The 130,544-nt window shown below is 46.6% G+C and overlaps 2 protein-coding genes and 2 long non-coding RNA genes across 12 annotated transcripts; 3 read left to right on the forward strand and 1 right to left on the reverse strand.

Annotated features, from left to right (window-relative positions):
* Nucleotides 1-226: 226 nt before the first annotated feature.
* Nucleotides 227-29,643, forward strand: LOC106781373 (uncharacterized). Of its 3 annotated transcripts, XR_002805467.2 has the most exons (6): nucleotides 294-614; nucleotides 15,891-15,974; nucleotides 18,198-18,241; nucleotides 19,036-19,100; nucleotides 21,442-21,523; nucleotides 26,418-29,643. It is a non-coding gene; the product is annotated as an uncharacterized lncRNA (long non-coding RNA). The 3 variants fall into 3 exon arrangements; XR_001377983.3 differs by lacking the exons at nucleotides 15,891-15,974; nucleotides 18,198-18,241 and having other exon boundaries at nucleotides 227-614; nucleotides 26,418-28,098; XR_001377985.3 differs by lacking the exons at nucleotides 15,891-15,974; nucleotides 18,198-18,241; nucleotides 26,418-29,643 and adding an exon at nucleotides 22,282-23,903 and having other exon boundaries at nucleotides 227-614.
* Nucleotides 29,644-31,920: 2,277 nt separating this feature from the next.
* Nucleotides 31,921-92,448, reverse strand: TSC22D3 (TSC22 domain family member 3). 7 transcript variants are annotated; one of them, XM_070256845.1, is made up of 4 exons: nucleotides 91,906-92,448; nucleotides 90,012-90,437; nucleotides 34,560-34,611; nucleotides 31,921-33,453 (listed from the first exon to the last, which is right to left on the reverse strand). In XM_070256845.1, the coding sequence occupies exons 2-4, from the start codon at nucleotides 90,329-90,331 to the stop codon at nucleotides 33,223-33,225; spliced, it is 603 nt and encodes a 200-aa protein (XP_070112946.1). In that variant the 5' UTR covers nucleotides 90,332-90,437; nucleotides 91,906-92,448; the 3' UTR covers nucleotides 31,921-33,222. The 7 variants fall into 7 exon arrangements, with proteins under 7 accessions (XP_070112946.1, XP_014584558.1, XP_014584557.2 ...); XM_014729072.3 differs by lacking the exon at nucleotides 91,906-92,448 and adding an exon at nucleotides 91,050-91,564; XM_014729071.3 differs by lacking the exon at nucleotides 91,906-92,448 and adding an exon at nucleotides 90,693-91,013.
* Nucleotides 62,688-115,591, forward strand: LOC138921734 (uncharacterized). Its single transcript, XR_011434581.1, has 3 exons — nucleotides 62,688-62,788; nucleotides 82,716-82,848; nucleotides 115,373-115,591. It is a non-coding gene; the product is annotated as an uncharacterized lncRNA (long non-coding RNA).
* On the forward strand, nucleotides 107,989-108,590 carry LOC100630608 (nuclear cap-binding protein subunit 2). Its single transcript, XM_067053879.2, has one exon. It carries the CDS (start codon nucleotides 108,140-108,142, stop codon nucleotides 108,425-108,427), a length of 288 nt encoding a protein of 95 aa, XP_066909980.2. The 5' UTR covers nucleotides 107,989-108,139; the 3' UTR covers nucleotides 108,428-108,590.
* Nucleotides 115,592-130,544: the final 14,953 nt, after the last annotated feature.

The raw sequence follows: 130,544 nt of genomic DNA on the forward strand, positions 1-130,544 counted from the left end.
AATTATATCAATAAAGTCGTTACTATAACAAGGCAGACGCCGATTTGGTAGGGCTGAGGTGGGGCTGAGGATTCCGCCTTTCTGACGAGCTCCCCGGTGCGCTAATCCCCAGGCCAGCTCTACGTAGCTCTTTCATCGCTAGTTTTCAGCCTCTGCTGCTCACTGGAACCACCTGGGGAGTGTAAAAAGCTACTACTCACGCCCCGGCCCCACCCCCAGAGATTCTGATGACACTGGTGTGGGGTGACGCCCGGCCATCAGGATTTTTAAAGCTCCCCAGGTGATTTTACTTTGCAGCCAAATTTTGGAACCACTGTCTTACACCCTGGCCACTTTCCCCTTTCCCGTTGCCTCCCTTGGCGCGCCCTGAGCCATTTGACTCCTGCTCTTCTCCAGATCCCAAAGTTTGGCTTCCCAGGCTGTGCCAGGCCGGCTTGGCCCTGCCCACTGCCTTAATCCCACCCTAGTTCTGGGATTGTGAAGCCAAACATTTCCTCCTTCACTCCTCCCCAAGTCCCTTCTTAGTGTAGGTGGTTTTACTTTTTGGGGGCGTTTCGGGTGAGGACCTTTGTCCGAGACTTTTGAAAAAACGAAAGAACTCCGATCCTCCTCTGGTAAGTAACCCGGGACCCGCAGGGCCTGGCTCCGCCTCCGCCCGCCGCCCTCCCCGCCACGCCCCCGCCGGGCGGCCGCATGGCGGCCCACATGCCCTCCGCTTTCCCGGGCGGCGCTGCATGGCAAGACATGTGCTCACAGGGGAGGGTGAGCGAGACGCAAGTGATGCCGATCTTCCTGGGCTTGGAAGCCGCCTAAGAACCAACCACAGTGACCCTTCAAGTGGGACGAGGAGGCCGAGGGAGGGGAAGACAGTGGGCGGGGCTGGGGGCGGGGCCCTCCGCTAGGCGTACCCGGTAATTCCTCACTGCGTGAGAGCCGCGTAGAGAGGCAGCCTGAGCAAGGTCCAGACACGGGCAAGCCCTTCCAAGTGAAAAGAGGTTATAACCACAAAAAGACAGAACGTTTCGTTCTAACTGAGTGGGAGCAAGACAGCTGGGCAAGGCCAATGGAAAGGGCTCTCCCGCGGCCAGCCCTGCTTTTACAGGACTGATACCATTTTCCAGATGGTTTTAACATAACATCTCCATTTTTCCCCCCACTATTTATTTTCTCTGCAGTCGGCTTGAAGGCAGCTATTCGTGTCCTCTTCTTCTCAAGTCCTTGCGTGTCTCTTTTCCTAGAGATTGGAAAGGATTTAATGAGATTCTACCTAGAAGGTGCAGTAAAAGCTGGGAAAGAGCTGGTGTTAAAGTGAGGGCTTGATTGCTAAGGCGATCCTAATTGATTTAGCACCAGGGACATTTTGCACTTGATAACTCCTCTGAGGCGTGCGTGAGTGCCTTTGAGGGCCTGGTGTTCAGTTTGGAGGGCAGACAAATGCCTCCGGTGGCAAATCAAATCACTGCCTGGCCCTCCTGGATCCCCTTTCTTTTCAAAACTAGCCTTGCCCCTGGGGTTTTCCGTGTGGTGTGAATCGGGGCACTTGGCAAGAGAGCAATGGAGAATGACAGCGCCAGGCTGGGCTCAGGGGCCACTGGGAGAGATCTTTTGAGCTCTTTGATTTTCTTGTTCCTTCCTTCCACCCAAGAGATCAGAGAGCCTGCTGCAGATAGGACTGAGGTCCCGGGGCTGGCTGGCTTTGGACAGGAGCAGGGTTGGCTCTTCTCAGAAAGCCCAGTCTCTCAGTGGCGGCTGGCTCCCCACACTGAAAAAGCGCTGACAGGACAGACTCCCAGCATCTCCTCCGCCTCACTGTCCTAGCCAGCTTGATCCCTGCCATTGCCCTTTGCCCTCCATCTCTGGCTCCTTCTCCAACAATGGCACCAGCGATAAATGCAAAAAGGCTGAGTTGTAGAGGGCAAGTGGCTCTGAATTAGGATGAGAGGCCCCAGGAGAACCACCATCTGTGGAGCAAGGACTGAGCTCCTCAGAGAAGCATCCTCGGGGAAGGCTCTGTGGCCAGGCAATGGTAGCCTGAAGGGGACGGTTCTGAGCTGTGACCCTGGGAAAAAGAATTTCATGAGGCGTGAGGGAGAACAGAGAGGGAATGGGCATAAAATCAAAGAGGGATAATTATACTAGCTAACATTTATTGAATGCTTACTAAGTGCCAGACCCAGGGTTAAATGCTTTACATGGATAATCTCGTTTAATCCTCTCAACTACCCTAATTACCACCATTTTACACATTGGTAGTAGAAATCCAGGCTCAGAGAGGTTGAGTAACTTTGTGCAAGGTCCACAGTAAGGGGAGAGTGAGGCCTAGAACTCAGCTCCATCTGAGTTTAGAGCCACTGCTCTTAACTAGGCAGCCTCCCCACTGATGGTTTAACGGCCTCAGAGGTTACCGAGGAAGGTGCTGGCAATTCCATTCCAGGCCCTGTGGGACCACTGCCTCCCACAGATCCTGGGGAAAGACAGCAGGGATCGTGAGAAAATTCTCACCCCATTCTCGGTGCCCACATTTTCGGCCCATGAAGAGCCCTTCTCTGCTGTCATCCTTCAGTCCCTGCCCGAGCTATGTGCACATCCGTGTGCAGCCATGAGGATCATGGGATCCAGGGGGGGCTGGAGCAGAAAAAATCAACACACAGAAGCAGGCTCTGCCTTCTTGGCTGTTGCATCCCCTAGGAGTGCTAGGCTTGAGCTAGGAGAGTGTTCTAAATGTTTCTGGCCAACAGGGCTAAGATGGGACATCTCTTTCATCAGCTGTGCTAAAAATTGCCCCAGAAAAGGCCAGCATTGTTTAGACACCTGTTGTTTTCCCCTGTGTGAACCTTTCTGTAAGGGTTTGCACAGGGGGCCCTTTGGAATGTTTTGGGGGTTGCCTGGTCCTTGCCCCAGCAGGCAGGCCCTCCTGGCCAGGGACAGTGAATCACCCAGAGCAGAATGCGTGCATCTGCTTGGGAGAACACTGTGTGCTCTGGACTGGCACCGGAGCCCAAGGGGAAAGGGAAATGTGCAGGACTGACCAGCCAGGGGAAAGCTGGGAGGGGTTCTGCGATGGCAGCTGCTCAGGCTCCTCCACCTAAGCTTCCCCAGTGCGTGCCCACCTCCTTCCCCTTGGGGGCAGGAGATAATGGGAGAAAGCACCTGATGATCAGCCCAGCCCCCACTTGAACGCTGCTCCCCCGCGGGGCCCTGGTTGTCAAATTGGAACCTCCATGCCTTACTCCCCCGGCGTGTGGTTAGCATTAATGTAGCATCATCTGACTTGAGCTGGATTGCTCCTGGACTCCCCTCTCTTCTCTATGCCCACCACCTCTGCCATGACTCAGGCCTTGATCCTCTGTCCCCTGAATTACTGTCACAACCTCCTGTCACCACCACCAGCCTCAAATCATTTTCCTCGCCACTACCTGGGCCATTCTAAATGGCATATCTGATCATGTCAGTCCTATAGTTAACCCCTTTCAGTGGCTCCTCATTACCCTCAGGGCACAGGGTAAACATTTTGGCATGGCATTCAAGGCTTTCACAGTTTGACCCAATCTTGCTCTCCACCAGTGCAAGGATGCTCAGTTAAATGTGAATTTTGGACACACAACAAATAATTTTTTAGCTTAAGCATGTCCGTTGCATTGTGTCCTGTATTTTTATTTGCTAAATCTGGAAACCCTACTCCAGCCGCATAACCATTCCTACAGATCGAGCTGCACTTCAGGCCCTTGCTGTCATTCTCTTAGATGAAGTTGCCGGCATCCGAACTGATTGCTTTGTCCCTGGGCTCTCCCTCTTCCAAACCGTCTTCCCTTCTGCCCCAAGCTGTTGTTCAGGCCATTCTCTCACTGCTATCAAAGAATGCTCATGACATTTCCCACTCCTGTCCAAATCTTTCCACACCCTCCAGTTCCTCCACCATGACATTCTAAGAGTCCTGACAACAGTCACTCCCCTTTCTTATAGGCTCTTGACACACTGTCTCACCTAACATTTGGTTATGTCATATTTAGCATTGCAACCTGCGGTTCTGTGGAGAGTGTATCTTCTTGACTAGATTGTGAGCTCCACGAGGGCAGGCATCATGCCTCATCCTTTTATTCTCTCCATCCTCCCATCACCGCCTAGTGGGGCCTCAGAAAATGTAGGTTGGTTGATCAGTGGTTTATTTGTCCTCTTGCAAGACTGTGAGCTCCTCGAGGGCCTTTTCTGGACTACGTCTCATACAGTTCTGCTTGGTTTCACAAACATTGATTGAGCACCCATTGTGAGTCAGGATCTGTCTCGATGTGAGGATACAGAGATGACTAGCAGAGTGCCCCTGCCCTCAAGGAACTCACAGGCTAGCTAGGGAGTTCCGATGCGTGTGGCTACTTACAAGGCAAGTGAGCTGTGCAATGAATAAAGCATATACAAGGTGCAAAGTGCTTACAGAGGTGGAAGTGATGGACAGAATTTGGGAAATGTGATGTTGCAGACATTATAGCAGGGGTTATGCCTCCTTAGGGGGAGAGTAAGGGCAGTCCAGGCAAGGGAACTGCAGGCACAAAGGCATGGAGACAGGAACAGGCCTGGTGGGTGTTAGGGAGCCATAGGAATACAAGAGCAGGGTCAGGCATGAAGGACCTTGAACAGTAACGTGAGCTGTTTGGTGGATGATGGGGAGCTGTTCAAGGGTTTTTTTTTTTTCTAGCTTAATTGACATATAATTGACATATAACATTGTGTCGATTTAAGATGTACAAAGTGATGATTTGGTACACAATATATTGTGAAATGATTTCCGCAATAAGGTTAGTTAACGCATCCATCACCTAGTTACTATTTTGTTCAAGGATTTTAACTGAGAAGACTTCTGTATTAAGAGAGGCAATCAAAGCCAAACATAAAAGACCACATATGGTACGATTCCATTTATGTGAAATGCCCAGAAAAGGCAAATCCATAGAGACAGAAAGCAGATTAGTAGCTGTCTGAGGCTGGAGCTGGGAACGGAAAGTGACTGCTAATGGGTACAATGGGGCTTTTCGGGGTGATGGAAGAGTTCTAAAATTGGATTGTGGTGATGGTTACACAACTCTGAATATACAAAAATCATTGAAATGTACATGAAAAACAGGTGAATCTTATGGTATGTAAACTATACCTTGATAAAGCTGTTTAAAAATAAGAGACCATCAGTCTGGCCACAGTGTGGGAAATAGATTGGATGAGGCAAGCCTGGGTGTGGCAAGGGCAGTGAAGAAACTTCCGCAGAGGTCCAGGCAACAGTTATTGAGCTCTGGCGCTAAGACAGCGGCAGAGGAGCTGGGGAAGAGGGTTGGAGTCAACAGACATTTAGGAGGTCATCAATGAGGTTTGGTAAACAGATTGCCTTGAGGGGATAAGTAAGAAAGACAGAAGAGTCTAGGATGACACTCTGGCTTCTGGCTTTGACAGGTGGGCAGATGGTGGCACCACCAAACTTCACAGCACTTAGTACGGTGCTTGCTGCTCAGCACACGTTTGTAGAATGAATAAATGATTGATTGAATGAATGAAATGCATTCACGTCCTCTATCCCGCTCTATTGCTCCGTCTCACCCGTAGGCTACGCCTTTGGATCCCAGTGTACTTCTTTCTAGCACTGCCCATTTGGAGGCATGGAGTGACCTGGAGAATCTGCTGTTCCCGGGTTCACCTCTAGGAAACCCTCATCTTTCTTCCCTTCTGGCCCAGAAACTACCTGGGCACGCAAGAGATCCCTGGTGGGGGAGCATTTGGGAATGGATGGCCACGAAAGCCCTGAGGACTCTTGTCATGGACTCAGGAGTCCTCTCTTACACCATTAAACCTCACCCTTACCCGGACTCAGCCACTCACCCACAAACCCACTCCCTCTCCCCATCAATCAGTGATGCATCTCAAGTCCTCAGGACACACTGCAGTCCTATGCTTCCACTTAAGTTCCACCGTCCATGAGTCACCTGCCAGTCCACGGGACCAGTGTTCCTCTGAATTTTCTCTTTAGACCACCTGCCTCAGAACAATGTGGGCATGTTTATGAAACCTGCAGATGCCAGGAGCCCATGCCTGACCCCCTCAATCATAATCTCCAGGGATGAATAGCAGGAAGGAGTTGGTTCTCCAGGTTTTAGAAGTTCCCTGGGTGTTTCCGAGACCCAATAATGTGAGAGCTGCTGTGGCGGAGAGTGTGAGCATGGATTAGGGGTGCTTGTGGGCCTGCCACCCCAGCATGCCAACCCTGGGGGCCGCTAGATGGACGGAGAGCCCTCCCCAAAATGCTCCCCCAACATGGGCGTCCTTCCCTGATGCTCATCTTTCTGTCAGGAAACGCACTCCTGCCCTGCTGCTAATCGGATTACTCTCTTGCACAATCTCCTGCCCCCCTCCTTCCCTGCTAAATTTCCACAGGACAATCAGTGCTCAATTGCTCTTTCCTCTGCCCTCCCAGGCACTTAGCACAAGCTGACTGCATGAGAATTGGTTGTTTACATGTGAGCTTTTGAAGAGCCCAGACCAAATTTGGGAAGATGAATGCCTTTCAACCAGCAGCCTCTAGGACGGGGCCAGGCATCCAGCAGGTGCCCAATAGATACTTGGAGGATTGAGTCACCCATGAAAGGAGCAAGAGGCATGAATAACATAAACCAAAGTCTTTTGCGTTTGGCTTTAGGTGTGATCTCATTTGGAGTCTTCCAAGGACAGATTTGCCCCCCTGCCCCGCCCGACAGTGAGGTCAGTAGGACACCACTGCTGCGTTAGAGACCCAGAGAGGGTGGGAACGTAGTGTCCAGGCTGGCAGGGAGCTTCATTCATTTATTCATTAATTCAACCAATTTTTAGTGAGTTCCTCCTGTGTGCCAGGCGCTGTACAAGGTACCAAAGATACAATGGTGAACAGGACCTGACAAGGTTCCTGCCCTCACAGAGCTTACGGTTTAGTGGGGCAGACAGACCTTAAATAATTATAGAAAGAATGATAGTTTTAAGAGGTGCTATGAAGGAAAGAACAGTATGCGGTGAAAGTGTATATAACAGCAAGACCTGAATTAGCCTGGTGGGAGTGGGGGGGGACACTGTTCAAGGAGGGTTTACCCAAGGAATTGACCTTGAGCTGAGGCCATAAGCATGACCAGGAGTTAAACAGGCAAAGCAATGACGGAGAGCACCTCAGGCAGAGGGTACAGCCATATGAGGACCTGAGGCAGATACGATCTGGGCACGTTCGTGGAACATGCCAAAAGCCTGGTGTGGCTGGAACGGACGGATTGAAGGGGTGGCAGGCAGGTGATGAAACGAGGCAGCCAGGGAGGGGCCTTGTGGATCACAGTAAGGAGTTTGCATTTTATTTAAAGTAGGATGAGAGGGTTTTAAGCCGGGGAGTAGTACGATCTAATGTGTGTTTTAAAGAGTCCACTGGCTGCTACATTCTTAATGGATTGGAGAAGGACAGGAGTGGAAGCAGAGGGACAAATTGGGGGGTTATGATGGTGACACGGCCTAGGGTGGTGGCTGTGGAGACCTCAGTGAAGGAGTTCAGCCCACATATTTTACAGAGGAGGAAACTGAGGCTCGGAGAAGTGGCATGACTTACCCCAGGTCACCCTGCCTCCTAGTCCTATTATTTCACAAGAGGGAGGTTAACAGAGAACCAAGCAGAGAAGGCTAAGTGGATTCTGGTAGGATAAATTCCTTGATGCCTCGTGGCACATCTGGGCTTCTGGAAATCGATGCAGATGCTCAGAGTGGGAAGGAAATGAAACCACCCTGTTATCCATTATTTGGGGCACTCTGTAGTTCCACTGCCTGGGGGTGCAGTGAAGCCAGCATCGGCCCTCAGTTGCATATCCCAGCCTTGTTTAGTCTGGCCCTCGCTCAGCCAGGAGCTAAGTACTTATTGGCCAGTTCCTTCCTGCTTCCATAGTATAACGAAGTGCTGAGCTGGGCAGAACTCCCAGTGCTCCCTGGTCTCAGAGCAAGCAAGCAAGCAGCAACCTCATGTGGGGCCACGTGAGGTCAGCGGGGAGGGGCCGCATGCCTGAGCTTGCATGGAATTGGCTGCTCTTTGACACACCACTTCTGTGGCCAGCCAATCACAAGAGCCACAGCATCCTTGCTCCTTTTTTTCCCCCTCTGCACTTGTCCTTGTGAAAGCCACAGAACTTCCCACCACAAAATGAGCTGGGGAGAGAAATTCCTTCCCTTCCCTGCCCCACGCCCAGCCCAAAAGGCCTTGGGGAGAGGCGCCTTGCTCACAGCTCGAGGAAGATGAATGCTCTGCTTCCCAAAGAGAAACGCCTGCTCTTTGAGGAAAGCTTAGTTAAGGACCAATTAGGGAGAAATGACACCGAGTGGATGGTCAACCAAGGCTTGGCTGCAATAGCCTTGCATGTAGATAATCATGAAAATAATCCTAGATGGGAAAATTCTCACAAGGCCTCACTTGCTGGTCAGCACTGGTGCCCACTTCCATTGCACCAGCCAAAGTGGCATTTGCTGTCACTACCATCTGAGCTCCAGCGGGTCAGGCCACGCTTCACTGCCTGCCTGCCTGCTTTGGGAGTGACTTTCCTTAGGCAAGAGGCACCATGGTGGATTGAAAAGGGTCAGGAGAACTTTTCTAATCCTGGTTCTTTCATTAATGAGTTGGGTAACCTCCCTGTACGTCCATTTCCCCATCTAGAAAATGGAGGGGTCTGAGTAAATGCTCTCCAAGGTCACTTCTAGCTATGACATGCTTGGAGCCTCATAGCTGCCATACACCAGATATCAGGCTAAGCATTTTATAGTCCTCATCACGTTTAATCCTCACAACAACTCCTGAGAGAGATATACCATTATGCCCCTCCACCCGCACTTTACAGATGAGGAAAATGAGGCTCAGAGAGGTTAAGTGACTTACCCAAAAACACACAGCAAAGGGCAGAGCAAGGATCTGAATTTAGATCTTTCTGATCCCACACCCCACCCTTGTAATTGTTTCCCTAAGCAGCGACTTCACAGGCTTTACACCATCCAAACTGCCCTCGAAGCCCTGACAAGCTGGCAATGCCCGAGAGAGAGAAAATGAACGTGCCTCCCCATTTTACACTTTGAGTGCCGGCCTGACAAGTTGGTAGACGCAGGTGGACACTTTGCTGCTGTAAGCCAAGTGGTCAAGCGAAGGCCTCTTTCAATTAGCTCCTGGTAATGGTGCCCTCGGGGCGGGGGGGGGGGGGGTGCGCGAATCCTGGGCCTCTAGGGAGAAGCAGGAGGGCACTGCCAGCTGGGAAAGTTGGCAGGAGGAATGCCTGATGAAGGCATCGCCTGCTTTATAGCGTCGGATCCCTCCCTTGGGTTCTGGGATGTCTGACAAATGCTGGACAGGTTCTCAGGTCTGTACTCTAATGATATTAATGAGGGCAGGGGAGCCTAGTGAAAATTTAATAGACGAGTATAAAAAGTCTCACAGACTCCGTCTGCAGAAATTCTTTTGAAGGTCTGCACAAAGCCACAAGGGCTGCTTGGAACTCTCCATCCAAGGAAATTATTAACCTTCCTCATTTCTGCAGAATGATGCAATCTGTTTATTAAATGCCTAAATTAAAGGGAGAAGATACGGTGCAGTTGGGGGTTTTCCACCATAATTCATCTGAGGCTCTCAGTGAGGGAAATTCGAGCCTGGGGCTGACTCGGCTTCCTGACCACTTCCTGCTCCCAGGCTTCCTCCAACCTTGTGCCTCTAATAAGTTCAGGTTGTTCCCAGTTCAGCTCTCGTTAACCCTTTGAAGTCTGGGTGGATAAATCACAGCGAGAGTCCACGAACCACTTAATGTACATCAAAGATTGGCCCAGGAAGCAGCTGTTCCAGGTATGCTTCTAGGTAAGGACCAAGTGAGATAATGTGTGCGTGAAAGCACTTCGTGATCCTTGAAGCACAGTCAATTACATTTATTATTATTTTTCTCAATAGGATGGTTTATTTATTTACAAAATGGATGTCTGTCCTCATTAGCGGCCTCTGAACACACCAAATTGGTACTTGTTGAGCCTGGAAGAGTACTAAACTTTCCTTGTCTTTCCTCCCGTGTTCCTCAAGCTAACTGACACTAGATTACCAACCTCCTGATAGGCCTGTAGCCTTGTGCACTTGAGCCAGTATAACTTGCTTATTTCTCCTCAGCAAAGAATGTGAAAGGCAGAAGGTGCAGGAGCATTTCCAGCAATGTAGGCTTGGGTTTGTCCATTGCTCTCCCCAGGGTGGGAATTCTCAAGGGGCAAGGTTGTGTGCTGAGCGGCCAAGGGGCCTTCGTGTGCATCGGGATGGATCAGTCACCGACAAGGACAAGTCAGTCAGGAAATGGAGCTAGTTAATGTCCCGAGAAAACCGTCTTCCGAGAATGCCTGAGGTGACTCTCACACATTACTGCTGGAAAAGAAAGTTGATACAACACTTTGGAGAGGAATTTGACAATCTCTCACAAAATTATATACGCATTTACATTTTGACTCACCGATCCCATTTGTAGGGATTTACCTGATGATACACCTTATCTCCAACAATATGGAAATACACATGTACAAGGTTATTCATGACAGCATTGTTTGTAATTGCAAAATACTTGAAACTACCTAAATGTCCAGACATAGGAGAGTGACTGAACAGACTTTGGTACAGCCACAGAATGCAGTACTATGCTGCTATAAAAAAGAATGAAGATGCTCTCTATGAACTGATAGGGAGCGATTTCCAGGATATGTAGGTAAGTGAAAAAAAAAAACGAAGTGCAAAAAAAAGTATTTGTAGTATGCTTCTTTCTGTGTAAAAAGAAGGGGAAGTCAAAAAATATAGATCCATCTGCTCCTTTGGACAGAAAGAAACACAAGAAGAATAAACCAGAAACTAATAGAATTCATTACCTGCTTGACTGGGTGGGAATAGTGCATAATAGGTACTTAATCAGCATTTCCTGACAATGATTACAGGTGCTATAAAGCACACAGTAGAGGGAATGGTAGATTCAGCCTGGGCGTATCGGGAAAGTTTCTGTTGTTGTCTTGAAAGATGGCTTAGTGGTCGCCAAGTTGGCTGGCCACATGGGGAGATTATTTCAGGCAGAGGGAAGAGTTATGAGCAAAGATCCAGAAGGGGAAGATAGCCTGGTATAGAAAGTAGCTGGGGCATTAGGTGGGAGAGAAGGCTGGGTAGAGCAGGCAGGAACCAGAATGTGGACTTCCTTTTATGCAGTGGTTGGGTGCTTGACTTTTATTCTAAGTGAGATGAGAAGCTATTGGAATATTATGAGCAGAGGAGTGATATGGGCCAGTTTATGCTGCATCAGCCCCCCTGGCTGTAATGTGGGCTGTGGACCGAAGGGGGACAGAGTGGAGGCAGGGAGGCCAATTAGGAGGCTTGCAGCTATCAAAGGGAGAGGGGATGCTGGCTTAGGCAAGGAGGGTAATAGTAGAAGTGGAAAGGAGTGGTCATGTTCTGGATGTATTTTGAAGGTACAGCTGGTGGGACAAATTGATGGATTGGATATGGGGGAGGGTGAAGGAGAAAGAGGAGTCTGGGATAATTGCCAGATCTCTGGCTCAAATGATTGGCTGTCTGATGGAGCCGTTCAGCAAGATGGGGAACACAGTAGAAAGAACAAAATTTATGGGGAAAAGTGATGAGTCATCTTGGATGTGTCCAGTGTGAAGCGTCAGTGGGACACTCAGCAGTTGGATGTATGGGTCTGGGTCTCAGGGGAGAGGTCTGGGATGGGGCCATAGATGTGGGACCATATAGATGGAGGTTGAAAAGATGAGGACGAAATGGGAGAGTGTATTTTTACAGTGAGAAGAGAAGAGGTCCAGGAACAGAGTCCTGGGGAACGCTAACATGAAAGAGGGGCAGAAGATGAAGACCACGTAAAGGTGGCTAAAAGGGAGTGGTAATAGGTACAGGAGGAGGACTAGGAGAGAATAGGGCCGTGGAGGCCTAGGGGAAGAGAGTTGCAAGGGGAGTGTGCTCAGCAGTGCCCAGGGCTGCGGAGGGGGTGCCCTAAGATAGGAGCTGCAAAGTGTCCATTGGGTCTGGCGTTGGCTTGATCTTTGAGCAGATCCAAAGATGGGGATGAGGGAGAAGCCACACTCAAGGACTGAGGAGTGAGTAGGAAGCGAGGAAGTGCGCTCAGTGAGGGGGGCTCTTCTTCAAGGACCTTTGACTGTGAAGGGAAGGCATGAGGTGGGATGACAGCTGGGGGAGGGGAGGGTGAAGGATCAGGAGGACAGTCATTATCATAAGGATAAGAGACAATTTTAGCTCAATTTTGAACCCATTTTAGCTCCAGGGAGAGAGTCAGTAGACATGCAAGGCTGAAAACCCAGAAGAGAAAGGAATTAACCAGTGGAGTCAAGTCGGGGTGGGGGCCTAGATGGCGTGGAGAGCCTAGGGAGAGGGGTTAGGGTTGAGTAGGAGAGGGGAGACTTCTCTCTCTGAAGGGTTACTTCTCATGAAATGATTTTCAATGTGAAGGAGCCACAAAGATCAAATTATCCACGCATGAACTGGGGCTCTTTGCAGACTTGGAGAGTGCAGGCTTAATCATGTGTTAGTTCAAATAGAGCCCTGGGCCGTGGTCAGAGGCATCTGGAGAGGACCGTGCTGACAGAGGCAGTGGTTGCTGGCCACGAACTGCAAACAGTGAGCACTTCAGATGTGTTTGTACAGACTCAAACACGGTTGAATGTACACATGGGAGCTTGTGATATTAATCAAGGTAAAAAGTCTCCCTTAAAAGAAATGATGTGACTTTACAGTGAATAAATAGGACATAATTAATGGGTTTGCCAATTGTTCTTTCCTGCTCTGGACTCTGGCCAGAAGCTGGAGGGCTGAGAACAGGACAGGGAGAAAGGCCCCAGACTTCTTCATGGTTCTCACCTCTGAGGCTGCCCCTAGCCCTGAAGGTTCAGCAGAATTTGGGGCCTGGGTGTGGCAACAGCACTGATCTTTTACAAAGCAGAGAGGCCCACCTGTCATGGAGTTTGTGCACCAAGGGCGAAGGACTTAGTGCTAAGACATTCTGTCCCTTTGCAGACAATGGAGCCTATAAGCTGTTACAGAAAAGCTCGTGCAAGTCATTGTCTAACTGAAAAAACAATGTGCTGACCCATGCTACATGGCGTGATATAGATTGTACAGAGAAGCAAAGCATTTGGTTTGGGCCCAGGCTCTGTTACAAGCTTGCTGTGTGACTTTAGGCAAGTATTTTCCTCTTGCTGGTCCTTAGCTGCTCCATCTGCTAAATAAGTAGAGTGGACAAATGATCTCTAAGGGAACTGCCACCCCAACATTCTATGCATTTTTTGAATTAATAGATGATTTTTTAGCGCAGTTTTAGGTTCACAGCAAAATTGAGCAGAAAGTACAGAGAGTTCCCATATACCCCCTGTCCACACACATGCACAGCCTCCCCCACTGTGGAATTGTAACTGAACTCAGTGCAGCCGTCTCTTGGTGAGTGCAGAGCCGAAAAGCACAATCAAGCTGAAGTGGGTGAAGAGAAAGTTTTATTGCTTGCTCAAACATTGGAGAACACTCGGGACAGCCCCCAAAGCAGTGCTTCCCCCACCCTCCAGCTTAGTGCAGGTGGAGGTCTTATGCACCAGAGTGCAGAGGCTATGTTACGACTGTGTAACAACTGGGCTTGGCCAGGGCGCATGTGCAGACCATTATATAACGAGCTCAATGCCATTACATAACAGGTTCAATGCAACATGCCATTTAGAGCTGGAGCAATTTGCAGGGGTCCTGCTGCAACCATGTCAGTTTCACTGGAGGTTGGCAACATCTGCAAAAAACGAGGACATCATATTCTGAAAAACAGCACATTTAGTTTTCTCCTTGTCTGGAAAACATTTGACAGACTATGTTTAGTTACAGATCAGATTTTCAGTAACCCTTTCCTTGCCTGGCTTCTGATCACAGCGTCCTCCACCACAGTGGTACATTGGTTATAACTGATAAACCTACATTGAGGTATCGTTATCACCCAAAGTCCATAGTGGTGGTGGACATTTTATGAATTTTAACAAATATATAATGGCATGTATCCACCATTGTAGTATCATATAGAATAGTTTCACTGCCCTAAAAAACCCCCTATACTCCTCTGATTCATCCGTCCCTCCCCTCAACCCCTGGCAACCACTGATCTTTTACTGTCTCCATGGTTTTGCCTTTTCCAGAATATCATATAGTTAGAATCATACAGTAGGTAGCCTTTTCAGATTGGTTTCTTTCGCTTAGTAATAGGTGTTTAAGTTTCCTCCATGTCTTTTCATAGCTTGATAGCTCATTTCCTTTTAGCACTGAGTACTATTCCATTGTCTGGATGGACCACAGTTTATCCATTCACCTACTGAAGGACATCTTGGTTGCTTCCAAGTTTCGGCAATTCTGCATAAAGCTGTTATGAACATCAATGTGCAGGTTTTTGCGTGGACATAAGTTTTCAACTCATTTGGGTAAATACCAATGAGCAAGATTGCTGGATCATAGGGTAAAAGTATGTTTAGATTTATAAGAAAGTGCCAAACTGTTCTCCACAGGGGCTGTACCATTTTGCATTCCCAACATCAATGAATGAGAGTTCCTGTTGCTCCACATCCTCTCCAGCATTTGGTGGTGTCAGTGTTTTGGATTTTGGCCATTCTAATAGGTGCATAGTGATATGTCATTGTTTTAATTTGCATTTTCCTAATGACATATGATGTTGAACATGTTTTCATATGCTTACTTGCCATCTATATGGTGTCTGTTCAAGTGAGATGTCTGTCAGGTCATTTGCCCATTTTTCAATTGGGTTTTTGATTTTCTGTTTGTTAAATTTTAAGATTTCTTTGTGTATTTTGGATAACAGTCCTTTATCAAGTGTGTCTTTTGCAGATATTTTCCCCCAGTATGGGGCTTGTCTTCTCATTCTCTTGATAGCGTCTTTCACAGAGCAGAAGTTTTTAATTTTAATGAAGTCCAGCACATCAGTTATTTCTTTCATGGCTTGTGCCTTTGGTGTTGTATCTAAAAAGTCATTGCTACACCCAAGGTTATCTAGGTTCTCTCCTCTGTTACCTTCTAGAACTCAACATTGTCATAGTATTACATTTAGATCTATGATCCATTTAGAGGAAAGGGTCTGTGGTCTGTGTCTAGATTTATTTTCTTTTGTACGTAGATGTCCAGTTGTTCCAGTACCATTTGTTGAAAAGACTATCTTTGCTCCATTGTATTGCCTTTGCTCCTTTGTCACAGATCAGTTGACTATATTTATGTGGGCCTATTTATGGGCTCTCTATTCTGTTCCATTGATCTCTTTTATTTTGTTCAGTATTTCATTTTTGGGGTGCTAATATAAATGATAATATGTTTTTAATTTCAAATACCACTTGTTCATTGCTGATATATTGGAAAGTGATTGACTTTTCTATATTAATGGTGTATCCTGTAACTTTCCTATAATGACGACTTAGTTCCAGGAGGCTTTTTTGCTAATTTCAGATTTTTGACATAGACAATCCTGTCATGTGTGAACAAAGACAGTTTTATTTCTTCCTTCCCAATCTGTATACCTTTTCTTGTCTTATCTTGTCTTATTACATTAGCTAGGACCTCCAACATGAGGTTAAAAAGGATTGGTGAGAGAGGATATCCTGGCCTTGTTCCTGATCTAATGGTAAAGCTTCTAGTTTCTCACCATTAAGTAGGCTATCAGCTGTAGGTTTTTTTGTAGATGTTCTTTATCAAGGTGAGGAAATCCCCTCTATTCCTAGTTTTCTGAGAGTTTTTAACATGAATGGGTATTGAATTTGTCACATACTTTTTCTTTGTCTATTGATATGGTCATGTGATTTTTCTTCTTTAGCCTATAGATGTGATGGATTACATTAATTGATGTTTGGATGTTGAACCGCCTTTGTGTACCTGGGATGAATTCTACTTGGTCAAGGTATATAATTCTTTTTGTACATTGTGTTGGATTCGATTTGCTAAATTTGAGGATTTTTGCATCTATGTTTGTGAGACATATTGGGCTATAGTTTCCTTTTCTCATAAAGTCTTTGTCTGGTTTTGGTATTAGGATAATACTAGCCTCATAGAGTGAGTTAGGAAATATTTTCTCTGCTTCTATCTTCTGAAAAAGATTGTAGAAAATTGGTATAATTTCTTCCTTAAGTGTTTGGTAGAATTCACCAGTGAACCCATCCGGGCCTGGTTCTTTCTGTTTTGGAAGGTTATTAATTATTGATTCAATAGGTATAGGCCTATTCAGGTTATCTATTTCATCTTGTGTGAGTTTTGGGAGATTGTGTCTTTCAAGAAATTAATCTATTTCATCTAGGTCATCAAATCTGGGGCACAGAATTGTTCATAATATTCCTTTAGTATCCTTTATTTTTGTTGAGGAAGATTGTTCCTGAGCTAACATCTGTCACCAATCCCCCTCTTTTTGCTGCGGAAGACTGGCCCTGAGCTAACATCCATGCCCATCTTCCTCTACTTTATATGTGGGACACCTGCCACAGCATGGCTTGGTAAGCAGTATGGTAGATCCGCACCTGGGATCTGAACTGGCAAACCCTGGGCCACCAGGGTGGAATGTGTGAACTTAACCACTGCAAGCCCCCTTTAGTATCCTTTTAATGTCCATGGGCTCTGTAATGATGGCCCCCTTTCTTTTCGGATGTTAGTAATTTGTGTCTTCTCTCTTTTTTTCTTACCTTGGCTAGAGACATTGATTTTAATGATCTTTTCAAAGAACCAGCTTTTGGTTTTGTTGATTTTCTCTAGTAACTTTTTGTTTTCAATTTCATTGATTTATACTCTATTTTTTATTATTTATTTTCTTCTGCATACTTTGGATTTAATTTGTTCTTCTTTTTCTGTTTTCCTAAGGTGGAAGCTTGGGTTTTTTATTTTAGATTTTTCTTCTTTTCTAATATATGCATTCAATGCTATAAATGTCCCTTTAAGCACTGCTTTTGCTGCATCCCACAAATATAAGTTCTATTTTTATTTTCATTTAGTTCAAAAAATTTTATTTTATTTTATTCTGCTTTATCTCCTCAAATCCTCCCGGTGCGTTGTTGTATATCTTAGTTGCAGGTCCTTCTAGCTGTGGCATGTGGGACGCCATGTCAACGTGGCCTGATGAGTGGTGCCATGTCTCTGCCCAGGATCCGAACCGGCAAAACCCTGGGTCACCACAGTGGAGTGTGCAAACTTAACCACTCAGCCACGGGGCCGGCGTCTAGTTCAAAATATTTTTAAATTCCTCTTGAGATTTTTTCTGTGACCTATGTGTTATTTAGAAGTTTAATGTCTATTTATTTGGGGTTTTCCAGCTATCTTTCTGTTATTGATTTCTAGTTTAATTTCATCATGGTCTAAGAGCAGACACTGTATGATTTCTATTCTTTTAAACTTATTAAGGTGTGTTTTATGGCCCAGAATGTGGTCTATCATGAATGTTCCATATGAACTTGAGAAAGATGTATAATCTGCTGTGGTTGGATGAAGAAGTCTATGGATGTCAATTATATCTAGTTGATTGATAATGTTGTTAAGTTCAACTATGTCCTTACTGATTTTCTGACAGCTGGATCTGTTAATTTCTGAGAGGGGTGTTAAAATTTCCAACTATAATGATAGCGAATCTGAAGTGAGTTCGCTCACCCGTTGCGCAGCAAGCCAATCTCTGACACTGGGTGTGGTGGAAGAAAGTAGGAATTTTATTTTGCACAGCACTGAGCAAGGAGAGAGGGCAGCTAACGCTGAAATCCCAAACTCCCCAAAAAGCTAAAAGGAAGGGTTTTTATTTAGGGTTTTAGGTAGGGGAGGGGGAGCATATGGCCTTGCTGGTCAGACCTTTCCCACCAGCCTGTGTTTGGCCTTGAGACGACTTGCAGAGAGGAGGGAGCCCGTGACCTTGCTGGTCAGCAGCTTTCCCACCAGCCTGTATCTCCTCGCAGGGAGGAGATAGTGAATCCAGGTGCTTGTCCTTTACCGTGTCTGTCTCCATGGAGGATAGTGGATTCTGGAGCCAGGAAGCCAGGGAGTAAGCAGGGAAAGAGTGTTTTGGTTTTAACCCCATATATGCTGGGTTTAATGTAGGGAAACTGATATCAGGGTCCGTATCAATAATAGTGGATTCATCTGTTTCTCCTTGCAGTTCTGTCAGTTTTTGTCTCACACATTTTGCTGCTATGCTGTTGGGTACGTGTGAATTAAGGTTTGTTATATCATCTTAGAGAACTGACCCCTTTATCACTATGTAATGTCCCTCTTTCTCTCTGATAATTTTCCTTCCTCTGAAATCTGCTCTGTCTGAAATTAATGTAGCAATCCTCACTTTCTGTTGATTAGTGTTAGCATGGTGTATCTCTCCCCTTCCCTTTACTTTTAGTCTATATGTGTCTTTATATTTACAGTGGATTTCTTATAGACAACATATAGTTGGGTCTTGTTTTTTGACCCACTCTGATGATCTCTGTCTTTTAATCAGTGCATTTAAATCATTGATATTTAAAGTGAGTATTGATATAGCTGGATTAATATGTATGATGTTTGTTACTGTTTTCTATTTGTTGCCTTTGTTCTGATTTTTTGTCTTCCACACTTTTTCTGTCTTCTGTGCTTTTAATCGAGCATTTGACATGATTCAATTTTCTCTCCTTTCTTAGTATATCAATTATACTTCTTTTTTTCCCTTTTTTTAGCAGTTGCCTGAGAGTTTGCAATATACATTTACAACTAATCCAAGTCTACTTTCAAATAGCAGTATACCACTTCAGAGGTAGTGTAAGTGCCTTAGAATAAGAAAGTATTCCTAATCTTCCCCGCTGTCCCTTGTATCATTGCTATCATTCATTTCACTTATACATAATTAAACACATTATTGGTATTATTTTGAACAAACTATCTATTAGACCAATTAAGAATAAGAAAATAAAAGTATTTTCTTTACCTTCATTTATTCATTCTCTGATGCTCTTCCTTTCTTTATGTAGGTCTGAGTTTCTGCCCTGCATCATTTTCTTTGTCACAGAGGAACATCTTTTAACATTCTCGCAAGGTAGGTCTACCGGCAACAAATTCCCTCAATTTTTGTTTGTCCGAGTAAGTCTTCATTTCTCCTTCACTTTTGAAGGATAATTTGCAGGGTACAGAATTCTATGTTGGTGCCTTTTTTCTCTCAACACTTTAAATATTTCACTTCATTGAAGTCTTCTTGCCTGCATGGTTTCTGAGGAGAAGTCAGATGTAATTGTGATCTTTGCTCTCTATAAGTAAGGTGTTTTTCCTTCTGGCTTCTTTCAAGATTTTTTTCTTTATCTTTGATTTTCTAAAGTTTGCATATGATCTGCCCATGTGTATTTTCTTTGGCGTTTATCCTGCTTGGTGTTCTCTGAGCTTCCTGGATCTGTCATGTGGTGTCTGACATTAATTTGGGGAAATTCTTAATCATTATTGCTTCAACAATTTTTTATTTTCTTTCCTTTCCTTCTGATATTTCCATTACACATATGTTACGCCTTTTTTGGTTGTCGCACAGTTCTTGGATATTCTCTTCTCTTTTTTTTTTTTCTGTCTTTTTTCTCTTTGCATTACAGTTTTGGAAGTTTCTATAGTCAGGTCCTCAAGCTCAGCGATTTTCCCCTCAGATGTGTCCAGCCTACTAATGAGCCCATTATAGGCATTCTTCATTTCTGTTAGAGTGTTTTTGATCTCTAGTATTTATTTTTGATTCTTTCTTAGACTTTCCTTCTCTCTGCTTACATTATCCATCTGTTCTTGAATGTTGTCGATTTTATCCATTAAAGCCCTTAGCATATTAAGCATAGTTTAAAAAAAATTCCTGATCTGATAACTGCAACATTCCTGCCATATCTGAGTCTGGTCCGATGCTTGTTCAATCTCTTCAAACTGTACTTTTTGACTTTTAATGTTTTTCATTTTTTACTGAAAGGTAGACATGAGGTATTGTGTGAAAGCAGCTGTGGTAAATAAACTTTTAGTAATATGGTGGTAGGGCATGGGGAAGGGAAGCCTTCTATAATCCTATAATTAAGTCTCAGTGTTTGAGTGATGCTGTGCCCCTGAAGTATGAACATCACCAGCGCTTCTCAGTTTTTCCCCCCTTAGGTGGGACAGGATACTTAGAGTGGGCTGGAGTTGAGTGTTTTCCTTCCTGCATATGGAAAACTAGAGCCCACTAGAATATTTGAATATTGAATATTTCCTTCCCCCAGGTCAGTCAGGCTCTGATAAAACCCAAGCAGATTAGGCTCTGGTGAATTGGTTTCTCCCAAGGGCAGGGCTTTTTAAGAACAGAGTGCTCTGGTGTATTTCAAAATGATTACTTTTCACTCCCCTGCCAGAAGCACAGGGAGTTTTTTCCAATATGCAATCTGAGGACTTGGTTGAGCTCCTAGAGATACAATTCACAAGAGTGTGGTGGCCTCCCTATGACTGCGTCCCCTGGAGTTTTTAAATCTCAGGCTTGTCCACATTGAGCCACCAACAATTCTTCAATTACAGTTCAGGTCTTCCAGCTCCAGTTCTGGTTCCCAGGGAGGTTTCTGCTCCTGGGTTTCTGGTCTAAGTTGTGATGCTTTGTATCTCCTTGTCTGTCTCTCCAGTTTCTGAGGACAGTAGTTGGCCCTGTGACCACACTTTTATCCATCTAAGAAGAGTTGTTGATTTTTCAGCTTTCTACTTGTTATTTGATAGAGCAGCAACTTCTAAGCTCCTTACATGCCAGAGTGGAAACCGGAAGTCTCTGGTTTTCTCTATGTGTTGTTTACAGTTTTCTCCCCAACTTTACTATAAGCTCTGTGAGGACAGGAACTTTGTCAGTCTTATTCATCTTTTGTCTTCAATGCTAGCACTGTGCCTGGCACATGGTGGGTGCTCCACACTCAATGTATGGTCTGTGAAAAAATGAGGTAATGGGAGTCAGAAGACCTGAACTGTGTGATCTTGGGCAAGTCCCTTCCTCTTTCCCAGCCTCAGCTTCCTCACTATCTGTTGTTGTTCTTGTTTGTTTCTCTGTTGTCTCTCTCCACTAGAATGTAAGCTCTGTGAGCTCATGAACCTCATCTGTCAGAGAGCCTGCAACACAATAGGTTCTCTACCAATATTTGTTGAGCAAACAAATGGATGACTGAAGGACTGAATCTCCAAAAGGAGGGGGTTGTCCTTGGTGATTTGATGGCAGGGATTTCTGAGAAATTTCCCTTTCCCATAGCCTAAAGGGGTGCGTGTCAGGGCTAGTTTTATCTACTCCTATGAGAGCTTACTGCCTTTCTAGGAGAGGAATGCAAATAGGTCACATGGGTTAAGATGATCAGAAGTGTCTGGAAAAACAACTTGCCAAACTTTGGAACTCAGCAGCTTCCCTTTGTGTCACTCAGGAGAACACAGACCGTGCTCCAACAAGTGTCTGACAACAATTTGAAGCTTGATGTTGAGCCCTTCAAAACCACACAGTCTTAGGTAATGTGACCCAGTTCCTTGGTTTTGCAAAGAAGGGACTGTGCAACTGGGAGAAGAGAATGCAGTTATTTACCAGTTTCTTCCTAAGGGCAAAAAACAGAATGTTCAGCATTCATGGGAGGGGCAGGAGTTGTGTTCTGCCTGAGGAATTCTTGCTCACTGGATGGTCTGGGTCAGGTGACAAACTTCCATAGCTTGGCCTGGCACCAGAATGGGCCCTGCCTAGAGGCAGGAAAAATGTTTTCTTTAAGTCCTACTTTCCCCAGCAGTTTGCAACAATGCCCTGGTGTCCCATTTCCACAGACTTGATGGGGGCTGGGGGGTGGAGACTACAGGTAATTAAGCTGTAGGACCTTCAAAGGAAACTCTTGTAGAAGAATTCAGTTGGGACGCTGGCCCCCAGGACCAAGGTTCTAAAGAGCCCCTTGCCTTTTGCTAAAGGCAGAACAAACCCATTCCTTGACCCTCTCCAAGGTAGAAGCTGCTGAGATGATATGGATGCTTCTGGAGTGAGAAGGAGAAGGGACTTACAGGGAGCAATCTGTCCTTTGGTGGCACTTAATTATCTGTATCATTCTTCATAGGTTAGCAACTGCTCTTCAGCAAGTAGGAAGACTGTTGAAACAGATTCTGTATTTCTAGGTTTGGGGAACTGGGTGTCATCGGGCAATTTTTACCCCCAAAAATCTTTTAGCTGTGCAAAAATCTACATTAACCACAGAAATTGATCCCCTCAAATTAACATCTTCTCTACGCAGCCCGTCTGTCCCAAGTGTGAGGTTGGAGGGTGGAAGACAGTGGTGACTGGGGGCATGAGCCTGGATGAGATGACTCACAAGGCCTCTTGCAGCCTGAAGATTTGAGGATTCTGTGCTGATGTACCTGTGACAGCCATCAGAAACCAACAGCATCTTCTCTAGAATTTGAGTTTGGATATTGGAGCCCCAGATTTTGACATGGGGCTGCCTATTTTAGGGATCACTATCCCTTTTGCCTCCATAAAGACATTTAAGATGGTAGTTTGGGCTGCCAGTTTCTAGAATCTCTCTGATGAGAGGTATCTTGGATCACCTCCCGAGGCTCCCTTGGCTAGGCAATGTTAGGAAAATAGTTCTGCAGCAGCAGAGACACCCCCTCCCCAAAGGGTCTGCTCTGCTCGCTCTGTTCCCAGGGCATATGGGCACACCTGCCAGCCAGCTCTGGCCCCCTGGAGTAGGCACGTCCCCTGATGTGGGAGTCAATGGTCACAGACCCTTTGATGGTGCACTTTTCTATACTTGTATATTCTCTTCCTTTTTTTCTTCTCCCTCCTTCTCCCCTCTCAATGTATCTAAACACCTGAAGAAGAAACTGCTGGTTGCTTACTCCAACATCTGTTCTTCTCTTCCTCAACAACAAAGACTTGAATTTGTTTTTTTTTTAATATATTCTTTTTTTTTTTGAGGAAGATTAGCCCTGAGCTGACATCTGCTGCCAATCCTCCTCTTTTTGCTGAGGAAGGCTGGCCCTGAGCTAACATCCGTGCCCATCTTCCTCTCCTTTATATGTGGGACGCCTACCACAGCATGGCTTGCCAAGCGGTGCCATATCCGCACCCAGGATCCGAACCGGTGAACCCCAGGCTGCCAAAGTGGAACGTGCGAACTTAACCGCTGAGCCACCGGGCCGGCCCCTTGAATTTGTTTGAGGATGGCAATGTACCCAGTTTAAGAAAGTCTCCATTAGAAGGAGTGGCCAGACGAAGTTATGGCCAATAAGTTGTAAGCAGAAGGGTTGTGCAGTATTTCTGGGAAGCTTCCTCAAAAGGAAGGAGTAATTTTTCTTCCCTTTCTTCCTTTTTGCTATCTGGATTGTGGATACAATGACTGGCACTTAAGCAGCCATTAAGGACACTGAGGCAACATGCTAAATATGGTGAAGTAGCAGCTTGGAAGAAATTGGGGTCTCTGGTGACTTTATAGAGTCACCCTAGCAACCCTGGCCTGCCTGCCCTCAGACTTCTCTTATGGGAGAGATAAATAAGCTTCTGTCTTTTGAAAGCAACTGTTATTGCAACCAGAGCTAATCCTAACTAATACAATATTCCCTCTCTAAACTCAGACTGTAGCTTGACAAGTAGCTCCAGATAATAGGGTGGAGTTTTATGGGTTAAAATATGGATATGGAGAAGAGCGAAAATTTAGAATATCTTAAGGGATAACAGTGGGGATTTCCCTAGGCAAGAGGCACAAGAATAGCACTAGGCTGTACGCAGTTTCCCTTCACAGTAAGGCCCATTTGGACCCCATTGCATCTCTCAGATTTGCCACTATATCCCCAGTGCCTACCCCAGTGCCTGACACATAGAACCGGCTCAATTAAAAATTGTTGAAAGAGTAAACAGTTTGTTGCTTTTGTAAGTGCTCTGACCAACAGGCCAATTCACTTCGGAAAGCTCCCCCCTCATCCCCATGCGAAATCTCTTCTACAACCCACCATCACCTGTCACCACCTCTGAAACTTGCATACATTTATTAACTGGTCAGCAGGCATCAGGTACTGTGTTCAGCTTGGAGGATGAAGTGCTGAGCAAAACAGGTATGGATCCTGCCCTCTGGGAGCTTCCAGTGCAGTAAGACAGAAACACCCAGAAATATGTGAACTAGTCATTACAGTCTGGGATCAGTGCAATGAAGGAAATAATCATGGAGGAAAAATAATAATAAAATAATAATAATGGAGGAAACTTGTTTTTTTTAGGAAGATTAGCTCTGAGCTAACATCTGCTGCCAATGCTCTTTTTTGCTGAGGAAGACTGACTCTGAGCCAAATCTGTGCCCATCTTCCTCTGTTTTATATGTAGCACGCCTGCCACAGCATGGCTTGACAAGTGGTGTGTAGGTCCGCCCCAGGGATCCGAACTGGATCTGAACCCCAGACCGTCGAAGCTGAGCATGTGAACTTAACCGCTATGCCACCAGGCCAGCCCCCGGAGGGGACATTTTTTTAGAGTTATGGGCAATATCCTCTCAGAGAGTGAGAAGCTGAAGGATAAGAGCAAACAGCCGTGCAAAGGGTGGGGTGGCAGTGCTGGTGGAAGCATTCCGGGCCCAGGGAACCACGTGCACAAAGGCTCTGAGGCGTGTTTAAGGAATGAAAGCAGCCCAGTGGGGCTGGAGCTTGGGAAGAGCTGGGGAGTGACTGGTGAAAAGGCTGCAGGGGTCAGCAGAAGCCAGGCCACACAGGCACTTGTAGGCCGCAGGAAGGAGTTTGGACTTTATTCTAAGTGCAATGATAAGCTATTGATAAGCTTAAAGCAAGGGACTGCCAGTATCTGGTTTTGCATTAAGAAAGTCTCTCTGGCTGCTGTGTGGAATTGGACAAGGTCCAGTGTGCAAGCAGGGAGACAAATATGCGAGGTTTTTGCCTCCATGTGACAGATGAGGGTGACTTAGACCAGGTAGTGGCAATGGGGCGGGGGAGCAGTAGAGGGATTCAGAGTGTGCTTTGGGGGTCAAGTGATGGAAACATGACGTGACACTGGGTGATGGACTGAAGGTGGGAGCTGAGAGGGAGAGGGGAATCGGGGGTTCTGATTTGAGCAGCTGTGTAGATGGTGGTGCCTTACGTGGAGATGGGGTACACTGGAGGAGGTGGGGTACACTGGAGGAGGTTGGAGTTAAGACTTTGATTTTGGTCACATAGATATTGACGTACTTGTGAAACATACCAGTGGAGCTGTTGAGAAGACATTTGAATATTTGAGTCTGAAGCTCAGGAGTATGCTTAGGATGGGAGATACAAATTTGGGACTCATTAGTGTGGTGATGCTACTTAAGACCTTGGGAATAGATGCAGCTGACCCGAGAGAGTGTGTGTAGAGAGGGCAGAGCTGAGCCCCGAGACGCTCCAGCAGTTAGAGGAGGAGAAACCTGCAAAGGTGACTGAGAAGGGGCCATAGGATTATTTGTATACTGCCTGTCATCCCCAACAGAATGGTCTAGAGTTTGAGGAGGCTGATAAATAGCACCTCTTTTCTTCTGCCTGAAATCAGAAGCAATCAAGAGAGACACACATCAGTCAGACAGGAGATAAGAATATCACCTTTATTAATCATAGAACTGCTTAGAGAAAGAGAAGTAGAGTTGTCTCTGAACAGGCCTGGTAATATGAGCAGCCTGTCTCACCTGCTTTCTCCACATGGAAACATGACAGGAGCTCTAGGAGCACAGAGGCCCTGTCTGACCTGGTCTGTGCCTAGCACAGTGCCTGGCACACAGTAGGTGCCAATGTTTGTTGAATGATTGGATCCAGATGTCAAGATTGAAACAATCCTCACAGATGATCCAGGAATCGCCTGAAGAGCTTAAACATTCCAATGCCCAGGTTACAATCCCAGACCAATTTTCTCAACATTTATGGGGACAGGGTTCAGGCCTCAGTACTGCATTAAACTCTTGCCAGGTGATTCCAATGTGCAGCCAAGGTTAAGAACTGTTGCTCTGGTCTATTTCCTCATTTACAGTTGGGGACATGAGGCCTAGAGCAAGAGGGTCATCTCTAGCACTAGAGGGCTCGACCTGGCCCTGCTGCTGACTTTGAGTGGCTGGGATAAACCTATTTCTCTCTCTGGGCTTCAGTGTCCTTCTCCGGAAAGTGAAGAGGGTTGGGGCAGTTGATCTCTAGAGCCCCATCCAGCCCTAATGGCATATTACTCTATTCTCTGACCCTAGATGTGAATTAACTCACTGGGGCATCACTTGTGCCTCAGATGTCTCTGCACAGTGGTTAGGTTAGTTTTGCACTTGAAATGAGTAGATTATGGATTGCAATGGACAGCAAAGAGGAGATGCTTGGGACAGTACAGGACCTACCTTTCTCTAAAGAGTGGAGAATTTGTCTTGTTTTTTCCTAGGTGGTAGCAGCAGGAAGTTCACCAGTGGGACAGCAGAGAAATTGCGAGAAGCCCTGCTGAGGAAGCCCCAGTGGGCTGGGGCCGTCTTGTTTTTTGCTGAGGAAGATTCACCCTGAGCTAACATCTGTGCCAATCTTCCTCTATATTGTATGTGGGTTGCCGCCACAGCATGGCCACTGATGAGTGGTGTAGGTCCGCACCCAGGAGCCAAACCCGAGCTGCAGAAGCGGAGAACACTGGACTTAATCACTAAGCCATGGGGCTGGTGGGGCCATCATTTTTGCTCACGTTCCTCCTCTTCTAGTTCTTGTCTTCCCCACCCACCCCCTCCTGGTCATCTCTTTTTCATTCTTTCCTGTCCTCTCCATTTATCTACATCAGTCACAAATCTTTCAAAGGTGAGCCTGTTCCCTCTGCCTACCCAAGACATCCTCCATGCAGCCCACCTCCTTCTCTCCCACTTGAGTTTGGTGACCCAGAGCTTGTAAGTGTGTTGTCACACCACAACCAGAAGTGGTTCATGAAATGAGACAAGCTGGGAAATAAGGCTGTAAGTGATTCCTTCCTCTACAAAATTACATGGAGTGCTGTGGTGCTGAGCCCTGTATTGGTCTTGAAAACTGGACATTTCCTCAGCAACTTGATAAGAATTCGCTATGAGGCTGACTAGAATCTGGGGGCTGGAGGGGAAACTGAGGCCTAGAGCAAAGAGGTAACCGTACAAGTTTCACTGCTAGAGGGCTCTGCCTGGCCCAGGGACTTACTAAGGCATGGCTCAGAAATGATCCTGGGTAACTGCTTTGTTTTGCAAATTGCAAAACTGAGGTCTGGAGACACCAATGACTTGCCCAGGGCATGTGGCTTGTTCCCAAAGACTAGGACTACAGCCCAGGACTCCTGACTCTTCTTCCTAGAACACCTCAGCTGCCTCAGTCTTCTCCAGAGTGACCTTTAGAGACTAGTTTAATTTTGTAAGCTGGTGGGGCTTGCAGTAAGAACTTTGAAGAAGAAATGTCAAAAGGAATCGACAAGAATAAAAATGGAGAGGAGATCACAAAGCTCAGTGTCCCTTGAGGCTTTTCCTATCTCTTTCCTTGACACCTCCCTAGCCAGCCCCTCCTCCTCCCTTGCACGGCCTCACTGTTTGCGGCGTCCAAAGGGTGGCTCTGGCCTCCTCTGCACCCACTTCCCAGGGCGCATGTCCACTCACATCACTTTAGCTCCTGTGACATGCAGACACTTCCACATCTGCTGCTCCTGCCCTGGACTTCACATTTCTTTCCACAGCTGGTTCTGGGATATTTCCATATGTAAATATGCTTAGCTCAGCTGGAAATCAAAATTGGAATTCATCTTCCCTCTGAAAATCTGCAGCCTTTTCCTACACCCCTGTTTCCTTCCGTGCTTCCATAGTCTCCCAGACTCAAAACTTTCGTGTCCCCAGAGGCTGGAGGAGTTGGGAAGGGGAGTCAGTGTTTAATGGGGACAGAGCTTCAGTTTGGGAAGATGACAACGTTCTGGACACGGATGGTGATGATGGTTGTCCAACAATGTGAATGTACTTAATGCCACTGAACTGCACACTTAATAATGGTTACAATGGAGAAAAATGGTTGCAGGGGTAAATTTTATATGTATTTAACACAATATAAAAAACATAAAACAAAAAACTTTCATGTTATCCTTGACTCATGGCTACTTTGCTCTCTCCTTCCCAGCTCACTTTGTCCCCGGGTCATGCTGAGTTTTCACTTAGTGGAAGTTCCTCAAACTTTCACAAACTCCAGCATCATCAGGGACGCTTGTTAGTTATCAATTCCCGAGCCCCATCCCCCTCTTTAGTCTAAGAGTGAGGCCTGGAATCTGCATTTTAAACGAACTTGCCAACAAACCTGACACAAGTGGACTGCAGACCACACTTGGAGAAACACTGCCTTCCAGTGTCTTTCGGCTTTGTCCCTTTGTCTCCTTTCCACGACCCCTCTCCCTCTCTGCCCCGGCTGGCCCTCATCACCTCGCACCTGGATTACAGCAACAGCTGGCCTGTCTTCCGCTAGCCTTTCCCTGCTCCAGCCTCTCCAGCTGCCAGGACCCATCTTCTGCAAATATCTTTGGCATCACATCACTTCCCCGCTCAGAAGCCCACCATGGCTCCCTCAGACCTAGTAGATCCTATCTCCATTCATTTGGCTGGGAGCCAGCCAAGTCGGCCTCCCATCATCCCTCCTTCCTCCTTCCCTGTTCACTCCCAACTCTGCAGGCTCATGGGACATTTTTAATCTTATGATAGCTCCTCTGCTGGTTTGGGGGGGTCTCCTTTCTACCACCCCCCTCCCCGCCTCCAGAACACTTCTGGTTATATGGGAGGAATTATGAAAGCTGTTGAGAGTCTCCATCCTGTTTCTCAATGTGTCTGTCCCCTCTCCCCTACACTCCCGGCGGTGCCATTCACTAGCTAAATGGCTTTGGGCAAGTTGCTTCACCTCTCCGTACCTTGGTGTTCTCATTTTCTCATCTAAAATGGGGATCTGAGTCATATACCTTCACAGATTTGTGGAGAGGGTTAAAAGAGGCAATAGATGCCAAAGGGCTTAGAACAGTGTCTGGCACAAAGTAAGTGCCATGGAAATGTTAACTTTTATTATTAATTATGGTTGTTATGGCCCCTTCCGCCAGCTCTTTCCTGGAAACCTCTTCTGCTCGGAATAGTTAACTGATGGAGTTTTCTGTCAGACCTTGCCGTGTCTAGCAGATGGAGTTAAGTATTAAGTATTTGGGTTCCATCAAGCTTCCCTGCATGAGACAACCTAAGGCGCTGGGCTGTCTACAAAGCTCTAATTATGTCCAATAATTTCTAACCAACTAGGAGGACAACAGGTGCGATCCGCAAAAGAGATTTTTCCAGGATAAGGAGGATGATGTTAGGTCAACTTCAAAATACCCTAAGGGACAGCAGGGTGTGCGCCTTCCTTGCTATGGTCTTTCTGGAATCCTTCTCCCTACACTCCAGGTCCCAGTGGCCCTGCTGCCTCATCTGCTCGGTCCCTGGGTTCCTTCTCAGAGCCCAACCAGGAGCACCTTCCTCTGGTAGTTCCCGCCTGGGAGCCTTGCACCTTGCACCCCAGCAGTCCTTGTCTATAAATAATCTACTGCCCACATTTCTGTTCTACTTTTCAAATCTACCTCTCTGCTTCTATGGCAAATACAATACATTCCTTTAAAAGCCCCACTGAATTCACAGTCGCTGTTTGTCATCACATGCCCCCTTTCTCTCTCTCTCAGTGAGTACTAAAAGTTCAACTACTATTGGGTTGGGGGAGGGAGGTCTGAGAATATTTTTTGACATTGAAAAGGGACCCCTGTTGTCACAAAGGCTGGGAACCACTGCCCCATGGGATATGTGAGAACTGTGGGAGTAGCACCGAGCTCCCTGGCTCTCAGTTTTCTTGTCTGTCAAATGGAGGTAAAAATCATAACTGCCTGTGTTTCTGACGGCAGGAAACAGCGGGTTTGTTCCGCATTAATGAGGAGGGGCTCAGAGCGGAGCTCCTCTGATTCTTGTCGATGTTCAGGGAGGGGAGAGCTGCGTGGGCATCAGATGAGATAACAGATAGGAGGGCCCTGGGAGAGGGTGCGTGCCCAGGCAGAGGAGCATTAGTGCCATTGTTCCTCTTGTTCTTTTCCTTGTTCTGGGTCCAGCTGGACTCACTGAGCCCAGAACCCCAAAGCCCGTGAGCGTCTTTCCAGGAGCAGTGTGTGCTTTGCCTTGCCCCACCCTTACTTGGTTTTCGGTGGAACAACAACAAAGAGCTGCTCCTATATGTGACTAACAAACAGCCACAAAGTTCCTCTTATCTAGTCTAGCAACCGCTGTGGCCTGAGAAGTGGCAGTGTTTGTCTCTGTTTAGTCGGGGTTGCCTAGGAAACGAAGTTCTTCTCTCTTTCCCACTATGTGACCGTGGGCAAGTTTTTCCCCTTTCTTGCAGGGAAGGGCTGGATGACCAGAGAGGGCTGTGAGTTTGCTGGGCCATCTTCTGAGTTTCTTTTTTCATCTGTTGACTCTTGTTGGGCTAGAAATCACGTGTGGGAAGTCTACAGACCAGCTGAAGTATTCAAAAGGCCCTCAGCTCATCTTGAAAGGGGGAGGGGATTGGGAGTAAGTGGGAACTGAGGAGAGCCAGTCTGGGTCAGGAGGTGGGGGGTGGCTGCCTGGTCCAAAGTTTGTATCCATTCCAGCAGCCGTGAAATCTGCACGCCAAGACCAAATTGGCAGGTTACACCGGGAACTTGGCATCATGAGTCAAAGGTTAGGAGCAGCTGGGGAAATTGGGATTTGACGGGCTGGCAAGCAGGAGTTCGTAACTTTCTGAAGAAGAGTTTTGGTGATTAGAAGAGAACAGGCCAACATGTATGACCTTTATAGTGAAGGAAGCATGACATTTTGAATATATTGGGCAGTGCTTGGTGCAAGGGAGGGGGCCAAGACCTCTTGGGCCTTGGTTTGTGGCTCAAGGAAATCAAGGAGTTCTGTTAAATTTCAAGTGGCAAAGGGATGGGTATATATCTAGAGGAAGCTGAGATCATATGGAGTCACTCACATAGGGGTGATAACCTCCCTTGGGAACACAGGGGCCTTAGAAGACAGCTCAGGGTCCAGGGTGGGTCCAGGTTAGGGTGTGGTCAAGGAGACACTGAATGCTCATCAACAGAGAATCAGAGAAATGTCGGGACTTCAGATGCCAAGACATGGGGCCGGGGAAAGGGGGATGGGTGAGGATGAACCCCAAAGAAAGGTGGAGAAGGGAAGTAAAGTCAGGATCCTTGGACTTAGCCCTCCCACACGGCTGGTGGGTTTTGTGAGAGAATTTTCAACAGTGACAAGTGGAACAGCAAGGATTGAGAGCATCTTCCCTTGGGGGAGAGGGACGTGGTTTTGGCCATCACATACATTCTGAGTCCTTTTCTCACTAAGGCCTCCTTAGCTCCTTTGCCGAGGTCAAGCATCTCACGTGGACAGGTGTTAAGGAGAACAGGTGACCTGGATGCTGTTTTCAGAAGAGGGAAGTGGCCCACTTGTGTTTATTTGGTTCCTCTCTTCTTGCTCCCTCACGTGTGTACGCTGCCCTTTACTTTTAGGCCTTCTTGGAGTATCCTTCCTCCCAAATCACCCCCTCAAGCTGAGGTTGTATGTTAGTCGTCACCTCACCGCTCACTCTGAAGCTGTCATATGAAAGCAGGAGAACAGAGAAGGATGATGTAGGGTTGAATCCTGCTTCACCCTAATAGCCGTGTGACTTTGGGTAAGTCACGTAAACTGGCTGAGTCTCAACTTTCTCACCCGTACAATGGGGGATATTGTGATGGTTACACAAGATCATGGATGTAGCAGAGGCCTGCCACTTAGAAGGTGCTCATGCGTGTTCAAGGAGTCAGAAAAACAGCACCCCCAACCACACGAGGGGCCCCTAATACCCACTCCACTTACACTCAGTCAGACACTAGGTTTATTTTTAGAAAAAAAAAGAGCAAAGTTTATTGAAATTTCAAGCTACATCTGAAAAATCAAAATCCAAATCCTGGAAACATACATCAGGATCAGGTGTCAGAAAGTGGAAAGTGTTCACTGAACCCGCTAGAGACAAGCTCCCTGAGCACATCACCCAGGCACCGTCAGGTCAAAGCCGTTCCCTCGTCCATCCCTTGTCCACATGAGGACACCAGCAAGGCAATCATTCTGTTCACTTGAAAGTTTCCCACAAACATAAAAAAAAAAGAGAGAAGAGTTTTGAATGGCAATGTGAAGTCCTAGCTGATCTTCTCTCAAACCCATTCTTTGTAGTCAGCACCAGTGAATGGTGGGTTTGGCTTTTAAAAGAGGACCTCACAAGTCTTCAGGGGACAGATGGGGCAAGGGTTGCAGCAGCAAGGCATCTGTGGCCACATTCAGAGGCTGGCCCCCTCCCTGTCTTTACGCTTTAGTCTTATTTAACCTAAAGGACAAACTGGATCAACTTGGTAAATGAACACAGTCAAAGAATTAGCCTTAAGAGATAAGGAACCAGTCAATATTCCCAAAGCTGGTTAGGCCCTTCGACACGTAGGTGTATGTGTATATGTATACATCGCTACACTAAGATATAGATCTAGCCCTATGGGTATATATACGCATGTATGGCTATATAGAAAAACTATGCCAATACTAACCAAACAGAACTTTGTAAGCGGTCATCCCAAAGCCGTAATCCCACACTGGGCTGTGCACAAAGCCATGCATTAGACCATATTAACCAACAGAAGGCTGACTTGGCTCAATCTCTCCCATCTGTGGCCCTGCCTTGGCGAGGCGGGGGAAAAGAGAGAGGTTGCCTCTGCTTAAAACACAAGTGGCTTCTTCATAGGAACAGTCATTGTCAGGTGAAGCTGCTGAAGATGTCCATGGAAATGAAAAACAGACCCCTGATACTTTCTGGAACTAACTGGCGTCACATCTCAAACTACCTTTCTCCTTTGCCAGTCACAGCTAAGTTGCCCAGGCTCTGGGAGCCCCTAGGGCGCGGTGGCATTAGAGGCTCACTGGCTTGGGGTGACAAGACCCCATGCAACTCAGCCTCCAGGGACTTGCTCTTTGTCAGGGGTCTGTCACTGGAGTGGACCCAGGTGGCCATGTCCTTGGGACATCTCTTGGCACCAGCTATGCTAGGTGTAAAGTTCTCCACGTGAGATGACGCTTGGGGAGCCAAAACAAACTGGAAAGAACTAGGTAGAACAAGTTTAGTGGCTCTGTCCACCCTGAGGACAGAGCCACTTACACCGCAGAACCACCGGGGGCCTCAGGCGCTTGTGGGGTTTCAGGAGCTGGCTCTTCAGGGCTCAGACGGGACTGGAACTTCTCCAGCTGCTCCGGGCTCGCCAGGGTCTTCAAGAGGGTATTCTCACGCTCCAGCTGGGAGTTCTTCTCCACCAGCTCTCGGATCTGCTCCTTCAGGATCTCTACCTCCTCTCTCACAGCATACATCAGATGATTCTTCACCAGATCCTGTCACGGAGGAAATCACAACAGAGCCATTCATTAGCCATCATGGCCCCTCTGCAGCAGGTTCACCTTGCCACTGGGGAGACGACGCTGTCTCTCATGCCACCAACCTCCAGCCTTCCCTCAGCAGCCCGTCAGCACGCTGGCCCTGCAGCGCTATTTGTCCTGCGCCTTTCTCTGAAGCACTGAAACCCTCTCTCAGGAGAGCTGCACGATCGGCCACGCGTGCACTGGGAGCCCGTCTTTGAGCTGCAAAGGATCCCCCTGCAAGTTTCTAATGACTTTCGAAGCTGGCCACTCAGGACCTTTCAGATGAGGCTTCTGCTGGTTGCTATATCCCCATTTCCACAGAAGGTCCTGCGGCTGGCCCAGATCCCAGGGAGCACCCGCAATGCACCCCAGACTGTTTGTCTGCTTTACAAGTCTTCACCAAGAGAATAAAATTGGCTATTTTGAAGTCTCCTCCTTTCTACGTGACCCAGCACACACAAATGCAGCTGTCCTGCAGCCTGGCCTGGCAGGACACTAGCCCTGGGGGAAGGTACTGGGATTGCTGCATCCTCTCTGAATTCCACGGCTGCACTGGGGGCAGGGAACTGTCATTAAGCTCCAGGGCACAAATAAGTGCCAGGCGCCCTGACGCCCTGCAGCCATTTTGGCCTCTACCTGGTAAAGACAGGGAGAAGGGGTGGGGTGCTTTGTTTCCTGTTTCCTCCCAACTCCTGACCCCAGCCCCTGCTCTGCAGAGGCACTGCAGTACGGGTGCATCCAATGAGCTCTGGCCCCTGCCAAATGCGGACACAGACAAATGCAAGTGTCTGAGCTCCCTGCCTGCCACAGGCCAGGAGGGAGCCAGAGGCTGTGGCAAAGTCCTGGGATGGAAGAGGGAGGAGGAAAGAAGGGGGCACAGCAAGGATAGACTGGAAATGCCCTAAAAGGTGCCACTCTGATGAGACTCTACTTAAGGCCCCCAAGGGGATAGGAGGCAGGCTGGTGGCTTCCTCAGGCTCTTGGCTAACGGCTTTTGCACCCACCCCCACAGTCCTGCTCCGAGTTACATAAGCAGCAGCTCAGTCTGGGGATGGGAATGACGCAGTGATGCCACTCACCATGGCCTGCTCGATCTTGTTGTCTATGGCCACCACGCTGGCTCCAGAGGCACTGCCAAGACAAAAAGCAAAGCGACTGAATTACCCACTTGGTTTCACTCTGACGGCCTCGCAGCTGTGGCCCAAGTCCTCCATCTGCCCCAGCTCTTCCTCTCTCCTGCCTCCCTGGACAGTGTTCCGGGCACTCTGCCCCCAGGTCCCTCCCTGGCCCCTGCAGGAAGCTGCACCTCCCCACCCAGGCTGGCTCCCCACCGCCACCACCCAGAGATCCGCGTGGAGCAGCGCGCGGGTCCTGGGCGCACGGGCCAGCGTGGCCTGCTCGGCCCGCCCAGGCGACATGCAAACAATAGGGGCGCGCGTCCCAGGGAGTCCCCTGCCGCCTGCCCATTCCGGCGCCGGCCCAGAACGTCCAGGCCAAACCTACCGGGGCTCCGAGGCTAGCTAGGAATTCCTTCCCGGCTCGGAAGCTTCCGGCCTGCTCCGCAGTGGCGCACGGCGCGCGGCCAGCCCCCTGCCCAGCCCTGCCCAGCCCGGCCCCGCCGCCCTCTGCCTCCAGCCGCCTCTGCCTCGGGCTGCAGCAGCTCGGGCGCGTAGCGGCCGCAGGGACGCTCCGACGGCGGATCCCAGCGCGGCGGTGATGCCCCCCTTCCTGCGTCCCATACCCCCGCCCCTTCCCAGGATGCTGCACCGCGGGGAACGGGGACCGGCAGCGCACGGCTCGCTCTGAGATCCCGCTCGCAGCCCAGCCCCCGCGGGCGCCCCAGCTGGGGAGCTGGGGCCAGTGATTACCTGTTATCCAGCTTAACGGAAACCACATCTCCTCCAAGCAGGGAAGAGAAGAAGGAGATGTTGAAATTGTGCAGCTGATAGACCGCCACCTCCATGGGGGTCTGATACATTTCGGTGTTCATGGCTGGGCTGCCGGGGAGCTCTGGCCGGACTGGGCGGGCTGGGCGGCCGCGGCTGCTGGCGCGCTGCACGGGGCTGGGCTCTGCGCGTCTGGCCCTGGGGCTAGGAGGGGGGCGAAGGCTGCCGAGCGGACCCAAAGCCAGGCAGGCACTCCAGAGTTGAAGGGAAGTGACTCGAGGGGTGTCACCTAATGTGTCACAAACTCCACAGCCGCCAGTCCAACCCAGACTCAGAGATATTTCGGCTCCTGCTTCTTTATATAGGAGGAGCCGGCTGCGTCACATGGCGTCAGGGGCCATGCAAATGAGTCCTGTACCGCTTTGTGGCCCAGTTAAACCACATCCCCTCCCTGAACCTTAGGCTGGGACTGTAAACAGTTCAGCGCTTTCTTGTGCCAACTGGCATCTACAAAGAGGGCTCTGGAGATTGGTAAAAACCAAACTGGAGCTGATTTCTTAGAGCAATAAGTACGAATGCCATAACAGGAGGTAGAAAGCGTTCAGTAGAGGGTGGGGCTGGTTTTAAAAGCGCTGCTTCAGGTGTCAGCCAGCGTACCCCCGTGGCTTGGCAATGCTATCGCCTACCACACCCCCTGGATACTCAGCATCACCATCAGGAGCCTCACCTTCTTCCTACCGGCTGCCTTCTCATCCTCTGTCCTGCACACACCTGAATGTCCCCTCACTTAGACAGCTGGCCTCCTGGCCTGCCCCCAACCCCAGCACCTTATCCACTCACCTCCTCCTTTGGATGTATCTGTCTGTGTACTGACACATGCAGAGATCTGTAACATGCACAGGGTGCGTGCACAGGTCTGAGTTAATCTGCGTGCCACTGTGCATGTATAGAGGAGAGGGTCCAGGAACTCGGATGAGTGGGGGAACATGTACAAGGGAGCAGCTAGGGGCCAAGTGGGTGACAGAGGAAGTGGGGAGGAGACAGTAGGGGAGTGGGCACTAGAGTGACCACAAGATGCCCGCCCTTTTCTCTTTGGTCTCCACACCCTACTCTGCAAGGAAAATACATTCAACATTATCCAGGATCTCATGTCTCTCTTTTTTTTTTTTGTGAGGAAGATGAGCCTGAGCTAACATCTGCTGCCAATCCTCCTCTTTTTGCTGAGGAAGACTGGCCCTGAGCTAACATCCGTTCCCATCTTCCTCTACTTTATATGTGGAACGCCTACCACAGCATGGCGTGCCAACCAGTGCCATGTCCGCACCCAGGATCCGAACTGGCGAACCCCGGGCTGCTGAAGTGGAACGTGCGCACTTAACCGCTGCACCACCGGGCCGGCCCCTCATGCCCCTATTTTTAAAAACAAGATTTTGTTACTTTCCTGTAAACAGCAAAAGGCAACAAAACTATCAACTGAGGCTATATATAAACCGTCCCAGGAAAACACCTGCCCTATGATAGGTCCAGCCATACACAGGGTTAGAGGGTATTTCAGGAACAGATTCCAAGTTCACAAGGAAAACGAGGTGATTGTTGCCTAGTAGGATTTACATATGCTTCCATCAAAATATATTTTCATTTTTTTCAGCCTCAGGCTTAAAAAAAAGGCATCAGAAGCTTGAGGTCCTTTTCTCCTGCTCTATCCTAAGTGAGGCCACCTGGTGGACGGCAGCAGAACTGCAGCAAGAAGGAGCGGCCTAGACAGAACAAGGGACAGGTGATGCAACTCCGAATAGTATTTACACCAACTCAGGGCCATAAGGAGAACATCGGGTTCCACCACATATACAATAGTTTGGATGAAGTCGGGGCCAGTACCCACGAATCAGTATGTGATTCAGGCTGTGGTCCAAAGAAATACCCTAATACAATCATGCTGTTGGAAAAGTACTAGGGCCTCTTATCAGCAAAGAAGGTAATTATTATTTGCTTCAGGATATATCTCCTAACCAGGTGCCTGGCACCGACACCCTTGCCAGGGCCCCGGTTAAGCCAAGTCTGAAGGCCTTGATTTTCTCTAGGCTGCCAGTGCAGTTATGCCACTGAATAACCAACATTTTTCACTATGATGTGGGGTCCCCATGGGATCCCACCAGGGGCAATAGGTGTCTAAGGGCTATTCTATTTGCAAAGGGCTGACAAATCCAAGCAAACTTACTGTACTAGCCCAGGACGGTTTTTCTTCACCGCAGTGTAGGGGGGAGACTATCCCAATGTCAAGATAATCTGTTACCTTTAGGTTACTGGCTCTCTGAACGTGGTGTTTGCACTAAGCTGTGTGTAGCAGACAGGGCAAAGAACAGACTGTATTTATAGGTCATCAAGAATATTAGCCGAGAGAAAAAAGAAAACTTCTTAAATCAGGAGCATAATTGATTTTGGAATTCCCTGCTATCTTAATCTACCTTCCATGCCACATAGAGCTTGTCCAGCTTTCTTGGTCCAGGAAGCGTCTCTGAGTAGATCTTTCGTTGGGTTGTAAATTCTTCCTAAACTAACTCTTGCTACCTACCCCAAGATTCCAAGGGAGATGATGAAGAGAAAAAGGGAGAGATAAGCTGAGTTAGCAGGGAAAAACACCACCAGGAAAACAGGGCATGGAGCAGAAGAAAAAACAGCTCCTTCAATGGAAATTCCCTTATATGGAGAAGGAGGCAGAGAAATCAAGGTAGTTTGGGGAGGGAAAGGAAAAGAGGTTAAGTTTGTTAGCAAGGCTGCATTTAAATTGTATGTTAATTATACTTCAATTAAAAATAAGCTGAGTTTGAGACCCACTGACAATTAACAGCTACCATTAACTGAGCATTGGCTATGGGCCAGACCCTCTGCTGGCTGCGCCAAAAAGCCTGTGGTATAGGCGCTGTCACAATGATTTTATAGATGAAGAAACCGAGACTCCGAGAGGCTACCTTGCCCAAGGTGGCACAGCTAATAAATTGTAGAGCTAGGATTCCAGCCCACGTCTTCCAGACCTAGAGACCAAGTTTATTCCTACTACACTTACTAGTGGGACAGGGAGTAGGTTTGTTGAATGAGTGAGTCAAGGCACTTGGGGGTTGGGTTGGAGGTGCCAGAAGGGTGAGCAGGAGGAGGAAAGGGTGAGGGCCAGGAGAAGCGCTCCTAGGACTCCAGCAGCTCTACTATTAGAGAGCGGTCCAGAGACTGACTTTGAGCTCCGGGAGTGCAGCTGGCTCTTCTGACACTCCCGGCAGGGGAGAGCAGCACTGGGGGACGGGAAGAATATCCAAGGTGTCCCACTGAGGGTTCTAAGAGGTCTGTGCTCACCCACAGCATTTCAAAAGGCAGCCACGCAGTCCTCGGAGAAAGCTCTGTCTAGGAAATAGGAAATATCGACTCAACTGGGTTGCTCCCAGAATGGACTATGTAGGCCTGGGGTACACAATGTACTGTATAAGGTATGGAGTCTTGAAATAATAATCAGAGTCCAGTCCAGTCAAACCTCCAGTTCCTAGGGCCCCACTAACTGGCATCCTTAATTAACTCTTTTTTACCCCCCATTCCTGCTGTCCTCAGCTTTTAGGAGAATGAAGCCAACAACAAGAAAACAAGCTCATGTCAGGGATTTAGTTTTAAAAAAACTTCGAAAAGATGGCCCAGGTTCAGCCCCCACTCAGCCAATCTCTCCTCTCCTCTGCACCTCTAGATGGCCCCGAGAAGTGATCGCCCCTGAGCCTTATGATCCTCCATCAGCAAAAAATGGCTGGATCTCAGCGCTCACTGAGGAAAGACACTGTAAATGTCCCTGTAGAGACAGTTTCAAATGGGCAGGTAGAAGGAGGAGGGGGAAGAATTAGGAGGAACCCAAAAGATTTTCTGCTTAACCCTCGGTGCACCAGAAAATTCCTCAGCCCAGAAGAGCTGCATCAGACCTTGCGGTGAGTGAAGCTTGCGCTGCACAACATAGCTCTACGACCTGATCTAGCTTTTCTGAGTAAAGCGCTGATCCATGAGGCTCTCAGAGCCCTTGTGTTCTGTGGGGGTGGGCCCCAGGCAGGAAACGGTGACCTAGAGATTCAGTAGCCCAGAAACCCCAACATGTGTAAATGTTTCCAAACTCCCTTTCTTCCATCCTATGATACAGCTGGACCCAGAGTCACTGCGGCCACAGTGCCCAGCTGATGAGCCAGGTCCTTCATCGGCTCTCAGCTCTAGCCCTGTAGCCATGGGATTCTGCAATCAAACTGACACAGCTAACCCTCCCTCTCTCAGGGACAAACTTCTAGACAGAGGATGGCATAATGAGGACAGGGCCAACTCCTTCCATTTCAGGAGACCCTGGAAGCCAACTTCTTCCCTTTGAGCTGGAAGAAGTGTCTCAGCATTCCCACCGTTCTGTTCCACTTCAAAAGCCAGACTCTCTAGGACAAGAGCCCTTCCTACTTCCAGTTCCCACGGGACAGTGGGACGGAGACTGGGAAGTCTGGGCTGCAGAAGCCGTGGGCAGGATCTCAGCACGCTGATGAGGGGTGGGGAGCAGACTCAGGGTGGGTGCGGTAGGTTGGGGGCGGCGACGAGGGGGAACATCTCACTTCCCTTTTTGTCACACTTGAAGCATTGTGTGCCACGCAGCCCAAAGGAAACTATTTATAGGCAAGTCTTCCTTATTTTCTACAGGGAATGTTCCGCCCAAAGATTCGGCAATGTTGCCAGCAAAACACAGGGTCTTGTGTCAGAAGAAGCGGAAAAAGACACGATGCGAGAGGTGCAGGATAAGCCACAAAACAAACACTGGGTTAGGAGCTAGAAAAGGAAATCAAAAAGGATACTGAGCACTGAAGCGTTAGCACGCGGTTAATGGGATGGCTGAAAAGCAGCCCTCCCACCTACTCCTCCACTGTGGGCGGCCCCTTCCGGCTGCAGCTCGGTCTACTTCTAATTACTTACTTGTCCCTTTTTCTGAAGAGGCTGGGGGAATAAGGAGGCTGAAATGCCATCATTTAATTTGTCGTTGCTTCTCTCTTATCTTCTCTCTTCCCCTCTGGTTCCACTCTAGTGTGGAGGACTATAGACAGGAAGGCCGCTGCCACTTACAGCATTACTTTGGCTTCATGGAAAATCCCCAAAGTCCGGAAGGAGGAAAGCAAGAAGGAAAGAGAGTGATAGAGAAAGTGTCTTATCCTCTGTGGGTCATGTGAACTGCCCTGCATGGCCAAGGCCCACAACCTCGAATTTGAGGAGCAGGAAAACGGGGAGGAGGATGCCGACGCAGATGCAGAAGGCAACGGTGGGAGGGAGCCCAAGGAGAATCCTGGCGGAAATGGAAACTCTCTTGGAAAAGCAGTTCTAGCAACCGATTTGGGCCAAACTCTCGCACTGAATGATGGCAGGAGCAATGAATTGTGCCTTTCAGCTCCCTCCCGGACAGGGTCCCATGTGAGCTTCACAAACAATCTCTGAGTGACTCTACGGATGACAGGCAGAATCAAATCCCATTTTGACAAGGCATTCCATCCCACTCACCCTCATTCAGACAAGTCAAAAAGTGCTCTTGTCAAATCACCTTTGTCGCCCCAACTTTGGTGGTTAAGTATGGGAGGAGGCGGTTTGTCCTGGCATCTCAGCAAGACTGGAAGTGTTGGCAACATTATCCAGGAATGCAGTTTAGCTCAGTGGATCTTAAATTTCATGAACCTTGTGTCAATATTTATGCCCGTCTCTCTTCCCCTCATGCCTTGCAGCTGGGAAAATTTACCTCCATAATTTGTCTAAGCCCTCTTCTCATTTTCCGCCCTCCCCATTACCCATCTACATGTTTGAAATAGATATTCCTGAAAAAGAGATTGTAAAATTAACCTCAGTAGGGGCCAGCCCTGTGGCCGAGGGGTTAAGTTTGTACGCTCTGCTTCAGCGGCCCAGGGTTTTGCCAGCCCAGGGTTTCACCAGTTCAGATCCTGGGCGCAGACATGGCACCACTCACCAAGGCATGCTGAGGTAGCACCTCACATAGCAGAGACAGAAGGATCTACAACTAGAACATATAGCTATGTACCAGGGAGCTTTGGGGAAAAGAAGAAGAAAAATAAAAAGAAGATTGGCAACAGATGTTAGCTCAGGTGCCAGTCTTTAAAAAAAAATTAACCTTGGTAAATGGAATCACCTCCTCCTCCCCCTCCCCATACTAGTTGCCATTATCATTCAGTTCAATTCAACGCATCTCAATTAAACTCAACGTTGATTGAATGCCTATTCAAAGCCAAGGCACATTTCATGGAAATTTAAAAACAGACAGACAAACTGGTAGTACGAGTCAAAAACTGTGCTTCCTTCCTTCCTGGGCCTCTGGCAAATTCAGAAGTGTCCCTACTGGTTAGATCTCAGTGAAATGTTTGCTTCAGGAAAAAGCCTAGGGCTTGGGGTGCTCAGGAGGGTACCCTGGGGTCCGGGAAGGCCATACCACTGCCATCTCTAGGCATCACTTCATTCCTCAGAATTGAGTGCTTTGTTCCCCCACCCTGCCCTTTGGCCAGTGCCCATCTAAATGGGGAAAACACCGCAGCCATGAAGCTTGGAGTTTCTGTGGGACCTAAGGCTCCTCTGCCATCGTGGCTGACAGTGCCAGGGTCCCTCACTCCAATTCTCTTCCATAACCCCTGGGGTTTGTAAACCAAGGGAACAAGGCACATGTCTTTGCCCTCTGAGTTGCCAGTCCTTTCCTTCTGAGAACGGGGTCTATGTTTAGTGCGGGGGTCACTTCTGCCTGCCAACCTCTTGGCACTCCTTCTTTGGCCAGCTCCTTTTTGTCTTACCCTTTTTACATCTTGCCCTCCCAGACCAGTGAGCACCTTCAGGCAGGCAAACAGCCCCCCTCGTCATGGCCCACCTCCTGGGAATCCTGGCCCACTGCAGCCTTCTCAAGGGCTGAGTAAGAAAGCAGCAAGAAGATGGCCACTGTCCATGTTTGTCTGCACCAGCCCTCCACCAGCCTATCCAAGCCAGGGAGACACTGGCAGGGCCTCTCCCCATCCCTTCTGCTCTGTGGAGCAGACCCAAGAGCTGAAATTCCAAGCCATTTTTCCTGGCAGTTGCCAGGGTTACTTTGAGTGGTATGTGAAGGACTTGGGACTATTGGCAAGGCTTGGAAGACAAGAACCAAGATCTTGTTGGGGATGCAGAGCCAGCAGACAAGGGGCCTGTGAAGAGGCCAGGGGCTCCGAGGTGGAGCACCTGGCTGCACTGTGGGCCCCGCTATAGAAAGGGTGACCTCTGAAGTGGTACATGTTCCCTGGGGAACAAAACAACGGTAATAATGCTGGCCTTTTCAGGCGCTTGGGCTCCTGGGCCGTGATGGGTAAGGATTATGAGCCTCCCCAGGCCCTCACACAGTACACTCGAGGCCCTCGCTTACCTCACAGCCGAGCTATTCACCATAGGCTCATGTGAGGTAGCCCGTTGATCCTCTGTTGTGGGACTCTATGACTTGTGAAGAGGGGCTCTGCAGATCGTAAAGGGCCTCTGGCTCTCCACCCATCCCCCCCACCTCAGGCTTCCTGGATGGAAAGAAGGCAGCCCAGCTGGGATGGGGGCAGTGGTGGGAGGGGGCAGGGGCCACACTACTCCCAGGACAGAAAGAAAGGAGAGAAACAAGGCAAGCTCCTCCCTGGGCAGCCCCCCCACCCCCCACCCCCAACCACAGGAACAGCGCTAGGGAACTCAAAGGAGTGCTGGGAGGGGTTAAGGAAGGCCTCCCAGCCCAGCCCGATTTGAGAATTGCTGACAAGGAATACATACACCTTATCAGGAAGAAAGAGAAGCACGGAAGCACACACACATTTATGCAAATACTGTCTCAGCGTTTCATGAAGTCTAATTCACAGAGATAGGGAGGCAGAGGGCACTATTCTCTTTCTCTCTCTCTCGGCTGTTGCCAGCTTCCCCGTGACCACAAAGGGTAGGAAGGCCACAGGACACAGAAAGATGGCAAGGCAAGACTCTCTAGACTAGGTCAGAGTGCCAAAAGCCAAGGCCACTGCTCTCTCTGACGTCCAGAGCTGGCTGTGTGCTGTGCAGGGGTCATAGGTGACAGGATCTTGGGGGAAGCATGGAGTGGCAGTCAGGTGGCTACAGAGGGAATCAGCCTGCAGCCTCACACTGTACACCAGGTCCACAGTTTTCAAAGATGTCAATCACACATGAAAATGAAATAGAAATATAAACAAGCACTATTTGTGTACAATCAATCATATGAACGCCTAAGAAATGATTCCCACAGGCTCCGCATGAGGACAGTTCCAACTAGAGCCAGTCTTGGCGTAGATGCCGTATGTGACTGGCTACCTGAAGGGCACTGAGAAAACAGTTCCTCTCAGTCCAAGTTGTGTGCCCAACCCGACTACTGCAGTGCCTAGAAACGTCATCATCCCAGTCATACCTTTGGGTTCTAACGATCACTCCTGGAGTTCTTTACACTTTCAGGAATTAGGAAAGATTTTTTTCCAATGCAAAAAGTCCTGGGAAAGTGCCAAATTCTGCCACTATCGGTTACGAGTACTTTGGTATGAACTACATTTTCGTATTACTTTCAAGAGAGTAGTCAGTGGCTGGCCAGCGTTGGAACACAACTGGATACACAGCAGGTAAATCGTCATGGTGGGCTGAGGGATAGAAATGGGTCCAGATGAGGTTCTTAAGATCAGGATCGCCAGGGGGAGCTTGTGGAGAATACAGATGTCCTGGGCTCGAGCCCTGGAAAATCCAGTGGAATAGGTCTGTTCCTCAGGAAGGGTATTTCAAGTGATGGGATGCAGCTCTTCTGGCCCCAGCCCATGGATCTGCTTTTGGGAACCACTGACCTAAAGGTGAGAGCCAATACAGGGTCTATCTAAAGAGCCCTTGTAGTGCCAGGGTCACCAAGACCCGCTCGTATGACACACTCTGATGGGGTTCAGCATATTCTGGCCTGCTGACTGTTCAGCCACCTCTCTTCCTCTCACTCCTGAAAGCTAGATCAGAACGTGAATGACAGCTGCTGTTAGAAGGATAACCCGAACCTGCTCTGATTTATGAATCAATCTGTGGCAAAGTTTGCCTCTCTGTTTTGACGAACAGATTGCTTCTAAGACACGTCACAGCTGTCGGTGGGAGCTCTTGGCCTGGGAGGTTGGGGCCTTGATGTGGAGGGCAGGCATCCCAGGGTGGGAAGGGAGGAGAACCTTGGAGAGGGAGAAAATGGGGAGGGGCTATTTTTTCTCCATCAGCACAGTTTGGTCAATTAACCAGTGCTACCTCCCTTCTACAGAAGCCAGCTCTCCTCCAGCCCTGTGGCGGTCACTGCCCGGTCAAACGTGGGTCCATTTCGAGGTTGGCTGGAGGAGTGTGACTCATTCCCCTCTCAGGAGCCTGCTGGGGCTGACTACAAAGACTTGCCAGGATCTCTGCAAACATGCCCATCCCCGCCCTCATCCAAGCCTTGCGCACTCCCCTGCCCCTAACATTCTCACCACATCCCCATTGCTTGTGAGCCCCTCCCTGGCAAGGAGGCTGCCCCAGAGGCTGACCGGCTGACCGGCTCCCCTCTCCCAAGAGGAATTCACTGCTCTCTGTGGTACACATCCGGCCTGTGTTTTCGTATTTTATTTTATTTTTATGTTTAATTTACACTGCCTGCTAGGTTTGGGGCTTAAATAAACAAAGGCTATGTTTCCCCCAAGGCCTGGACTTCCTGGTTGCCTGTCAGCAACAGAGTGGCCCTTTTAACCTTTTCTCTTGCTCCTTGAAACAGGCAGTGTTGGAGGTGGGGTGGGAAGAGAAAGCTATTTTGGGTCAAAAGCCTGGAAACTCTTAGTGCCAGCCTAAAATACCACCCCCAACCCTTCTTGACAACGTGAATGTTAAGTTCTGAAGCCACCTTACCAACTACAGATTTCTTTTAAAGGCCAGAGCAAGACTGTAAGGGTAAAGCACAAAAATGGAAAATTCAAAGTATTTGCATTGATTTTTTGAAAAGCCTACGTACCGACAAGACAGAGGGGCCCAGGTCTTTGCAGGCGGAGCTGCCTTAAAGGCCTATAGACTGAGCAGAGCACGGTGGGCCTGCCTGGGAAAGGCCTCCTGCCAAAGCTCGTACACCTTAAAAAATAAGAGGAACACTGGCCCCTATGTCCTGGGATAGAGCTCTGACAGCAAAGTAACAAATCCTGGTCAACAGTTCTGACATCCTGTTATTTGCTAAAACTAATAATACCATGGAGTTTGTTGACAGAGTTGCAGAAGAGCTAAAGTAAATATGGAAACTGAGGAATGGCCAAGTATAGACAGTTGCTAGCTCAGCAGTGGAGAAGAAGGGAGTTTCACAGATACTCGTTGGACATCTTGGGGCACTCGGGCCTGAGCACGGTTGGGAGATAATCCAGAAGCATCTGTCATGTCACCGGGCGATTTCTCTCCAACAATAGGCTGCTGCAATAATGGGCCTGGCCCACGGAGCTGGTCTTGAGCCCTCAGACAGAAAGTAATGGTAAGAAGAGCAGAGAGGGACTACCCTAGTGCATATGCCAGGGGAGGTGCTCCCTGAGAAATGCAGCTCTTGCACCCATTCTAAGTGAACTTGGTCAAGTGGGAAGACAATATGTCAGAAGGCCAGAGTTCTTTTTCCACTTTAGCCACTAGCCAGATGGGGGACTGCTTAAAAGGCTTCTAAATCCCCTATGCTTCCAGCTCCTCATTCATGAAATGGGATTGATGCTTCCCTCCCCAACATATACACCACACAAGTATATATATTTATGGCCATCCTATAGTCTGGAAAGAGAGATATTATTATATTTTTTTGCAGACTGATGATGTCCTTGACAACAATATATATATATATATATATATATATATTTGCCTATGTTCCCAGACTTGGTGGACATCCTGTAGGCAGCATAGCCAGGTTCCTTGGAGAGTAAGAAGGGCCACATGAATGCGATACATGCTCCATGATGAGTAAGGGCCCTGGGCCCCAGACACTGCTGGCCAAATGGCTCGCCAAATGAGCAGCCCTATCAATGATGTTTCAAAGTCTAGAGCTTCTAACTTTCTGTCCAGTTCCAATTTTTGTTTCCATGGTTTCACAAGTTATTGATACTGCTTATGGGGAGGGGATAGTTTGAAGGATCAATGTTAAAGTGGACTCAGCATTTAAATTTAGTCTCTTGAAAGTCTTAACAATCCTTCCTTGTACATAGGACTTGTAACTTGCGTAATGTTTTGGCCTTGAGGTCCTCTCCAGTGGCACAAGCAGTGAGTAATCAGCAGGACCTCTAGTCGTTCAAGCAGGACCGAAGGCACAGTCAGATAAGACCATGACCAGGAGTGGGCAGTGCACAAGGTCTCAAGTGAGCATTGATTGGCTTCCTAGACTAGAATGCAAGCTCTGCAAGGGCAGGGGCTGATCTGAGTCACCACTGAACCCCCAGGGTCTGGATCAGTGCCTGGCACACAGTCTCAAGGTGGTAAATATGTGCTTAATAAGTAAATAAAAGGTTTGGGTAAGTGTTTGAACTTTGCTAATCGCCCCAGTGGGAAGAACTATAGGGAAATTCACAAATTTGCCTTCTGTTAACATTTTAACTTGGAACAATCATTGTCTGAGAGCAACTCTGCAGTTAAAAACACGACGGACCGGTGAAAATCAAACATACTTGGGAAACCCAACCCAAACACAATTTAATTGAGTAAGTGGCCACTAATGGCCTGGAACCAAGGACCAGCCTCTTCAATAAAAGGGATAATTCACTCATGTGTGTGCTCCTGGTTCTCCACTAATGCTGGGACTTTGGGCAGTTTCCATCTTTAGCTGGAGGGGCTGGGTCAGTTGGGAACAAGGCACCCACAGGGAGCAGTGGAGGGTGATGAAGCCTGGGAGTAGGGCAGCCAAGTCTCAGCTGGCAGCAACATCAAAGAGGGATTTGGGGCTAGTAGGCCTGATTCTGAGCGAGTGACAGCCATATAACTGGAACCAAGGGGGGGGGGGGGGGGCAAAAAGCCCGTCCTGACTAAAAATATCCTGATGCTTGCCAAAATAAAGGAAATTCTCACCATTAATGTCACCCTTGGGTTTGAAGTCTTGAGGATCCTTGTTAAAATGAAGAGTCTTTCTCAGAAAGGGAACTGTTTAGTTTTACTCAGAGAAGGAACATGATGACCTGCCCAGCGTGGTCCGAATTGTGGGGGGCTTCTGGGAGAAGTGACCTGGGCTGACTAATTAGAGACTGGTAGGGTGCTGCCTCACAATGGGTTCTGGCTAAGTGGTGGCCTTGGGCTTTCAGGGGACAGGCAAATATGCCCAAATATTCCTGGACTCACTGTCAAGAAAGCAAACTGCATGAGTGGGCAGCTCAAAGAGTAGTAGAGTTTATGACCAAGGAGATTGTTTTCTCCTGCTCTTCTCGGTAAACACAAGCAAACTGTTTTGAAGACCCTGTGAGGAGCAACGATATGTCCAAACCTTATTGGGGACATTTATCATCAGTGCTCTCTGTCCACGGGCATCTCATTTGCTTGCTCATCAAAGCATCTTCCCTAGACATATCCTCCTCAAGTTCCACTTACTCATTTATAAGTTGGCAGAGGTGAGAAATTGACCTCCTGGAAGGCTCCGTGACTGATAGGAGGTTGACGTGTTCTTCCCCGGGGTAATTTCTTTCTACCAAGAGACTCCTGCTAACTCAAAGGAATGAGCCTGGGGGTGGGGGTGGGGGGAGGCGGGGAGGAAATGCCAGGCAGAAGGGCAGGTTGCTGGGGGAGCTTTCTTTGGCCATTTTCCGCCACTCTCTGTTGGCAGGTTCCTTCTCTGCCTGTGCACCAGGCGGCCCTGGCGGCAGACAGAATCTTCACACCAGAGCTGGACAGGGCAGCCCTTGCCCCTCAGCATCCCTCCTTCTTGCCCTCGTAAAATTCTGGCAAAACCTCATCCCTGGAGCCCCACTCTGGCTTGACCAGGTGAAGGCCAACTGCCTGACACCAGACAGAGCTGGGCTGATGGAGGGAGGCAGGGGAGTAGGGCTGGGCAGCCCCCCAACACCCCCGGGGTCCTGTCGTGAGGCGCTGACAGCTGGGAGAGGACCTGAAACCAGTTAGCCTGGGGCTCCCAGCCAGCAGTGTATTTTCATCTTGTTTTGACTGGGACTGTCCTCCCCTGTGTAAACAGTCCATGTCAGGGGGAAGAAAATGTAGAACAGCTTAAAATAGGTGGGTGGAATGCATCCCACCCATGAATCACCAGCACAGGGAATGCCCTGCAGGTGGGCCTTGCTTTAAGCAAACCTGACATATGAAAACCTCAATTTCACAACAGGGCAGGGATGGACAGCTGTTAGGTCTTCACCTATCACTGGGAGAACTCAGAGCCACGTCTGGTCCAAATAACATCGGCAGCTCCCACATAGTAATTGCTTAGCGGGCACTGTGCTAAAAGCGTTATATACGTTAGCCTTTTGAACCTTGTCAAGAGTTGGACAGTTGAAAGTAGGAGATGGGTATCATATTATCATTAGGCCCATTTTGCAGATGAGGAAACTGAAGCTCCGAGAGATTAAGTGACTTGTCTACGGTCACCCAGCTACTAAGCGGCAAAGGCCAGATGTGAACCCCTGGTGTGTAATTCTAACGCTCTGGGCTGTCTCTAGCTGGGCATTTCGCTTCGTTTTGAGGAGATTTCCATGCAGGGCTGCATTCTAGGCACGAATGTCCCTTCCCACTGAAGCCCCTTTGTCACAGCTGCAGGGGAAATGGAAACAGGCTCTTATCAGGGTCAGGGTGGGGAAGCCCTCCGGTGGGGGCTGGTTCTTTCCATTGACTAAAGGCTTTCTGTTCCAATTCCCTGGAAGAGGGGAGCGCCCCTGCGTGCCAGCATGGGATGGATCTACACTTCAGTTCAGGGGCTGGCAGACTGTTGAAGGACAACTGCTTGATCAGGCTCAGGGAAGGTTTCTCGGCAATCACTACTAAGTACAAACGACTCAGACACCAGGCTGGGGAAGGGACAAAAGACTCAGTATAATCCAGTATAAGGAAAGACCGAATGTAAACATGTATTTTGAAACAAAATGTCACCAACCACGCTGTTGGTGCAAGGTTGGCCCCCAGGCTAAACAGTGAAGCAGGAGTCTGTCTTCAGAACTTTCCTGCTTCCTTTTCAGGTACCTTCCTCTTGCTTGTCCCCTCAGGCGACCTGTGCCCTCCTGCTGCCTGGCGTTTCATGGGGCCCCTCACTCCCGTCGGGGGAGGGGGGTGCCCTGACATCCGTAGCAATGCCCCCTTTACGGGAGACTCCCAGTCTCCCTCCCCCAAATCAAACGTACCTAGCCTTTGGGTCAATCCTAAAGGACAAACCGGAGAAGTGTGTTTGCATAAATGGCAGGTAATGGCTTAAAAGGTTCTCCTCCAGCAGATCACAGGGGCTTTACCCCACAGATTTCAGTCAGTGGTCTCATTTTAGGCATGGGTGGGGAGTGGGGGTGGGGAGAGAACAAGCTGGAGAGGGCAAAAGTGGGAGGGGGAGATTGCTCCTCAGTGATCTTCAAATCTTGCCAGGTAGGCCACCTGCACCTCTGACTATAGGTGAGCCTGGCTCTACACAGAGGGATGAATCGTACTCCCTTATACTTGTGCTATATTCTTTCCAGAATGTGCTGCAAAGACCACTGGCATAGTAGTCAGGAGACCTAGGTGCTGGCCTGCTTTTGCCCCTGGCTACCAGAACAATCTTGGAAAAGTCCTGTAACTACTCCGAGCCCCAGTTTCCTTAAATGTAAAATGAAAGGATCAGGGGTGCAAATTTATGTTTATCTGGGTGCTTAATTGATGAGTGATACCTCTTTTTAGAATAGGAGCTCCATGACACTATATACCAAGGGCCTGTAACAGTGTCTGGCACACAGTATGTGCTTTAAAAATGGAATAACTGACTGACTGAATGAATGAATGGTGAAAGTAACTTCTATGCTTGTTCTCAGTTCTCATAGCCCCAAGCCTTGATCCCCCATGCAGCTATTTACAGCCGTGCCTCTGAGTGGAGAGGCCCAGGCCAAAGGTTGGGTGAGGCCTTCAGGCCCTTGCCCTTAGGACCATCGGGTGCAGGGGCAGCCTGCACTGTGGAGGGGCAGCCTCTGGGACCAAAGGCTGCAGGCAAGAGCTTCCATGAGGCCCAGGAGGCTTGCAGGATGCTGGATGGGGGGTGGTGAGGGTTGTAGGAAGGGCAGGGCCGGTCAGGAGGAGTCAGGAGAGTAACTTTTACACAGTTTTCTGTAAAACGGGAAGCCAAGATAACAGACCTGATGGATGTCTGGGCTGAGGTAGGAAAAGTGCCGGAGTTGCATGGTGACTCAAGGTCAGGAGCTGGAATGGGGCCCAGAGCTCTCAAGCCTCAGTTCACCCCCTTGGGACTGGCCCTTGGCTCCAGGCCAGCTCCCTGAATAGCTCCCCCACCCCCACCCACCCCTCCACAATTCCAGCTTCTTCGGCCAACCTGCTTCCTTGTACAGCGGCTGCCTCCCCCCCCCCCGACTCCCCCACGGCTACATGGAAGTCCTCCCCCCACCTCCCTCCAAGAATTCTGGTGCAGTCACCCATTAGAGCTCTCCCAGGCCCGCTGCTGGGCAGACTTGCCCCCTTCTCCGTGTAGCCCATTCGCCTTAGGCAAAAGGGAAAAGTTTGCCAGCACTGCCTGCCTCCCCTCCCCTCCCTTCCCCTCCCAACACATCCCCTGCCCTCCCCTCCCCTGCCCCACTCCATGGCCAGGGCCCTCTCCTAGGAACACTGAGGTACTGAGATCTTCTCCCATGCCCCAACTCTTTCCTCCAGCACCCTTTCACGTTTTAACAGGGGCCACAGTTTCAATCCAAAAGAATGAATCTTTAAGAGTGAAATTTCAGGTATTAGTGAACAGAGAGACAGATTTGGTTGCCTCCATACTCTGGATGCTCATTAGGCCAATTCTGGCCTTTGCTGCCCTGGGAGTCAGGAGACCAAAGTTCTGGTCCCATCTTTTCCATTAAAACTGTCTGTGTGACTTTGGGCAAGTCACTTAATCTCTCTGAGCCTCAGTTTCTTCATCTGTCAAATGGGAGTAATTACCCCATGCCCACCTTGGCAGGCTGTTAGGAAAATTAAAGGAGACCGTGTGTGTGTGTGTGTGTGTGTGTGTGGCAGAGAGAGAGCGAGCGAGCGCGAGAGACAGCGACAGACAGACAGACAGACAGACAGATGGACAGGAGGTGCTTTCTAAAGGGCAAGGTCCTGGACATATATCAGAGATTATTATGTCTCCCCTCTGCTGGCTTGATGGACTCATTCAGGTTATGTGGTAGAGCCCTCTTAATTTTTTTAAGATTGGTCCTGAGCTAACATCTGTTGCCAATCATTTTTTTTTCTTCTTCTCCCCAAAGCCCCCCAGTACATAGTTGTATATTTTAGTTGCAGGTCCTTCGGGCTCTGCTGTGTAGGACGCCGCATCAGCACAGCTTGATGAGCAGTGCTAGGTCCATGCCGAGGATCTGAACTGGCGAAACCCTGGGCTACTAAAGCGGAGTGTGCGAACTTAACCACTTAACCACAGGACTGGCCCAGATGGAGCCCTCTTTACAAAAAACGCCAGTATGCCTTGGGCCTGCCCCTTTCCTCTCTCCCATCCGCTGTCTCTCCTCCAGGGCTTGGCCCTTAGCCAGATTTAGTCTCTTGTGCACCTCCGCTCAGCTTTAAGAACATGTCCTGCCACCACCACCCCCGTCCCCCCTCCCAACCCCATCCTGTTGCCCTCGGGCCTTCCCTCACCATGCAAGGGCCTTTTACCACTCTGTCTCCGTCTCTGCCCAGGGCCATCGGTGTGCCAAATGACCCCGCTCTCCCAGTCCTGACTTCAGTCCGTTCCTATCAAAGATTTTAAGAGGAAGGACTAAGGGAGGGCGGTAATGACTGAACTTGACAATTTGCTACACAGGCTGAACACAATGCAGAATACCCAGCATGCGCTCAAGAAACACACCACTGTTTGGTGACATATGCTGGGGGAGATTTGGGGGAGGAGCCTGCTTTGGGGCCCCTGAAAACATGCCAGATAGGCAATTGCCTGCTCCACCTCTAGATTGCCAGGCCGTGCCCGCCTGCTCTTTCCACCCATTTTCCCCTTTACCTCTCAACCCAGAGAATGGGCTGGGCTCTTTCAACTCTAGGACCTGCATGCTAGAATGAGATTTCAGGCTTCCCTGGCCTAGTGCCACCGAGTTTCTCTGGTGACCTCACCTTTCCCCCAGGGACGAGAGGCTGGGAGCAGTTTGGGGCACCCTCTGAATTTCCCAGCTTAAGCAATCAGCTCCCTCTGAAGGGCCGCACCCAAGAGTCCCTTCACCTGAGGAAACTTGGGTTTCCCTTCCCAGAATTAGGGGCCCCTGAGCATTTTCTAGGGGCTGGAAAATGACACCCACCACAGCTCAGCTCGGATCTAATAGCTCTGCTCCTATACTAGGCGATGGCAGTGCCCCTGGCTGGAATGTCTGTTGGTTTGGCAAATACTGGGGAGAGAGTTTCTCCCAAATTGTGGGGGCAAACCCCTTACTTTCATCTGAATGCTCCTTCAGGGCCTTCATTTCAACCCTCCTCTTCCCAAAGGAGGAAATTAGTAGCAAAAGGTGACCTTTCTAAGCCTTGCCAGGGAACTGGTGACAGGGTGGCAATTCATGGCCTCATTTTGTTGGCCCCTGCCACCTGTCTCCCTCCCTCCGCCTGCTTCTGGGGCCCCATGTTGGCAGGCAGGTCAAGAGGAGGTGGGACTCTCTGGAGAAGCCACCTGGGAAAGCTGGTCCTATAATGGAGGTGACAAAGGTGGTCTCAGAGACCCAAAGTTCAGCAGCTGAAGCAGTCACAAGATTCTGTACCAGGCACTGTGCCAAGTGCTTTTTGTGCATTATTTCATGTATTCCTCTCAACAACCCTATGTAAAAAAAATTTTTTTTTGTAGAGGCTAGATGAGGAAATAGAAGCTCAGGGATGTTGTGACCAGCTCAAGGTCATACAGCTAGAGCTGGGATTTGAGGACCTAGTTGAGTCTAGAACACACACTCCTCATCTTTCCCCAGCCCTTACTGCCCCTGCCCCTGCCCCAAGCATAGGCCCTGCAGCTGAAGGGCCCAACAGGCACCCTCCAGCATGGTTCAGCCTCCCAAGGTCCAGGGAGCCTCAGTTACCTGGAATTGGTTTTTCTTCACTCTATTTTTTTCTCTAAGAGGCCAAGAATTCCAATCAGGGATTTGTTTAAGAGCATCCAACATATGGAGCAGGGTTTACACAAGAGTACTGGGCTCTGAATCAGGAGAGAGACCAACTTCCGCTCCTGGCCCTGCCGTGAAATCGTCGTGTGACCCTAGGCAAGTTGAATTCCCGTGCAGGGCCTCGGTTTCCACACCTGCCCAGACTCTATGTCCGTTCGTGGGCAGGGATCAGTGATGTCTGTAATCCTTGGCCTACTTAGCATCTTCTGGCCTCTTTTTGTTGTGTTTTGTGTTCCCATATCTTCTGAGAGATGGAAGGAACCTTGAAGATCAACCACTTCAATTCTCTCCTTTTATGGGTGAGGAAACTGAAATTTGGATAGAGCAAACGACTTGTCCAAGGTCACACAGCCAGGCAGGGGCAGAGCCAATACTCCATCCAGGTCTGTCTGGTTCTGGGGCTACTGCTCCTTTACTCTGCTCCCTTGCCCTTTAGGTAAGGTCTTTAGGTAGCCCACCAGCTGCCATTGCTTTCTCCTTTTCCAAATGCCACCTACTGTCCATGTCACACCACTGGGCATTAATTCTATTCCCTAATTGTTTCTCATGTGTATATCTAGGTTTCCCAACAAGAAAGTAATTTGGGGGGCAGGGAGCTAACCCATTTATCCCATTTGAATGAAGTACAAAGAGGGGAAGTGACCTGCCTAAGGTCATACAGCTCATTAGTGGTAGAATTGGGAAGAGGATCTAGGCCTTGGAGTCTCCACTGGGAGCACCTCTCTTGCTCTCCTGTTTTCCCCCTTCTGGACTGTACTGGACTGTTTCGTTCTTGCTCCTTCGTTTCTTCTTTATATTCTTCTCCTTCCTAACTTCAGCATTGTTTACAAACCTGGATTTTCGAGCTGGAAGGGACCTCAGGGATCATTTAGTTCCATCTATATCATTTAACATATGAGAAAACTGAGACCAGGAGAGGGGAGGTCATTTGCTTGAAATCAGACAGCTAATTAGTGACCCAGTTGGGATGCAAGCCCAAGTCACCAACTCCTAGTTCAGTGCTCTTTCAGCCACCCTTTTCCTGTCTGAGATTTATGCCTAGAGTCCTTCTTGCTTGAAAATGCCCTCTTCCCTGACCTCCAGGTCCAGCAAGGTCTGAGAGCGCTTGGGCCTGGCGTCATACAGAGTCCCTGGGGAAAGGTGGAAGGAGCAGAGAGGCCTGTAACCACCCCCACCCTCCCACATCCCACCCCTGGAGGCCCCAGCCTGGCCTTGCCGGGAGTGGTAACTATCAAGTGTGTGTTGAGATAAAGCCATAGCCTCTTGGATTCTCGGTTCATGGCCTAGACAGTGGCGTCAAAGCCCCAGCCGGCTGCGAAACGAGGTCAGTTCACTGTCCTCCCAATGGAAAAATCTTGTAAAATCAATAGCACTTATAATGTCAACAGACCCGGAGACCTTTCCTCTGTTTGTTTTTTCCTCCTGGGCTGCTCTTTCTCACCCACCCTGCTGTGAAGGCATAGACAACACGGGAATCTGGCAAGCGAAGCTGCAAAGGCCAGACCACAGCTCCCAGAGCCCCTGAACCAAAGGGGGAGAGGGGGCATGCTGAGGCATGAGTGACTTGTGAAGACCCCAGCCAAGGCCCTCCTGGCTCCCTCAGGCAATGTTAATGAGATCCAAGGTCCTCCCTGGCAATTAGCACCTAGTTGGGAATAACCAGAAGCTGCCCAGAGCTCCAGTGGAGATTCTGGAAGCTCAGTCCTACCTCAGCTTGCCACACTGGGACTTCACTAAGGAAGAGAACAACTAGAAAGCCAATTAGACAACACCATGGGGCTTTCCTGCACTGAAAAGTGTCTGAGGCCTGCAGACTAGAGTAGATGTTGGCCCTTTTCCCAGACATCCTTCTCCTGCCCCCAGTGGGTGCAGCCTCCCTTCCCGCCATGCACACAGAGGGTGGCTGCCCCCATGTTGTTATTTGCATGGTCACAAACGAGCTTCTTCCTCCTTTCCTCAAACTAGTCCTACCGCAGAGCCTGAAATTTCCAGCATCAAATGTAGTCTTTTATATGAAAATGTGAATTTATTCCAGCCTGGATTCATTTGACAAATATTTATTGAATACCTACTCTGTGTCAGGCACTGGTAGCTTTTATCAATTGTGTTTTGTGCTACTGAAGACTACTGTACCTCATGAGTCCTCACTGAGCATGTAGGGCCAGATGAAATCGCAGATTTGCTGCTACCAGGCAGAGGAAGCTCGGAGAGGAGATATGAAGGTAGGTTTGGAGAATAAGCATGTGTCACGGTGTGGCTCTCTGGAGACTGGAGATATTGAGGCCTGGGCACCTAGGGTAGTGAGCTGGGAGACACCTCTTCCATACAAACTCTTAGGACCAGGGACAAACATCACACCCCAGAGAAGGCGTTCTAGGTGGCCGCAAGAGGCAGAAGTGAGGACAATCACAGAGCCTTCCACAGCTAAGGGACAACTGGGCCTTCTGCCCTCAGTCCTCACGGCAGGGATCCTTGCCTGTTGGCCTCCCAAGCAAGGCAAAGGACAGGACATTCTGGAAGAAGCAGTTCTCTCTTTTCTGATACGTCTCCTAGGCACCTGAGTTTGGGTCCTTTGCTGGCCAAGATGTATCTAAGGTATTTAAAGGCATCTAGGGATCTCTTCAGTGGAAAGATGTTCTGGTTAAACACCACCCCCCCACCTCCCAAATGCAGGAACTAGATTTTGTAGCTCATCTTCTCCTAGGCAAGGTCTTGGCCCTGTGCCTGCTCCCCCAACCCTGCCCTCTGGGTGATCTTGCTCAAGGACGCCAAGGGAGTTGGTGGCAGGGGCTGGGAGCAGAGCCCAGGTTTCCTGGATCCTGGCCTGGCACTCCTGCCACCAGACCCTGCTGCCTCGCCCTCTCCTCTCTTGCCCTTTGTGCTCTGTCTGCACCCTCTGGAGGCGCGTGCCCCACACCCACTAGCTTTCACTGGGCGAGATGTTTCTGTCCAACACCAGTCAGCACTTCAGCCATATGGGACATAGGGAGTCTGGCTGTCTGCTGCCCATGGGGCCAGACCCAGATAGGGAGAGGAAGGGCAGGCCACTTTGCTGGTCTGAGACCTGAAAAGCTGGCTCCCTAAGGAAGTCATTTTTTTTTTTAACCAGGGCCCTAAGTGCGGCCCCTAAGCTTGGCATCCCAAAGCTAGGTCCAGGTCACTGTGGGGCCCCTACTCCCAGGCTTGTTGCTATGACACATGGTTCTACAAGTGCTGAGCGGCATTGTCAGGGCCGGATGCAAACAGCACGCAGCAGGGTCTAGCTGTGAGCCAGTTGGCCAGCTGACATTTCAGGGTCCAAAGAGCTTGTGTGTACTGGACAAGCTGTTTATTGTGGTCTTGGCACTGCCCGACCCTTCAGACAGCAACAAATGCTCCCAAACTGGGAAAGAAGAGGAAATAAGGAATCAGCCGTAGCCAAAGAAGACCTGGAATCTCTTCCCTTACACCATTTGCTCCCTGCAGCTGACGTGCTGCTGGTGCCAACCATCGGAAGTGCCCCTGTGAGGGAACTGGAGGGGGCAAGCCCCACAAACCTCCATTCGTGAAGACCTAGATCACAAGTCATGAACATGCCCACATCAGCATCCTTCTGACTGCCCAGCTCTCAGAGGCCGCTGCTGATGGAAGGTCAAGCAGTCAGTATTTGGCTTAGGAATGAGAAATCTTGATGGCACAAAGTTTAAATGTGCAGAGGAACTGGTACCCCAAGGCTGCAGGCTCTAGACACACACACACGCACACACATCCTCAGGGAGACGGTCATCAACAGGCCATGATGGAAATGGTCCTTTCGAACCCTGCTCTGGATCTTTCAGATTCACTCAGGGTTGAGAAAATGTGGCAAGAACATGTGTATTAGAGCACAGAGTGGGGTGGACAGGACAAAGAAGACCTCAAATGAGGGAAGCCAGGAAGCCAGAGTCCAGAGAAGTTGTGGGGAAGGTGGAGCTTCCCAGAAGACATTTGGCCCCATCCATGCTGAGAAGCCAGTCTAGTCTGGCCTATGGCTTGAGGGGAAGCCCTGCTTGGGACGGACAGAATCAGGGATATGGGGTTGAACTCTGCCTCAGGCTCTTGACTTCCACACCTTGTTCAACCCAGGATTGTGGCTGCCAGGGCTGGACAAATGGAACTGCCCTGTGTCTTCTGAGTGTCCTGGTCAGGGCCTCCAGGTTGTCTATGGTTTAGCACAGAGTCACTTCTATCAGCCCAGCTGTGTGCGAAAGACAGTCTCAATCCACACACATACACACACACACACACCCCACACACGACAGTAACAGTGAACACCAGCAGTTAACATTCGTTGAGTGGCTACTTTGCACCAAACGCAGTTCAAACCACTTCATATCCAGTATATCTATTACCTCAATTAACCCTCCTGTAGGATTGATATTATTTGTATCATTCTCAGTTTACAGCTGGGGAATCTGATGCTCAGACAGGCGAAATAACTTACTCAAAGTCCCACCAGGTAAGGTGAGTGGATGAATAGGGATTCATATCGAGGTCTGTCTGGCTCCAAAGCCTGTGCTCAGTACACCACGTGGTCCTTGTGACTAAGTGTACGAATGTGCCCATTTGTACAAAAAGTCTCAGGGAAAGAAGGAAGAGAAGGGTAAGAGGGAAGATCCAGGAGCGTAGCCTTGGAAGAAGAACCACAATGATGGGAGAGATGGTGGGCGATGGTGTGAAAGAGGGAGGATGGGCAGCAGAATGCCCACCAGATGTCAGAAGCTAAGACTATCTAAGTTTGCAGCCTCATTCCTCTTGGTATCCCCCATACCCCCAGCATGGTGTCTGCCATCACACTGGAACTCACCCAGTATAACTGCTAAAGAAAAAATAAGCTAACGTGGCAACCTTGGTGAATACACAGAGACCAAGTTGCTGCCTCCTACTTGGGAAGACCCAAGCTTTAAAGTGATTACTCCCAAGGCCAGGCCACCAGACATTACTTAAGCTCCTAGCACCTGGCAGGAGAACCCAACAGGGCCCCTGGCCTTGAGACATGGCCAGGCTGGCAGGGTAGATGTTAGATTTTCCTTGAGCCATCCCCAGAGGTCAACTGGGGTGAGAGGTGCAGGCTGTGCACAGTCAGGGAACAGAATGAAGCCTCTAGGCTTCCCCAGGGACAGGGCTGCTGCCTTCAGCTCCGCTCACAGCGCTAGGCAGCCCCACTGGCATCTTTCTCTACTGGGCTGCTTCTACAAATACAGCTTGGAGCAGCCTTTCAGGGCTGTGCTGGCCACTTTAGCTGGCAAACTAGGAGCCTGAAATGGGTGAGGGCTGGGAGAAAGGGTGAAGCCACAGGAAGTTACCCTTGCCCTTTCTCTCTCCTTACAGTCTGCCAGTGGGCCCCCCTTAGGAAGGAGAGAACATCCTTCTTCAGAGATCTCCCCCACCAGCACATCGTTTCCTCCCTTCCTGGGAAGCCCAAGGCTTAGAGAAATGAATCCAAGTAATTAACTAATTAATGAATATGGATGGAAAAGTTGCTGAGCTTGCTGGAAAACACCCTGTTGCCGCCAACACACACAGCCCAGCCAGGCACTTGCCTCCCACTGTGGGCGAAAAGGAGGCTACAGGAGGAGTACACGACTGTATCTCCCCAAGGCTCCAGCTGCAGCAGAAGCGCTTGCTGCCCCGCAGCCCCTTGCCCAATGCCAGGAGACCTGCTTCTGAGCAGCACATCCCCTTGCAAGGACAGCCTCCCCCTCTCCAGCTGGGGCTTCGATCTGCTCAGTGACTCAGCGTCCAGGGTACTCTGTGTGGTCCAAGGAAGTCCATCTGTGGGCTCTCCCAATGCAAAGTGCAAGGCTGCAGGAGAAGAATGGATGAAGATAGGAGAAGGGGAGAGAAAAGGAGAAGGAGAGACCCAGAGGCACACACAGCTGGCAGGAGCCCATCTCCAGCTGTTGGGCGGGCTGTTTCCTTTGATAAAGCACTTGGCAGTACTCCCAGTTCTGTAGTTTCTGGCCTACGAAAGCACACCCGGAGCACGAGCCTGCCTGTGGGAGGACTTCAGCCTTGCTTTGTTTTCTTTCTTTCTTTCTTTCTTTTTTTATGATTTAGAAAATGCCCCCACCCCCCTCCAAGGACGCTTGTCCCTCCCCCTACCTGGGCAAAGTGAAGTTATACCAACAGGTGATGTGGGCTAGGCCACCAGTGTGTCTTCACAGAAAGTCAGAGCCACAGAGTTTCACTTGACGGCCTGGAATGAGTATGCAGTGAGGCCTTGGCATACGCGTGTGTGTGTGTGTGTGTGTGTGTGAGAGAGAGAGAGAGAGAGAGAGAGAGAGGGCGGGGGGGGGGGGGGGGGGGGCGGGGAGAGGAGAGAGAGAGAGAGAGAGAGAGACCATGCGTGTTTGTTTTTGTCTGAGAGGCTGTGCTTGTTTGTTGTGGCTGACTCTGTCTTCTGTGTGGCACATCATCACTGTTCTCCCCGCCTAGGCTCCTTCCAGCTCACCAGTGTTTCCCTGGAAAGGACTGGGAAACAGGGGGAGTCCCAGGGTCACGTGATCACACGGGAAAACAAGCCCTCCCTCCAACCCCTGGCCCTCCATGGCTCCAAGGAAGCCTGCTTCCTCCCTCCCTCATAAAATGAGGAGTCAGGCTTGAAGGGCTCCAAGGTCCCTTGGAGGAAGCAGAGCGTGTAGCCTCACAGAGCCCCCTGCCTCCTCCTTTCCCCCAGGTTCATTTACAGCCTAATGACAAACCATCCCCGAGCCCACAGTTTGACCAACCCCCACAGTGCCTCCATCAATCTGAGTTTCCCAGATTCCTGAGCGGAACTTGATCCGGCCCAGGGACCTGCATGGCTCTTCACATTGTCCCCGGAAGTCCCCGCTTCTTGGGAGCCCCAAGCACAGCGCCCACTCCCACACTCAGCCGGCCCCGTGGCGCCCAGCAGCTGGGGTCTGCAAGGGGGCCTCTCGGGGTCAGTTCCCAAGGCCACCACCGAGGGGAGGCGGCCCTGCCCAGCCCAGTCAGGCGAGGGATGGCGGCTCCAGCAGGAGCCACTGAACGTCCTCTGCAGCTTGAGGGGGAGGCGGTCGCTCCATGTGGAGCAGCTCAGGGCGGCCATGAGCAACTGACTCCCACCCCACATTCCTGCATTCACGGCCCAAACCAGAGTGGCCGTTGGCCCTTAGCGATGGGAGAAACCAGTTGGTAAGAAGCAAACGCAACACAAAAACAAACACAGCCTGGGAACTTTGGACCAGCTTCCAAACTCAAAGTCCTCAAACGTCCCTTGTCCCCCATCCCCCCCAAAAGGGTTAACCTCGTGAGAAAATGGAGGACACTTAGACTCCAGGATGGCACAGCCAGATGGTACCTCACGGATCGTCTAGTCCCACTATTTCATCTTACATATGGGAAAACTGAGGTCTAGAGTGGGAAAGTGGCTAGAAGAAGAGCTGGCACTAGAAGTCAGGGAACTATCCCAAAGACAGCCTGGCCCTGGTTGGAAGAAGATATACCAACCTGAGGCCCAAGCAGGAACTTTTGGACTCAGAAGCTGTAGACCCAGCTCCGAGCTGAAGTGGGCAGTGCAGCCTGACGAACTGTAGAGTGGCCCTGAGGGTGGTGTGGGGCTGTGAGCACTCTAGACCCCTTTCACCTGTCATCAGACAGGCCTGTTGACACTGCTGGGCCAGGTGGGTATCACACCTGGTGCTCAATGTCAAGCCTGAGTTGGGCTGGAGGTCTCTGCTCTTCCCTGCCTTCACCCTTTCTAGAGTGCTCTTCCTACTGAGAGCTCAAGCTTTGGAAGGGGGTAGAAGCCCAGCCCTAGCTTTTCCACTGGTTGGGGGAGCAGGGTGAGGACAAAGTCAGGTATGCGGACTCTACTGCTCCTTTGGGATTCAGAGCCCACCTTGCTCCTCCCCATCCCAGATGCAATACTCCAGTTGTGAACATGAAAGAGGAAATGGGTGGGTGGGAATGTCCACCAGCTTCGAGGTGATAAGCCATGGATAGTTTTCTTAACTTTGAGCAAGCTCTGGGCCAGATTGTAGGCAGATGGCAAGGTCCACAAGGCTGACCCTGACATGTTCAGGCCAAAATTAAATCAATGGCGTCTGTGCTCAAGCCATGGGCTGGGGCTGAAGCTGAGTTGATCCCGCCCTCTCTGACATGGCCAACCCTCCACTACTAGAAGCCACCAGCCCTTCACTACAGCCAGCGTGGAAATAGCACATGCTGTTTTCTGAGACAGGGTGACCTGGATATCTGGGAGAAGCTCCATTAAAATAAAGAGGTCAGCATGGAAGACAGTCATGCCCACTACTTTCAATACTTAAACATATGCTTTGGAACCTACTCTAACCACTTCCATTCTCCTTGTTCTTGCTGAGGGTGAGACAGACAGAACTAGGTCCTTCTTGACCTTCTACTCATGAAGTTCTGCACCAAGATTCCAGACAGTTGCAACTGCCACTTAATTTCACCTATCATTTTATAGAGCCCATCATTTTATAGGATATTTTAGTATGTGTTATTTTGCATTTGTGAACACATATCTTTATAATTGTTCTTGAGTGATTTCTCTGCATGTATTCCATTTCCCCAACTTGACCCAAAGCTCCTGAAGGGTGGGAAGCAGGCCTTTGGTAGTTTTTTCTCCCCTCCTCCCTCCTCCTGTGGCACTCAGGACAGTGGTGTGGCCAAGAGGACGGTTTCAATAGTGCTTGTTCAACTCAGTAACAACAATTGGGGAGGCCAGTATAATTTCTGAATTCATCTGCAACTGTATCCAGTGATGACGGAAATCTGCAGCTGGATGTATTTTTTGCAGCAAAGAAAGAGCTATTCTTGAAGGGAGGGCCACCCAAAGCCAGCATGTCAGTTGATTTAACTACCTCTTCCCTGTCCCATCTTGATGAAATAACGAATCAGCAGTTGTGACAAGGGTGGGGTGCCTCCCACCAAGCAGCCATTAAGCCCAAGAGCTGGACATTCCATTTCCCAGCATCCTCTACTCTGTTTCATCCATCTCTTTGGCAACAGGAGGTTAGGCTGCTTTCTAGGTTTGTTTCCAAGAAGTGGCAGTCTCCCTGAATCTACCTGTGTGACTACATCGGATCCAGAGTGAGTTATTACTAGAAAATTATTTGAAGTTAGGGACCATGTTTGTTCACTAATAGATATTAACATATACCTTGTTTATGGGTTTACTTAGAAGAAGATATAAGAGGACTGGTTTTGATGGTGGACACACATTTATGGATGGGAATCCTGAGTATTTAGAAATACTTTTCTTAAAACACTCATTCCAATCAGAACTGTTTCTAGGTTTTCCTTCTCTCCTGTTTCAAAAATGGCCTCACAGACTGAGCAGCTAGAACTCTTTCATTTCTAACAGGAAGAATTCAAAGGCAGCCTGGAGACATAGCTAAAACTGAGAATTTAGCTAATATCTCTAAAGAGTGAACTACTTACTATTAACCAAGTCATTAATTAGGGTCATATTTAGACTTTGTCAGCCTCAAACATCTGTTTGTTTAAACCTAGGTCACTTTAGTTTATTACAGTTCTAGCCACTGGTGAGATAATCTGCTTAGATTTCACAAGTATGTGTGAATTGCCTACCTCAGCCCTTATTTTCACAGAATAGGAGTTCTCTTGAAGGCACAGGGTCAGACTAAAGATAATAAATGATTTTCCTTCTCAATAGAACTAAAAACAAGGCTTTAATTAATTCACCAACATTCTAGGATTGAATATCTCTATTACATTTCTTAATGATGTTAATCTGTCCAAGGGTGACCCACAGGATTCCCATAGATCCAAGAACAATCTTTAGGCAGACATTTCATTGGCTCGAAGATTGTTTCCCAATCATTGAGCACTGCCCTTCTCAACAGTGGAGTCACCCCCACTTGTTGGTAGAGACTGCAGGTGGCCTGGGAGAAGGGGCAGTGGTGGGGGGGGAGCATAATAGAGATCATGAAACAGAGAAAGGCCGGTGGGGGGTGGGGCGGCGGGTGGGGGGCGAAATGCACACTAGAAAATATCTCCCTAAGAAGGACGAAGGAGAGGCAGAAAACTTAAGGTGGTCTGGGAGTGGAGAAAAGGGAATAGTGGCTAAGATAGTTCCCCCAGGCAAGCCTAAGACTTGAGGATAGTCCAGACATATACACCCTCACAAACTCTCACCAGACACACACACACACACACACACACAGAGGCACACATACCTCTTTCACATATACCTTCCTCACCCTGGCTCTCAAGTCCCATATACGGGAATAGACTCAGATGGAGTTATACACACAAGCCACACACACAAGAACACCAACCCTCCCAGACACCATGCTCCCAGTTGTCCCTTCACAAACACAGGTATCCCTCCCCCCACTATAAATATATTTACCATACATTTTTCCATACCTTTTGTGCATATGATTTAAACATTTTTTATGTACACCCACATAGTAACCCAAACGCCATCCACACACCCAAGTCCTGACATATGTACACAGCTACACACATACACAAATTCATACACATCCTCCTTCCCAACAAAGGCAAAACAAGTTTGTGCTCAGTAACTTCCAGTGCTTTCTTCTTTGGTGGATGGGATTTGAAGGAGTGCCTGGAGAGCTAGGTGAATTGGAGAAGTGCTTTTTCTAGTGGTTCTTAGTATGGTGGAAAAGTCTATCAAGGACATTTGAAATCCCTCACAGAGTTCACTCCCTTGGCCTATAGACAAGACACCAGTGGTAACCTTTAGTGACTGCCAAAAGCTTCTAAGACTCTCTTAGTCCTGCTATGCTAGCTGACCTTTGCAAGGAATCCTGGGTATTTTGAACGAAGAACATTTAGTATAAGAAACAAAACAAAAACAAAAATCTTTCCCTGACATTTAAGAACAATACTAAAGTGTCTGTCTAAATTCACCTGGCAGGCCTGGCAAGATGGTGACGAAAAAGTTGATGTTAAAGTCTACCAGCCCTGGTTATCTTCTTGGAGCCTGTTCCCTTCCCCCTCCCCACATATACCCTGGAACCTCATGTTGTCCCCCGCCAGGCTGACTCTGTTCTGGCCAAAGAAGACCAGAAGTGGGAAAAGGCTTTTGGATTCAACTAGAAGGAAGTCCTGGGTAAGCTAAGAGGGAGGAGTGAGTGTATTAGAGCTAAGATCCAAGTGGTGGGCACTGTGATCTATGCAGTGCTGTCTACATAGGAAATCTAGGGTCCAGTGAGTTTTCATCCAAGTCCTGCCAGCCTGCCCATTAAAAAGTTCAAATGTGGCTTGGCTGAAAGGCAATCAGATCTGTTATTGACACTGTTTCATTCTGAATAGCACAGAGGACTAAAGGCTTTCTTTACTTAGTTCATTAGTTAGCTAACAAGCATTTTCCAAGCACCTACTGTGCATGGAGCACTGTCCCAGACACTCGGCTCTTGCCGTTGCTGCTCCTGCTATTGAATTTCTGAATACAGGCTGTTGCCAGACATCCAATTTTCTGAGTGCTTGCTCTGACAGGGAACAATGACTAATGAACCAAACATCAGGGAGGGCCCTCTGATCTCCAGCACAGAACATGCCCATAAAGGCAGAGTCTAATTTGTTCAGCAAGCAGCTGCCAATTCTTCTGGGATCTTAATTACCTGGAGCAGTTTATATGGGTGAATCCCCTTGGGAGAGAAACCCTGAACCCTGTCTTTCTCACACCCTACCATACCCCAGGCCCTATAAATGGCTTTAACCCCCAGCCATTGTACATGGGTACAAAGTCCGCGCCACAGCAGTTCACCAGACAGGCATCTGGGCACTGCACACTGCCCTCCTTCACAACTCTACACACACATGCACGCACACACACAGAGGCAGCAGTGGGTTATAGTGGAAAGCACTCCGGACTGTAAGTCGAGAAACCTTGGGATCAACCCAGCTCTGCCTCTGCTTCTCTGTGTGACCTTGGGCAAGACTTTTTTGGACTCTGGGCTTCTGTTTCCTCTCCTATAAAATGAGGGGTGGGACTAGATGATCTCTATGGGCCTTTCCAGTTCTAGAACTTGACATTCTACTTTTTGAGCCTCAAGAGAGCTGTGTGACCAGGTCAAGTTTGTAAAATGGGAATGAGACAAGGTGGGGGCAGTGGCCAGCCAAGGAGCCCGAAAAGTCACCATCATGGAGAAGGGGAAATCTTTTCACCTCCTTGGGTCAGCCCGTCCCAAAGTTCCATACTACTTCTGAAAACTTTCACAAACGAGGCTGGTGGATGCCGCGGCACTGTGGGCTCTGCTGTTCCCTTCTGCCTCATCTCCCTCCCCCGTCATTCCTTTTATAACCCTTGTTCCAACTCTCTGTTCCTTTTAACCAGCCCTTCAGCTCATACTAACTAGTTACCTTTAGCAAGCTCTTCAGAGAGGCCAGTGATTAAATGGTCTCAAGAGTCAGTAAAATGTATATGACAGCCATGCCCTGGCGGCCTTCACAGGCTTTCCAAAGGATCAAATAAGATAAAGTCTGTGAAAGTGCTTTGGAAATTGTCAAGTGGTATGCAAATGCGAGGGATTATTATTAATGATGGGTGGGGAGGCAGCCACGTGATGCGAAGAGCAAAGTGCCAACTTGCCTGCTCTCCTCACCGTCTTCTCTGGGTGAAGGCACTGGCATTGCCAGCTGCCTGTAGGTAGCTAACATCAGTAGGGATGGTTATTTGGTTAGCGTTACTCTCCATTGTCCCCTAGCAGAGTTCAGAACCACAGGAAAAAGGACAAGGAAGATGTAGGTTAATTTGGGTACGGAAGAGAGAAAGGCCTAGAGCAGTGACTTAAAAAAAGTGGACCCTTTCTTTCAAACAGAGTCTCACATGGAAAACTCATTTTATAAAACAGATGAAAGGAGAGCTACTCTAGTTGAAGGTGGGGTGAGGAGCATGGAGCCCCACTGGCCAGGCTCTCTGCTTGCCCTTGAGATCACTCTGGTGGGGGCCTAGGGCTCAAAAGGAACTCACTGGAAAACCACGAATGTAGAGCAGGAGCTCTTTCTGGCACCTGGTGCTCTGGGCATCCAGGGGGCAGCCACAGCTGGGCCATTGGAGGGGTTTGGGTATAGGGCATCATGAGGAGAGATGAGAGGATGCTATAGAAAGGCAGACAGATTTGGGTGCAACACCTTTTGTCTACTCAGCCGCTTTGTCTAGGGTCCCAGGTTTGCATTCCTGGGTGACCCTGGATTGGGGTTGCAGCTTTGGTAATCAGTGCTGGAAGGCCTATGAAAAATGTGGTTCTAGAAATCGGTAAAGGAAAGGCCTGGAACAAATGAATGTGACCAGTGCTCCTGCTTTCTCACTTAGCTTTGAGGGGGGAGGAGTTGCTCCCCAGGGTGAGTCTGCTTAAGCAGCTCCTTCCAATCTGTGGCCCCACCATGAATGGGCATCCCCGGCATGGTGAGGAGGAAAAGGCCAGAAGGAATTGGCCAGACATCTTTAGGTGGGCTCAGTGGCCAGGCAGACAGAAACCTGCCACCAGCCCAGGGGCTGAGCGGACCAGGAGCTGTGGAAGAGTGTGTAAGCACAATTTTGGACCCAGCATTACAGGCAGTCGGTATTGGGCCTGGCCAGGATTGGAACCCAGAAACAGGAGACACAGAACAAAGAGAGAGAGCTGGGGAGCTGGGAGGCAGGGAAACTGGGAACAGCTCCCTCCTGGAGCACTTGCTCCATTTTCCCACCCTCCCCACCCAAACAAGCTCAGCAACAGGGCACAGCTGACTGACTAGGCAGAAACCAATCAGATACTACAGGTACAGGCTGAAGGATTCAGACCGGATAGGGCTATGTGTGTCCAGGACTTTCACACAGCCAGGACATGGGTGGTTGCTGACTCCCTGAGGCAGATGGAACAGCATCAGGGATTTCGCCAGAGTCCCTGAAACTGGGAAGATATAATAATAATAGAAAAAAATCACCTTAGAGTAAATGATGCTGGCATCCTAGAAACTCCAATGCTGGTACTTCTATACTATTCAGGCCCTTTGCAAAAGCCCAGCATCCCTCTCTAGGAGATTCTTATTCCACATGTGTCTTCCCCTGATTCCTTTTCCACATGTGGTGGCCTAGAGCTCCTTCTCAAATTACCTTGAGGTAGCTGCTACAGAGACACGTTCGCTGTGCCAGGGCTGCGCAGGAAATGGGTAACCCAGAGCAGAGGATCAACAGCAAAAGCCATTTGTGCTTGAAGGAAACGAGAGCATTTGGAATTCCGGTGTGCTTGGGCGGAGGGGAAGAGGTCGTTACATTGGCCCAGACAGTCTTTGTCCCTGCTTTTCTGGAAGGGAGCAGTGGGACATCTCGGAAAATGTGTTGGATGAGAGAATCACTTGGCTAGGGGTTACTTCCCCTGCATAAGCCTGTGTGAGCACAGACACGGGGAAGGAGGTGGAGACAGGGGCTCCTGAGGGGCCTGGAGAGGAACAGAACTCAAGGAGGAAAGAAGAGTAAATGAGCCAAAAATAGTTTGCAACAGACCCCTCAGAAGGACTGTAACCCTTGCTCAGTAAGTGGTTAGAGCTCCTTCCTTCAAGCGAGAATGGTTTTGCTATTACAAGTAATTGCCTCACTCTTGTTTTCTCAGATATTTAAAAAGTCAATTGACTCAGGTAGACACGAGGGAAGATTTCTAGTTTCTTGCCTGCATCTTCTAAAAGTGCCTGCCTGGCTGGCGGGGGCAGGGCCCAGAGGCCTAGGCTGAATTCAGCTACCCGCTCTGCAGGTTACACTGGAGCCTTCACCCTGACACCCACTCCATTATGTCTGGGCTTCTATGTGGGTGGGGAGAGGGCACAACCAGGACTTTCCCACTCCCTTCTGCTAAGTCAACCACATCCTCAGGGACGGACTTACATATAAATGCCTGCTTGGCATGATTTGAGGGGCTAAAGGTCAGAGGAACCTGGCCCCTAAAGGCCAGCTCCACTAGCCCACAGATGGGCCTGCAGGTCTCACTTTGCTTGCTCCTTTCAAAGGTCCAGGTTTAAACAGAATTGTGACTGGGGAGGGGGAAGCACACTTGGCTACTACCAGCTGTTTACACCTTTGCTGGAGTCATTGTATCACAATAGCAGTAGCAGAAAGCAAGGCTCCTCCAAGGGGATGGCTAAGAGATCAGGAGCTCAGGAAAGTTCTGGAACATGAGCTATCACCCTGTAGTTGAGAGCCCTGAGCAGCTGGGGGTAGTTTGAGGGAGCTTGTGCTAGAAGGGAAAATTGGCAGAGAAAAGAGCGCGTCAAAACCAAATCCTACCCAGTTCACCATTTTCCGAAGGATGTGTCTGCTTCCTCTACCACAGATGAAAATGCTTTGGACAGTCTCCTCTCCAGACTGAGGCATTTCCCCAGAATTCCTACTCCTCTCCTTCCACTTAATGCAGGGACCATGTGCTGGTGATGAGGGACGAGGTCTGGAGCCGGGGTACCATTCAACTTCCCTACTCGGTTTTAAGGCCTGGCATGGCCCTCCCCTTGCTTCCTGAGAAGAGGAGCATGAATTTGTCATGGGGGTGGGAGTGGGAATTCTCTCCCTTGGCCAAGCCCCTGCCCTGGAGACAAAAATAGGGAAGGAACCCGCAAAGAACTGCACCTGGAGGCCAGGAATCTGTCTCCACCAGGCACCGACCCGAGCAGGGCGGGTACTCCCAAAGACAGCTGGATCGGACTTTGAGCTGGGGTCCCTTTGCCCTGGAGAGGTTAGAAGCTGTCTGGACAACTACAGCCCTGAAGATGGAGCACTGCTGTCTAGCTTAGATTCACCAGAGACACCACAGGAGCCTAAGAGAGGGCCAAGGGAGCGGGTCTGGCAGCCTCATAAGCAGGAGAAGGGACGTGGAGCAAAGATGCAGCCCCAGGCTCAGCAGAGGGCCCCAAGCCAAGATATACACGGCAGGCAAAAATGCAAAAATCAATTCACAAAGACAGCAAGAATTAAGTCTAGATAGAGCCCAACTGAGTGAGCCTCCTGGCCCCTGGGGGCTGCAGGAACTGGAGGAACCCCAACCACTCAGGTTGCCACAGTGCCAGCCATGGTGACATGGCATCAGCTCCAAGCTGCTGTGGCTGGCTCAAAGGCCGGTCCTCTTGGCCTCTGCCAGGCAAAAAGCAGCACAAGCCTCTGCCCTTCTTCCTTCACCTACAGCCTGGCCCCTGGCAGGGTGCACCTGGCCAGCTCTGCTCTGTTTTCTTAAATGTGTGCTGAGGCAGAGAGGAGCAAGTGAGGGAGGGAGGAAGGGAGCAAGGAGGGCGGATGGACTCGAGGAAGGGAGGAGGGGCCAGGATGCCGGCCTCCCGAGGTAGCATAGGCTCCAAATGAATACACTACTGACTGTGAAAGGTAGCAGTGCTGCCTCTTCCAATTCTAGCACTTCTGGGAGTCATTTCTCAGCTCACACTTCCCTCCTGTGACAGATACATAAATCCTTGGCTGAAGAGGCGGCCGTGCCCCTTCCTGTCTCAGACGTGATTTTCCTCAGATGAATTGCACCACCTCCTTCAGACTTGCACAGGTCGGATGACCAGACCAGACATAGTGATACAGCCCTCAGGCTACAGTGAAGAGAGAGAAGGGAACTATGATTTCCTGTCAACTCCCTGGCCCTGTGTCTCCCGAAGTCAAACTGGGCACCAGTGGACAGGCCCCTTAGGCCTTGCTGGACAAATTCACAGCATAAACAACCATATGGCACATTCCAAAGACACACAGAAAAGACTTCTGCACGTCTGAAAGCCAACGGCTAAGTGTTTCTGGGTGGCTTTTCCACTTTTTGAAATGTCTGTGGCAATGCTTGTTCTCAGCTTAGCTTCTCTCTACGCCCAATTTCTCCGCCTAGTTTCTGGATACTCCAGGGATGCAAGGCCATTTTCAGATCAGCCCAAGTAATTAGGAAGGCAGAACTACTGGAAAAAAATATTAGACCCATATTGTAATTTCAAAGCTAGCCATACGAGATTTTTTTATATTATCTTTTATTTTGTATCATCCGTGCCACACGTCCAGTGTTAACCCAGCCACATGAAATTCAACCATGCTCCCATTTGGAATCTGTTTGGGAGTGGATTATTTATTTTTGAAGAATCTTCTTTATTTATGCTCAACTTGGACAGGTGTCAAAGTGACCCTGCATGCCTGAGTACCCAGAGGCTGGCTAGAAGGGGGAGGGGGACAACCTGAGATTTAGTGACTGCTATGGATAATCCACAATGTGGATAATGAATATAGGAATAATCAAGATGTGACTCTACGCAGATACAAGAATGGGGCTGTGCGGGTAGAGCAGCTAAAGACAGAGGCTGCAATGAATTGTTAGCACACAATTTAGTATCATTAAGGAAGAAGCATGATCCTGGATGCTCTAAATAGGAAAGAAGCATGTAGGAACTGTGAGGTCATCTTCCTTCTCTATTCCATGGCCATCGGCCACTGACGAAACCCTACACTGCTCCAGTCTCCTACGGGACAACTAGCTCAGGGGGGTTAGGGCAGGTGATTGGGTCCTCTGCGGTCCACTTAATTTTGCTCCTTTCCTAACCTGCCGTCTTGCAAATGTGTGTCACCGGTCAGGGAAGAGACTGGGATGATTGGCTAAAGGCAAAGGTGAGCTTGCTACACTCCCAGGTGTCACAGAGGACAGAATGAAATCTCTGGGAGAGAATTTGGAGAGTGTCTAAAGGATAGAGAACTACAAGCAGGTTCAAAGTCTTTTTTAAAAAATAGATTTAGCGAATTTGGAAAAGAGGGCTGACAAGGGACATCATAAGACCACTGAAGCATATTAAGCGGTGTATAAGAAAGCTGGAGGACAGAATTTAGAAGGAACAGTCTTGGAGAGCAGAGGTTGTTAAACAGTGGAATGTACGACCAAAGGACATTGTGATATTTCCTTTCTTAAACGTGTTTGAAGCTCAGCTGTCTCTCCTTGAGCTCTTTGCTGAAGACAGTTCCAGGGACTGGACAACATAGGAAGACACACAAGGCTCCTGAGGTACAACCCAGCAGGAAGGCAGGAGACCAGACCCACAACCTTTATCACCTTGCCGCTTCCTTCCAGGGCTCACCCTATAATCGGCAAGGTGAGCCCTGAGAGAAAGCAGGACTAATAGTCGTGTTCTCTATCTCAGGGCAATGGGAGGAGGAAGCGGACTAAGCTTATTTACACAGAGCCCATCACAAACTCCTGGCAGAAGTGAGAACCCTTTTGTCCCGTTTGATTTTGTACAAATTTCCCACCAAATCTTGTCCGAATCTGTCCGGAAATCGGCACGAGTCCATGTGAAATTGCCGCAGTGACGTATTTCCTGTCCTTCTACTTGGGTTTTGTGAACTCAGAGAAAGATTGTACCTCTCTGACTTGCTTCCCGGAAATGTCTCCTTAGGTTTGAGTTGAATATGCCCGTGAACAATGCTGAGAAGAAATCAGTGGAAGCTGGTGAGGACAGCCCCACCAACTTTCCAGGGGCTGTTTCCCCGTGTGTGGCACAGCGTGGTAGAGGCAGCGCCCTGGAGCAAGGGAAAGGCCTGCTGTTAATCTGGAGTGTTGAGTGTCATGGGGCAGAGCAGGACACCAGGGATATAAAAATAGCAGGGTGTTCTTACACTTGGACTAGGGCTGTCAGAAGGGGCCTTCGAGCTGGGTGTACATAGACAAGATCATCTCAACCATACTGTACCGCTCCTATTATCCTCTGACTCCTCTCGCCCGCCCCTGCTAACATACTGTGGTAGTACAGCTCTGTACCCAGGGCTTCGCCTACCACGGGCAAGATTCTGGCTATATCTGAGTACTGCCAGTATTGGTATTTATTTAATATTTTCTCTAAAATATCTTTAAGCAGGTTCACTTTTAAAAATGCCTCCACCTTAGAAATATTTTTGAAATCATAATGTGTATGTGTTAGACACATTTCCCCTTCTAATACATGTTAAATAAATAAATAGCTATAAAAATAGAAAAACAAAGTTAGTCCACGTACCACCTAAACTCATCTTGCACCCCCCCCCAGTGTCTGTTTACCACGCTTGGGGAAACAGTGCTCTCTGTATAGTGCACGCAGATGGTCCCCACTGCCAACAAGCACGGCTTTATTTCCTCCTCCAATGTAAAGCCGGCAGGGCTTCAGACTGGCCGAATGGCTGGGATACCGTCCTGAGCCTGCCACCCTCACGCCTTCCTCTCAGGGCTAGGGCCCCGGCCCTTATTATTTTCCTCCTTTCAGGTGCCAGCCCCAGCCAAGGCTGGAGTTTGCAACAGAACACAGAGCCCTTATTCTCAGTCAAGTGCTCCTTCCCTCGAGCTATTTCCCCTGCTGAGAATTCCACACTAGACCTCACTTAACTCTGACAGTGCCCTCTGTGGAGTGGACTTCCTCAGCCTTGGCCCCAGGGGCTGCATAGGCTGGAGTGCCCCAAGCCCACATCAGTGGCCCGCCTGTCCGCCCTGCTCACACAGGCCCAAGCGACCTCTGGCTGGGGAGTGGGGAGCACGTGGTGCCCCCAGCTGGGAACAAGGTCTTTCCTGGGAAGCCGGTGACACCTCCCCACCCCTCCACCCCCTCCAGGAGCCTGCTCCAGGGTGGTCAGGAGACAAAGGAGGCCCGCAGCAAGAACACAACAGAAGGGGCCAAAGCACTCTGCAGGCCAGAAAGATGTGTGCTGATGCTGGCTAAACCCAAGGACTCTTCAAGCCAAGGCAGCATGTCCGTGCCCTTGGGGATGCTTTAGAAGAGATTCCTGTTTCTGGTGAAGAGTTAAGGTCCTTCAGTGGCTCACAAATTTCTGTTGTTGTTAAACAGATCATTATCCGCCATTCCTACCCCCCACTCCCAATCTAATCTGGACACTCTCAGGGTCTCTGGATACAAAGTCCGTAGAGGTGGACAGCTGCTCTGAAGGAGGCAAGGCTAAGGCTGGGAACTCCACCTACTCAGCTCCCAGGGCTCCCAGAGCCCCTAAACTCCCCCCCCGCCCCCCACTGAGGGACGCCTTCTAGTTCAGGGGAGCCCAGCTTGAAAACTCTCTGGTGAGGAAAAGCAAGCCAGGTGAGGATCCAGACTCTACAAGCTTTAAAAGACACATGTAGATTCTTATTTGCGACCTTGTTTGTTTGGAGCTATGACCTCTATTTGGTGAGGGCGGCGGCACAATCTGCCTCCCCTCTTTCTTTTTGTCCTCCGAAGTCCCTCCTCCGCTGCTTCCCTCTCTCAAATTCACCTTCTCCCTGGCCTCTCCTCCTCTCCCCTCAACTCTCTCCTTTCTCCCTTCTTCTTTCCTTCTGGCAGCCCCTAAGGCGCCCAGGAGGACCATAAGGGCTCTCTATGGTGCAGCACTATTACCCGCGGGAATTCTAAGCTCCCTTCCAACCTTAGGAATCTATGATTGATTAACCAAATGGTAAGAACTGGTTGTTGAATGAACTGAGCCAAGAAGGAGGGCTAGCTGGGAGGAAGCAGTGTGTGTGGTGGTGAGCATGAGGTCGCTAGGGCAGTGGGCAGGTGTCTGGACAGGTGGGAGTGGTTCCTCTTCTACTCATTCTCTCCACAGCGGTTTCCCCAGCAGTGGAGACACTGGTAGGTACAGGGCTGGCAGAGGACATTGGAGATGGTCTGCCATATGGGGAGCCATAAGTGGCTCCCAAGCTCTCATGCTCGGCCCTCAAGGAGCTCTCTGTTTAGTGAAATGTCACCTACTATGACTTACAGACTCTCATCATATAACCCAGGGAGAGATGACCAACTGAGAAGGAATCTGAATGCAGTGAAACGTACCAACACCAACACTCACCAAGCAGATTAGTTTCCGGTAGCTCATCTGTGCATTAGTTGGGGGAGAATAGCTATAGAGAGCGGCCTTCAAATTCTCAAAGGGCCTCACACTAAGTCATGCAGCGGTGGGTCTGGTGAAAGTTGGGGTTTACCAAGAAAGCAGGTTTCTAAGACAGGCCAGTCTAGTCTCTCATCTTAGGCTCTCTTTTAGATCTGGATGTGAACATCCAAGACCTGAAAATCGCCCCTAATTCAATTGAGAATTTCCGCAAAGACACACACAAGGAACTCAAGAAAAGCATTCTGGGTTGAGTACCTGAGTCTGGGGCTGAAGGGGCCACTAGGAGATATTTGGTGCAGGGTATCATTAGCAACTGCGTTTTAATCACACCCCTGAACACTCTGGTTCTCATTACTTACTCACTCCAAGCCCATCATCCTTGAGTTTTAAAAATCGATCCTAATGTTCTGTTTAGCTTGGACCCCCTCTTGGAGTCACAACTCTTTACACAGTTACCACCTTCTCCTTCCCTTTTCTTGTTCATGTGAACCCCGCGCCCCTACTCCCATCATTCTAACATCCTGGGGTTCAATGACTTATTCGAGTGTCCATGCATCCCATCCACACACATCAAGATTTTAAAGGTGTAGTGTTTCAGAATATCTAAGTTGGAAGAGACCCTAGAGACTATCTTGTCTCTCCCCTCCCCCATTTTGTAAGTAGGGAAAGCAGCCCACAGAAGGGCAGGAAGTTACTTACTCAAGCTCAAGCATCAGATTGGTGGCAAAGTCGGGACTTGAATCCAGATCTTCTGGATCCAAATCTGACCCACTTTCCACTACCTCGAGCTGTAGCTCCTCCAGGAATTGCGTCTCCTCCACGAGTTCAGGGTCCTCTCCAAGCTGGGGCTCCTCCACGAGCTGGGGCTCCTCCAGCCTTTCCCCCTTCATCTCACTGCTGCCTAGGGAAGCCCGGATTCTTGATTGCCTGGCTGGGGTTGGTTCCCTCCTCTCCCCCCCGCCACTTCTCTCTCTCTCTCCCTCCCTCCCTCCCTCTCTCTCTAGCTCTCTCTCTCTGTAGCTGCCGGGCTAGGGCGGGAGCAACTGGAAACTCTTTCCCAGGCTCAGAAGAAAAAGTGCTCAGGGAGCCTCGGGGCCAGCCTGGGCTGGCTCTATTGTGGAGGCGGGAGGAAGTTCCCGGCCCTGAGTGCCTTTGGGGGCTCCCAGGCTCTGAGGGAAGGCTGGAGCTCCTGGGGTGAGCGCTGCCCTCCGGATCTTCTGCCGAGGCCGGGCCAGCTTCCTAAACTAACTCCCAGACTGAAGGGGAGGGCCGGATCCTCCGGGGGAGCCCAGACGGCGGCTCTGCCAGCCAGCCCCTGTGGTTGGAACTTTCAAAAAGACCAATGTTTCAGCAACTGATTTCTTTTCCAACCCGAACAGCAGGCCTTTCTGTCCCCCTTGCATGACTGTGGCTGTGGCATGCAGCCCCAGCCTGAGCAGAAGCAAGATTCCAGGGCTGGGGCTCCATAACACCCAAACCACTGGTCAATTCATTAAATGAAATCAAATAAAAAAACACCTTTTTTGGCATCAGGTGAACCCAAAGCTGGTCTCCTGGCATGGAGATGTTGTGTACCTACTGGGATGGGATGTGTATGGCTGTCTAGAGACTGAGAAGTTGGAAGATCATTGGATTAGAGAATCAGGAGACATGGTTTCTCTTTTCGGCTGGTCACTAATTGGCTGTTTGATTTTGGGCAAATATCCGCCCACTCTGGACCTCAGTTTCCTTATCTGTAATGGGAGGGGTTTAGACCAAATGGCTGCAAAAGCCATACCAGATCTAGCCTCTGTGTCTCTATCTAAGATGCATGTAGAGGCAGAAGGTGCTGGCCGCCAACCCTGAGAAGGGGGAAGCTCAGGGTCTTGAAGAAGCAGTCCCCAGCTCCACTGCCCTCTGAAATCCTTCTTCATTCACCAGCAATGCCAGTAGGGTGAACCTTGTGCTTGTAGGTTTTGATTTCTGGTAAAAATTTCAAAGCTCCCAGCAGCGGTAGCTTGCGCTCCGCCCCACCCAACGCCCCCCCCCCCCCCCCACCGCCCGCCCCTGCCTCCAGCAGGAGGAAAAACAGAGCCTTCTCAGTCATTTATACCTGAGTGTGAATGAAGAAGGTTCAGAGAGCAAGCCTTGACAGGGAAAAAGCTTCCACGCTGGGTTGCAGGTGTTAGCTGGCTCTGGGCAGGAGAGGGTGTGTGATGGACAGACAAAAGGGAAGGGTCAGTAAGGGGATTGGTGAGAGAGGGAGGCAAAGCAAGTCAGAGAAGGTTTTGTTCTGGTTCTATATATGACTTGTCTAATGATAACGAAGGCTTCCCTATACTGAGTCCTTCCTGGAAGTGTCCTCTCACTTAACCTTCCAAACCACACTTCCTCCATTTTCTGGATGAGGAAACTGACGTCCAGAGAAGTCACTTGCCAAGGTCACAGAGTCTGTCAATGGTAGTCTATCGGACATGAAGCCGCTGTGCTTCATGAGCACACCACGGCTAATGTCCTTCTCTGCTCCTCGATGGCCCCTCCGTGGTCTTCTTAGGGTAGAGAAGCCCATTCCAGCTTCCCACAAGGGCCAGCAGCTCCCAGCCCTCTGGGAGAGGGACAGGCAAAAGCAGAGTGGGGCCCTGCTTCTCTGGGATCCTGGCTTCTGCTCAGCAGCCCTGGGCACACCTGCAGCTAATACTAGCACAGACCTGACTAGGAGACTGAAGACACAGCATTGTGGAGATACGGTCTTTTCTGGGGGTCAGTTTCAAGTACAATTTTCAGCACTTTGGTTCTTTATTCTCTTCACTGGCCTTCATCCTGTTCATCTGGCAGGTGAGGAGCTCTTCAAAGTCTTTCTGATCCTGACTTTCAGCTGATAGGCCATTATGGCCCCTAGAGAATCACTCGCCTAAACCAAGGCTGCTTGACCTCGGCAATGAGAACATTTCCTTGGGGGTTTGCTACTATCCTAGGGCCTCAGTGAGCTGGAGGGACTTCAAAATGCATGTTGTGGGGCATTAGCAGTGACTGGGTTCCTTTTGCCTTTCTTTCCTACTGATTTGGCGCAAGAATCCCTCACAGAGGGGCACAAGTAGTGCCCAAGATTTTAATAAGGCAACTTTTGTGGATTTTCTAATCCCGGGGAAGCCCCCTTAGCCTGTGTTCTCGTGGCTTCCTGCACCTTTCCTTCATTATGATCAATTGTAATGATACAGCTATTTGTGTAATTATCATTTGATGTCTGTCTCCACCACTAGATTGTAAGTTTCCTGCTGCAAGGATCCTGCCTGGTTTGTTGGTTGCCACTGTATCCTCTGTGTCTAATCTTCACTGTGTGCGTGGAAGGAGAAAACATTCTCTCCAAGTACCTGGGGCAGGTAGTCTTATTCCACTGCCCCCAGCACAGGGGTGCTCCCCCAAATTATTAGCCTGTGGAGAATAGGGGCCCCAATGAGGCTAATTTGGCCAAGAGACGAGAAGATTGAAGGATGCAGACAGGGACCCTAACAGCTTCTTAGTCTATTCCCACACCATTCCAGTCCCAAGAGAGTATATGCTGGTTTTAATGACTGATCTCCAATGGAAATTTTACAGACATTTTTATTATGAAAGTATTTCCATGTAAACACTTTCATTTATCTCACACGCACTTTCCTTTTCCTTATAAGCACCTGCTTCTAACTCCTTTGCTTTCGCCACCTGTCTGTCCCCTTCTGTCCATGGTCCTTATAATAAGCCTCTCACACTTTTATTCAGTTCTTTATTGCTACTGTCACCACCTTCCCCATATTTATAAATTAATATAAAATCCCCTGGTAATTTCTTTTAGCTTCTCTGAATGCTGGTAGTCAGGAAGTTCTTTCTGCTATCTAATCTCAATCCTTCATGCTACAGTAGAGGCCTGTTTCCTCTTGTTCTGTTCCTAGTGTGGTTTGGAAACAGCTAGTCACCATCTCTGAGTTGTGACTTTTCTTATATTTCAAGATCAACTTCTCTTCTCTTTCTCTACCACTCTCTGTCCCTCCCTTAAACTCTTAGATCAATCATCTTAGTTCCTTTAGCCTGGCCCCACAGCTCCCACAAGTCCCAAGTTTACCTCTTGTTGGCTAAACCAATCTTGTAGGCTTTATCTGCACCCTTCACAATCAGATTCCCTTGGATCATGCTGAGCTCTCAGCTGTCACATGCCTTGCCAGTGTGGTGGGGCCACCTCTTTCAAATGGAAGCTCTTTGGAGCCCCTTGATCAATTTCTTTGCCCTTCTTAGAGGTGTAGCCTCCCTTCTCTTTCGCATTCAGGCTGTTTTTCAGCTTGGACAAATATCTGACATTTGCAGCCCAGAAAATTTACACCTCAGGCCTCAGAAAGGAGTGCAGCCTGAAGCTCTGTGCCCCACTGCCTCTATACAATGAGAAGCATTCACTACTCAGAAGGAGGCCCAGAAAAGGAAAAGAAAACCCAGACTACCCTCCCCTTTCTTTTTTCTTTACAGTAAATAATTTACAAAAACAATTTTTCCTCCCCACAGGCTATACCCGCTTTGTCATCGGTCCCGGGGCCAGCCTTTACACATTTCCATACTGTCATGGACTATTTTTAGCAAAGGATGACATTAGTACTAGTTGCCCCGTGGGCTTCAAACTCATCTCTTCCTCTTGTCAGAATGGTGTCAGTCCTCCCTTTTTGGACCTGCTGGCAGGGGTGTGAGAAGCTACCTAGGTGGTATGACTTCAGGAGTTCCTTAGAAAGTCCTCGGTCTTAAAAATGTCCTTTTTGGCCTGGGTCTGATGATTAGAATTTCAACATGAGAGATTCATTTCTTTAGCTCAAGTATCATTTCCTCAGGAAGCCTTGTCTGATCTTTCATTATACTCTCTGACAGAAGCTTATTCCTTTTCCCTCCTGGCACCTACTAAGTTTGTAATTACACATTCATTAGTGCAACTCTTTGGTTAATATCCATCCCCCGACTCCACTTATTATTCCACGATGGCTGTGACCATGCCTTTTGTGAGTTTCCCATTCTATTCCCAGTGCCTAACACTAAGCCTGGCACATGGAAAGTGTGCAAGAAATATTTGCTGTTGACTGAATCTGTTCATGAACTTAAATGTGAATTCTCCAGAGCACTGGTGGGAAAGGGTGTGGGCACGGGTGCCCAGGACACTAGCTGGGTGACAGGGCCCCAGAAAGCCAGGGTGGAGCACTGATCATAAGCAGCAGGTCTTTCCTTAGGTGACCTGAGGTTAGTTCCTTTTGCTGTGCTAGCTCCCTCTCCTTTCCTGTCAGCTTGAGGCTGCCCTGCTTCTTCAGCCCTACCCCAGGGCCTTCATTAATAGGGCATCTGGGAAAGAGGGGTTTGACCAAGGTGCAAACAAAGCTAAAATGACACCCTGCAGGGCCACCAGCAACTTTCTTCCAGACACACTTGGGTGACTGATATATATATTCTCATGGCAGCACCTGGACAACCCCCTAGTTCTGTTACCCGCCTCAGAAGGGGCCTGGTGGAGACCAAGGCCAGAGGTGCACAGATATGAAGCCACATCCCCAGGCTCCTCTGGGGCCCACCCTTGCCTGTACTCCAAAGCTCAACTCTCCTGGTTCCAATGAGCTTTCTCCAGGCATCAAGAGAGGTGCCTTCCTGCTCCGAGGATCTGAAGGCCTCCACCCCCCCAGGGCTAGCACAGGTCCCTGAGGAGAGTGTACTTGGGACCAGCCTGCCCTGAGTCAGAGAGGGGCAATGAGAGGAGAGCCGAGAGGGCCTTTCTCTCATTCTCAAAGCTTGGGGATTCTGGGTTCCAGCCCAGGAAAAATGGCAAGTGTTCCTCGTTGTCCCCACTCCAGGCCAGCCCCTTCCTACCCATGAGCTCCACTGAACTGGCAAAATTCCCCTCCCTCTCCCAACCAGAGAGCCCCGCAGCCACTTCCCACTATGGCAGAGCCAATCTATTCTTTAAGTCTCTGCTGGAAGCCGCCGCCATAAAGAGACTCTCTCTTCCTAGTTTGCTTTGGCACTGCCTACGCTCCAGACCTGCAGACCCAGGGCACAGCAAGCTTGAGGCCTTTCCCTCAAGAAGCAAGCACTCCGGCTCAGCCTGTGGTGGCTCTGGTGGAACTGTTTTGTTCTCCACCTGCCTTGGGTGCGGCTGCCCCACTCCCTCAGCTACACTCTCAGCTCCCCATGGCCCGGTCCTAGCCTCTGCCGCCTCTCGTGTCCGCTACAGTGCTTAGCAGGGTAGGCATCCAATAAATCTGCAGTAGGCACTCGATAAATAGCAGGGCCTTGGTCAATAAATGATGGATTGATTAAATGAAGTGCTTGGTCGCTCAGTACAAGGCCGAATGAGGTGCTGCCATCATTCATTCTCTGTGCACCTGGGCAGGCAGAGTACATTGCTTTCAAACTGAGCAGGGTTTTTTTCTTATCCTTTCTTTGTTTCTTCTTTTTTTTTAAGATTTTATTTTTTCCTTTTTCTCCCCAAAGCCCCCCGGTACATAGTTGTATATTCTTCGTTGTGGGTCCTTCTAGTTGTGGTATGTGGGACGCTGCCTCAGCGTGGTTTGATGAGCAGTGCCATGTCCGCACCCAGGATTCGAACCAACTGGGCCGCCTGCAGCAGAGCGCGAGAACTTAACCACTCGGCCACGGGGCCAGCCCCTCTTTGTTTCTTTGTTTTACTACAACTATGAACTGAAAGGGCAGGGGTATAAGGAGAAGTGAGGGGCTGGAGGCCTAGGAGGGGTCTCAAGAAAGGGAACTTCTGCACCTCCACCTCAGGCCCCCCAATACTGACTGGATTCTGGCTGTGGCCCGGGAGACTTGGGCTGCCCAGATCTCCCGAGATGGTGGTCTTGAGCTTGTCTGAGGATTCATGAGTCTGAACTTTGGATACAACCATGCCTGCTGGTAATTCCCACTCCAACTTTTTTACTTTATTTCCATGTTTCTCTTTTTCTCCAACTAGAGAGCAGTGTCCCCAACTACCCTCAGCCTGTGAGCCATTTACCTGCTGGCAACACAGTGGGACAGGCTGGGATAAAGACAAGGGAAGAGAAGAAGAGGACCTGTTAGTTTAGTCACAACCACTGAGCCAATGGAAGATTAGCTCGATGGGGCTATTCTATGTTATAAATAGTGAAATGAGCTTATTAGAGAAATACGCCATAGAACTCAGTCAGCCCGACTTCACTGAGGACTTGGTTACACCAAGCCAGCCATGTCATTTTCTGAATAGGCCGGGAAGGGGGCTAAGAACCACTGTGAACTCAGGCCAGCCTAAAGTCACCGTGAGACTTCATAGAGAATGGACTGGAAATTGGCTCTTTTAGAGCGTTCCTTTTCTTTTTTTCTTTTTCTTTTTCCGGTGAGGAAGATCAGCCCTGAGCTAACATCCATTGCCAATCTTCCTCTTTTTGCTTGAGGAAGATTTCCCTGAGCTAACGTCTGTGCCAATCTTTCTGTATTTTCTATGTGGGATGCCACCACAGCATGGCTTGGTAAGCGGTGGGTAGGTCTGTACCTGGGATCCGAACCTGTGAACCCCGGGCCACTGAAGCAGGGCGCGCAAACTTAACCACTACGCCACCAGGCCGGGCCTAGAGCCTTCCTTTAAACAGCTCCTCCAGCTTCCAGTAAACACTTCTGCCTGGGGTCCCTAAAACAGTGCCTGAACCAACAAGCAGATACAAAAGAAAGAGGGACTTCTGAGACCTATTCTGGGGCCCCTCCAGATGCACTAGGCTGTCTCTTTAGCAGTGTACTATCAGGTGATAGCAGGAGCCTCCCACCCCCCTAAAATGTCCTAAACCACACTAAGCCCACAGCAGCTCACGTGCCCGCTTGCATTTGCTTCTGAGTGGGAGGGCTCAGGGGGGATCACCTTGGCAGTCTGGCACTTGCCTCTGAGCAGACTGCTTGCCTACCACTAGGGAAAGCAGGCTTTTCCTTTGGAATTCTGATGAGTTTACTTAGACCCCCAGCAGGCTTCTGAATGCCTGGCCCCAGGGAAGCCTGCCACTGAGCAAGCAGAAGCTTGATGCCTCAGTAACCTGGCTCTGTTACATAAGGCACTATGCAAGATATGAGTCAGGGCCCTCAGGCTGTGGGGGGGGGGGTGGGGGGGCGGGGCGGGAAGTAAGCCAGGAAGGAGCCACTGGAACCACTGGAACCACTTCCCTTCCTCTCACTTCTCACCCCCTTCTTCCTCAGGAATAGCCAGAGCCAATCACCGGCCTAGACAGCTCCAGCGAGCAGGGAATCCCGGCCAGACCCCCGGCAGCTGCTGCCCATCTCCCCTGAAGAGAAGACAAGAGGAAGTGGGTTGAATACCCAAGGCTATTTCGTGAGTAAATTCTTCCTTCGAGGAAGGATGGGGAAGGTCCCTGTGGGGCTTTATCCACAGGCGGGGCCTAATTTCAGGCTGGGCCTATTTGAGGAAAGTGTCTCCCAGGGGAGAAAGGCTGATAGCGTGCCTGGGGCATCACTGACCAAACAGGCTTCCAGCTCCTGTTTCCCCTTAGGCTAGCGTCCGCACAATGGGAAGCTTCCCATTCAGCCTCCGTGCTGGCTGGGGTCTCACACCTCTTAGACTATCTTCAAAAGAGCAATAGCTACTTTGAGGCTGGGGTTTCCAGCCAGAAGATACAGGTGAATTTGCCTTGCCTGCTGACGGGATTCCCTCCTGCGTGGATTAGCATTTGGAAAAACTTGCTTTCTACTCTCACAGACCTTCATCTTATCCCCACTCTGACTCCTTAGCTAAGCTGGATTTTGGCATGATAGACAGTGGCCTCCATAAGCCATTCTCCCTGCCCTGACTCATCTAACCTGCTTTCAGGCTGGGATCTAGCCTTCTGGCCTTCATGGGGCTCCCATTAGCCCACGGGGTTCTATGGAGGGCCTGCTCTGACAAAGCTGTGGCCCTGTAGTGAAGCCCTAACCCTTGTCGCATTATTGCAGGCATTGGGACAGCACAACCTGTCCTGGGCCATTATTGCTCTCTTCATCTAAAAGGGAAATTTTGTCTTTTTGACCCCTGTGGTCATGGAATGCTCTCCCTTGAGTGCACTGAGCACACAGAGTACCCCACCAAATGGGCCCAAGCTTCAGTCCCACTCAGCACGTTACTTCTCCAGGGCTTGAGAGGCTATTGCACGACATCAACCAACTTGTTATGTAAAGCCAGCCAGCCATGGCAGATTATAGCTTTGCAGTTATCTTGAGGGATGCCTTACATAAGAGGAGAAAGTTCAGGTAGGAGCAGAACCACAATGAGGAAGCACAGTGCAATGGCCACCATCAGGTGCAGACACAGCCGTCCTCATTCCTCCCAACCAGCCCACAAAGTGGGGGCAAGTGCACTGCTGGCTCTATCACTCAACGGACCGGAGACCCTGGCAGCCTTGGCCAGACACATCCATCTCCATTTACCCAGCCTCCCTGGCCTTCAGGACCTGTACTGGAAAGGAGCCAACACTCTACCTGGAATTGGGAGCTTGTTAGTTTATCTGGAAGTGCAAATATAAGCAGGAGTGTTAACCTTCTCTTCAAGCAGGGAGGGAAATTAAGGTCACCCTGGAAAGAGCTATTTTCTGAGCTGTGGGCTCACACGGGTCCACTCTTGGCAAACTTGAGGAGTGGGTGAAGTTCGTGCTCTGTTCTTCCCACCCTGCTTTAAGAGCACAAACCTTCCATGCAGACCTCTCGAGCCCGCATGCTGCCGAGAGCCCCATGCCGCGGCAGGCTTTCCACAGACTCCCGCCTCGCCTCTCTACCTCTCTTCTTGGCTTTCTCATGTCCCATTCCCCTAGAACCTTACTCACAGTGGGCTGTCACAGTGAAAGAAGTTCTGATAAAGAAATCCACACAAAGGAGTCAATGAGAAGTAATGATGTTACATGTTACTCTTTTAAAAGGTATGGTAGACCCTGGCCCTTCATGAGAGAGACACACTAAAACTTTTGACAGTCCTTAATTCATAAGCATCCCCAAAGCCCAAAGCGTATCATTTTCCCCATAAAACTTCTATTTCCATCACTTCGTTAAACTTCTCAGCTTTCTTTTCATTGTAATCACCAGCACTAGCGGCTGATTGCGGGAGGGGTATTCTCCTCAAAGAAACAGATGTTTGCTCATTTCATGAGAGTTACTACATTTGTACGGACTGACTATGAGTAGAGAACCACAAAATTGGGTTGAAAAGTAGGTACTGGGCAACTTCACTCCTAGGTATATATCCAAAAGAATGAAAGCAGGGACTGAAAAAGTTACTTGTACACTAACGTTCATGCCAGCATTTTTCACCATAGCCGACAGGTGGAAACAACCTAAGTGTCCATGGATACTTGAATGGATAAACAAAATGTGGTATACATATACAACGGAATATTGTTCAGTCATAAAAAGGAATGAAGTCCTTTACATGTGACAATATGGATAAACTGTGAAAACAGTATGCTAAGTGAAGAAGTCAGACACAACAGACCAAATATTGTATGATTCCACTTATACGAAATAATTAGAGTAGGCAAATTCACAGAGACAGAAAGTAGATTAGAGGTTACCAGGGGCTGGGGGAGGGGAGAATGGGGAGTTAGTGTTTAATAGGTACAGAGGTTCTGTTTGGGATGATGACAAAGTCCTGGAAATGGATAGTGGTAATGGTTGCACAACATTGTGAATGCATCTAATGCCACTGAACTGTACAGTGAAAAATGGCTAAAATGGCAAATTTTATGTCATCTACATTCTACTGCAATATATATAAATATGTAATATATACATATAAACATATTATTTTATATACATAAATAGAACACACACATATATCATATATATGATACATATATATAGTAGGTGCTGGTAGAGTACTAGAGTCACTCACCAGCGAAAGCCTCTTAGCACACAGAATTTACATCTGTGTCTCAGCAAAAAGACAATTTCTTACACGTTGAGATTCTCAGGAGGAGGTATCCAAACCGTGAATGTTCAGTTTGCAAATGCATTTGTGTTTTTAACAGGGAATGTGCCTTAATCCAAGAGCGCCTATTCTTTGTCAGACCACTAGGCACTCAGGAAATGGTTATTTTCAATTACCTTGGGCTAGGGAAGAACTTTCGAAGCTTGATACCAAAAGCAAAAATCACAAAGGCAAAGAATGACAGGCTTAACTACATGGAAATCCAAAACCTCTCTACAGCAAAGAACTCCATCCTCAAAATCAAATGGCAAATTAGTTGACAAAGGGTTGCAATCCCTAATTCAGGGTTTCTCACGGTGTGGTCCACATACCACTGGTGCTATGGGAGAGGAGTTTTAGTTGGTACACGGACAGAGAAGTGAATCTTAGAGCATGAATTCAGGCACTACAGCAGGCAGGCAGGAGAATAGTTTTGCCCCTCAAATCACACCATATAAGTGGCTAAGTCCTCAGAAGTCAAGACCAGGAATAAGCGTTTATGAAATCATTAGTTCTAAGACTCAGAAAAGCACAAATAATTTGTTATGCAATTTTTTCTTGGAAACCTGATCCCTGAATCTATATTTTTTCCCTTACTCTATATGTCAACTCAATAGGGAAGGTTAAATGAATTAGCACACATAAAGTAATTAGAAATCTTTGCTATTATTTTCTGAGCATCTAAGTGTGGGAACCAGTTGCTGCCAGCTCAGAAGCTTAAAGGTACTCTTCCAGGGCTTTTAGAGCTGGAGGGGACTCTGATTCAGATTATCTCAGACCACCCTGGGCAGGTGCGCTCAGGGGCTGAAGGCGAATACACAATAGAGCTGATTAAGAAGTTTTGGATAAATCTTATAAATAAATTTGACGTGACAACAATAGAATATGGCAAAAGTTCCCATTTCAGCTTGCTATACCTTACTGATCAGAGAATTAAGGTCCCTCAAATTTCAACTTTGGAAGTTTTTTCATAGGCTACATTTAAATTGGAAATTTTCGCTGTTTGCCCAGCTTATTCTATCCGCCTCCTTAGTTTTCCAGTTTTAGAAGTATATTCAAATGATAAGATAGAGTCCCCTAATAACTGGGTGACCAACTACCCCAGTTTCCCTGGGACTGTCCCAGTCTGAGCATTGAAGGAACTGTGGCCCTGAAATGGGAGGGTTGGTCACTCTACCGAGTAAAGACATTTTAACCATTTGGTTAGTTTCTGGGCTAATATTTGCCTCTGCTTAACAATTCTTTCTTCAGAGACAATTCTTTAGTGTCTGACTGATCTTAGGTGGAGTTTCGGCTCTGCTCTTCATTGTGAGGCATGGGGCAAGTTACTTAATTTTCCCCAGTCTCAATTTCCTTCATTATAAAATGTAGAAGGATGATAACAGTACCCATTTGATGGGGTTGGTGTAAATATTAAATCAGATTATGCGGCTGTAATACACATATTGTAAATGCTCAATAAATATGAGCTATTAATCTGTTATAATTATTAGTTCTAACACAAGCTTGAAGGGATGGTATTTAAAACACATTCTCTCCCCTCTCAATAGTCTAGAGGCACCATTTACATACCAACAACCTGCATGCCCATTACCATGATTCATATGTATACACACAGCACTGTCCATCAGGAGTTCTACCAGGCTATTAGTTACTGCAGGTGGTTCAAACCGGAAAAAAAAAAAAATCACCTTTAAACTTTAGTAAGGATTTTCGAAGACTAAGTTAAAGTTGTAAAATCTTTACATATGACCACACCAATAATTAAGCAGTCATCTAACTGAAAAACCTTTATTGACTACTGGCTGTATAACTAGAAGCCAAGGAAAAACCAAGCGAGGGTACAACACAGCCCAGCCTCACATTGCTTACACTCTTGTGTTCCAAGGAGACCAAGAGCTAAGCTGGGAGCCAGGGACAGGTCAAAGCAGACACACCAGTTAGAAATAAGGATGTGCCCCGTTCTTAGTCTCAAGAATATGGGAGCCCTTTCAGCAGAGGAGTGGGCTGCAGGAGGTGGCGCAGGGAGAGTTGCTTCCCTGGAAGAGGCAGTTTTGAAAGTAGGCAAATTAAAGGAAAAAGACACCCAAGTGGGAATTTGAAATATCAAATCATTAAAAGGAATAGAGGTAAAAATGATGGCATTTGAAATATCAAACCATTAAGTGGAACAGAAGTAGAAATGATGGCTAAGTTATGAAGATAAAAACCTAGGGAATAAACAAAGTAAGAAAGTGGGAATTTTCACTTTGGAGAAAACCATCCAGCTCAGATGTTGGCGAAGTCCCAGGACTAGTAATACTGGTCTCTTACTTGGCTAATGAGCATGTCATACTGGGCAAAACCTAAAGCAAATTCAGAACCTCCAATCTCTAAGGTCCCAGTTGTCCAGGAAAATGGGAGAATGCTTTGTCCTGCTAGAACTATAAGCCTATTACCACAGGACCCCGTCGCTCCCTAGCCGCACTGAAGCCTGAGGGCTTGCTGGTTCGCTGCTCAGCTGTTTGGGACGCGGAGTTGCTCTAATTCCAGGAGGCAGGGTGCTCAGGTACACAATTTCAACAATCCCAACAATTCGCCCTGCTCCCCCCACCAATGCCCTCAGCACCCTGTGCCTCCACCACACAGCATTTCCAGGGTTTGCCAAGAACCAAGCGTCAACAGACTGGTGTCAATGGAGCAGGTGACAAAGGAGGTTTCTCCGTTTAAGAAACCCGGACAACCAGAAAACCTCCCAAGGTGTGGCACAAGCAACATTTTGATCTCAGGCTCTCAGCCTCACACTCACTACCTAGGTCTGATGGTCCTAGGCCCCGCACCTAGGAACCAGAGCTGAGGAAGCATCCCCTCTTACACCTCATCACGGCCATTTTGGGACAGTTTCTCTCCCAGTTGAAAGAGTGCAAACCCTACAGGCACTCTTTCCAAGTGTCTCTGCTACCCCTCCTCCCGCCGCCACTCTCCTCCTGAGAGCAGAGCTGGATTGTTAAGAGCCTGTTAGGCTTTTAGCTCCGCAGGGTTACAGCACCTGTGGTCTGATAAACTTGTAGTAATCTTTCACCAGAAATGAAGATTCCCTCAAAACCTGTTCCATAAGCGGCCTGGTTTCTTTGAGACAATGAGATAAACTGATACCTAAAGTGAAATAACAGGTGAGAAAGGGCTTTGATGGCGTGGAAAATGCCTGAGAAATACAACTTGTTATAATAATAGTAACGAAGTCAGCAGCCCCGCTTGTTCCCTCCAGGAACTTCTGGGGCTGAGAAAACAAATCTAGTCTTAGCACTAAGTGAGGGTAGTTCTTGCCTATCTCAATTGCTTTCAAAACTTTTTACTTGTGCCTCACCAAAAAGCCATCTAATTATTCAAATATTCTGTGGATGCTCAAAATTTCTTATTACCTTGTCTGAGCACACCATCTGCCCATGACCTGGAATGTCAGAACTAGAAAGAACCTTAGAGACCAGAAAAGGTCAGGCGACTTGCTTAGGCTCACACAGGAGGTAAAGCCATAACTTGTACTACAACCGAGGTCTCCCACAACAGGGTTCTCTTTTTCTTACACAACCTGCGTCATTGAGAAAGAATAAAATCCACCCCCTTACACACACACACACACACACACACAGTGCCCTGTCCCGACGCTCTAAGAACACCAAACCCACAACTGGATTTCCTGAAGTTGCCTCCCTCGCCTTGAAATTGCCTCAGCTGACCCCTCCAGGACTGACTTTCACCAGAGTGTCTCAGACTGGAGGGCAGCAGCCACCTTGTGTCTTCCCATTGTGTGTCACCCCTCCCCTCTCCTTTCCTTGCCCTTCAGCAGGATTTCTAGAAAGTCTGACCAGCACTCGAACACACGCCTGTGAGACATGGATTCATCCACTCTCCTGTCCTAGGATGCTCTCTGGGGCTGCTTTTAGCCGTCATTTGAAATTGAAGGCTGGGATCCATGGAGGAGGTGGGGGTCCCCCCATCTAGACTCTAAACAAATTCTCAAAGGTCTCCAATATTTCTTATTCCCACCCTCCCCCACACCAGCAGCAGCTTAATTTGGACATTTTGCTTGCCCTCAATGTCCGTCAGGGCCGCTCAGTAATTTAAAAGCCCTTGCAGTTTCAATCCGAGTTTGCACATTTAAAAATGAGCTTTGGAGAAGGGTGGAACTCAGATCCCAAGAGCATCCCAGAGCAGAATCTCCAAAGTGACTGTGGAAATACATGCATTTGAGAAGGGGGTGCCGCCAGCTACCCCCAAACCATCTAGAGCTCTGTCCACCGTCTGAACTCCATCATCTTCCCAGAAAAGCCTCTGCAGCCACCGTTCAAAATAGAGCTCCCACCTGCGGGCCTCCCCCCAGTCGCCCTAGGACTCCAGGTAGCCTCAGGGTCGGGTCATGGCAGCGGAGGAGCCTGACCCCCCTAGGGCTCCCCATGAACTTCTTGGTTGCCCCTTTTGTCAGAGGCGAGGGTCCAGCAGAGGCTGGTGCGAGTTGGGATCGCGTGCCTCCCCCTCCCCCCACCCACGCCGTGTGCCCAGCCACCCACCTGTGGAAAAAGAGCAGGATGGAGAGCATGGTCTGGTCGATGTTGCGGTTGCAGATGCCCTCGTTGATCAGGTAGCAGGGGTCCCGCAGCACGGGCTCTAGCGAATCCTGCCGCATTATGCTGTTGAGCTTATCGGTGTTGAGGTTCTCGAAGATCAGCTTCTCCTGCAGCTGCCGAAAGTTGCTCACGGTAGGGCTGCCCGGGTTGTTGTTGTCCCCGCCGCTGTCTCCCTGGAGCCCGCTGCGGTGGGCCAGGTCCAGACAGCAATTGCAGCAGTCGAGGCCGACAGGTGAGCGGCAGTCGGTCTCGGGCTTGGCCATCTTCTCAGGCTCGGGGGCCGCCTGGCCTGCGAGGTCAGGGGCGGCTGGCAGGTGCGCGCCCTCTGGGCTGGTCTGAAGGGACTCCAGGGTGTCTGGAACAGACAAGCTGTGAGGAGAAGAGTTGGAAATTAGCGCCTAAAGCCAGCCACCCCCGGCTTGGTCCCCTTCTGGCTGCGCTGCTCCGGGTGCGAATACAAACAGCTGGACAAACAGCTCTGAGCGGATCCTTCGGGCTCACTTCCTTCTCTTCCTCCTCCTCCTCCTCCCCCTCCTCTAGAGGCTGGGGCCGCCCCCTGAGGTGCCACACGAGGCCCCAGCGCAGTCCCAAGTTTCCCAAGTGTGAGCGGGGATCGGGGCGGACCTGTAGCAGCAGGAAGGGCGGGCAGCAGGGCAGAGGGAGAACCCGGGCGCGCCCTCGCTCCTTCCCTTCTCTGCTCCCTCCCTCCCCGGCTCGCAGGCTCTGCCGCTCTCGGGCTCCCCTGGGCTGTGCCGGCGGAGCGGTGGCAGGAGCCGAAAGCGAGTGAGCGAGCTGCACGCCCAGGAGTCAGCACCGGGCTGTGACAGCATGTAAATTATCCCAGAGGGGCCGGCGGAGAACGCTCCTCAGCCGCTTCCCCTGGCGAGCGCCAGCCCCGGAGCCGGCTTCGTCCTGCCCCCAATCCTCCGCCCCTGCCCCGCCCGCACCCTCGCGCCCTTGCACCCACACCGCCGCTCGCACCCTCGCCCGCGCTCGCGGGAGCCGGACCCGGCTCTCCCTCCCTCAGCGCGCCCGGCGCCTCGGCTCCGACTCTCTCGCTGCTCACGGCGCATCCTCGGCCAGAAATGTACGAGCGGCCGGAGCCGGCGCGCCACCCGGATCTCGAGCTCCGCGGGAGGGCACGTGTCTCTTGTCCCACCGCGGACGAATCTCTCTACAGGAGAGACGCCTCTCTCGAGAGCCGGTCTTGTCAGAGCCTTGTACACTGCCGCCCTCCACAAGCCTGTTTTCGGGGGCGGGGTGCAAAGAGAGAGGTTGCCCCCGCAGAGAGTCTGAGAATGTCAGGCACACATCAAGAGGACCCAATAAATGCCTTGAACAAAACTCGCAGAAGCACGCTCAGACTCTCCTCGGTTTTTGTCCCTTCTCACTTCACTTATCTCCCCATTCCCGCACTTGCTCTCGCCTCTCTTCCCTGAACCTCATCTGAGGCCATCTCTGTCCTGGCTTCCGCGAATGCTACGCCGGATCCCCAGGAGGCTTCTCGCTGCCCAGCCCCTCTCAATCTCTTTTCCCTTTGCGCCCCTTCACCCCGAAACCCCCTTCCCCCGCCTTCCTTCTCTCAGCATTATTCTCCCACTCTTTTCATTTTCTCTCATTTTTTCTTTTCCTTATTTCTATTTCTTTACCCATTTCCGCTCTCTTCCCTTTCTTTCTTGCCCTCTTTCTTTCCTTATTTCTTTTTCTCTCCTACTGTATTTCCTTATTTACCCCCTTTCTCCTCTATTCCTCTTTTTCTCTCCCCGGTGCCCCTTTATTTCTCCCATTTTATTTTCCCCTCGCTTCTCTCGCTTCAGCACCGCATTTTTCTCCTCACCTCACTTATCTTCCCCTATTTTTCCAAACTCACTCCCTCCTCTTTTTTCTGATCCCCATCTGGCACCATCGGTGATCTCTGTCTTACTCTTTTAAGAGATGTGGTGATTGGATGTTCACGGGCACTAGGGTGTCGTCGTAAAACTGCCGCCAGGGCGGTTCTTGGCTCTGAAGGGAAGGAGACCCTGGAGTTGAGGAAAGGTGAAAGGGCAGATGTGTGGAGAACAAGGCGGGCTGGTGCCCTGGGTCGTACCCCAGCTCTGTGAAATTAGGGATGTGATGAGCGGGCAAGCGGTAGACCCAGGGTGTCTCAGGACTTGGAGACTTGGAACACTTTAGATGTATAGGATTCGATAATTATTGGTTCCTGAAAAAGATTCAAAATACTCAGGATGTTCGGTTTTCGCATAAAACTCAAATGGATTTCAGTTTGTCAGTACTCCCCACCCCACCCTTCGGTTCGTTTCATTCACAAGCCCATGGCCCTTGCAATAGAGCAGTGTATACCGCCATCTTGTGTCTAAGACATGAACGTGCCCTGGGTGGATCACAGAGTGAGATCTTTGGGAGACACCAGAGGTGCCTCCTAGTGGAACCCACGCTGCATTGGTTGTGAGAGTAGGAAGCAAGATGAGGCAGATCCTTTACACTAAGAGGGTGCCTAGCCAAGCTGTGTGCCTGGACACCAGTCAGGGCAGAGGCACCCTCTTTCTAGTTGAGCTCCACTTGCCTGAGTCGCTGTCTATTGGGCTTCCATAGATCTGAAGTTTCCTCCAGATACCACAAGCATCAGCCCTGTGATTAGGAGGAAAAGGCAACCAACAGACACCTGTTCCTAAGGCTCTGGGGGTCTTACATGGGGCCTGGCAATTTTCAGAAATGGAGGGAAGGCTGTACTCTCTCTGCTGTAGGGGCCAGAAAACCAAAACCAAGCTGTATCCCGGGCTCCTGACAGGATCCCAAGATGAGAGATGAGAGAGGTGCTTGGAGGTCATTGACAAGACCAGCAGAGCTGAGAATGTGGTTCCTGTATTCGCACAGACTGCTGAGAATTCCGTTTGTTCTCTCAAAACGCAATCCTTCAGAGGGGCTAATTTCCCCTTTTCTTCTTCGTTGTTGTTTTTGTTTTTTTAATGTTCTTGGGTAAAAGCCAGAGGAGGTAATAGAATATGAAATTTCATGCGCATTGTGTAGACTTATAGCCTACTGAATTGTTTTTTAATTACAGTGTTTATGATTTTCCCTCTTGTTTATAATTATTTTATGTTAAATGTTATAATAAAATATATTAGTTCCATAAATGTTTATTTGAATTGTATTTTGAGAACTACTGGGGCCTTTTGCTTCTTTGCTTGCCTGAGTCCTCTTATCTTTGTGCGTAACCTTGGGATGAGGCCCCGGTGGAAGTATTTCCTTCTTGGCATTTGGCACCATTAAACTCAAGATTTTGTCCCCTTGACATTTCCCTTGTTGTAGTCCTTGCTCTCAAGCAGTATTGTTAATAATTCAGCACAGCGTTGCATACTATATCCAGGCTGATCAAGAGCAAATATAACTTAGATATAGAACAATTTAGATAGTTCAGAGATAGAGTTCAGAAACGTGCTGTGTGTTTGCATACAAGTCCGGCTTGTATTGGCATATAGCATACCTCTGTGTGAAGGCTGACTGGGCAGGACCTCCCTGGCTCTTCTCTGTGAAGCCTTGCTTTGCTCGCATATATTGGGTTGGATGGAGAGACTCCAAGCAGCAAACCATTCTTGTATAAACCCAGCCAGCAGAGGGGGCCTCACTTCCAGACAGAGCTGGTGGATTTCTGGGTGGAGCAGAAAGGGAATATACCAGGCACCTCCTTCTCAGATGGAGTCATTCAACAGTCACGTACTCGGCACCTGCCCTGTGCCAGGTACTGTGTTAGTGGGAATCAGAGGGAAATAAGACACAGCCCAAGCCCCCAAGGAACTCAGGGCCTAGCTGGTAAACAGATATGTAAAGAGACAAAAACAGTACAAATGGGAATTCAGGATGGAGGCCTTGTGTGTGTGGCGGGGAGCAGTGCTGTGGGAGTGTGGAAGAGGGGTCGGCTATGGAAGGACGGAAGGGCAATCTAGGTGGAGAGAGTAGAGAACAGAGGCCTAGAGGTAAGAACAGTGTGTATGCTGGCGGCCGGGTGCGGGTTGCGAAGCAGGTCAGCGATACTGGAGAATAAGATGCGAGAGATGGAACAGTGAGAGTCGAGGCTGGAAAGGGATTTGAGAGCCAGGTTTTGGGGGAACTCGTGTGAAACATTAAGGAAATCCTCCCACTTCACAAGTTTGCAGTGCTTTTAGCAATTATTAAGAAAAAGAATAGATATTTATTGAGCCCCTGCTATGTGCCGGGCACTTTACATATATTATGTCATTTAATTCTCACAACAACCTTACGAAGTAGGTATGATTCCAGTGATGCTATCTGCTTGGGAACATTAAAGAAACTCTCAGGTCACATAAGTAGTAAGTAGTGGCGTTTGGATTTGAGCCCACGGCTTTCTGATTTCAAAGCTTGTGCCTTTAACCATTAGGTGGTTTTTTTAATGATGAGTTTATCAAACATTTGCAAAGCTTAACATCTGTTTTAGGAAGATTGCATACTCAAAGAAAAAGTGCAATCAATGATTTACTGACTAATATATTTAAAGACATTTATTTGTACTCTGGAGAGCCAAGAAAGAAATTGAGGTATCTGGTATAATGATTAATATTATAATAGTTGATTTTTGATTACCTACCATGTGCCAAGTGCTTTACATGGCATCATCCAATTTAATTATCACAACAATATTGTGAGTTAGATATTACCATCATCCCCACTGAAAAGACAAGGAGGGGCTGGCCCAGTGGCGCAGCAGTTAAGTGTGCACGTCCCGCTTCGGCGGCCTGGGGTTCGCCAGTTCGGATCCCGGGTGCGGACATGGCATCACTTGGCAAAAGCCATGCTGTGGTAGGCGTCCCCCATATAAAGCAGAGGAGGATGGGCACGGATCTTAGCTCAGCGCCAGTCTTCCACAGCAAAAAGAGGAGGATTGGAGGCAGATGTTAGCTCAGGGCTAATCTTCCTCCAACAAAAAGAAAAAAGAAGAGGAAACTGAGGAACAGAGAGGTTAGATAGCATAGCTAGAGGATAGGTATCTGCCCTCTAAGTACTTACAATCTAGTTAGCTTCAAGTTAAGGCACACAACAGTGATTTTTAGGCAAGCCCATTTCCCTACTGTCGATATTCAATTTTGTTAACCTTTCTTAAGTGGGGAAAGCAGATTATCTTTCCTGAAACTTTTCACAATCGTTCATCACAGATTTGTAGACTGTTATAGCTGGTAAGGGTTAAAACCTTCTAGATCAGGCGTTCTCAACCTTTTTTGTGCCGAAGACCCCTTTGACAGTATAGTGAGCCTATCAACCCGTTCTCAAAACAATGTCTTTAGATATATAAAATAAAATACATAGGATTATGAAGGAAATAAATTATATTGAAATATAGTTATCAAAATATTAAAAGTAGAAAATTATGATATAGTTATGTAAGTGCTTGTTATTAATGTAGTAAATAACAAGATCTAAATGCAGTTCTGATAACCACGGTAACTTCAAACTAATGACGAGTGTAAAAATATTTAAAGAGGCCTGTAATAACAGTAATGTGACATAAAACTGTTTGAGATTTCTACCGGTGACAAAGTCACAGGTACTGCTAATAGTACCGTGTTCTGTTCTCTGCATTTGTAATTGAAGGAAATCTAAATTTCAGCTGGAGGTTGGTGAAAATAAAGATGTAACATTTTTCCATTGAAGTTTTCATCTTCTGAATTTTTCAGAATCCTTGTTCTAGGCCAGCCACCTTATAATGTTAATAATAGCTAACATGAAGGAACCTTTACTATATGCAAGGCACTATGCTATGACTTTACAACCATTTTCCATTTATCCCTCATAGCAAGCCCATGAGGTAGGCTTGTTTTACAGCTCTCAGAAAGATGCAATTAATTTTCCAAGGTTACACAGCTGGCAAGTGGAAGAGAATGACAGAAATTTATTGTCTCACACTTCTGGAGGCTAGAAGGTGTCAGCAGGGTTGGTTTCTACTGAGGCCACTCTCCTTTCCTTGTAGATGGCTGTCTTCCCCTGTGTCCTCACACGGTCTTCCCTCTGTATGTGTCTGTGTCCAAATGTCTTCCTCTTATAAGGACATCAGACAATGGGATATTATTCAATGTTAAAGAGAAATGAGATGGCAAGCCTTGAAAAGCGATGGAGGAACCTTCGATGTATATTAATAGGTGAAAGTAGCCAATCATATTGGATTAGGGCTCACCATAATGACTTCGTTTTAACTTAATTACCTCTTTAAAAATCACATTTCCAGATATAGTCACATTCTGAGGTACTGGAGGTAGGACTTCAACGTATGGATTTTGCAGGGGAACATGATATAGCCCATAACAGATCCCAACCACAAGGATTCCGATTGAGTAGGTCTGGGGTGGGGACGAGGGATCTATAATTTTAAGAGGTCCCTGGGTGATTCTTATAGACAATCACATTTAGGAGCTATTATGTTCTCAATCATGAACTTTTTTTAGCACAGTACTTGGACATGGAAGATGCTCAATAAATATTTGTTGATGGGTTGACCAAGGAGAAATAAAATATGGAGATGTTTATATGTAAATAAGATATGGGGAAATTTTAAAGTGTCCTTAGGGATCATCATGTAGAAAGTAGACAGATAGAGGTCTCAAATAGTATAGACACCTCTGTTTGAGGATAGGGAGCTGGACCAGATGATCTCAATGGCCATCCATTCTTACTTTCAGTTTTTTATATGCAAAAATAACAAGGCGCAAATTTATATGCACGTATTAAGGGAAAATTATGAACTGATTTGAATGGGATAGAGTTAATAAGAAAACAAAAGCAAGATCCTATATATGTAGGATATTTGAGTCTTTGTGATTGTGAATGTATTTCTATATGGAGCTTTGCCTATGTGTGGATATTGTGTGTGTGTATGTGGGGACGATGTTTGAATATGGTTGTGTATGAGTGAGAGGGACTTGTATAGAAGAGTGCGTGAATGGGCACTTGTATCATGTTTATTCATCTCAGCTGAGGGCCACTTTACTCTTCCCTCTTAGAGCTCAATAGATGGTTACCACTATAATAATTTTAAAGATAGTAATACTAGCGGTAGTAGTATAAGCACCTGGTACTCAAGAATCTCTAGTTTTTCTAGATCTTCTTTAAATATTGATTTATTTTACTACAGTTTGGTTTTCCATCCTTCTATTACAACTGGGATTTACTCTATTCAGAATTGATGCATTTTTCTCTTGCTTAAATTAAAATATATCCTCTTGTGGAAGAATTCCAACTAAATTGTTGACAGCAGTTACCTCTAAGGAGGGTGCAGGATTAGGCACTTGGGGAAAGGAGTGAAGGAAAGGGACATTTTAGTTTTATCTCTTGCCAAAAAGTTAGTATGTTTTATTTATATAAATTAAAGATTTTTATTGTAAAAGTAACACAAGATTACTTTTTGAGGGGCCGGCCCTGTGGCCGAGTGGTTAAGTTCACCCGCTCGGCTTCAGCGGCCTAGAGTTTCACCAGTTTGGATCCTGGGAGCAGACGTAGCACTGCTCATCAAGCCATGCTGAGGCAATGACCCACATAGCAGAAGGACCTACAACTAGTATATACAACTGTGTACTGGGGGCGGGGGGGGGGCCTTTGGGGAGAAGAAAAGAAAAAGAGCAAGATTGGTAACAGATGTTAGCTCAGGGCCGATCTTAAAACAAATATATATTATTTTTTGAAATTGCTAGTACAGGATGTTATAAAGAAGCTTCAAAATTCACCCACAAATCTAACAACCAAGAGCAACTTTTATCTCAGCCTCTCTTTTTTAGAACTATTTCATGGAGGTTATATATTATTACATCCTCATATCTACAGTGTTTTCTTTTGGAGTTGATTGTCTGGTATTTGAGTGAGTATGTGTGTGTCATGAGATGAAAGTTGTGATAGAAGGAAGCATAGGGTGGTGATGGAAGGAATGCAGACTGAGTGTACCTAACCCAGATTGGAAGGGTCAAGGAAGGCTTCCTGGAAGAAGAGGTGGTGCCTGGACTGAGCTTTGAAGGATGAATTGGGAAGGCCAAACCCATTTTCTTGTGCCTACCAGGCATTCATCTAATGAAATAGTGGATATAAAACACTTAGTGCCTAGCACATAGTAAGAGCTCAATAAATGGTAGATATCATTACTATTACCTGACCCTTTCTAGCAGACTTGAATGACAACTTGTGTTTGCTTTAAGGAATCAATGAGATAATGCATGTAGAGTACTTAAGATAGTGCCTGGCACATAAAAAGTGCACAGTACATGGTGGTGGTTGACAGTGCCGGTGGTGGTGGTTTTATTTTTAGGTTCTACTGGACTGAGATGGAATCTGCTGTCTGTGATCTTCTGGGTTGTCTGATTCTACAGTTTGTTCTGTTACATTGTTTCAGATGTAATGTCTCTGATACCTAACCTCTTAATTTCAAGTTCATGTGCCCCATGTGCGGTAAGCCAAACACTGAGACATCAGTGCTTGGAGATTGAGAAAGTTTTATTCAAATTGGCCAAAATGAGAAGGTGGGAGCACAGGCTCTTTCAAATCCACCTTAACAAGAGCAGAAAGCAGGGAGGGCTTATGGAGCTAAGGGGCTTGGCGAGAGGAACTTCGGAGAAACAAAGGGGGCAATCTGACTTCTGGGCATCAACTGCTGCTGGGGGCTGGCGATCAGGTGATTGCAACCTCCCGAAGGCGTTTTCTTTCTTCTGCAAAACAGGCTCACAAATCCTCTTGAGCCCTGAGTCACCCCCAAGTTAAACAGGAAAACAGCAAATTGAACAAGGTTGAAAGGCAATCATGTTCTTATTGAATATCTACAGTAACCCTCAGGTACCCGACTTCATCTCCAAGCATGCTTTGGTTTGGAGCTATTCCTTATAACAACAGCTGGCCCAACCAACCACCACTACCACCATCACTGGCCACGTGGTGTGCTCAAGTTGTAGTCTCCAAAAGCACATAGAAAATACAGGAGCTGATGGTGAGAGAAGTGGAGCAGAACCTTGGCTGCCTCAGAAGATATTTTCTGTGTAGTCAAGGGGATAGTCTCTGGTTTTCTGATCAGCACAGTCCCTGTACTGCTAAGACAATATAGAAGACACCTATAGGAATATAGGAAGACACTTATATAGGAATATAGGAAGAACCTATAGGAGATTCTTCCTATAGGAAAACACCTATAGGAGAGACAATATAGGAAGACACCTGGTAGAAGTGAATCAAAAGCTTTCCCCATCTTTCTTGGGTACTTTCATTGTCTGCATCAGAGGGCAGAGTGTACGTGGGCCACAAGTATGTTCCTCAGTCCAACCCCATCTCCCCAGAAGAGCCAGCAGTAACTCCTTCCCCACTAGCAACAGGGAGTCACTTTCCCCCCCAGTTTCCCTTGCTAGTGCAGCTCTTAGTGTTTTTTCAGAGCTTCACGGAGATTTTAATGGGCATTTTTAAATGGTGAGTATCAGACATTGCTAGCTTGCTGCCTTATTAACCCAGAGTTCCCCCAGATATAATTGATCTTCTTGCTAAAGACCTCAGTGAGAAGGCACAAATGTCCGCTGCTTTTTCATGGTCTTTTGTTTCTAGCTTTCCATTCCTATCTATCCTGGGGACCCTGTCATCTCATCAGTCATCTCATATTACCCAATATAGGAGTCCTCTTCCTTTTTGTAAGGGAAAATTGTGTTGTACTTTCCTGAAGCTTTGATCTCCTGCAGAAAGAAGGAGGTTAAGGGCAGAGGGAAACTGACTGAACCCGGGGGCTACCTGCCAGGGAGTGAGGAGGATTGGGGGCCAGGGGCACTCTTCTTATCTTCTTCTCTGAGCTGTGAATCCAGGAAAATTGCAGAGAGCATGGTAGGTGGAGGGTAACCATCTTGTGGAGATAGCTTGTAAGGCCTTGGTATTGTTTGTAGATCCCTAGCTACTGATTAGGGGCCCCTGACCTAATAGAGTGGAAAAATGGTTTGTGTTGTTCTTGTGGCTGCTTTTTAATATCCTTCCTGAGGTGTATCTCCCTTCCTGTATTAGCTTTCTAAATCTTGATACTCTGCACTCAGCTTGATCTATTTGCCCTACTTTCCACTCTTTGGAGCGTTCTTATTTACCTTTCAGCCACTTCTGGAATTCTGGACTTGGTTTATCTAGCCCTTTGTCACCACTCCATATGTAGACACACAGGCAGCCTCCAACTTGTACACAGGCTGAGATCTCAAAGTTCATTCTGAAGTCAATTGTTTGGAAGGTTACATGCATTTTTTTGATAGGAGAAAAAAATTGTTTCCAGGCCAGCCCACAAAAGATTTTTTTTTTAGCTTTAATGTACTAGAACTGTAGGCCATTTGTAAAGAAAAAGTAGAAAATATTACCAATTCAGCAAAAACAGGAAGACAGTCCAATGGAATAAGAAATGCTTTAGCTTGACTGCTGGCTGGTGCTGGAATCAAGGAGGTTGAATTGGATGAGGTGAATGGGGCTTTCATGTGGCCCTTATGGCGACTTTCAGGGACTTTAGAAGTCTGCAGAGGGTCGTAACACTAGTTCTTTATAATTTCTAACCTCACTTCAAAATGAATGGCTTTCCATAATAATGACTATTATATACTGAGCACCTACTGTGTGCCCGGCTCTGTGCTAGGTAGTCTACATAGCTTCTCCTCATTTCATCCTCACAACAGCATTAATAGGTAAATACTATAATGACCTGTATTTTACAGATGAGGATACTGAGGGTCAGAAAGGTCAATGAGCTTGATGAAGCTTGCTCAGACAGTACAATTGGAAACCAAGTCAGTGGTTTCCCACTCCCCAAACCCATGACTTACTGTATGTTCTCAGCCCCCTTTTTCTTTTCCTTGTCTGGATATACCCTGAGCACCACTTCTAGGGCTATTAGCCGTGATTAGAGTTCTCCATTAGTTCACAAAGAAAACAAAGATGAGAGAAATCAAGAGAGGTGGAAGGAGGGAGAAAAGGAAGGAGGATGGGAGAAAGTTTTGCTATGCAAAAGTTCGACTAAGAAACCTGGTACAGTCGTGCATGGCTTAACAATAAGGATATGTTCTGAGAAATGCGTCGTTGGGTGCTTTAATGGTTGTGTGAACATCCTAGAGTGTACTTACACAAACCTAGATGGCATAGCCTGCCACACACCCAGGCTATATGGAATTAATCTTATGGGACCACTGTCATATATGCGGTCCATCATTGACCAAAACGTCGTTATGCAGTACATGGCTGTACCGCAGTGCTTCTCAAACTGCACTGTGCATACAAATAACCTGACGCTTGTTAAAATGCAGATTATTATTCAGCAGGTCTGGGGAGGGGCCTGAAATCCTGCATTCCTAACAAGCTCCCAGGTGATGTTGCTCCTGTTGGTCCACAGGTAAAACTTTTAATAGCAAGGCCTTATAGTGCTAATGATAAACAAACAAAAAAATGTGAGCATCATTAATACACCACTCCTAATTTAATTGGGATCAGCTTCTACACTACACAGTCACTTATTATTCTCCTTTCTCCTGTAGGCTGTCCCAGGCCATTGTCTCTGTTTTGGCTCTGCTTGTCTGTTTCAGCATACGCTCAATTATTCTTGTAAATACAGGTGTTAAAGACGTATGAGCATCTTCCACCACTTCGAGCTCTAAGCAGCCTCACTCAGGCATTAGCTTCTCTTGTACAAGCTAGATTCCTGACCATGGGGTTCCAGGCCTCAACAGCCACTCTCATCTCTTTCTCTACCACTAGAAACAGTCTTATAAAGGTAAGGCATATACCACTGCTGTCCCTGCTCTTTCTAATCTCCTTTCTCAGGGCTATTGCCTTCATCTGGAACAAGAAACAGCCTGGCTTTTTAAAGAATCTGAATCCTTATTTCTTCAGCAGAGTTTAAATAATACCAAGCATTAGTTTAAGGCAGCCATTGAAAAGGTTCTTTGCAGAGTCCTCCTGCCAATTCCAGAAGACCAGTAAAATTTGTTTCCTGGAAGCTTGTTTGCTCTGTCTTGCCACCTTCTCTTCTCCCTCCCTTAGGATTTTGATTGTGATCATTTTGTGCCATTCTTCAAGTTTTTCTTCTATTTTTAGATTCTCTGACTCATTCTTCCCCAATAGCAAGAGCCAGAGAGGGCCTTCTATCCTAGCCAAGTTCTACTTTTTTAAGTAGGAAATAGTCTCTCACAGTGTCTACAGATCAACTTGATCTGTGGCCCATAATGACTCGATTGCTTTTCCATCTTCTCTCTCTCTAACTGTGGCCTTTCTAACTCCCTTCATCTAGCCTCCACTTGAATACACTAGGTAGGTTCACATTTTATCATTGGATAAGTGAAAAACTGTGCTGAAAAAGACTTGCAATCTTCTCTTTGTAACTTCCATCCATTAATCTTACTTTTACCATATGGAGCAGAAATAACCCTTCAAATGTTTCATGATGGCTGTCATATCTTCCTTTAACCATCACTTTGCTATACTAAACATGTCCAATTCCTAATCAGTCCTCAGTGATTTCTTGACCTTATCTAGCATTATAGTTTGTAAATGTTGACTTTAAAATAAGGCACCTGGAAATGGACACATTGCTCCATGTGTTGTTTGACCAGCACTGAGTACGTTAGGACTGTTCCTTCCTGTGATGTTCTAATGCAATTTTATAATTGTGTTGGCTTAAAAAAGAGTAAGTCACCTCTTCACATTTATTGAGCAACTGCTTTGGGTTAGATACTTAACATCTACTAAACCACCTCTCCAAAGGTTCAGTGGTATAGGTTCTCTGTTCTCTCTTACCCCGTGGAGCCAGGAGATGATATAGCTACCCTCTTCCAATCTTTCCTACTGTTATCTACTCTCCTCCAGCTTTCTCACTTTTGAGGATCTCGGCACCTCACTTATAGTCTCGCCAATTCTGGCCACCATCCTGAGTGATTTTAATGTCCTTGTAAATGACCCATCTCCAAGCTTCATCCTTTCAATCATTTTTACCTCCACTCCACTTCACCAACCTATTCCCATGATCCACTTTATTCTCAGCAGATGACCTCACCTCTTATTCCATTATGCAAATCTAAGCCATCAGATGCTAACTTTCATTTTCCTGCCCTCACCCTGCCCTGCCGCATAGCCACATCCTAACATCCTTTCTTTTTGTCTTGCAGGAATAGATATAGGTTCTCCAGTACAAAGCTAATCCATCTACTTACGCTTTGGAGTCCATTCTCTCCACCTTCTTGGGGCCTTCCTTCATTGGTTAATCCCTCACTCATCCATTTCTTCAATCATTCTTTCTCTTTTCACCGGCTGCTTCACATCAGCATTTAGATATGCTCAACTTTCTCCCATTAAAAAAAAGAGACAAATAAAACCTTCCTTAGACTCTATCCCCAACTGGTGCTCACCCTATTTCTTTCCTTCTGTTGTCATGGAAGCTTTTCAGAATAGTTTACACTCACTGTCTCCATTTCCTCAGCTCCCATTGAAAACTCAGCCCTGACCCTCCCTCCAGTCTGCCTTTTCTGACCCCAGAATACCCCTGTCACTGCTCTTCTTAAGGAAAGCAGTGACATCCTGATTGCCAAATATAACGAACAGTTTGTGTTTTACTGGACCTCTCTCTGCTGCATTTAATAATTGATGACTCTCGCTCCACTTCTGTCCTCATGCCTCTCTTGAAAGTGCCTACTCCTAGGCTGTGGTGACGCTGCTTCTCTCCTGACTCTCCTCATTCCTCTCTGGTTACTGCTTTGTGGCCTCTTCCTCTGCCACCCCTTAAATGCTCGTCTTTCCCAGGATTTTTCTTATTCTCTACCTTTCCCTTGGATCATCTCATCTATCTCCGTGCTTTTGTCTGTTGTTGTGTAGACTCCCTCATCTAGATCTGTAACCCCAGACCTCTCCTATGAGCTCCAAAGCTGAATACTCAATTGCAACTAAATACGTGGGACATGGTATATCCCACAGGTACCTCAAAACCAATCTCAGTATGTCACAAATTCATCTTCCTTACTCGCATCTACTCCTCCTCCTCTATCCACCCCACTACCATCATTTTGATGACTTAGACCTCTATCTGCACAGCTGTCCAGGCCTGAAACTTGGGAGTCTTCCTAGACTTTTCATTCAACCAGTCACCAAGACTTGTTAAGTCTCTTCTAAGTATCTATCTGTTATGTCTTTTCTTTATGTTATTACAGCATATAGTCCAGGCTCTCCATCACCTCTTTTTTTAACTACTTAAATAGCTTATCAACTGCCTCTTGGCCTACTCCTCTTTAATCTGTTCTCCACATTGGTGCTAGAATGAGTTTTCTGTAATGCAAATCAGATCACATCACTCCTCTGCTTCAAGCCCTATCATGGCTTCCCTCTCCTTACTGGTTGAGTCTAAGCTGCTCCACATGCCTTACAAGGCCTTTCACAGCCTGGCCCTGCTTACCCTTCCAGTCTCCATTCCTATAATCCTCTCCTATAATATCAAACTGAACACCCCATCCTGCCTCTATGCCTTTGTACACACTGTTCTCTCTGTCTAGAATGACCTCTTGCCTTCCAGCCAAACCTTTCTTCAGCTTTCAAAATTGGACTTGGAGTATGTCTGGATAAATACACAAGAAACTAGTGACAGTAATTTGCCTCTGCAGGGAACTGGGTGGCTGGGGCACAGGGGTAAGAGGCAGACTTACTTTGGCCATCCTTTCGTACTTAAATCTGAATAGATTATTCAAAAAATAAATACGATGTGATCACTTTTTTAAAAGACTCATGGATCATGTCCCCTATAAAGTTGTCTCCCCTTTCCTCTCCTTCTGTAGTTTTCCCTCCCTTCTCTGTGCTATCTCTGGGCCTAGTATGTGCTCCTGTAAGTAGAATAATCACATTGTGGTGTAATTTATCTTTTAAGCTGAATATCTCCTCAGATTGTGAGCTCCTTGAGGGCAGGAGCTACATCTCATTATTAGTTATTTCCCCAGAATCTAGCACAGTGCTCCATAAATGTTGATGGAATGAATGAAGAAATGAATGAAGTATGGGATGCCCCAATTATAAAACAAGGTTCCCAAGCATATGCTCTTTCCAGATCTCCCTCACTCTGTCCTTCGCTATGTGTTGAATCTAAAAGTAATACTTTACATTTATTCCTAACTATGATCCATCACCTTTTCACTGTGGGTTCAGCATCATCCAAGGCTGCCTAGATTCTTTCAAAGTCCTGCCTACCTTTGTGTCATCAGCAGATTTGATATGTATTTATATGTCCTATTCTGAGTCCCTGGATCACAGAACTGGAATAATTTATTTAATACCTACTGCTTATTGAACACCTACAGTGTGTTAAGCACTGTGCCAGGTGCTTTTACATATGACATTGTCACTGCATTTGCTTCAAGGTAGATATTTTGATCCCCAGTTTATAGATAAGGACATTGAAATCAATATGGTTAAGTACTTTGCCCAGGGTCACATTGCGAGTAAGTGGTGAAGCTGAGATTTGAACTGAGGTTTTTTGATTATAACACTACACTGATTAAAAGGGGCCTCTCCACTGCTTGACTACCAGGCAAGGGGTTTTCCAAATTTGGCCTGAACTCCTCGGTGCCTAGTGCTTATCGTGACCCAAGGCAGCCCATTCCATCTTTGGGCTGCTCTGATCATTTTGAAAGCTCTTGTTTGTAGTAACACAAAATTGTAAATGAGCCCAAACAAGACGAAGCCAAGAACAGAGTCTTTCTGTTCAGTGCGAGAACTTCCCTTCTAGTCTGACACCAAACCATTCATTTGTTCAACTAGTTACAGACTCATCTCAACAAACAGCTGGAGCATCTAGCCTATATTTTGCCGTCTCATCTACAGGGAAATTATAGGAAACTTTGTCCAATGCCTGGATGAAATGAAATCCTCTATAGCTATCACATTCTCTGATCTGCCAATCTACTAACAAAATAAAAAAAAAAAAAAGGAAATGAAGTCTTGGAGGGAAATTTGTTTTTTAACCAGGCAATTTGTCAATGACTCAAAATAATGAGTTTCCAGTGGCAGACTTTCAGGCATCATTGACAGGCTGTCAGGAACACGATTTTTGGGCAGTGGGCTTCTTACTGCTCTTCAAATGGCATCTAAATAGGCAGTCCCCCATTTTCTTTTCTTTTTTTTTTTTTGAGTTGTATAACACTGTCATTTGCACCTGGTTTTATTTAGGCTTTCATTTCAATTTTCTATGCTTTTATTTTTCTTTGACTGTGTTCTGCCATCGCACATATTTTCTCTGTCTGGTTCATTCCCTACATTTCTACATCCTCCTCCCACATACACACACACACATACCTCTTTCTTGTCCTTTGAGAGTCAGTGCCTACAGCCCCTCCTCTGGAAGTCTTCTCTAATGTCCCCAGTCCGGGTAACTGCTTCTCCTCCTGTGTGATGTAATAGAAAGTGCATGCGGTGCCCACCTTGAAGTAGATCCCCAGTAAGTGTCAGTTTCCTTCTCCCTTTCCCCCATGTATATCTCTAAAGAAGTATTAATAATACATCTTATATTTTCTTGTTTACTTGTCTGGCTTCATCACTCAATTCTGAACTCATGCATTCGTTCGTTCAACAGATGTTTATTGCTTGTCTACTGTGTGTGCAAGTCATTGTTCATGTTAGGTGCTGAGGATATAAGGATTTCTGGAAATCATACTTTCACTGTGCCTTTTTCAGTATTGTATTCACAGCACCTAGCATAGTGCTAGACAAGTAAAGAGTGTTCATTAAATGTTCATTAAGAAAATGCATTTTCTCAGCAGAGTTTCTCCAAGCGTAGTCCTTGGACCACTTGCGTCTGGACCACTAAGAGATGTAGGTTAAATGTTAAATGTCACTTCCTGAATCTCATGCTAGATCTACTGAATCTCTTCAGGGTGGGCTGCAAGAATCTGCATTTCAATGTAGTTCTGCAGGTATTTCTTTCACACTAATTTGGGAACCATTGCAAAATAAGAGAGAGAGGGAGGGAAGTAATGCCTGTCTTTGAAAAGTGTAGCTAAAATCAATTGAACCATTTTTAATGCCTCTGACTGCTGTAGGAAATTTTAGTAAAGGAGGAAAAGAGCATTAGTTAAAATTCTCTGGGAAGGCTTTTTAAACAGACTTGGAATATTCGAGTAATTAAATAAAAGTCCTTCTAAAGTCTAAAATGACAAGTGAAATTATTGCTAATAAAATCAAATCTTAATTTAGGTCAAATTTATGATGCCAGAGACTTTTCAGTTTTATAGAGCTACTTGTATACTTGGTAATATATATAGGGACTCTTTGTTTAACCTAACAATACGTTATATTGATTCCCATATTATAGACTTGAATTGCAAATTCATTACTTTAAATTATGAGCGAGTATGTCTCAACCGTATTTGTGCTTTGATCGAATTATATATGCAATTTATCTGATGCCTAGCCCTTGATCAGGAATGATAGTATTGCTTGCTCCCTGAAGATTTGATCCATTTTACTGTTTTATGCCATACTTTCTAAGAGCATAGTGTTATTAAACGTGTTCTTTGGTAATCAATTAGGCATGTAAGAGCTGCGTTAAGCAAACACAGTGTAACTTCCCTTTCAGGAAGACTTACAAAGCTGGATTTTATGACCACGTTCTTTGTTCTTGGGGCCTGGACTTTTCCATTTTGGGTTTACCTTGACGTGATCCTCATGGTCAAGAGCTGAGATATCTATGCCTCTGGGCACAAACCTCTTAAATATCCACAGTTTTTTATTTCTGTTTCCCCCCTGGTAACTTTGCTTTTTTTTTTTTTTAATTTAATTTACAGTTTGTTGGTAGTGTCACTGCTGCCGAGCTGGATCGCGAACTGCTGCCCTCACGGCGCCCGCTGGGCACCGTGTCCAATGACCTGAGAATTCTGTGCAGCAGCTCCTCCCAGGAGCTGAGCGAGCATGGGGACCAGCAGTTTGGTGGCGGCAACGAAGAGCATGAAAGATTACTGAAGGAAAGCTCGACACTGTATGTGGGAAATCTATCTTTTTATACAACTGAAGAGCATGTACTTGAACTCTTCAGTAGATGCGGTGATGTCAAGAATGTATTTATGGGCCTGGGTAAAGTCAAGAAAGCGGCATGTAATTTCTGTTTTGTAGAATACCATAAGAGAGCTGATGCCGAAAATGCCTTGTGGTTCCTAAATGGGACCCGCCTAGATGACCGTATCATCCGCGTAGATTGGGATATAGGCTTTAGAGAGCGCAGACGGTATGGCCGGTATGGCCGTGGCCGATTTCGAGGCCAGGTAAGAGAGGGGCTTCGTTTTGACTTTGATGCTGGTAGAGGAGGCTTTGGAAAGCAGACTCAGGCCCGTGACAGGAGAGGAATCCACTAGTGAAAAACCTGCCGCTCTAGCCGCTCAAAAAGCCTATTAAAGAACAACACCAGGTCAGCAAATAGCCTATTTCATAACAAGTTCAAATTACTTTATTTGCTGAGCAGAAACTCTTTCAATGTATTTTTCTCTCTGAAACATTATTAAATGGCACAAATAAAAACATTCTTTCGTTCTTGTCTTAATTTTGAAACTGAATGTCAGATTACCAATTTGACCATCAAGTGGTCCAAAGTGAAGTGTCTTCAGGAATAAATTAGGTATGTAAGGTCTGAATCAGTCAACGCACAACTTCCCTTTCAGGAAGACTTCAGCTGGATTTTATGATCATGTTCCCAGGTTGCAAAGTGATCATTTTCTGGAGCTTGCATAAAATAAAGTCGAATAACTGGAAATTTAAAAAAATTATCGAAGGAATACAAGCACGTTATTTTAAAACATAAAAAAAAAATCCAGAAGAGTTTATAATGAAAGCAAAAATCCTCCTGCCCCACCGCTTCCTACCCTAGGCCTCTTCCCTGGGCAATAACTTTTAATTTTTTAAGCAGTTTTTTTCTTGTTTCTTTCCTGATGGTTTCCTCCATATTTCTAAATAACATGGCTGCTTATACTATTTATTTTCATTTTAAACACCGTCTATTGACTTCTTGCTTTCATAGGTAAGGATGTAGTTCACTTTCAGCCCCATTTGCACTTCTCTCTCGCCTCTCAATTTAGTTTACAACACTTTACTTATTTTTTCTATCGTTACATAACATAGGTTAGGTTATGCCGAGTAAAAAACAACCCAAAAAGCTTTAGTGGCTTAAAATCACTAAAATCTGTTCCTCATACTACATTTCTATTGCCGATGGCCTGGAGGCTCTGCTCCATGCCGTGATCATCCTCCTTCTGGGGCCCAGAAGGCATAGCCACTGTCATTAGTGTAAATCAGTTATGGTAATTGCCTCCCTCTTGCTGGTCATTGGTCTAGGAATCCAGGCTTAAGCCAACCAGAGGTTGACAATCCCATGATGATAGTTATTAATAAGTTCAGGGATGGGCAATGACCAATGGGGACCCCAGTAAGACTAGACTTTTAGTTTATGTTTGAAAGAGAAGTTGTCTCTCTCCTTCCCACTGGATGTGAATAAGGATGTATATAGCTATTGCTACAAACGGCTTTCTTACAACCACAGGAGAAACCAGTCCTAGGATGAATTGGACATTTTAGATGGTAGAGGGAGGGACCAAAGAAACTGTGTCCTTCATTAAATTATTCAGCTGCCAAATCAACTGAGCTTGCAGCACACACTATGTCTGGATGTCCTATCATGTGAAATTACATATTATTTTAACAAGTAAGCCAGCTTGTTAACATGCAGCTGAAAGAACTCTGATACCAAATACTTTTTCTTAATTTCATTCTTGTGTAAAGGATTTAAATTGCTCCCTCATGAAACCAAGCATACATCTCCAGGGTTCCTGACCTTTCATCTGGAAAGTTAGATAGAATCACCATCTTAGTCCTGCCTCCTTCACCCTGTGACGTGAGATCGTTCACTTTGGTCAGTAACATTCTTTCCTGAGTAGGGGAGGAAAGGGAATGTCAGCTTTTATGGAGTGGCTATTATGTACCTGGTGCTTTGCTAAAGGCTGTAAAACACAATCTCATTTACACTTAACAACAGCTCTGTGCCCATTGCATAGGTGAGGAAACTGAGGATCAGAGAGGTAAAGTCGCCAACTGGTAAGTGGCAGAGCTGGAGTTCAAACCAAGGGAGTGTATGTTAAAGCTGGGGCCCTTAATTATGGTACTCTATTGTCTCTCTCCCTTACCTTCACTCAGACCACAAAGTCCAAACCTCTCTTTGAGGTTCCTTTTTCTCAGGAAATTATCCCACTGACTGAAGTGTATCTGCGCCTCTCTCCCCCAAGCAAGCTTCTCAAATGTGTTCTCCTAGCTGTCCTGACATCCAGGATCATTTAGGCTCCACATCTAATGTCATCCAGCCATATTTATCTTTACTCTCTGGGAGAAACAGGAGCATCTGACATGCGTTTCTGACCAGTTTAGCTTGCTCTGCATATAACAATGGAGTTTACTAACTTTCTAACGTCTCCTCTTTGCAACTTTCCTAAAATAGAAAAAAGAGATCTTTTCAAAGTCATGGGATTACAATTTTGTTTTCATCACAGGATGTTTCTGGAGGAGTGCCTTGGCATATCTCTCAACCACTCCTGTGGCTGCCCACTTGGACTGCTCCCAAGGATGTCTTTTCCTAGGCTCAGAAAAAGCATTTAACAATGTCTTGTGAAGCATACTTTTGGTTAAGTAAAGGATCTTTCATACTACATGGCTAGAAGACTCTTCCACTAGTTCTTACACGTTCTTCAAAATCATGCTGAATATATCAATAGAATAAAGGATAAAAATCACGTGATCATCTCAATAGACACAGAAAAAGCGTTTGAAAAAATCCAATACCCTTTTCATAATCAAAGTGCTTAACAAACTAGGAATAGAACCGAACTTCCTCACACTGACAAAGGGCAACCATGAAAACTCCACAGCTAACATCACACTCAATGGCAAAAGATTGAAAACTTTTCTTCTAAGATCAGGAGCAAGACACCTTCATTCACTGTTGTACTGGAGGTTTTCAGCTAGGACAATTAGGCAAGAAAATGAAATAAAAGATACGCAGATTGGAGAAGAATAAGTAAAAATATCTTTATTTGCAGGTGGCATGATCTTGTTCAAAAAAATCCTAAGGAAGCAAAATCAATATACAAATATCAAGTGCACTTCTATGAGCTAGCAATAAGAAATCCAAAATGAAATTAAGAAAGCAACTCCACTTACAATAGCATCAAAAAGAATAAAACACTTAGGAAAAAATATTACAAATGAAGTGCCAAATTTATGCTCTGAAAACTATAAAACATTGTTGAAAAATTAAAGGAGACAAATAAATGGAAAGATATCCAGTGTTCATGGATTGGAAGACTTATTAATACAGTAGTCCCCCCTTATCCTTGGGGATATGTTCCAAGACCCTCCAGTGGATGCCTGAAACTGCGGATAGTCCTGAGCCCTATATGTACTATGTTTTTCCATACGTACATACCTATGATAAAGTTTAACTTATAAATTAGGCACAGTAAGAGATTAACAACAAGGAACAATAATGAAACAGAATAATTATAACAATATACTGTAGTAAAAGTTACCATAGATGTTAGCAACCTCAGAATACGATTTTTTTTCTTTCTGTATTAGATCAAGAACTTTCACCTTTTAACTTAAAGGAAGCACTTTACAAATTCTTTTTGGCATATCCAAATTGCCAGCATCACTACACTACTCTTGCACTTTGGGGGCATTATTAAGTAAAACAACGGTTACTTGAACGCAAGCGCTGCAATACTGTGACAGTATACAAGCATTACAATACCGTGACAGTCGATCTTATAACCAAGATGGCTTGAGTGACTAAGGGTGGGTAGCATATACAATGCGGATACATAAGACAAGGGGATGATAGGCTGGCCCCGTGGCCAAGTGGTTGAGTTCGTGCTCTCCGCTGCGTGGCCCAGTGTTTCGTCGGTTTGAATCTTGGGCACGGTCATGGCACCACTCATCAAGCCATACTGAGGTGGCATGCCACATACCACAACTAGAAGGACCCACAACTAAGAATGTACAACTATGTACTGCGGGGCTTTGAGGAGAAAAAGGACAAAAATAAAATCTTAAAAAAAAAAAAAGACAAGGGGATGATTCACATTCCAGGCAGGACAGAGACGGATGGCCAAAAGATGTCATCACGCTACTCAGAATGGTGGTGCACCATTTAAATCTTATGAATTGTTTTTTTCTGAAATTTTCCATTTAATATCTTTGGATCACAGGTAACTGAAACCATGGAAAGTGAAACCACAGATAAGGGGGGACTATTGTATTATTAAGAGGGCAATACCCTCCAAATTGATCTATAGATTCAATACAATGCCTATCAAAATCCAAGCTGGCTTTTTTTGGTAGAAATTAATAAGCCGATCCAAAAATTCATATGGAAATGTAATAGAATAGCCAAAATAGCCTTGAAAGAGAAGAACAAAGTTGGAAGACTCACATTTCCTGTTTTCAAAATTTAGTACAAATCTATAGTAAATAAGACAATGTTATATTGGCATTAGGATAGACATACAGATAAATGGAACAGAACTGAGAGTCCGGAAGTAAACCCTCACATTTATAATCAAATTATTTTTGACCAAGTTACCAAGACAGTTCAGTGGGGAAAGAATAGCCTTTAAGCAAATTGTGCTGGGACAACTGGATATCCACAGGCAAAAGAATGAAGTCGGACCCATACCCCACACCATATACAAAAATTAACTCAAAATGTATCAAAAACCTAAAGATAAGAGCTAAAACTATAAAACTCTGAGAAGACAACATAGACATAAACCTCGGGTTGGGCAATGGTTTCTTAGATATGACACCAAAAGCACAAACAACCATAGAAAAAATAGATAACTCGAATATCATCAAAATTAAAAACTTTTGTGCTTCAAAGGACATCATCAAGAAAGTAGAAAGATAATCCAAAGAATGAGAGAAACATTTTCCAAATCATATATCTGTTAAGTGACTCATATCTAGAATATATAAAGAATTCTTACAATACAACAATAAAAAGACAGCCCAATTTAAAAATGGGCAAAGGAGCTGAATAGATATTCTTCCAAACAAGAAATACACATAGTCAATAAGCACATGAAAAGATGCTGAGCATCATTAGCCATCAGGGAAATGCAAATCAAAATCACAATGAGATACTGCTTCACAAACACTAGGATGGCTATTACCAAAAAGTCAGATAGTAACAAGCATTGCTGAGGGTGTAGAGAAATTGGAACCCTTATACATCGCTGATGAGCATATAAAGTGGTGCGGCTGCTTCGGAAGTAGGTTAGCAGTTCCTTGAAATGTTGAATACAGAGTAACCATATGACCTAGCAATTCTACTTCTAGGGATATACCCATGAGAAATGAAGACACATGTCCACACAAAAACTTGTACGTGAATGCTCATAACACAATAATTCATATAACCAAAAAGTGGAGACAACTGAAATGTCCATCTACTGAAGAACAGATAAAGAAAATGTGGTATATTCCTATAATGGGATATTATTTGGCTATAAAAAGGAATCAAGTACTGATACATGCTAAAACATGGATGAACTTTGAAAACATTATGCTAAAGGAAAGAAACCAGTCAAAGAAGACCACAGAGTGTGATTCCACTTATATGAAATGTTCACAGTAGGTAAATCCATAGAGACAGAAAGTAGAATAATAGTCGCCAGAATCCAGGGAGGTGGGGAGGAGCGATCACTAATGGGTATGAGGTTTCTTTTTGTGGTGGTGAAAATATTCTAAAATTGATTGTAGTGATGGTTGCACAAATCTGAATATACTAAAAGCTTTAAATGGATGAATTGTATGGTATGTGACATATTTCAATAAAGCCGTTAAAAAATCACTCTGAATAAAAAGCTTGTTGGAGGTGGGGAGAGACAAGGGGAGGCAGGCTATTTTATCTGTGTCTTTCCTGGTAATATGGAAGGCTTCCCTCAGTTAAAAATTTCTTACATAAGACTTGCCTTCACTACAACCCCACTTTCATCTCCAACCCATCTTCTTTCAATTTGTGTTCCTTGAGGGTTTGTCCACGTTGCTAGCACCACCAACACTTTTCTTTGTGGGGACCGGGGAATCTATATTTAGTCGGATACTTGGATTCTTTACTGTATTCTGTCCTAGAGGAGCAGTCTCTTTGTCCAGGCAAAGATAGGGCACTGACCAATTTCTGATCTCAATTCAGGGATCACTGGAATGGATATATAATGCTACGTTTAAATCACCTTCTCTCTGCCCTCTTTGAGCCTTTGGATTCCTTTTTGCATCCGGTCAGTGAATTTCCCATCTTCACAGATTATTCAGATCATAAAAAAATCCCCCTGGAACTTTAACTTGCTGTCCCCAGTGGGTGTGAATTGGGCACAAGGTATAAAATAATGAGCTGAAAATGGCCTTGCATCTCATCTCATAAGATCTTGTTTCTCATCTTATACGATTCTCCCAAAACTCCCTTAATGAGATAACCCCTGCTTTCCTATAATACAGCTCACTGCTTTATTGTACATGTTCATTTGCCGTTGGGCAGATAGGATCTATAGCGAACAGCGAACTCAAGGCTTACCAAGAAATCAGAGAAATTAAAAGGAGGGAAAACTAGTGAGTTAGAAATCCTTTAATATGCTCATAGTAGGTATCTAAGTATTTTGAAATAAAGTGATTTCTCTATGGTTTTTTTTTTGGTTTCACTATTTTTGAACTTGTATTCATTAAATAAATAATTATTGAGTGCCTACTATGTGCCAGCTACTCTGTAGATTCCGGGAATGTATTAACAAACAAAATGGACAAAAATTCCTGCCTTCAAGGTACTTGTATTCTAGAAGGAGGAGGCAGACAATAAATAAGATATATATTTGGATGGTGATAAGTTCTATAGTGTTAAAATAAAACAAGGATGAGATAGGGAATGTGCAGGGTGGAATTGCAATTTAATGTAGAGTGGTCAGGAAAGGCCTCACTGAGAAGGTGTTACTTGAGCAAAAAATTTTAAGAGGTAAAGGAGTGAGCCATTTGGATATCTGAGTGTGATAGATTGTATGACTGTAACAATTCCTCCTGTCCAGCATGCCCTTTTTTGTAATGTGACTTTGCTACTCTTCCTATCAAGAGGTAGAGTTTTCCCTCCTCCTCGAATCAGGGCTGGCCCTGAGACTTGCTTTGAATAATAGAATTGGACAGGAATGATTTGTAAACTGCCAAGGCTTAGGGCCCACTAAGAGGTCTTGCAACTTCTATTTCCACCCTCTTAGAACATGGCTGCTATACAGAAAAGGCCAAGTTCTCCTGCTGCAGAAGACGCCATGAGGAAGAGAATTATGGTGTCCCAATTGATGGCCAACACCAAGGCTCCAGTCATGTGAGCCATCTTGCATCCTCCAGACCCAATCAAGCGGCCCTATCAGACATCGTGTGGACCAGAGATGAGCCATCCCGCTGAACTCTGCCCAAAGAAGAGACAGAGAAAAAAAGTAAATAAACAGAATAATTATAAATTATAGTAAGTTCTACAAATGAAATAAACAAGAGGCTAAAAGGGAGAATAACATAGGGGTCCTACTTTAGGTGGACTGGGCAGGGAAGGCACCTCTAAGGAGCTGACATTTGAGTTCAGACTTAAATGATATAAATGAATGGCGGTAAGAGTGTACAAGGCAGAGGGAATAGCAAGTGTAAAGATCCTGACTTGAGAGCTTAGTGTGTTTCAAGCACTTAAGGAAGACCATGGAGGCTAAAACAAGGGAGATGAGGCTAGAGGGAGACAGAGACTATATCATACAAGGGCTAGCCAGCTGGTAAAGAATTTGTATTCTCTTCCTAGGTGCACCGAAGGGTTTTAAGCAGTGTAGTGACATGATTTTTCATTTTAAAGGGGTCATTTTGCTGCTGTGGGAGAATGGATTCAAGAGTGAAAGAACACAAGTGGAGAAGTCAGGTCATATTACAATCTTGGCTAGAGTTGAAAGTAGCCAGGTTAGAGTGATGACAATGAAGATGGAGAAGGGTGGCTAGCTTTAAGATATGTTGTGAAGATACAGCCTGCTGATGAGTGAGATATGGAAGACAGGATAAGGGAAAAGGAAGAATCAAAGGTGACACATAGATTTCCGGCTTAAGCAACAGGATTGATGGTAGTGCTCTCTACTGAAAGCAAGGAGATCTTGAGGGGAATCCAGATTTCAATTTTGGATAAAGTGTGATATGTTTGTGAAATATCTCTATATAGGTGTTAAGTAGACAACTAGAACTCGGAGGATGACTCTGGAAGATTTACATTTGGGGGTCATCAGAATAAAAATAGTATTTAAATCTATGGGAATGGCTGAGATCACTGAGTTAGAGAATATAGAGTGAAAGAGAAGAGGGTATAGGGCAGATCATTGAAGAATATCTATATTTTAAAATTAGCTAAAGGAGGAGCAGATAGCAAAGCAGAATTAGTAGTGGATAAGAATTTGGGAGAAAAACCACAGGACTGTGGTGTTAAGAAAGGCAAGTGAGAAGTGTATTTCAAAATGGAAGGAGTGGTCAACATTGCTGAGTGTTGTTGAGAGTGTGAGCAAAATGAGGACAGATAAGCGCTCATTTTATTTGGCAATATCTAGGTCATTGGTGACAAGAACTGTTTCAATAGAATGGTAGACGTGGAGGTCTGATTGCAATGGATTGAAGATTGAATAGGAAGGCAAGAAATGGAAGCAGTATATGTAGAGAGCTCTATATATGAAAAGCTGGCAATTAAAGGGGAATAGATAAATGGGATGGAAGTTGGAGGTGGATATATGGTCAAAGGAAAGTGCTTTTTTAAAAAAATATCAACAGTACTAGAGCATGCTTGAACTCTGATGGAAATGATGCAAAGGAGAGGGAGACATTGATGTTGCAGAAGAGAAAGGAGATAACTGAAGGAGAAGATTCCTTGAGGAAAAGAAAAGGGATGGGATTCAGAGCACAATGGAGATACTGAGTGCCCTTTTGAGGTTTAAGTTCATGAACTTTGAGTGAAACCAATCAGCTTGTTTGTATGATACTCTCCTGTACTATTCAGCTGTTTGGATGCAGGTTCCAAGAAGGCAGATGGCAGAGTTCATTCAGGGCTGGAGTTTTTCCAGTAGAGCCAACAAGAGGGAGAGATGGCCAAGGGAATTGAATGTATTTGCAAGGATGAAACACGGATTCAGGATTGGTTAAAGAATGAAATGAAGTTAAGAGGGAGGCTGATGGATAGTGAGAAGAGTGATGGCCAAGGGATTAGAGGTCTTCAAGAGACTCTGTGTGTGTGTGTGTGTGTGTGTGTGTGTGTGTGTATTGGCAGTGAGGGTGGGTGGCAGAGGAGCGGGATGTTTCAAATAAAATTGGCAGAGGTGATAGAATTTTTGTGATGATAAGGTCCAGGGTGTAAGCATGAGAGTAGTAGGTGGCTGAGTTGGAGTGGAGGAAAAAAATCATGGGAGATGAACAGGTCAAGCACTTGAAAATCCGGGGTCATCCATGTGAATGCTGGAGCACTAACTTTGCGGAGCAGGAGGCCAAGTCATCCACAGAGTGTGAGTCAACCACTGTGTTTGCTCTTTTGCAAAGAAACCAATTTTTGTGTTTGGATTTTAACCCCTCCGAACCTCAGCTGAGCCCTCAACAATACTAGGTAACTCAACATTTCCCTGATTAGCTCCCCTCCCCATTCCTTAGAATAGCTATTTTGACTATACACTAGTTCCCAAATTAGGTACCTCTCTCCTTGCACTTTGTAGATGACTTCGCCTCCCTCTCACAAGGAAAATAGGCCATCAGGAGGGGAATCTCTCTCCTCAACTCTTTACATACAAACTTACCTATATAGGCACAGTTCTGTGTTTTCTTTCTTCTTAAGGGGGAATCTATCCATTCTCCTAAGGCTAATGCTTCATCAATGGGGAGCTCTGCCAATGTGCCCCATGCCACCAATATCCCCTCTTTCCTATATCTTTGCCCTATCTTTACTCGATGTCTCCCCCGAAGTTATAAACTGCAACAAATCTGTGCCATCTGTAAAACAGCAGCAGCTGCAACCACTACCACCACTGTCCTTCCTCTGGACTTGCCTTCAGAGGCAAACTTGTTGAAAGAAATTGAAAGTAAAGTAAAATTAGTTGAGAAGAAGTTGCTGTCTCCACTTTTTCATCTCAGAATCACTTCTTTTTTACTCTTTTAACTTTTTATTTTGACATAATTTCAGACTTACAGAAAAGTTGCAAAAAGAGTAAGAAATAATCCCATTTTGCCCTTCACCCAGATTCCCCAAATGTTACCATTTTACCACATTTGCTTCCTCCTCTCTTTCTCTCTCTCTTTCTTTCTCTCTCTCTGTCTCTCACACATACCCTCCCACACCCACACCCACACACACCCTCATTTGTTCTGAATGATTTGAGAGCAAATTGCAGACGTGATGCCATTTACCCTTAAATACTTGAGTGTATTTCCTAGTAATAAGGACATTGTCTTACATAACCCAAGCACAATGACCGAAATTAGGAAATTAACACTGATGCAGTATTAACTAATCTACAGACCTAATTCCTAATTCAGATTTCATTGAATGCATTGTCCCAATCATATCCTCTACGTAGCAGAAGACAGTCTCGGTTCATGAGTAGCACTCAGCTTTCGTGTTTCCTTTAATCTGGAACAGTTCTACAGTCCTTGTGTTTCATGACGTTGACAATTTTGAAGAATACAGGCCAGCTATTTTGTAGACTGTTCTTCAGGTTGAGTGTATCTGCGTTTTCCTCATGATTAGGTTCAGATTATGCACTTTCGGAAGGAACATCACAGAAGTACAGGGTCCTCAGTAGGGACGTGTTGTTGATTTGTCCCATTACTGGCCATGTTAACTTTGAACATTTGGTTAAAACTGTGTGCTACGTTTCTCCACTGTCAAGTTACTATTTTTTTCCTCCTGTATTAATAGATATCTAGTAGGGAGACACTTTGAGACCTTAGAAATACATTTTTACTGCTCAAACTTTCATCCACTAGTTTTAGCATCCACTTATGATTCTTGCCTCATTCAATTGTTATTATAATGGTGGCCAACAGTTTTTTTCTAATTTCACCAGTTCTCATACATTTATTATTACTATAAAGATAAGCTTTCCTTTCTCTTCCATTTGTTTATTTCTGTCAGTGTGGACTCATAGGTTCCTATATTATTCAAAGGGTTGTCATATTTTATTATGATACTTTATTTTATTGCTCAAATTTTCCAGATTTGGCCAGTGGAAGTCTTTTCATACTGGCTCTTGTGTCCATTTTACATGCCCTCATCATTCTTTGAGTACTTTGTTACTTTCTTGCACAAATAAGATATTCCAGGCTCATCTTACACTTTCCTTGCCCTAGCCCTGGAATCTGCCATTTCTCCAAGGAGCTCTGTTCCTTTTAGTGGAAAATGTCATTGAGAAACCAAGATCTGGGTGCTTATTGTGCTCATTGCCTGTAGAAGCTCTCAGTGGACAGAGATAAGAAATAGATGTATGTATATACACCTACACATGTATGTATATATGGGTAAATGAACATCTGCATACCTCTATGTCTATTTCTGTATCTGTCTCTCTCTCTATCTATATTAAACACAACAAATTCACACTGATCCTCCATGCCAATTCAACTCCACAGGATTCACTCTGTCCTTCTCCTTTTCCATATTTTAACTCTTTTTGCCATCACCCAGAGTATGTTATATTCACTTCTTAACCTATTATACTCTGACTTTGGTTCTGCCAATTCACCAAAATTATTCTTTCCAAAGACACAGTTTTTTGTACTTGCTAAAGCCAAAAGTCACTTTCATCCTGATCTTCCTTGAACTCTCCTCTGTGTATGATTCTATTGCAACTCCTCCTTCTTGAAATTCTCCACTTCCTTAGTGCAATAGGCACAAAAATGGTCCCCCAAAGTTCTAATTCCTGGAATTTATGAATGTGTTGCCTTATATGGAAAAAGGGACTTTGCAGATGTGATTGAGTTAAGGATCTTGAGATGGGGAGAGTACCCTGAATTATTCAGGTGGACTCAATGTAATCACAAAGGTCTATATAAGAGGGAGGTAGGAGAGCAGTTAGAGAAGGTGATGTGGCAACAGAAGCAGAGACAGTGAAGGAGATGTGACAACACTATAATGCTGGCTTTGAAGATGGAGAAAGGGGCAATGAGCCAAGGAATGAAGATGGTCTCCAAAAGCTGGCAGAGGCAAGCAAATGGATTATTCCCTAGAGCCTCCAGAAAGAACCAGTTCTGTTGACACCTTAACTTTAGCTCAATAAGGCTGATTTTAGATTTCTGACTTCCAGGAGTATAAGATACTAAATGTGTGTCGGATTAAGCCACTAAGTTTGTGGCAATTTAATACAGCAGCAATAAAAACTAATACACTTAGCTCCATGATATTACACTGTTCTGCTTTTCCTACCTCTCTGGCTGCTCTTCTTCCTTCCTTTCAGGATTCCTTTCAGAGCTCCTCTTCCTCTGTTACCCTTTAAATGTTGACGTTCCCCAGGGCTCTGTCCTCAGCCCATCTCTTGCCTCGCTCTGCAGTCTCCTCCTAGGTGAACTTACTTGCTCTAATATTTCCAGTGTGCATGCTTATGGTTTCCACACCTCTGTCTTCAGTTTTTATCTCTCTTCTGAGCTCCTCATCCACATATCCATTTAGATAAATGGATTTCATCCATTTATCTCAACAATTCCACCTAGTTATTCCATAGACTCCTTAAACTCAACATGTCCCAGACTGATCTCATTGTTCTTCCCTCACTTTTCCCTACCTCCATTTCTCCATTTCTGCTCCTCCTTCTATATTCCCTACCCCAGAGAGGGACACCTCCATCCCCAAGTACCCAAACAGAAACCTCACTCTTCTCCTTCACTTCTTTGGTCGCAAATTCCTATTCAACATTCTAAATCTCGAATATATGCGCTCTCCTTTTTATCTCTTGCTTAACGTATTGCAATTGTTTCCCAACAGCTCTTCTGCCTCAGTCTCAACCCCTTCAAACCCATCCTTCACACAGCTACCTACAATACAAATTTCATCATGCCATTCCCCTATTTAAAACCATTCAAAGATTGCTCATCGCATAGCTTCTGGACAATGTCCATACTCCTTGGAAAGTCATATGGAATCCTTTGTGATCTATCCTCGGAATATCTCATCAGCCTCTTCTCTTCATTCTACTCCACAGTTAACCTATGTGCCTACAATATTATCTATTTGCTGAGGTTACCATGTTCCCTTTGGCCCCTGTGCTGTTGTACATGCTGTGCCATATCTCTGAAATACCCTTCTTCCCCTGAATAACTTCTACTCTGCTTTTAAGACTCATCTTTTCCTGACTATTCTCCTTCCACTTCCACTGCCTTTTGGCATCCCATTCTATATGCTCTATAGCAGTGTTCATTTATCATATCTCAGTACTTTATCGTAATTATCTATTCACTTGTGTTTCCCCTATGAGACTGTGGACTCCTTGAGGACAGGGACTTAGTATACATTTAAAAAGTAAACTCTAGTATAATGAGTTTGATTTACATAAGACACTAATGAAAACCAATCAAACTGCTTTGTGGTCACAGGATTGTATCTTATTTTATTGTATATGTACACATTGACAATTCCTTGAAATAAAATATGAGAGAGAGAGATATAATAATTGTCATGTATTTTGATATATTTGCTAATCTTCTCATTCTGTTCATCTGGACTCCATTTTCACTCCTCAAGGCTTGTATTTCCTTAGAAGAAAACTTAAAGTCCCTTCTAAATGATTATCTTCAGTGAAGGGGTAAATAATATTCCACAGTTGCACATAACCGAGTTCTTCATCCTCTCGTGAAAATTTATCAGGAATTAGAAAAGCTAAGAGTTGAAAAAGATCTTTAAGGTTTCACTTTCCAGTGCTTCTCAACCCTGATAGCTCATCTGAGGGAGCCTGTAAATACACAGATTCTCAGGTCCCGCTCCCGAGGAGCCATACAGTATAAACTGAGATCAGTATTTCCAAAGTAGTCCTCACTTAGTTCAGATGAACAACCAGGGTTTAGAACCCTTGATCAGGTTTAATCATCCTGCCAGTACTTAAATACCCTGGATAATGCTATAGCGTATGCAATTCTTCTGAAACTTTAATGTGGAATTTCACTTGGTAGGTCTGGATAGGGAGCCTGAGATTTTGCATTTCTAGGAAACTCTCCTATGGTACAATGCTGCTGATCCCTGGACCACACTTTGAACAGCAAGGGCATTAAAAACACACAACAGTGGAGTCAGAGAAACCTGTGTTCAGATCTTACTTCTCCTATGTGGTAGTTGTGCAACCTTGAGCAATTTACTTCACTTTTCTGCTCCTCAGTTTCCTCAGTTATAAAATTGAGATGATAGTGCCCCATGGGCAGCTGTGGAGACTTTTTTAAGTATACAAATTGACACAGATATATTCTTTTGAAAATTCAAGCAATCCAAACAAACTGAAGTTTCTTTTCATCTTGATTAGGCAGACTAATTTGAAGAAAACATCTTTACAGTACTGTGTCTTTCTGTACAGGAATATGTCACTCTTTGTCTTTTTTTATGTGCTGTGATTAAATTAAGTGAGATAATGCTTTAAAAGCACTTAGCATGTTTCCTGGACATCATAAGTGCTCAGTACATGGCAACCAGTAGCTTTTTTTTTAAAAATATTTGGTTATGGAAAATTTTAAACACAAACAAAGTAGCGAGGCTAGTATAAGTGAATCTCTAGGTATCAATCACTCAGTTTCAACAATTATCAACACATGGCCAATCACGTTTCATCTGTATGCCAACTCATCTCTCCTGCCTCTGGATCATTTTAAAGCAAATCCTAGATGTTCATATCATTTCCTCCGTAAACACTTCAATGTGTATCTCTAAAAGATAAGAGCTCTCTTTTTCTCTCTCATTATAATCATTATGCCATTATTTTCACCTAAAAACTTAAAACAAAATTCTTTTTTTTTTTTAAAGATTGGCACCTTAGCTAACTGTGGCCAATCTTTCTTTCTTTCTTTTTTTTTCTGCTTTATCTCCCCAAATCCCCCCTGGTACATAGTTGTATATCTTAGTTGCAGGTCCTTCTAGTTGTGGCATATGGGACGCCGCCTCAACGTGACCTGATGAGCGGTGCCATGTCCGTGCCCAGGATCTGAACCAGCGAAACCCTGGGCCGCTGCAGCGGAGCGTGCGAACTTAACCCCTCACCATGGGCCGGCCCCCCAAAATTCTTAATATAATGAAATGTACAATCAACATTCAAATATCTCCAATTGTCTATAAAGATGTTTTGAAGTTGGCTTGTTCAAATCAGGATAAGATGGAAGTTGTATTATTATTATCATCATTATAATTTCTGTCACAAAAATCTCCAGCCTGGACCTCCAATGATGAGGAGCTTGCCAGCTCCCAGGGCAGTTCATTTTATCTTTGAATAGTGTGACTGTGAGGTTTCCATTCAATATAAAGAAACATTTACGTATCTTCTATCCATTGGGTTGTACATGGAACAAATTTGCTCCCTCTGCTCCATGACAGCCTGTTATTAGTTTCCTAAGGTTGCTATACCAAAGTACTACAAACTGGGTAGCTTAAAACAACAGAAATGTATAGTTCTGGAGACTAGAAGTCTGAAATCAAGGTGTTGGTAGGGTCATGTTTCCTTTGAAGGCTCTAGGGGAGAATACCTTCTTGCCCGTTCCAGCTTCTGGGGGCTCCTGTTCCTTGGCTTGTGGCAACACAATTCAAATTTCTGCCTCTGTCTTCACATGGCCGTCTTCTCTCTGTGTCTATGACCAAATTTCCCTTTTCTTATAAGGATACTAGTCACATTCAATTAAGGGCCCACCCTATGCCAATATGACATCATCTAAACTATCTGCATCTGCAAAGACTCCATTCAAAAATAAGGTCACATTCTGATGTTCCAAGGGTTAGGACTTCAAGACACCTTTTGGGGGGACACAGTTCAACTCATAACACAGCCCTTCAAATATTTGAAGAAAGCCATCAAATCCGTTATAGTCTTCCCTTATCCTGGTTAAACCTTCCTTGTTCCTTCAACCATTCCTGAGATTTGGCTATATTTTTTCCAAACCACTGGCATTTATTGAATAATCCAACTTAGCTCACTGATTGAAATGTTTTCGGGCATGGTTTGACGATGCAGAATAAACCCAAACTATCTCCTCCTCGGTTCCACTACTCTATTTTTATCACTGCAGCCTAAGTTTGAACTAGTACCTTTGCTCTATCTTCCCTCACCTCAGTTCCAGTTAGGTGTTCCTTTTCTGTTCTTCTGTTTCACTTCTATCATTGCACTTGCCACACTACGTTACAATTATTTGTGTGAAAAAGAATTAAGGGTGTTATAACTCAACTCAATGAGCCAACAGTGTGTTATGGCCATAAAACAGCTGATTCATCAAACATTATTGAATTCTTACCATGTACCAGGTACTGTACATGGAGTGATGGATATAACTTTGAATAAAGCATAGTTCTTGCCCTCAGGAAGCTCATAGTCTAATGAGGGGTACAGGCATGTGAGCAGATAAGAAAAATACAGTGGGACAAATGCTGTATTTTAGAAGAAGTTCAGAATGCTTTGAAAGCACAGAAGAGGGACATCTAACGCAGCCCAGGATGGAGTACATTTAGGGAAGCCTTCCTTGAGAAGATGTTACCTGGTTGAGCCTGAGAGGATGATAAGAAGCTGGACAGGCAAAGAGGGAGTGAGCAGCAAGGAAGCATGGGCATCAAAGAGAGGCTGCCACATGAGCAAAGGCATAGGAGTGTTTGGATAATTGTAACATTGAAAGCAATTTGGTATCACTGAAACGTTAGCTGCAAGTGAAACAGTAGTGGGAGATGAAGCTGGCAAGTTTGAGGAGATTTGTATGGCCCTGACATAACTTGGACTCCATCTTGTAGGCAATGGGGTGTTATGTGATCACATTTGCACTTTAAAAAGCTAATTCTGGTAGCTGTGTAGAGAGTTGGATAGGGTCAAAACTGGAGGCAAGGAAACCAGCTAAGAGTTGGTTGTAGTTACTAGGTGTGCGATGAGTTGAGAAATATTTCAGAAGTAAAATTATCAAGATGGGGTCAGGGTCTAGCTATGGGGGCAGTGAGAGAGCGTGAGAAGGCAAAAATGACTTTCAGGTTTCTGGTGTGGGGGTGACTGGGTGATGCCATCAGTTGAGACAGGGAATATAAGAAAAGAAATGGGTTTGGAGAGGAGATACTGAGATTGGTTTTGAACATGTTAACCTTGAGGTATCTTGGGATTTTTCAGGCATAGGGTAAAGTTCTGACCTGGAGATGTAGACTTGGGTGTCATCAGAATGAAGATAAAAACGGAAACAATGAGAATTGATGGGACCATCTGGGAGAATTTGGAAAGTGGGAAGAAGGACCAAGGAGCAAAGATGAAACTCTGTTTACCATCCATATATTGATGGAGGAAGGATCATGTGAAGGGAACTAGGAAACTGTAGTGTCATGGAAACCAAAAAAAGAAAGAAAAGAGCAGCAGTGTTAAATGACACTGAAAAGTCTAGTAAAATAACGGTTCCAGGAAAGACTTTGTTTAATGCTTTGCTAAAATCCAAAGAAAACCAAAATTCTACTCCCATTTCCTTGTTCTCCCTATAGATTAGCCTTATCAAAGAAGGAAATCAGGTTAATCTGCTTTATCCTTAGGGAAAACTATCTCCCTTTAATAATCTGAGTGTCCTAGAATTTTTATTAAATAGACAAATTTTTGTTGAGTACTTACCATATACCAGGCATTGTTCTAAGCTCTGTTCTGGGTTCATCATTAACAAACAAGAAAAGATCCCTGCTCTCCTGGAGCTTGCAGTCGAGATGGAGTATAGCTATGATTCTGGCTCCAATTCTGATGTGTGGTGGGGAGTTTTCGCACACCACCAAGAAATTCTCCGACACCAGCTGGATGTCCTACAATTCAACTCTATCCTGAAACTATCTACCTAGACATAGTGTCAGATCCCACAGGTTAAGGGCTTAGTCCTATAAGACTGCCCCCCTACTTCAGATGCCAATCACAAATCCAGGTTGTCACCTGTGCTTCTGACAGACCAGCTATAGACTGGAGGTTCCGATGACCCTGTTCTTAGGTTCAATTAATTTGCTAGTGTGGCTCACAGAACTCAGAGGTAACATTTTGCTTTACTACATTACCAGTTTATTATAAAAGGATATAACTTAGGAACAGCTATATGGAAGAGATGCATAGGGCAAGGTATGTGGGAAGGGGCACAGAGCGTCTATGTCCTCTCCGAGTGCCCAATCTCCTGGCATTAACATCTATTCACCAATACGAATGCTCTCCAAACTCTGTCCCTTTGGATTTTTGTGGAAGCTTCATTACATAGGCATGATTGATTAAATCATTGCCATTGGGGATTGATTCAACCTCCGGCCTCTCTCCCCTCCCTGGAGGTCAGAGGTGAGGGGAGGGCAGGACTGAAAGTTCCAACCCTCTAATCACATAGTTGATTCTCCTGGCAACCAGGCCCCATCCTTAGGTGGGGTCCACAAGTCACTTCATTAACATAACAAGAGGCACATTTTTCCATTCTTATCACTTAGGAAATCCCAAGGGTTTTAGGAGCTTTGTTCCAGAAAGGGAGACAAAGACTAAATATGTATTTCTTACCATAAATCACAATATCACAATAGCATAATGCTTAGGAACCTGGGTCTAAATCCTGGAATTAGCACCTGCTAAACTATGTGACCATGGATAAATTACTTAATCTTGCAGCCTTAGTTTTTCTCATTTATAAAATGGGGAGACCAAGGATTATTCTAGGAGGTTATTATTAAGATGAAAAGAGCTAATACATGTAAAGTGCTTTGAGCAGTGTCAACACGTAGTAAGAACAAAACAAGTGTTAGTTATTATTTTGGTGTGAGGGAGGGAGGACAAGTCAATAAACGAGAAAATATGAGTTAGTGATAGGTGCAATGATGGAAATAATTAAAACTTGGAGATTTGAAAGCATGTAAATTTGTAGTTACTTTAGATTGGATGGTATACTCTGAGACAAGGACATTTGAGCTGAATTCTGAACAAAAAGAAATTAGCTATGTAACAATCCTGGCAAAGCACACTCTAGGTTGACCAACAATGGCCCTTGAGCCAAATCCAGTGCATGATCTGTTTTTGTAAATAAAGTTTTATTGTTTATGCATTGTCTATGGCTGTTTTTGCACAAAGTTGAGTAGTTGTGACAGGCCATATGGCCCACAAAGCCTAAAATATTTACTGTTTGGCTCCTTACAGAGCCACTTACAAAGTTTGCCCACTTTTGCTCTAGGCAGAGGGAACAGCAAATGCAAAGGCAGGGATGAGCTTGGAGAGTTCAAGGAACAGAAAGAAGTAATAAACTGGATGGCGGTATGAAATGGGTGAAGACTGGTCTGAATCTTGCCTCAGATCAACATTAAGCCTACTGGTTTGTAGTTTGCAGAATCTACCTTCTTTCCCTTTTTGAAAGCCTTTTATCTCTAGCCTTTGAGGATCTGATACTTGTACTTCTCCCACATGTACGGTTTCCAAAGGATCATTGACATTAGTTTATTGACCTTATTTCTATGTTCTCAGTAATCTAGGGAGTAATTCATTCAGGCCAGAAGATCTGAACTAACTTAGAGCAGCATTCTTAACCCATCGAAGGCCAGTATCCTCCTAACAGGTTGATATTAACAGAAAGCACCATCTCCAATCATTGCTTTATTTTAAATTTGAATTCCACTCAACCTCATTTCACTGATACCTTTGAGTTGGATTTTTTTTTTTTTTTTTTTTGGTGTGGAAGATTGGCTCTGAGCTAACATCTGGTGCCAATCTTCCTCTTTTTTTCTTGAGGAAGATTGTCCCCGAGCTAACATCTGTGCCAATCTTCCTCTATTTTTCATGTGGGATACTGTCACAGCATGAGTTGATGAGCAGTGTGGTGCGTTCACTCCCGGGATCTGAACCTGTGAATGCCGGGCTGCCAAAGTGGAGCGCACAAACCCAACCACTATGCTCCTGGTTGGCCCCATCCTTTGAGTGGGAATTTATTGTCATGGATCTTATGTTAACTCTGATTAATATCCATTATATATATCTATAGACACACATATCTATAGATGCACATATCTATTTCTACCGATGATAGTGTTTCCAAAGCTATATTTTGAGAAATGCTAGTGTCCTGTGACATATTAATAAATGAGTAGAACATGAAAGTTCCATAGTCAAATATATTTGAGGAATGTTAAACAAAGCTAAAATAGCTTTTATGTCTGGCAGGACTTAGTCTTAATATGCTAATGTGTGTTCAATAAAATTGCAGGTTACAAAATCAATATACAGAAATCTGTTGCATTTCTCCACATTAACACTAAACTACCAGAAAAAGAAATTCAGAAAAAAATCCCACTTACAATTGCATCAAAAAGAATAAAATACACAGGAATAAATTTAACCAAGGCTGTGAAAGAGCTGTACTCTGAAAACTGTAAGAGAATGATGAAAGAAATTGAAGATGACATAAATAAATGGAGCGATATTCCATGCTCATGAACTTGAAGAATTAATATTGCTAAAATGTCCATACTACCCAAAGCAACCTACAGACCCAATGCAATCCCTACCAAAACTCCAAGAGCATTTTTCACAGAATTAGAACAAGCAATCTTAAAGTGTGTTAGGACCCACAAAAGACTCAGAATAGCCAAAGCAATCTTGAAAAGGAAGAATAAAGCTGGAGGCATCACGTTCTCTGATTTCAAACTATACTAGAAAGCTGCAGCAATTAAAACAGTATGGTATTGGCATAAAAACAGACACGTAGATCGATGCAACAGAATAGAGAGCCCAGCAATGAACACATGTGTATATGGTCAATTGATTTACAGCAAAGGAGTCAAGAATATACAAGGACAGTCTCTTCAATAAATGGTGCTGGGCAAACTGGACAGCCACACGCAAAAGAATGAAACCAGACTGCTATCTTAGACCATACACGGAGATTAACTCCTGAAAATTAAAAAAACAAGACCTGAAACTATAAAACTCCTAGAAGAAAACATAGGTGGTAAGCTCCTTGACCTTGGCGTTAGTGATGATTTTTTGGATTTGACACCAAAAGCAAAGGCAACAAAAGCAAAAATAAACAAGTGGGACTACATCAAACTAAAAATCTTCTGCACAGCAAAGGAAGCCATCAACAAAATTAAAAGACAACCTACTGAATGGGAGAAAATATTTGTAAATCATATATATGATAAGGGGTTAATATCCAAAATATGTAAAGAACTCATACAACTCGATAGCAAAAGGCAAATAATCTAATTAAAAAATGAGCAGAGGATCTGAATAGAGACTTTTCCAAAGAAGACATACAGAATGCCCACAGGCACATGAAAAGATGCTTAATGTCACTAATCATCAAGCAAATACAAATCAAAACCATAATGAGATATCACCTCACACCTGTAAGAATGGCTGTTATCAAAAAAACCCCAAGAAATAACAAGTGTTGGCAAGAATACAGAGAAAAGGGAACCCTTGTGCACTGTTGGTGGGAATGTAAATTGGTGCTGCTACTATGGAAAACCATATGGAGGTTCCTCAAAAAATTAAAAATAGAACTCCCACATGATCCAGCAATTCCACTTCTGAGAATTCACCTGAAGAAAATGAAAATGCTAACTTGAAAAGTATATGCACACCCATGTTCATTGCATTGTTATTTATAATAGCCAAGATATGGAAACAACCTAATGTCCATCGACAGATGAATGTGTAAAGAAAATGTGGTGTGTATATACATATATAATATATTATATATAATGGAATATGTATATAATGAAATATATTATATATATAATGGAATATTATTCAGCCATAAAAAAGAATGAAATCTTGCCATTTATGACAACATGGATACACCTTGAGGGCATTATGCTAAGTGAAATAAGTCAGACAAAAAGACGAGTATGGTATGATCTCACTTATATGTGGAATCTAAAAAAAAAAAAACCCAAACAAGCTCGTAGATACAGAGAACAGATTAGTGGTTGCCAGAGATTGGGGGTAGGGGATGGGTGAAATGGGTGAAAAAATATGCTAATGTGCGCTGTGAGTCTCTGAGAAGGAGATTCAGTGTGCAGCATTTCCTAAACTTATTTGATCAAATTCTTTTTTCTCAGAACACTAGTGAATACCTTGAGAGACACTAGTGTTTCCTGAGTTAGTTTGAGAATTGCTGGTTTATAGGCAGTTGAGGACCTGCATAATGTGTCTGATTTCCCAGCAGGAATCTGCTATAAATGTACGAGTTCTGCCAAAA

This window comes from Equus caballus, chromosome X, assembly GCF_041296265.1.
Source record: "Equus caballus isolate H_3958 breed thoroughbred chromosome X, TB-T2T, whole genome shotgun sequence".
Lineage (NCBI taxonomy): Eukaryota > Metazoa > Chordata > Mammalia > Perissodactyla > Equidae > Equus > Equus caballus.

Excerpts from the sequence above, each read along its gene's own strand:
- LOC100630608 (XM_067053879.2), top strand. The coding sequence starts at position 108,140 with ATGGGCCTGGGTAAAGTCAAGAAAGCGGCATGTAATTTCTGTTTTGTA.
- TSC22D3 (XM_014729071.3), bottom strand. The coding sequence starts at position 90,898 with ATGCTGTCACAGCCCGGTGCTGACTCCTGGGCGTGCAGCTCGCTCACT. Across the intron at positions 34,612-90,011 it reads ATCCTGCTCTTTTTCCACAG|TGCCTCTGGAGCCAGCGTGG; the intron begins GTGGGTGGCTGG and ends TTGTCTTGGCAG. Across the intron at positions 33,454-34,559 it reads ACAAGATCGAGCAGGCCATG|GATCTGGTGAAGAATCATCT; the intron begins GTGAGTGGCATC and ends CCTCCGTGACAG.